General features: G+C 37.7%; 4 protein-coding genes across 5 annotated transcripts; all 4 read right to left on the bottom strand.

The window, feature by feature from the left end:
- Positions 1-25939: 25939 nt before the first annotated feature.
- LOC109001722 (cucumisin-like) lies at positions 25940-30831 on the bottom strand. 2 transcript variants are annotated; one of them, XM_035693221.1, is made up of 10 exons: positions 30578-30831; positions 30373-30464; positions 29651-29742; positions 29306-29549; positions 27926-28436; positions 27670-27773; positions 27279-27497; positions 27018-27129; positions 26704-26917; positions 25940-26592 (listed from the first exon to the last, which is right to left on the bottom strand). In XM_035693221.1, the coding sequence occupies exons 1-10, from the start codon at positions 30671-30673 to the stop codon at positions 26069-26071; spliced, it is 2208 nt and encodes a 735-aa protein (XP_035549114.1). In that variant the 5' UTR covers positions 30674-30831; the 3' UTR covers positions 25940-26068. The 2 variants fall into 2 exon arrangements, with proteins under 2 accessions (XP_035549114.1, XP_035549113.1); XM_035693220.1 differs by having other exon boundaries at positions 29651-29745; positions 30578-30830.
- Positions 30832-78166: 47335 nt separating this feature from the next.
- LOC118349207 (putative ripening-related protein 2) lies at positions 78167-84894 on the bottom strand. Its single transcript, XM_035692810.1, has 3 exons — positions 84753-84894; positions 84175-84358; positions 78167-78491 (listed from the first exon to the last, which is right to left on the bottom strand). Exons 1-3 carry the CDS (start codon positions 84892-84894, stop codon positions 78167-78169), a joined length of 651 nt encoding a protein of 216 aa, XP_035548703.1.
- Positions 84895-105426: 20532 nt separating this feature from the next.
- On the bottom strand, positions 105427-105953 carry LOC109021921 (kiwellin-1-like). The gene is made up of 2 exons (XM_035693218.1): positions 105837-105953; positions 105427-105795 (listed from the first exon to the last, which is right to left on the bottom strand). The coding sequence occupies exons 1-2, from the start codon at positions 105951-105953 to the stop codon at positions 105427-105429; spliced, it is 486 nt and encodes a 161-aa protein (XP_035549111.1).
- Positions 105954-118459: 12506 nt separating this feature from the next.
- LOC108980721 (kiwellin-1-like) lies at positions 118460-120307 on the bottom strand. Its single transcript, XM_035693219.1, has 2 exons — positions 120296-120307; positions 118460-118903 (listed from the first exon to the last, which is right to left on the bottom strand). Exons 1-2 carry the CDS (start codon positions 120305-120307, stop codon positions 118460-118462), a joined length of 456 nt encoding a protein of 151 aa, XP_035549112.1.
- Between the last annotated feature and the right edge of the window lie 23872 nt (positions 120308-144179).

The following is a 144179-nucleotide window of genomic DNA, read 5'->3' as shown; positions in this document are numbered from 1 at the left end:
TGCTTGAAAATACAAACTTAACAAAATAAACCCACATGTGCCTAAGTCTAAACATAAAAATCACATGCAGCCCACGTTCACACATAAAATACACAGTTAGTTAATGTATTCAGACAAAAAGAGGGCAAAAGGGTAATAACACCCTTCATCTACTTGGTTACCCGTGACACAGCATTTTCCCTTTTAAGTAATTACCAACAACACAAAAAAAATGAAAACTAGCAGAGGCCAAAACGTGAGCGACGACCGGGACTCACCCACAGAAAATCGAAGCAGGCATGGAAGGGTAAGGCGCGACAGGGCTAGCTGGAACCATGGTGGCGCAGCTGAAGAGCAGGGGTGCAGCGGAGATGCCATCGAGCTGGGCTGAGCACGAGAGAAAGAAAGGGAGAGGTGAGCGAGAGAGAGAGAGGGAGAGAGAGAGACACGGTGAGAGAATTAGGGAGAGACCGAGAGAAAAAAAAAACATCTGGAGGTGATGTGAGCTTACCAGGGGACTTAGGAGGCGTGTGGTGGACTAGGGTGATGGGAAGTCCTCACCGGTAGTTTCTGTGGGGGCACAACGCGGTGGAGCTCTCAATGGAGGGTGATTGTAGCGGCTTGGATGCTGCTCTGTTTTAGACAACTAAAACAGGGTATTTCGGGGCTTGCAACAAAGGCTACAGGGCGTTGGGTGGCAACTTTGTGTGGCTGGGCATGGTGGTGAGGTCTAGACAGAGGTTCACAGTGGAAAGTGGATGTCGGTTTGGCCTTCTGTGAAGAGGAGAACGAGTGACACTTAGTCTAGGGTTGAGAAAAGCTTAACATATATATAAGCTATAAGTGGAAAGCAGATAAAACTTAATGAGGAGGAAGGGATGGACGTGCATGAAAGAGGAAATATGGCGTGAACCCGAGCGACGTGAAATCTGGAAGTGTTTTCCACGGGCCTGGACCTAGTAGTGGGCTGGGTCTCAAAAATTCCGTCCTCGGAATTTGTTATAAATTGTCAAAATGCCCATCGAAAAGTCATGGATACTTATCTCGCATTTCTTCCTCCTACTCCCAAGAAGCGTCATTAATAACATGATTCTTCCACAACACTTTAACCAAAGGGATAGTTCGAGTCTGTAACACTTGTTCTTTCTATTCCAAAATTCGAACTGGTTCTTCCGCATAAGTCATATCCTCCGGAATCTGAAGTGGTTCATAGTTAATAATGTGCGACGGTCGGGGATATATTTCCTCAACATGGAAATATGAAATACATTATGCACTCCCGCAAGTGCGGGTGGAAGTGCTACTCTATAAGCCACTGGTCCAATCCGGTCAAGAATCTCAAATGACCTACTATATCTGGGGCTCAACTTGCCCTTCTTTCCAAATCTCATAACTCCTTTCATTGGCACTATTCACAAAAATACTTTATCTCCAACGTCAAACTCTAGTTGGCGGTGAAATTTATCTGCATAACTCTTTTGTCAGCTATGAGCAGCTTTCATTCTAGCCCGAATGATATATATCTTCTTTGTGGTCTGTTGAATAATCTCTGTTCCCAAAAGTTTCCTGTCACCTACTTCCATCCTAATACAATGGAGATCTACACCTTTTTCCATACAAAACCTCGGAGGGTGCCATTCCAATGCTAGCCTGGAAACTATTATTATAAGCAAACTCAACCAATGGTAAATGTTGCATCCAAGTTCCCTTAAAATTCATCACACATGCCCTCAACATGTCTTCCAGGATTTGAATAGTTCTTTCTGACTGTCCATCTGTCTGAGGGTGAAATGCAGTACTGAAATTTGTACCCATTGCTTCCTGTAAGTTTTGCCAGAACTTGGAAGTGAAACGAGGGTCTCAATCAGACACAATGGATATCAGTACCCCATGCAACCTCACTATCTCCCGCACATACAACTTAGCTAGTTTGTCCAGTTTATAAGGAACTTTAATGGGCACAAAACGAGCAGTTTTCATCAAGTGATCCACGATCACCCATATAGCATCTTGTCAACTCAATGTCCTTGGTAGGCCTGTCACAAAGTCCATGGAGATATGCTCCCACTTCCACTCTAGAATCTGGAGTGGTTGTAATAGTCATGCTGATCTCTGATGCTCCGCCTTCACCTGTTGAAAAGTTAGGCATTGTTCCACAAATTTAGCAATTTCTCTTTCCATACCCTCCCACCAAAAAGACTCTCTCAAGTCCCGATACATTTTGGTACTCCCCGGGTGAACTGTGTATAAGGAACGATGTGCTTCTTCAAGAATTACCCTTTACAGTTCTTCATTAGCTGGCACGCACAATCTACCTCTAAACCTTAAAACTCCATCCTCGAAAAGCTAAAGTCAGATTTGCCCCCATTCCCAACTTCTTCCACTAGCTTCACCAACCTTAAACCCATTTTCTGAGCAGCTTTGATTCTATCTATTAAGGCAGGTTGAACTATTAAACTGGCCAAGAAAGTACTTGTATCACTAGTGATAACCTTAATACTGGCTCTTTCTTGGTCCATTAACAACCTATGTTGAGTGGTAAGGGCTGCAATTGCTGGCCACATTAGCTTTTCCCGGGTGATAATTGATGGTGCAATCATAATCCTTGATTAACTCAAGCCATCTCCTCTACCTCATATTTAATTCCTTTTGGGTGAAGAAATATTTCAAACTCTTGTGATCCGTATAAATTTCGCACTTTTCCCCATACAGATAGTGTCTCCAAATCGTAAGTGCAAAAATGACTGCCGTAAGTTCTAGATCAAGCGTGGGATAAATCTACTCGTACGCTTTTAGTTGGCATGAGGCGTATGCTATAACCTTCCCATGTTACATCAGTACGCACCCCAATCCAATCCTTGATGCATCGTTGTAAACTACAAATCCACCACTAGTAGTGGGGACTGTTGACACCAGAGCTGTCACTAATCTCCATTTCAACTCCTGGAAGCTTTCTTCACACTTTGTTGTCCATTCAAATTTATTATTTTCTTGGTGAGTGTTGTGAGAGGAATTGCTATCCTAAAGAAACTATCAATGAATCGACGGTAATAACCCACCAATCCCAAGAAACTTCTAACCTCATGAATATTCTTCTGTGTCGGCCAATTAACCACTGCTTCCACTTTTCTAGGGTCCACTGAAATGCCATCTTTTGAAACTACATGCCCCAGAAATGCGATCGAATCAAGCCAAAATCCACACTTCTTCAATTTAGCAAACAACTTTTTATCTTTGAGTGTCCTAAGTACCAGCTTCAAATGTTCCTCATGCTCAGGCTGTGTTTGGGTAACAGAGATACCTCAACACTTTCCAAGTATTCTCGTACTTTTGAAAATACTTCACATGCCAAACAACTTAAAATACTCTCAATGGGACCCACAAACCCACTTCAATCTCTACTCATAACTATTCACAAACATTCTATAATATTTATCACTATTATATATACATAAAAAAATAAAATCACTATAATATTTATCACTATTAAATATAAAAAAAAAATCATTATAATATATAAATAAAAAAAATTACTATAATATATAAATAAAAAATAAAATCACTATAATATATAAATAAAAAATAAAATCACTATAATATTTATCACTATTAAATATAAAAAAAATCATTATAATATATAAATAAATAAAAATCACTATAATATATAAATAAAAAATATTTATCACTATTATATATAAATAAAAAATAAAATCGCTATAATATATAAATAAAAAATAAAATCTCTATAATATATAAATAAAAAATAAAATCACTATAATATATAAATAAAAAATAAAATCACTATTATATATAAATAAAAAATAAACTACTATAATATTTATCACTATTATATATAAATTAAAAATAAAATCACTATAATATATAAATAAAAAATAACATTACTATAATATTTATAACTATTATATATATATAAATAAAATCATTTTAATATTTATCACAATTATATATAAATTAAAAATAAAATCATTATACTATTTATTATTATTATATATAAAAGTAAAATAAAATTACTACAATATTTATTAATATTAAAAAATCACTATAATAAAATCATTATAATATTTATTACTAAAAATAAAATCACTATAATATTTATGGGACCCACACATATTTCAACTACCTACTCAAAAGTCAACAACTCAATATACTTCACACATTCAAACAACTCAAAATACTCTCAATGGGACCCACAAACTCACTCCAATCTCTACTCATAACTATTCACAAACATTCTCAACACTTTTCAACACCCAAACGTACCCTCAGTCTTGCTTTTGGAGTATACCAGTATATCATCAATAAAAACAACTACAAACTTATCCAAAAATTCATGGAACACCCTGTTCATCAAATCCATGAATACTGCTGGGGCGTTAGTCAGGCCAAAAGGCATGACCAAAAACTCATAATGGCCATAACGGGTCCTGAAAGCCATCTTAGCTACGTCTTCTACCCTAATCTTCAATTGATGGTAACCCGATCGAAGATCAATCTTAGAAAATACCTGAGCAACCTGGAGCTAATCAAACAATTCCTCTATACGGGATAGAGGGTACTTATTCTTTATGGTCACCCGATTAAGTTCCCTGTCGTCAATACACATTCTCATCAATCTATCCTTCTTTTTCACGAAGAGGACTGGAGCTCCCCAAGGTGATACACTGGGCCTGATGAAACCCTTATCCAACAGGTCTTGCAACTGCTCCTTGAGTTCCACTAATTCAGATGGTGCCATCTGGTAAGGTGCTTTTCAAAGGGGTACCATGCTTGGGACTAGTTCGATAGTAAACTCTCCCTCCCGCTCGGTCGGGAGTCCAGGTAAATCTTCTGGGAAAACCTCTGGATATTCCCTCACCACAGGTATCTGCTCTAATTTCAACTCCTTTTTTGGTGCTTCTACCACGCAGGTTAAGAACCCCTGACAACCATCACGTAACAATTTTCCAACTTGAATGGCATACATGATGGGTGGATGCAACCTCACTTTCAAACCCATGAACGGAAATTCACTTTCTTTTGGGGGCACTTCCTTTTCAAAACAATCTGTACTGGCGTGGTAGCAAGCCAGCCAATCCATACCCAAAATTACATCAAACCCAATCATGTGAAACACTATTAAATCTGTTGGCATTAATCTTCTCTCAATTGATAAAGGACACCCTGGTAGAACCTCGTCACAGACTACCGAATTTCCTGTTGGGGTCACGACCACTAACTTGGACTTTAAATTTTCGTTTCTAAGGTACAAAATCGAGCATAAGTCATGGAAACAAATGAATGTGTCACTCCTGAATCAAATAACACAGTGACATTATTAGAAAACAGAGAAAGAGTACCTGTGGTCACAATCAACATCATTCATGAACTAAAATTTCGAAGTCTTAACCTCAATCCACAAATTAATATCTTAAAACATAACAAAGAAGTCATACATGTGATCACATCATTCCTATCCTCAGCCTCTCCAGGTGTTAGAGCAAAAACCCTTGCAGGCGCAGTAGTAATTTTGGATGTTGCCTCACGCTATCCCTTTTGCCCTAGGTGGTGGTGGTGGCCTGTTGCTATCCAATTGCAAAGGGCAGTCCCTGAGGTAGTGACACAATTTGCCACAATGGTAGCATAGTCCCGCTTCCTTCCTACATACTCCAGCATGTACTCGGTTGCAAGTCCTACATTAATATGCTTGTTGGGTGCCCTGAACCAACCTTTTACCATAGCTACTACCTTCATTTCTCTTTTTCCACGATCCTTGGTCCATGCCAGAATGAGGCCCTGATGAGATAGTCCTCTTCCTCTGATCATGTAATGCAACGCTCCTTTGAAGGCTTTGTTCAAAAACTGTGGCCTCATCTACCAACTCTGAGAAGTTCCGAATCTGGAAGCCCACTACTCGTTCATAAAATTTTTCATTCAACCCTTGTTCGAATTTACGCGCCTTTTTTTCTTCATCAGGAATCAGATACGCAGCAAAACAGGATAATTCAATGAATCTAGCTGCATACTAGTGAACTGTCATGGTTCCCTGCACCAAAGTAGCAAATTCTATTGCCTTATCCTCTCGGGCCGAGCTTGGGAAAAAGAGCTCAAGAAAATCTGCTTAAAATGCAGCCAACTGGCTATTTCTGTCCCCCCTGCTTCTCGGATAGTTCTTTCTGAGATCCACCATCTTTCTGCCTAACCGGTCAGTTTGAATGTAGCATATGCCACCTTTTGTTCATCTATGCAGGTTAGCACCCATAATATCTCCTCAATATCTTGAACCTAATCTTCTGCTAGGGTTGGTTTGCCTTTCCCATCAAACGAAGGGGGGTGCATCTTGTTGAACTGTTCTATGGTACAACCTTCTTCATTAAAGTTGTGTTGGTAACCCAAGGGGTTCTGGGCGAGATCATCTATTAATTGATGAGCTACTGCTCGTAGTACTTCAGATTCGAAAGCACTCGAATTTGCTTCCCTTTCGTTCTCGTTTTCGTTCAGGTCCAACATCCTTCGTTCTGGTCAATGAGGTGGCATCCTGACAAAATAACTTGGATTTTTAATATTCATTTCAAAATTTATAGCATTCATATAAACATAAATAATTAGTGGTAACCGAAAAAACAAACCATATATATAATACCTCAAAGTTATAAAGGTCCTACAATAAAGAGGAAAGAAGTACGCATAACAATAGAAACGATTAATCTCCAAAGTCTAAAAACTAAACTCCATCAAATCTTTTTAAAAAGTCTCTGGGAGTAGACCAAACCACAAACAACAAGAATTCAGTTCATAGACCCGTAAAATCCTACACATCAAAATCGTTACTAAGGTCTGCAAATTTTAAGCCCTTGAATACCTATAATATTTTACCTTATAGTCCATTCCACTATCACATCAAATCAGAAAACGATTTCTTAAAGCCTATATGTACTCCAAAATCTCACACACTATAGTCTGCAGAACCTCAAACCTGGCTTTCAGTCAAACTTATGTAAACATCAAAATCTAGACCCTAAGTCATGGCCTACAACCTTCAAAGTAAGCCAATCAAATCTGAGACCCTAAATTCCTAAAACCTCAATCCATAAAGTCTGCAGAATCTCAAACCTGTATCTGATACCAACTGTAACGCCCCGTACCCTAAAGGGTTGGAGAATTACTACCTGTCACTTACAAACCTGTCACTCCAAGCATTTAAAATTCCAAGGACTCCATAAATAGTACACGATCTCATATTTTCCAAATAACCATAATACAAACTCTATACGTCATCATTACAAAATAACATAAAGTACTTCAAATACTCAGTAAGTAGAGAACATATACTAGTATGTAAACATGAGCCATTCTTAGAAAGTTTGGTATACAGAAATAAAACATTTCATTTTCATATGCACATCTTGAAACGTGTTATCAGAAAAATCAGAGTAACTTTTCAATCTTTTCATATTCATAAACTATTTTCATATTAAAAAACCGCTTTGGCATAACATAAATGCACATCTTCATCTTATTATGTCATAACGTATCGTATCATGTCATATACTATGTTTAACCTCTGTGGTAGGGTTGTGCTATCCCTGGTGGCCAAACCAGACAGTATCATGTTGTGAAACTTCCCATTTTTCAATCTCGGAGCCCCGAGTGTGCACATAGGAAATAACACATAAAAGACCACTTTGTTTCCTAAGTGGGTGCACTCATATCGTGTTGGTACCAACCGTATCACGTGAAACAATATCATCATATCATAACCATATTCAGAATCAGAATAAAAACAAATAACTATGTCAAAGGTTTTCATATCCATATCATATCAAACCATGTGCTGAAGACATTCATCTCATTTTCAGATGATCAATAACAGATCCAAAATATTTCATATCACATGTATAAAAGTCTCAATTTTCATATTTGCTCTTATGCACATTTCATAAACATGTCAAATATTGCTCATGTCTACACTAATCATGTCAAAAGCATTTCTTTTCTCTTTCATACATATCTCATGAGTGAATGCAAAACATATACTGAGGTTGTTTTTTTTTCACATTTTCTCTTAAAAACAACATGCACTTTTTTACAAACCAACCTCAATTCATTTCTTTTTATGCAAATCTAGCATAGGAACCCAGCTTACCTGGACTTCTTAGCTTTTCGAAAATTTTCCTCAACAATGCAGAACAAAATTAATCGTCACCTATAAGATAATCACGTAAATTTTAATAAATTTCCATTCAATCTTGTATTTTGATATTCAAGCCTAAACTTCTAAAATAACCTATTTTTAATTCCTCAAAACCCAAAATTTTCATCATTCTTAAGATACCAACATCACTGTCTAAACTCATCAATATTCAACTTAGTAACTCCGACTAAGACATCAAATTCTAACCTATTTACGATTAAGATCTTACTATAATTAATAGTACTAGATAACATAACTATATCGAAATCATTATAAGTAGAAAAATCATACTTTTGTTTAAAAAATAATAATAATAAATATTCTTTTAAAAGAATTTAAAAATAAGATTTTGCACTTACTGATCATTCCAAAAATTTATCAGTATTTATTTAATAACCATTCCGATAAAAAAAATATCAGTCTCTTGAAAATACCAACTTAACAAAATAAACCCACATGTGCCTAAGTCTAAACATAAAAATCATATACAGCCCACGTTCACACACAAAATACACAGTCAGTTGATGTATTCAGACAAAAAGAGGGCAAAAGGGTAATAATACCCTTCATCTACTAGGTTACCTGTGACACAACATTTTCCTTTTTAAGTAATTACCAACAATACAAAAAAAATTGAAAACTAGCAAAGTCCAAAACGTGAGCAATGGCAGGGACTCACCCACAGAAAATTGAAGTAGGCGTGGAGGGGTAAGGCGCGACGGGGCTGGATGGAGGGACCGTGGTGGTGCGGTTGAAGAGCAGGGGTGTGGCAGAGATGACGTCAAGCTGGGCTGAGCACGAGAGAAAGAAAGGGAGAGGTGAGCGAGAGAGAGACAGACGGTGAGAGAATGAGGGAGAGACCGAGAGGAAAAAAAAACATCTGGAGGTGGAGTGAGCTTACCAAGGGACTGAGGTGACGTGCGGCGGACTAGGGTGATGGGAAGTCCACACCGGCAGTTTCTATGGGGGCACAGCGCAGTGGAGCTCTCAATGAAGGGTGATTGCAGCGGCTTGGATGCTGCTTTGTTTTAGACAACTAAAATAGGGTATTTCTGGGCTTGCAACAGAGGCTACGGGGCTTTGGGTGGCAGCTCCGTGTGGCTGGGCACGGTGGTGAGGTCCAGATAGAGGTTCACAGTGGAGAGTGGATGTCGGTTTGGCCTTCTGTGAAGAGGAGAACGAGTGACATTTAGTCTAGGGTTGAGAAAAGCTTAACATATATATAAGCTATAAGTGGAAAGCAGATAAAACCTAATGAGGAGGAAGTGATGGATGTGCATGAAAGAGGAAATATGGCGTGAACCTGAGCGACGTGAAATTTGGAAGAGTTTTCCTCAGGCCTGGGCTTGGTAGTGAGCTAGGTCTCGCAAGAAGTGTTGCGGCACCTATTGTTTGAAAAAGTTTTTCTGATGTGCAAAAGTTAGTCTATCAATTAGGAGGAGTTGATTTGATCTATCACTTGTAGTACAATTAAATAAGTGCCTGGGAATTAAAGAAGTAAGATACTTTTTGTAGCCCACAGTATGACTTAGAAATAATTGTTTTATTATTATTTGTATTATTATTTATTAGGGTTGTTGGTATTATTTTATGTTTTATTTTATGATTATTTTATGTTAGTCACTTAGTTAGGTATTTACAATCATTTCATTTATGGTATTATTTTAGGAAGCCTAGCTCGGGTTTGGATATTTTATTATGTTTTAATTATTTTATTGAGATTAAATAGGAAGAGTTGAGATTTGGACCCTAAGGGATTTTAGGATTTTAAATTTTAGGGTTTATAATTGTATGGAGTTGGACTTATAGGTTCGTAATCCAAAGATCTAAGAGTCAAGCCCATTATGTGTATATGAGGAATCTAGACCGACTCATTAAGCCAAGGCCCAAAACCATGATTAGATAGGCAAGGAAAACCTAAGACCCATTACTTATGACCCGAGCCGGTTTATACACACACATAACATACCGTAAACCTCATGGATGTATGCACCATTCATTCACCCTATGGTTTTCAGAGTAGCTGTAGCCTCTAAGACTTCACCACCGTGCCATCCAGCTCCACCGCGCCTCCTTTGTGCATAGCCTAAAGCCTCTGATAGGCCCTCATGCAGTTACACCATGCACACACGTAACACGATTAAACAGGCACAACTGCCTTTGAGCCATCTTCTATTTCCACCACCACTAACCACCATTTGTAAATTGTTTAGCCCCCAAGTGAGCTTAACTCCCTCCCCACCTTCAGCCTAACCCGCATATGTCTTCAAGAGTAGGTTTAACATAGAGTATGCGCTCTGTTTTGATAGATTGAAAGAGAGGATCTCTTGCACTGTTGTCCTCCAACTATGAGGACCGTGCCGATTCGAAAGAAGGAACTCCGCATAAGAGGGCAACACAACTAAGAAAAGGCAGTCAGGTGGACAATGTGTAGCCAAAAGCATTATAGGGCAAGCAACATGTTGTGGCAAGTAAAGTCATGGGATGAGAAGTATAAAAGAGCAAGTGAAACGTCACCTTGGGCAAGCAACGAACAAGGCAACCAAAGAAATACACATTCTATATAGGGCGAACAAAAGGTGTGGTAACGATACATAAGGCCAGCAATGCGTAATGCAAAAGTAATTCAGGGCGAGCAACAGAAAACACAGTACAAAACTGGAAAAGCCCAACAATAGCATAATAGTGCTAAGAAATTAGTAGGCAGATTTTTAGGGTTTGTACCCTAATGATGATGTCTCTATATGATCACGCATGGAAGAAAAGGAAAACAGACCCGCAAACCATCCGTCTAAACACACAAGTAACGCTTAATGGCACATCGGTAATTTTCTTAAGAGGTAGACTGCGCGCCTATTTTTAGGCAAGCTGCAGGGATGTGCTAGATTTATTCCATCAATTTACTCGGTCTCTACTACTCTTCAATCCAGCATATGTGTGGATGACCAAGATTCACGATCTCTTAATAAAATCCACCACTTCTCATAAATCTTCTATGAGTAATCCACTATGCTTAAATAATCATCTCACTGATGCTCCATAATCCTGATCCTTAGCTGGTCTATTCAAAAATCATCTGAAAAATAATTGGAGATAAGGGGTGAGTTATCAACAACTCAATAAGCAGAGGACATATACTAGTATGTAAACATGAGCATTTTTACAGAGTTCAGAATGCAGAAAACAAACATTTCAGTATCAATATGCAAATCTCAATAATACATATTATCAGAAAATCAGAGCGACTTTTCAAACATTTCATATTCAAAAAATCAACTTTTCATATTCAAAGACTACTTTGGCACAACATGACTGGACATCTTTGTCTTATCATATCATATCAGAGCATCATATCAGAACAACGACCATGTTTAACCCCCGTGGTAGGATTGTGCATCCTGCGGAAAGCCAAGCAGAACATAAATCACCGTGTTACCAAAGCAATTGCACTCAGAACAGAAAACCACTATTATATCCTGTGGCAGGCCAAAGGTCACTATTATAGCCCGTGACAGGGCCAGAGGTCACTATTATATCCCGTGATAAGGCCAGAGGTCACTATTGTATCCCGTGATAGGGCCAGAGGTCACTATTATCTCCCATGACAAGGCCAGAGGTCACTATTATATCCCGTGACAGGGCCACATATCAGAGCAAAACAGAATCAGAATCACCATGTCAGAGTCAGAACAGAATCAGAAAGTCATGCTAAAGGTTGTTCAGATGCCACATCATATCAAAACAGAGTACTGATATTCAGATCATTTCACATTTTCCAAAACAGATTCAGAACATCTTCACGTCACATGCGAAATTTATCAAATTTCCATATTCACTCTTTTGTCTCAGTTCAATAACAGAATGCAAAAAATAAGCTCATGTCTACACTAGTCATGATAGAAAATACTTTCTTCTTAAACAGAATCTCATGAGTAATGCAGAACAAATAACTGAGGTAGTTCAAATTTCTTTTCAAAATCAAATATGTATATTTTCCATAAATAACCTCAACTCATTTTATTTTAATGCAAAGTCTAGCATATGAACCCCACTTACCTGAACTTCTTAGCTTTTTCAGAAATTTTCTCAAAATGTCGAACAATAATTAATCGTCACCATAAGGGAAAAAGTGGTTGTGACAGCACTAGGTGAGAGAGGGGCGTGCGATTCAGAGAGAGAGAGAGAAGAAATCTAAGAGAGCGATGAGAGGGAGAAAACACAGAGAGTGAGCGATAGAGAGAAAAGAGAACCCGGAGAGAAAGAGGGACTTACGTACCGTGGACGCGGGAGTAGCATGAGCAAGCTACGACCGTGTCTTGTGGCCGTTTCCAGCGAGAAATAGTGGCTGTCAATGGAGGTGCGTGGGGTCTTGTTTCTTTTGGTAGTGCTCTATTTTTTAGATGTAAAAACAGAGGTGCCTAAGGCCAAGCAGACAATTTTTGGCTGTCAACGGAGGTGCGTGGAGTTGGGCAGTGGGCCAGCGATGGTGACCAACATGGTGCAATGGTTGCCCACGGTTGCTAACCCCCACGTAAGAGCGGGACGTTCTCATGGTAATGACATGTTGCTGCAGCTGAGGTCGTGAAGGAGGTGATGGCGCACAGTGAGGCGTTGAGCCTTGGTGATGGTCGTTTACTGGGCGTCAGTTTTACGTGCGTGGAGATGGAGGTTGGCGTCAAACTAGGAGGGGCTGGGTGGTTCTTGCGGCTGGTGGCAACGATGGCACAGGGTAGTTTTCCAAGTCCAAGATGAAAACGTATATCTATATGGGTGATAAGAAAACCCTAAAGATTGAATAGAGAAAGACGTGCATGGAGTAGTGCCGTGCGTGGGAAACAAAATAAATAAATAAAATAATAATAATTAAAGTCTAACAATAAAATTATTCATTAAAGCAAAGTGTAATTTAAATGCAAACACTAATTAATATCAAGAAAGCACATCAAAGTAAATTTCACAACTAAAAAAAAATTATAAAATAAATCCAATGAGAAATCTGATAAATTTTAAAACAAGAAAAACAATATTTAAATTAATTAAAAATAAATACACAAAAAAATTACGGGATATCACAGTTTGAGGTGAGTTTCTCTTTCCACATGCATTTTATCCTTCTAACGGTTTTTCACTTTTAATTTATGCACTCTCAAAAATTTCTCCACGCAAATCTCCATTATCTCCACATCTAGGAGTTTGAACTTCCTTTCCGTTTTTGAGTTCTCTCCCAACAAACTCTTTCTATCCATATCATTCAAACTCTCAGTTTTCTCTTTCAGAGTCACTCTCATTCACTGCAAAACCCCATGCAGACACCGTAGCCCGGGGCCATCACCCACTGCTGCGGCATCGCCAGCCATCCCCCACGGCCTAGCTTCTCTGTGTCTTCAAACGAAAACCACCCCACGAACGTGCACCATCTAGCCACTTCCTTGTACACACCACCACCTTGCCAGCCTCCCACGTTCCCTCAGTTTCAGCCACCACTTCATGAAGGGAGCTCCACATTGTCGCCACCCTTCACCGTGAAACCAAGCCACCATCGCATGCTAAGAGGCCTCTGTTTTCACATGCCAAAAACAAAGCAACCCACCACCAGTTCCACCCTAAACCGTAACTCCTTGTGTCAAGTGAACCCACCGCAAGCTACCCAGCCACCACAAGCATCGCACGGTGTAGCCCTTGCCACTGTTGAGATCCACCCATTGCCACTCCAATCTGTTGTCGCGAGTTTACCTCATGGTGAGCTTGGTTCCTTCGCAAGGTAACATTATGTTTTATTCCTAGAAATCTGCCCATGCATTTTATGATGTTTCCTAAAATATCCCCATTATTGGGTGGGTTCTATTTTGGGTCTTTGTCTATATATTATACCTTTTTTTTTGTGAAGGTTGTGTTTTAATATAAGATCGTGTAAAGAAAATAAATGAGGATTTATGTTATATTGTGTTAATTTTAATCCTGTGTCATATGGCATTTGGAAAGCATGTTGAAGAATTGTTTTAAGTATAATTATATTACTTTCAATTGTAAATAAAAATATTTTTTTCTTAATTCTATTAAATAAGTTTTCCACTTGTTACATTATTTGAGTTTGATATAAGTATATTATTAAGTTGTAAATTAGAAGTATTTAATCTGGTTTTAGACACTAAGCCGTTTATATGATATAAGTCCTTGTTGGTTTTTAAATTAGATATGATTCAGAATATTATATGAATTACTATTGCTTAAGAAATTTATGAATTTCCTACTACATTATATGTTGGTAGTATTAAATTATCATTTCTAATAATAGTTTATAGATATATGAGTTTTAAATATGGTTAAGTTAATTTTCAAAATGAATCTAAGTTGTTTTGCCATATTTGATAAAATTATATTATGATAAGTTAAGATTATTTTTAATGATAAGGGTATTTATTAGATTTCTCATAACTAGATACTTATCAAAACTATTTTCCATAGTATGAATTTAATTAGTAGATGGAGAGTTTTAGCAATCATTTTAGAAGTTAGTAACCTTTAGTATTTCGTATAGGTGACGATTGGTATTCATTCGGCACGATTGTGAAAATATTCAGAAAAGCTAAAAAAGTACAAGTAAGCAGGGTTCCTATGCTAGGTTTTATATGAATTATTGAAACTAAGGTTGACTTTCTGAAAACTTTGCATATTTTGTGATGAAATGAGAACTTGGGAAAAATCAACATCCGTTGCTTATATGCATTACTCATGAAATCTGTATGAAAAAGGAAAAATAATTTCTGACATGCATTGTGTAAATATGAGCTAAATTTTATCATGTTGTTTTTGAAATCTGAGAAAGAGCGATATTGAGAATCTAAAAAATTGTGCATTGATTTAAAAAGATGCTCTGACTTTTGTTTTCAATATGTGAGAAGAATCTGATTATATTTTGGTACTCTATTTTATTTTGATATGGCATCTGAAAACCTTTGGCATGCTGTACTGATTTTGTATCTAACTCTGTCGTTACTCTACTCTATTATGATCTGCCCTATTTGGGTTGGTACCAACTTCTCTGTCTCTTAGCGCACCCATTTTAGAAACAAAGTGGTTTTATTGTGGTCTTTCCTGTGTGCACACTCGGAGCTCCGAGAAGAATAAGGGAAAGATTTCACCTCTGTCTCTATCCGGTTTGGCCACGGGGTTAGCACAATCCTACCACGGGGGTGAAACATGGTCTCTGCTCTATGAGATGCTATGTTTTGATGTGATGATGATGCTCAGATTATGTTATGCCAAAGTACTCTGGGTATTATATGTCTTAAAACCATCGCTCTGTTACTTTTAAAAACATGTTTTGTTCTGCATGATAAATCTGGAAAATATTTTGTTCTGCATACTGTACTCTATACATGCTCATGTTTTCGCGCTAGTATATGTCCTCTGCTTACTGAGTTATTGATAACTCATCTCTTATCTCCACAACATTTTTCAAATATTTTAGATACTTCAGCGGAGGTTCAAGAATAGGAAGCATGGGTAAGGCTTTGTGAGCATAGTATATTAAATACAAAGAGGGTGCTTGTTATTGGAGAATTTTTATTGAATAGTTTCGTTTTGCTCGGTTAACTTAGTGCTTTGGGAAGTTGGCTTGTATTTTGAGACTTCGTCGTATTCTTAGTTCTTTATTTTGGGAGTAAATGGTTTAAAGTAATGAGGTCCATGACTAATTGAAGAATTTGAGTTTATATTCGTATAATGAGATATGAATTTAAGTGTGAAGAGGTAACTATCTAATCCATCCGGGATCGGGGCGTTACAGAAGTACCAGAAAATGAAGGTCAAGTAGGAATGCCAAAGTACAATCTCATCCCTATTGACGAGTTAGATCCTTATAAAGACTCGATTGCATAAATATGGAATTTATTATTTTATTTTAAAAGTTTTTATTAGCAACAAACTAATAATTTAAATCTTATTAATCAGACCTCTTAGCAATTGCCATTCATATGAAGCCATCTAGAGAGATAACATTAACAAGTGGACCAACTGCAATTCAAGAAATCTATGTTATAGATCATAAGTAAAAAAAATTCCTTCCCTTTAGTGTTTTAAAATTACTTTTCAATCCTTTTTTTTTTTTTAATTTTCTATTGATTCTTTTGCTTTATATGTCATAGCTGAAATCTCATATGTTTAACTATGTGGGGTCACTTTGTTCAAGAAGAATGCCAAAACATTTCAGAGATAATTGAAGCAAAACCAATTAAACTTATAACAAAGCTAAGAGTTCGTTCTTATAATGGTACTTTTAATAATTAACATTCTTAAATCTTCTTTTAAATCATATATTTTCTAACTAATAGTTATTTGTATTTATAATACATGATTATCTATTTCATCTTGGCCAACAAGTATATTTACAATCAATCATTTTCTTCCTGAGGCAGAGCCATTGTAATGATAGTAATTCATATTTAAGCAATTCTTTATTTGTATATTTCTATTAAAAGCTACAAATCTATATTTCCTTTTTATTAATACGTTAAAAATAGCACAATCATATTAATATTGATTAATCTTAAATTTCTTATTTACATACATTGAAGATCTAAACTTGTTTTCCCATTCTTAAATTACATTTTATTTTTAAGTTTTAAGTGCAGCAATTAATGATTCAATGCTTGAAAGTATTATTGCAAAACCCTTAAAAAATCCATCTACATCTTTATCATGGGTTGGTGTTTGAGAAATAACACAAAATTGTGATATTGCTGCATTGCTGAAAAGTTTACAACCAATGGAGGTAAAATACTTTTCTTAATGCCATGTTTAGATTTCTGTCCATTCTCACTGTGTAAAACATTATTCCTAATATAATATAGAAAGCAAAATTTTGGATCAAGGCAAAGATAAACATCATCAACTTGCGCCAAATATTCTTTTACATATCATGCATCAATTGTAACAAGAGAACTGGACATGATCAAAATGAAAGTTTTCTTTATTTGTTATCACTGCAAACATCAAAGTGTTGCTCAACCGCGATATATATTCTTCAAATTTCACCACTTAATAATTTGTTCCCAAAATTTCTCATATGTAATTTTTACCAATCCTAACAAAAAACAATACTCTCATCATTTGTAGTTGCCGGGCATATGTTAAGCTTGACGATGGGACAGGAAAATTAGCTGTTGTTATGTTTGTTGAACTGAGGTATTGGGTTATTCAGCAATTGATTTCATGAATCATACTGGAGAGGTAATTTTCTTCATTTTTACTATTTTTTCCTTTTCAACAAAAAATACTTAATTATACTTTAACATATCTCTTATGTTATCTATAAAACAATTCAACTATATACTACAACAACAAAAAGATTCTTAAACAAAATTCTACAAAACATATTCTTTAATTCATCTTTATATTATAACATTAAAACATACCAACCATAAATAACAACTTCAATCCCTAGACTTAAAAATTCTAATAATATAATTAAATTGCTTATAAAAAACTGTGTTATTTTTCAGTTCTAAATTTTCTTCTATATATAAGTTATTTATAAATTTATTGATCATTTAATCTCACTAAATAATTAATATACAGGAGCATTTACCATTTATAGAAAACATGGCATTGGAAGCTTTAGAAAAATTGTGGATGATTCAACTTGTTGTAGACCCAGACATATTCAACTAGCAACAACACAAAAACTTCAATGTTGTCTCAATTGGTCCTGTCCAATATGGCCCAGAACTACAATGACTATGGGAAAAAAACAGATTTATAACTTATCTTGTTTTTTAACTTTATCTAACATTCCTCTAAACAAATTTCTGTAAAATAACCGAGGAACCCAACTAGGCAAATGTGCATTGCAAGTTGCCTCCCCAATTCTACTGCTCAAATGTACCGTTTGATAATTTTTTTTCTTTTTTTACTTAGTGATTTTAAGTGTATTGATGTATTTTTTTTTATTTTTTAAAAATATTTAAATATACTAAAAAAATGTGAATAGAAAAATGAAAAAAAAAAAGGTTCAAAAGCAACTAGCGGTAAGTCTGAGCGGTGCTACTCAGGCGGCAAAGTAACACCTCTCTCTCTCTCTCTCTCTCTCTCTCTCTATATATATATATATATATATATATATATAGTTAGTATACGAGACTAATTTGACGCATCTAATTAGTTTTTAAAGTTCATATATACACAAAGGGCCATCTCAATAGATTTCGAGACCTAAGGCGATAAGTTAAAATGGAATATTTTTCTTGTACCAAATTAATTAGGTTATATCGAAATATATTTTTATTTAAAAATTATTTTTCTTGTTTTTTGAGATGCAAAATTACTAATTAAATTTTTATATTCAAGTCCTAATATCTCATTCTCAATCGATAATATGACTAGTCCATTTAATCTTTCATGCGACATTGTTGATTTTAGATAAGATTTTATCAATTTTAATTTTGAAAAATTTCGTTCTACAGAAGCAACATTAATAGGTATTGTCAAAAAACTTTTGTAAGCGATACATGCATTTAGAAAAGAATCAAGTTTTGTTATATAATTTAATATATCAATAGGAGTGCTTTCTATTGGTAAAATTTCTTTTAAAATTTTTAGTTCAAAAAATAAACCTAAACCATCAATATCATATTTCAAAAAACTTTTAAGACTAAGACAATTTTTTTGTAAACTACCATTGTCAAGTGATTTCAATTTCTTGATATTAAATAGAAAACCAAAAATATTTTCATATATTTGAAATTGTTCAAACCTATTTTGAAGTGAAGAAATTGCTTGATCTACTATAAATAAGAAATAATTAATTCTAAAAGATTCTTCAGCAGATTGTGTTGCATGTCTCTTCATTGACATTTTCATCAAACTGTTTTTTTCTATGAATTATTTATTTTTCTCTAAATACAGGTTCTATTTCCATACTAATTGCAATCTCTTTCGATGAAATCATAGTAGATTTAAATCAATTTTCTTTATAACCTTGAAAAAAAGGAATAAGACCTTTTAACTGATCAATGGCAACATCTATATGCATATATTTGGATTGCAAACTTTTATTACATAATATATCATACCATATGGTTATGCCTAATATGAATTCAAAGTTCTCAATTTCATATGCTACTAAACAATTAGCTTCACTTTTTGTTTTAGGATCTTCAGTTATTTTTGTTAGTTGCAATAAAGCTTTTCTTATTTGTGGAGTTTGGAATTTTATTGTTTTGATACTTTCAATTCAACTTTCCCAACGTGCTTGCGAGAGTGGCTTAAGAGTTAGAATCGACATATTATCTTGCAAAATTTTCCATCACTTTGTTAATGAAGAAAACAAAGAATAAATACGTTCGGCTATTCCAAAAAATGATATAGATTTAGGACCAGAATTAGCCATTGATTAAGATTATGACAACCACATGGCATGTAAAATGATTTGGGGTTTATATCAAGCAATCTTTTTTGCACCCCTTACTCTTTTCCTTTCATATTAGACCCATTATCACAACCTTGTCCTCGAACATTATTAATATCAAGTTCAAGACTTTCTATTGCATCTAATAATTCACTGAGAATACCTTTTCCATTTTTCATAAATGGTATTACTAAAATGAGTCGAAGACTCGTAAGCATTACTTCATATAGTTAAAAATATAACAACATAGGTTTTCATTCATGTATTCATCATTCGTACATACTATTACGTGCATGCATACGTGCTTACGTGCGCTCTTTTGAAAACGTCACTGGACGGGGCTTTTCTTTTAAAAAGGCTTTCTTGTCTTAATACATTTCCCCCGTCAGTGCCTTCATTTCTTAAAGAGTCCGTGCTCTTGTGCGTACATGCATTCGTGCATTCATACATTCTTTCTTATCACTTTCATAGGCCAGTACACACTGTTACGCCCCGTGTGTTTGGGGTTAGCGGTCTTCCTTTAGACCCGAATTCCGCCCTTGGCCATGGGTTGGAAATCCCTTTCATAGGAGGCAGCACTGGGTGCACTTCTAGTACTACTTACCCGACATTGCAATCTGCCCATTCATTGGTACCCTTTTCATTCAGTCATGTGGCCGTTATATATATTCATACATTCATACTTTCAATTCTTTCTTTCTTACTTTTCATTCATTTGTTCATGTCAGCTCTACAGAGCTGGAGCTTTCATTCGGTTCGTTCTTTCATTTAACAGTCCTTTCATAAGAAAACATTTCTTTTCATGAGAAAGCATTACTTTTCATGGATAAACATCCTTTGGGGCGTAAGCCCGAAAATCATCTTTTCATTTTTCAGTTCATTACAGTTTTGTCCTTTCTTTGACAGTTTGTTCTCGATAACTTCATTTGAGGACATACATGGGCTTAAACGTTAGCTTTCATGGCTCCTATAAGTGTTACCTTTGAATGTCGTCTCTCATGGCATCCACGGGCATCACCTCGTGGCGCAAATGAGAGCGTCGGTTCGTAGGATCCATAAAAGCATCCGCTGTCATGCCTTTCATGCATCTTCATCAATTTATGGATTTTCTCTTAGAAAATACATACAATAGGTACAGCGTATAATCATCCATTCACATGTGTACAACTAAGACTTTGGGTGCGTAAACAGGGGCTGCCAAGGAGGGGCCGTACATACTTATACATTTGAACACTTAGTATTTTCTTTCTTAAAGCGTCTTTCGTTTCTCATCGTGAGCATCTTAAGGGAAAAACTTTTCTTATATATTTGAAAACTCTAGAAGAGTATGAACGTAACACTTACCTGGACTCCATGCTACTTGCATGTCAAGCAATCCATTCATGCTTGTCAGATGGCAACCTACATGCATACACATAACCTTAACGTCATTCTCTGTCTAATGCATAAGCAACTTAAACTATAAATAGAACTATGTTATACTTGGAACACTCTCCTTCTATCCCGTGCACTTACGTGCCATTCACTATGTTAAACCCTTCGGGGACCACTTACGGTCACCACATCTTCCAACTCAAAGTCTTGTCTCAAGTGCTCATCCACTAAAGTAAACCCATGATTCACCTTAGGATTAACACACTAAGACATTCGTCTTACTCTTCTTATAATCACATTCCGAAGCATGATTCCGACCGATGGAATCACGCATACCAATTCTAGATAATATGCCCGTCACTACCTTCATGCATCTTAGCCTACACTAAATCCTCATTCCCATCCATACAAATCACATGTCTCTAAGCCAACTCCGAGGTTTAGGCACCGTGCAAACCATACTTAGAACCGATTACCCATTACATATGGTGAATCCATCCAGCACATGTGTGTCACCATATTACACATGTACTCTACCCCTTATCACCTAAGATCAACATACATAATACGTTGATCACCAGTTTTGAGGGACAAGGGTCATACTCCGATACCAACCTTCTCTTAACCCAGTTAGCATGGCTCTTCATGCTATCCATCCCTTTTGAAAGTTCAGCCCAACACTTAACACGACAAGATTCCATTCATAACTACGTCGCATGTCACGTCATATAGCTCGAGGCTATTCCCAAGCTACACCGTGATCTTGTCACGTCATTGGACATCCTATTACTTCACTTCCATATGCCAACTCCTAACTCATCACGAGTACGGTTCCCCACGTACTCTTGTCACATCGTGACATTTTGTCACATTCCCCTTACACCATTCATACCCTATCGTTTCACCACATGGCAAGCACGACTGTCAGTAACCACGTCACGAGGTGACGTTGCCCAGTCATGCTTCCGCTGCGTACTTTTACACTTGTCCCGCTACTTCGTCCATCGCAAGCATGACTATCAATAGTCATGTCACATCGTGACATTCCTCAGTCATGCTTCCGCTGCGTACTCTTATACTTGTTCTGCTACTTCATGCCTATTCTCAGCCATAAGTCAAGTATGGTGACACCCGTCACCTTAGACTACAGGCCTCACCATAACTACTTCATGACACTGTTCCACAATTCCCGACACTGTTCACCACGCTCTACGCCTATCAACTGCATAACCATCCTTGTCACTGCAACACGCCATACGGTGTGTCGCTGCACTTCGTGGAGTACATTCCGCGCATACTCCCTTCATATACGCTACAACTCATCACCATTATGGCATACGCGCCACATGGTGCATTGCTCCTCTACATGGAGTACACTCCTCGTGTACTCCTTTCACATATGCTATGCCACATCACCATTATGGCGTACCCACCACATGGTGCATCGCCCCATCACATGGAGTACACTCTACATATACTCCATTCACAGACACTACGCCCCATCATCACTATGGCATACCTGCCATATAATGCATCACTCCACTACATGGAATACACTCCGCGTATACTCCATGCATGTTACGACACATCACCACTACGGCTTACCCACTGTATGGTGCGCCACTCAGTCACATGGAATACACTCCGCGTATACTCCATGCACGTTACGACACATCACCACTACGGCATATCTGCCACATGATGCATTACTATACCACATGGAGTACACTCCATGTGTACTCCATTCACCTGCATTACGCCACATCACCATTATGGCGTACCTGCCATATGGTGCATCACTATACCATATGGAGTACACCCCTCGTGTACTCCATTCACACACACTACGACATATTGCCATTATGGCATACCTGCCATATGGTGCATCAGTCTGTCACATGGAGTACACTCCACGTGTACTCCATTTACATACACCACGCCACTTAGTACACTCCACTCGTAATCAACCAGTTCCGCAATACGCTAGGAGGGTATATTTTACATACACTCTCCTTGTCTCACATTACGTCACACACAAAGTACACCCAACGTGTACTATTCCCATTCCATCTGCCACGTCACCAACACAACACAGTCCACAACACCACACAGCACAGCACACTTCCCAATTACACCCAACACTTCACTGCACACTACACTGCACAATACACCTCCATACAGCACAGATATGCCCAACACCTCATTATACAAAATGCCCAACACTTCATTACACAGCACCACATCACAATACCACAACTCCACAAATACCAACAGCACAGTCTACGACCTAGTCAACTAATCAATATCTAACATAAATAATGAGGGATAGAGGGTTATACCATTGACGGTATAACCCGTGCGTTGCTCATTGATCGTCACAGCCGATGATGTCAGAAGAGTCGTACGTGGCGGCTAACCTACGTACGGTAGCTATTTAGGCGTTTGGATAGCTAGGTGTGGTCTTGGAATGGCTCGTGGTGGTCTTGTGATGGCGGTGAAAGGCGGTACACAGCGTATCTAGCCATCTACAGTGGCGGTCAGTCACGCGCAGTGACTGTCCATCACGTGCAGTGGTTACCCACCACATAAAGTGGTGATTTGGACCTAGGGTTGGGCTGAGGGGTTGCTGGTGGAGCTCGTGGTGGCACTGAGGTGGCGCCACAGTGGCTCATGGTGGCGGTTCAAGGCCATGAAGTGGGTGAGAGACTGTGGGAGAGTGAGAGAGAGTGTGCATGCGTGGGTGGCAGATCGGGGCCGTTGGAGGTTGGGTTGGCTTGGTGGCGGCCTGAAGAGGATGGAGGTGGTGGTTACCAGCTGTGGGTGGCGGTGCACGGCGGTGCAAGTGCATGCAATCCGTGTGTGCATGAGGGAGAAACCAGTGTGCTGGAGAGAGGCTATGGGCCTCGGGTCACGTGGAGGAGGAAGGGGGAGGAAGAGGGAGGTCCATGGTGGTGCTGGGTGGCCATGGGTGGCCGTGTACGGAGGCACACGATTAGGAAATGGGTTAGAGACCCATTTCGGTTACTTGTCGTGGAAGGAGAGGGAGGGCTGTGTAATAGGGGCTAGCTTCGGTGGAGGATGATGGCCGGTGGGAGGGGAGGTCGCCGTGGGAGCGGTGGAGCCATTGGGCTACCGTGGATGGGCTTGCCAGAGGGAGAGGAGGCCAATGGTACCGGTGGTGAGAGCTGGCGGAGCACGGCGGCGCCGAGCTGGAGGAAGGATGCTTTGGCGTGAAGGGAGGCAGCGTACCACGTATGCACAGGCTGAGAGAGGAGAGAGAAAGGGGAGGGAAAAGTGAGGGAGAAAGAGAGAGGGACTAGGTTTATAATCCAGTCCCTTTGTCTTGGGGTCCGCGCAATGATCTAACGATGGGGGACTAAAATACTAATTTGAAAATGCATAAACATTAACTTAATTAAAAGCACTTAGAGGAATTAAGGTAAATATTATTTTAAACTAACTTTAGTTTATAAAATAATATTTTTTCATCATTAATAAAATGATGAAGTCTTATTTAATATATTTAAGAGAATAAAACCATTTAATTTAATTAAGCCTTCAACATAATTTAAATCCCTTAATATTTTAAATAACTGGAATCATTTTAATAATTAATATTAAAATGATCTCCGACAATTATAATATTTTGGAGCTCTTCAAAATATTTTAATTGTCTCATTTAAAAACAAGTTTAACTCAACGGTACTGGAAATATCTCATATAATTATTTTCAGTACATTTAAAACACTTGGCGTACTTTAGAAGTCATCTAATATCTTAAGAGACACGCCATCGTGGTTCAGCACACATGACGAGACTCACAGTCGCCAGAGAGAATGGCAGACTTTTGCATAATTCCGTCTTTGAAATTTGCTTACGTCAAAAAGGAAGAGTCTTACGTAAGAAAGAATGAAGCTTACGTAAAGAAGCGGGGTATTACACTGCCAATGCCAAATACGAGCAAGATGGATGCGAGAGACTCTCTTGAAGAGAGAGATTAGAGAATGGAGACTGGAGGACAAAAGTGAAGAAAGAAAATTTTTCGATATCAAGTTATATAAAAGGAGAGTTTTTTAGATGTTCTCTTGGATTTTTTTTTTTTTTTAGAAATAGATTGGAACCATTTAATTTACAGTTATTATTGCGACTTTTGACTTTCCAAATGAAAGTTGCAGAGTCTATATAATTAAATAAAAATTTATATATATATACTTTTATAATTACTAGTGTTTTTTTTTTTATCTTGGAGTTGAGAATTGATTTTTTTCAATTTTCGATTAATGTTAACGTCTCTATGTTTAGTTTAAATAATTTTTTTTTTAAAAGTCTTTTTATGTAATTATTTTTTAATATTTTATGAGGCTTTCTTCCACGTTGGAGTTTAGGCAACCGCCTAACTCCCCTTGTGGGAGAGCCAGCCCGATATAATATATATCAGTCTCAAACAACCAGAATCACACAGACCAAGAGAAAACGTACATCTAAAGTACACATTTTACCTCCAATATAAAATTAAAAAAATATGTGGCACTAATAACAAAACGACATCGAATATAAAATGAGATAAAAATTTTATAAATAGTAGTAAAATGATTTGTAAATAATAATAAGATAGTATGAGGGAAAAAAAGTTAAATAAAAAATATTATAAATTTAAAATATTGTTATAATATAATTTTTAATATTATTTTTATTTTTTATTTTATGTTTAAAAAAAATAATAATAATAAAAAAAAAGAAATCGGTGAGGTCGTCGAAGCCAAGCATTATTCGTGACATTGCCCACGGATATTTCATCATATTAGGATTTTGTTTTTTTTTTTTTTCGTTTTTGCGAAGACTACGAGTCCACTTTGGAAAAGTCGTTTGGGCCACAAAGTCTGGCAAACGTTCTCCACGACTTTTTCTCCATTTTGGAACCCAAAAAGATTATAAAATTTTTCAAGAATCAACCATACATAGGATGATTTACTTATTTGTTTTCCATGTCAAAATAACAAAGTGAGTAGAACATTAAAATTGCAAGATAGAATCTTTATTTCGTACACCTGATCAATTCCCTGCATAACTGGAGCAAAGTCTTAGATAGAAGCGATTTTTCCAGCGCTTCGTCTTCGTCAGGCCGGAGCAAACACAGCAATGGGGCTCCTCACTTGGAACGTACCGTCATCCCACGTTAAAGAAGCAGAGACTATAAACTTATCTATAGTTCCTTCGATCGTGAGCGTATACGGTAGCTTTTGTCCAAGAGATGTGAAAGATAGAATGCTTGGAGTTACTTTGATTGTAAACCCAAGTGGGGAGGTCAAAATAGCTTTATACGTAGACGTCGGGGATCCAACATTGGTGACAATCCGATTGAAAACACGATTGACGGATCTCAAGGGCGGCGTGGATAGAGCAAATGCTGGATAGTTTAGATCGCTCACGGTTCCATTAGTGGCATCAGAACAGCTACTATTGTCCCCAGTCAGAAGTTGTAATGATTTGGTATTATATCCTTGTCCGCACAGAAATTTTATGTAGTCAGCTGCATCAATATCATAGATTAAACCAGGATTTGGAGCCTTTGAAGGATTTATATTGCCTGCACCGTATGCAAGTTCAGCCTCGGGATTCTTTCCAGCACTCATGGGGTCAGCTGCCAGTAATACGTACGCCAAATGGGGAGGGAGTGAGAGGTGGTAATACAAGACAAATTAAAATTGATGGGTTGTGTGTGTGCGTGTGTGTGTGTCTATATATATATTACCGGTAGTCATGAGAGCCGACTTGATAGCGGCAGGTGACCATTTGGGGTGCAAGGATTTGACGTAGGCAGCAGCTCCAGTAGCATGTGGGCAAGCCATGGAGGTGCCCGACACAATATTGAATGACAGTTTTCTATTATCACCTTCAACCTGGGAAATTGGGGAAATTGGTGACCATGCTGCTAGAATGTTGAGTCCGGGAGCTGCTAAATCCGGCTACAACAGAATTAAAAAGGGTCTTAAATCTTAACGATATATAATGAAGAAATATTACAAGAGCGCAACGCAAATTAATTATGAGGAAATTAATTATAACCTTGAGAATGCTGGGCGTAACTACATTTGGACCCCTTGATGAGAAGGAGGGTATGAAAGGTGCAAATGCATCCTTACGCTCGTTAGTCTTGAGAATAGTCGCAGTCGGGCTCCTATACATGTTTATATATTATAGCATATACGCATTAGGATTATTAGTGGGGTTTGAGGTGATTTTCGACAGTCGATGCCTATTGGTTCGACCATATATATATAAGAAATGCATATATAGCCCCTGATTTGAGATATTTTGGGTCTATACCTTGTTGAATTTATGTAGAAGTAGACGTTGCTACCATCCTCGACGTCAAGGTAAGATGCGGGCAAGGGAAAAGAGAAGGCAATATCCCTGCGCCCGGGGCCTTTAATCACAGTTCCAACCGCGCTCGCTAGAAGTGCTCCTTCCCCATCACCCAGGAAATCACAAAGTACAATTTTCCCTTTCACTAAATTCTGATCCAATGTACCTGGATCGCAATACCTGCAGTACTGTAGCATTAGTTCCACTGACTGCTATATATTGTGAGGTCGACGGAAAGAACATTACATTCACCTTCTACTTTTCTAGAGTTATTGGAACACAAGCAAAAAGCTAATGGGATATGTATTCTTTTTTCGATTCTCATGTGCATGGTTACGGCTGGCCGACTTACCTGGACGAGGACCCCTCTAAACCCGCTGTGGTGTTTGGTGCATCTCCGCCATAAATTATCGGATACATTTCATTCTTGAGGTCAAATGTATTAATTGAAATTCCCTACACATGGAGCAATGCATATTAATAATTAATTCATTAACGGGCATTCAATGGGATTAAGAAAACAGCTGGATATATTCATTCATACTCGAAACTACAGCTATGGGTAGCAGAGGACTAAGATGGGGCTTGATCACTTTATAATTATATACCTCATAGATCTTGTCGTTACCCAATTGGACCTCAGTGAAGAACTTTCGATCTATGGCGCTTGCAGACACGGAAAGAGACCAGGGCGAAATGTTTGTGAGGGTCGCTAGACCTGGACCCCTGTTACCAGCTGAGTTTGATGTCAATATTCGATTTCTCATAGCATGAAAGGCACCGATGGCAATTGAATTTTCAAAATAGCTATCAGCAGTTCCACCGACTGAAATAGATATTAGGTCGACGCCATCAGCAATAGCATCATCAAAAGCTGCAAGAATGTCAGCATCACTACAGCCATCAAGCCAACATATTTTGTACACAGCAATGCGTGCTGATGGAACCCCTCCTCGTGCTGTTCCCGAGCCAAGCCCCTGTACGCTTGCCATGTTAACAACGTTCCCAGCTGCTATGGATGCGGTATGTGTCCCGTGGCCGTCTGAATCTCGAGGAGATCTATTGTCATTTTCGGAAACATCTCCATTGCTACGGTAATATTGTGCTCCTATGATTTTACTGCCCAAGCGACAACGCCATTAATTGTAAGCGGTGCTCTTTGACTGACTCTTCCTATATATATGCGTCATGTGTACGTGCATAGGGCTGTAAAGGAACTAGTGATAGTCTGCTCGGTACTTGTTTGGTTAAACTTGAATCGAACTCGACTAGTGAAAATAAAAAAAAAAAAAAAAAAAACTCGTTTGTGAAAACAGATACCCGCTTGAATTGTGAATGACACATACCTAACAAAACTCGACTCGACTCAGTTAAGATTCACTCATTTATGCTCAAGTCGACTCGTTAGCTTGACACAATTAAAACTCATTCATATATTGATAAATATATACATACACCTATGTATATATACACACACATATATATGTAGTAACTAATAATATAAGCATACCATTTTTATAATTAAATATATAATATGTAATCTAATTACTTATGTTTATATAGTGAATACACTTCATAAGTATATTTTATAATTTGTATAATAATTAATCAATAAAATTTAATAATTTGATATACTAGTATGTGGGAACCATATATGAAATAGATATATGCTATCATATTAAGTGTATATATTAATAATATATATAGGCATATAATATATTGTTATTTTGGATAAATATCAACTAGTTAGATATTACTTATTTATAATTTTTTAAAATTTTATAATTCAATAGAAGTTCTACTTATTAGTTGTATAAATTTAATATTAAATTATTTATTTATTTATTTATTTTATTAATTATTAAATCTTATTTAAATATTTTGAATTGAGCCGAGCTTGACAAGCAAAAGACCGGCTTGACTCTACTCGATTACAGCTTTTATACGTGCATATAGGCAAAAAAACAAGTGGTTGTAAAAAGATATACTTGTTGCAAGTAAAGTCGGTTGAGGCTCGGCAGGTGCCCCTCCATTTGCTAGGCGGCGGACCAAATCCTTTGTCGCTAAAGCTATCAGACTCGGGCCAGATTCCACTGTCAAGAACTCCAATAATGATGTCGCTTTCAACAGTTGTTCTTTGAACTTGCTGCGGGAAGCCAAGGAAGTCCCATGACCTTGTTGTATCGAGTTTTTTCTGTTTGTTGGGGAAGACGGACACTACGCCTTCCATTCCTACATGTTCATTGTCACAACGGGCGTTTTAATTTACTGTATTTATGCATGCATGAAATAAAACATGGAGAGAGAGAGAGAGAGAGAGAGATGAGGCAGACCAGCCATTTTTTGAGCTTCTTCCTCTGTAAGCTTCGCTGCAAATCCATTGAAACTCCTCTTGTAGCTATAAAGTAGAGATTCCGGTCCAGTATTGCTGAATCCAATTATATAAATTAAATTTGAAAGTTCCGATCGAATAGCTTTGATGGGATTAATTAATTCATCTCCCTTTGGTCATAAAATTGAAAAGAATAATACTAATATATATATGGATTGCGTACTTTTATTTAAAAAAGTAAAATCTATAATTAAAAAATAAATACACAATATGACTTCACATTCAATCACTTAGAAATATCTAAAATAGGGGCAAAATGGTAATCCAAATATATAGTGTTTAAAGAAGAGTTTCGATCGCTAGATGTTAAAATAAATGGATATGATTAATTGTAACAAATAATAAGTAGATTTCGTACTTCTTTACGTCTAATTTGATTTTTTTTTTTTTTTATCACTACTGGATATTATAAACCAAACTATTTCAAAGTATAGTTTTACCAATAAAATGAATTAAAGAATTTGAGATACATGAATTAATATTTTAAATATTAGTATAAATTAATATTTTAAATACTGGATAATTTCGTTTCTCTCCCATAAATAAAGGTTGTAATTCAAGTGTTGGCTTATAAAAAAAGAAACATGTATATATAATTCCATTATCGTAATGACAATAATTTCAAGCATTCCACATAATTGCAGTACTACAGCTTTTTATCACCTGTCAATGACTTCTTGTAGCATGCTCGCGTGAAGGCCGGATAATGTGGAAACCTCGTCCTGCCGACTTTCTCCCATATAGACAATATAAGCCTGCATGCAGCATCCATGCATGCACATGATGAGTATCTTCGATAGAAAACATATATATATATATATAAGCTGAGATCAAGCATATGTGTGTGTAGATAGATAATCAGGTTTACCTTTCGGTCATTCTGTGAAGCTGAGTGACCAATAACGAGAATGGTCGCGAGGCTGAGGAGGAGAAGCCATGAAAGTCTAGAAGTTTTGCGTGCCATTGGAGGTTCAAACTCAGCTATGAACTTGGCTAGATAGCATGTACGCTCTATCCTATATATAAACTCATCCAACCGTTGGAAAACAAAAAGCAAAACACGAAAGCTGGTACGTTGATCTAGATAAGTTTAATTTTTAGGGCAGTGATCAGAGTAGTGGCCAGAAAGGTTTACACGAACATGATCATCAGTACTACTAGTGAAGAACCAAAGTCGAGTGGGTGATTTTTCCGACTCCGAAAACTTAAGACAAAAGGCGATCATTATCCAAGACAGCCTGTCTCGTGGTCCAGACGCAAAATAAAACTGACAGCTTGTCGATCGCATGAGATAGATCGAATGAGATAAATCGTACCTGATTGGGTGCTCTACTAGCCAACTGCTGCCGCTAAGTATATTATTATTTTTTTTATATGTATTTTTTAACACTTAGAATATTTTTTTTTTAAAAAAAAAATTACAATATTATTAAAAAATATTTTTTTAATAATTAAATAAAAAATTAAAAAATAAAACAAAAAATACAACAGTAACTCCCAACAGTAAAAATATATAAATGGTAAAAATAGCATTTTTCATTTTTTAATTATATATAAGCAAGCGATTGAGTACATATAAATGCTGAGTACAAGAAAAACAGGGCTTAGTTCAACCAAGTTTGGGACGCATGGAAAAAAAGGAAAAGCAAAACATTATTCAATGGCATGGGACTCCAAAATAGTCAAAAACTAGTTTTGAAAGCGCGCGCAATGAAGCATTAAGAGATCCTTAAGTAGTTCAAAGTAGGAGTATCTGCCTGTGCAAGAAGTGTTCGATAAAATGTTTATACCCCTTAGTAATAAGTTTAATTTGCCGAGTGTCATGAGGAGTAATAAAAACCAATAATGTTTGCCATTAACGTTTAGACAGAACAAAACTCCAAACTACATCACACTTCATTAATTAATGTTCCCTTCTGATCTATGGCCTGATCCTTTTTTCTATTGTTTATCCCTTTGAATGAATTGGATTGGATACCTTTGAACGAGGATATGTGTCCCTTTGGTTTGGTTTGAAATAAGTGATACATGTTGAAGTTTGACCCACATATTACGTCACAATCACATCATTAATTTTTTCTCTTTTTCCTAGAAGATGTCATGTTTATACGAGCTAAATATATATGGTTGAATATGTCATATTTGGGCTAGCAGCAGAATTGCAAAATGACCCCCCAACTTTCATATATATATATATATATATATATATATAGTAGTCATCTTCATCTTGAATGTAGCATTTTCCTCTCTATTCCTCTCTGCGCAGTGAGGTCTGAGTAGAGGGTTCTTTCTGCCCCGTGCAGCCCTATTTGTTTGTTTTCTTGCAAGGGTTTTAGGTGTTGCCGATAGCATGGATACTGACCTAGATGGGTTATATCAACGATTATCCTTGACGGATCAAGATGAGGAAGAAGTGGTGGTCGACGCTAGTGAGTTGGAAGAACTTTCTCTGTGTAAAGAAAGGGGTTGATTCTGTCTCTTTTTTCTGATAAGCATTATAACCGTGATGCGTTTAAGTTGACAATGACACAAGCATGGCGGCCGGTGCGTGGACTGTGTTTTCGTGATCTCAATGCAAATCTGTTTTTGGCAGAGTTTGAGGATATGCGGGATAAGGAGAGGGTGTCGAGAGAGGGCCCATGGTCTTTTGATAAGCAGTTAGTGTTGGTGCAGGAAGTTGACGGGAGTAAACAGGTGCATCAGATCAAAATATAGGAAGCTACTTTTTGGGTTCGGATTCATGACCTCCCATTGCATGCTCGTAATGCATGTGTGGGGGGCCGTATTGGTAAGAAAATGGGGAGGGTTGAAGAAGTAGATTTGGCTAAGGGGGAAGTGGCTTAGGGGGAGTTTCTACGAGTACGGATAACTCTTGATGTGTTGAAACCGTTGTTAAGGGGAACGAAGTTCACAATGGGAAATGGCGAATCATGTTAGAGCGTGGCTTCGTGCATCCAGCTATGGTGATCATTTTCGTGAAGGTCGTTCATGGGAACGGAGAGACAGTCAAAGGCAAGAAGGTCATCCAAAAGGCCGCTCAGGGGGGTGGCGGTGACTGGAAATATTGTTGTAACGTCTCCTAGTAACTTGGCACTTAAGCAGGGGTTAGAGATTAATGAGTCTGATGGTTATGCAACATCCAAGGAAAGATCCTTGGCGGAAAATATGCATGGTGACGAGAATTCAGGGAAAGTAGCTGAAGGAAGCGAGATTCAAGGGTCAGTTGCCGAGGCTGAACTTATAAATGGAGGAGTCGATGGTCATTCCGTGGGAATTCAAATTTCGCCCATGGGGCTAAATTTAGATGGGCTGGTTAAGACGGGTAATAATGTGGATATGGGCCCTGATATTAAAAAGAGACCTGATGGGCTTACAAGCAAAAAATGGAGACGATTGTCGGTTCTTTCTACTCCAGTTTTGATTGAAGTCCCTCCACATTCTTTAAGTCCTAAAAAGCGGAAGGTCATAACCAGAGAGGGCGAAATTGTTGAACGGCTTGCGAAGCGTGCTTGTTCAGACGATGGCCATGATTCGGAGGCAATCCAGTATGAAAATGTTAGTTTGGCGGTGGCTGTTGAACAGCACCGCCACGATCAATGAAGCTTATAAGTTGGAATGTCTGTGGGCTTGGGAACCCACGGGGCATTCGAACCCTCTGCGAATTGGTGAAGAGGGAAGCTCCCGAAGTCCTGTTTTTACAGGAAACTCGTTTGAAAGCTCATGAATTTGAGGTTTGTAAATTTAAACTAGGATTTGCTAATTGTTTGGTAGTGGATTGTTGTGGCCGAAAGGGGGGTCTCGCTTTGTTGTGGGGTAGGGATGTCAATTTGTCAATCATTAATTATTCCCAATGTCATATTGATGCGTTGATTGAAGATGTTTCTGGGATTGGGTCCTGGTTTTTAACCAGAATCTATGGGTTTCCGGATGTTTCTCAGTAGTATAAAACTTGGGATTTGTTGAGAACATTTGGCAGGCAAAATGGCGAAGCATGGTTGGTCATTGGCGACTTCAACGAGATTTTGCATCATCATGAGAAATGGGGGGGAAGATCAAGGTTGAATAGGCAAATTTCTGATTTTCGGGATGTGGTGAATGAGTGTGCATTACGGGATATGGGGTTTAAGGGGACCAAATTTACTTGGAGTAATAGGAGGGTAAGGCCTTTCGGAGTTAGTGAGAGATTAGATAGGGCACTGGCGAATGTTCCATGGGGGAATAAATTTCCAAATGCTACTGTGTCACATGGCTTGGAGGCTTATTCCGATCATATTCCTATTTGGGTTAATACGGAAGGGGATGGGGGCTTTAAACGAGGAAAAAAACAGTTCAGGTTTGAAGAGATGTGGATAGGGGAGCCAACTTGTGAGGATATTATTAGGCAAGTATGGAGGAGGGGGAATGAGGGGAATCATATGCTGGATATTATGGATAAGGTGAAGGAGTGTGGATATCAGTTACAGAGCTGGAACCTAAACTGTTTTGGTAATGTCCAAAAGCAAATTCGATTGGCTAGAAAAAAAAATGAATTGTTGCATGCTTCTGACCCTGTAGGAGGACATATCGAAGAACATAAGAGGGCTAGAGAGGAGGTACAGAAGTGGATGGAAAGGGATGAGGTGATGTGGAGGCAACGTTCTAAGGCCCTGTGGCTAAAAGATGGTGATCGAAATTCTAGCTATTTTCACATGAAGGCATCTCAGAGGAGAAGGAAAAACCAGTTGGTTAAGATTCAGGATGGGGAAGGGGTTTGGTAGTATGGCGAGCAAAGGGATAGAGTTTTCTTACAATATTTTGAAGACCTTTTTAAAAGCTCAAATCCAAGTGGAAATTCTGATTTTCTTGAGTCTCTTGCTGGAAGAGTTACACCAACTATGAATGAGGGGTTGAGTGAGCAGTACACTAAAGCTTAAGTTTTGTTTGCTTTGTCGGAGATGAATCCATCCAAAGCACCTGGTCCTGATGGTATGTCTCCGGCTTTCTTTCAAAAATATTGGCACGTGGTGGGCAATTCTGTCATGGAGGCTGTTTTACAGGCTCTGAATTCAGGTGATTTTCCTCAATCATTAAATCATAATTTTATCACGCTCATTCCAAAGAAGCAAAATCCTGTTATGGTTTCTGATTATAGGCCCATTAGTCTTTGTAATGTGGCTTATAAATTGATCTCTAAAGTTATTTCCAATAGATTGAAATCTGTTTTGCCTAGTATTATTGGTGAAAATCAAAGTGCTTTTGTGCCAGGTTGGTTAATTACGGATAATGTGCTGATTGCTTACGAGTTGCTCCATTTTTTAAAGCACAAAAAAAAGGGGAAGAAAGGGTTCATGTCTTTGAAGCTGGATATGAGTAAAGCTTATGATAGAGTTGAGTGGAATTTTATTAAAAAAGTGATGGAAGTGATGGGGTTTCAGCCAGGTTTTATTTCTTTGGTGATGTTATGTGTTCAAACCATTTCTTTTTCTGTTTTGGTGAATGGGGAGCCGAAAGAACCAATTTTTCCTAGTAGGGGCTTAAGACAGGGGACCCTTTGTCCCCTTATCTTTTTCTTCTTTGTACTGAAGGGCTCACTTCTTTGTTGAATGCAGCAGGTATAAGGAGGGATATTTCTGAGATTAAAATATGTAGGGGTGCTCCCAATATTAATCATTTGCTATTCGCAGATGATAGTGTCATTTTTTGTAAGGCTGAAGTTGAGGAGAATAAGAGAGTTCAAGTTGTTCTAGCAGTTTATGAGAGTGTGTCGGGGCAGAAGATGAATAAGGAGAAAACAACTATGGTTTTTAGTAGTAATGTGGGTCGGGTCGAAAGGGAAGAGATTCGGTTGCTATGGGGTAATGGTGAGATTCAGCTGTATGAAAAATACCTTGGGTTGCCTCCTATTGTTGGTCGATCAAAAATAGGGGCTTTTCAGTCTATTAAGCAGTGTGTATGGTAGAAATTGCAAAGTTGGAAGGAGAAATTGCTATCTCAAGGTGGTAAGGAGATTTTAATTAAAGCTATGGCCCTATCCATTCCCATTTATTCTATGAGTTGTTTCCTTTTACCTACAAATTTCTGTTTGAAGCTGGAAGGTTTAATGTTTAATTTTTGGTGGGGCCAAAAGAAAGAAGAAAAAAGGATTCATTGGGTTAGTTGGAACAATATGTGTGAAGGGAAGTGTAGGGGAGGTATGGGGTTTAAGAAGCTTAGATTTTTTAACCTTGCTCTTCTAGCGAAGCAAGGATGGCGGTTATTGCAATCGGAGGACACTATGCTTCATAAGATTTTCAAAGCTAGATATTTTTCTAAGACAAACTTTATGGAGTCTAGCTTGGGCAACTGTCCATCTTATACATGGTGGGGTATTTGGGAGGCAAAGAAATGGCTGAAGGAGGGATGTAGATGGTGGATTGGAGATGGTAAGAGTGCACATTTATGGACAGATCATTGGCTTCCAGGGCATAAGAATTTGGGTCAAGAGTTGGGTCTACAAATGCAAGATAGAGAAGCTGTTGTGGCTTCTGTGATTGATGGGGATACAAGGGGGTGGGACATTCCAAAACCTAGAACTCTCTTCAATCCAATGGTTGTGGCAGATATCAACAAAATTATGATATTTCCTGAAGGTACCCCTGACAAATTGATCTGGAATCAAGAAAGAAATGGACAGTTTTCTGTGAAGAGCTGTTACAAGCTTATTTTGGCACAAATGGGATCAATTACAGCAGAGTCTTCCTTGATGGGGAGACAGCAGAAGTTATGGAAAGCCTTATGGAGGATGAAAGTTCCAAACAAAATTAAAATCTTTGCTTGGCGTGTATGCAAAGATAGTTTACCTTCTAAGGATAAATTGCTAAGGAAAAAAGTGATTACAGCTAATTGTAGTTTCTGTCAGCATCCTCTGGAGGATTTGGTACATGCTGTGTTTAGTTGTTCTCATATTCGGGCCTTATGGTTACAGTTGTTTCCTTCTTTAATAAATTTTATGTCTCTTCATGTTACTGAATTGGTGTTACAATTGGTGGAGGGGTCCGATTCTGGTAATTTGGAGCTATTTTTCTATCTTGTGTGGGGGTTCTGGTATCGCAGGAACAAGTTTGAATTTGAAAAAATCAGATTAAGTCCAAGGCATGTCATTAATCATTCTTTGGGTCTCTTGCATAGTTACAAAGCTGTAGCTGTTTGTTCTAAGGTGCAGCTCAAGGATCAATTCAGCTGGAGGCCTCCTACTCAGGGAGTACTCAAGCTAAATACAGATGGTGCAATGTTCCCTAATCTATTACAGGCTGGTATTGGTGTCATTTTAAGGGACGCAGCAAGGTTGGTGGTCATGGCAGCTTCTAAACATGAACAAGAGGTGGAAGAACCTAAGGCCATTGAACTGCTAGCCGTTTTCAGAGGCTTGCAGTTTTGCTCTTCTATGGGCATTGCGCATATTGAAATAGAATTGGATTGTTTGTTGATGATTCAGTCATTGCAGAAGGAGGCTAGGATATGCTGAATTCCTTGCTTGGCAACTTGTTTTCTGAAATTAAAAGACATTGTAGTTGTTTTGAGAGTATTTCCTTTAAACATGTTTATATGGAGGGCAATAGGGCTGCTCATGAGCTCGCTCGTTACGCTTGGAGAGTTGATGATCTTGAAATGTGGTGGGATAGTATTCCAGATTTCCTTTCTCAAACCTTATGGTTTGATAAATGTCTGTAATATTTTTTTATCTCAATGATGAAGTTGGTATTTATAAAAAAAAAAATATATATATATATATATATATATATATATATATATAGAGCATGCCCTACCCAAAAAGAAGAGAGGAGATGGGATTTACACCATTGGATTCAGATTGCATTTGATCTTTTTTTCTATTGTATATCCTCCCATTAGATCTGAAAAAACATAGAATTGGTTTCACTACAACATAATTGCTTTTTAGTGACGGTTGGAAAATTGTGAGTCCCTAAACCGTCACTAAAAGGTATTTTTTGTGATAGTTTTTGGAAACCGTCACTAAAGACAGATGAGATTTTTTTTACGTTCCAACGTATGGGAAATTTATGTTCGAACGTCACATATACGTTCGAACCTTGTGGCTGTTTACGTGCGAACGTGAAATGTTTTGGCGCAAACGTTCGAACGTTATTAATTAACATTTGAAAGTGAAATGTTTGCGCCAACGTTCGAACGTTCATTGTAAATTTAAATTAAATATGACTCTAATTTAAAAATTATGTAGTTTTTATTGTGCATAATTTGTGAACAAGTCTAAAAAATTGACTTGTATATATATTTATATATACACAATTTGTAATATATAAATATATATTTATGTTTATATATATTTGAAATGCAGTGATTTAGTATTAAAGTTGGAAAATATCAAATTTAAAAAGATTATGAATTGAAATTAAAAAACGATAGAAATATTCAATAATATTTTTCTTTACAAATATTAAAAATAAAATACAAAATTTGATAGAATGTAGTAAACAACAGTCAGATGATAACGTTGTCCGCAAAAGTCGAACTTCGTACCTCCTTAGTCAAGGTATCAACCTTGTCATTTAGGATAGTTACACGATGGGTGAGCTCGGCAACAGACGCCGATATAGCCTCGAGCGATCGATCGATCTTATGATCGATATGCGCAGTCAGCTGTGAGATGATCGCATCATCCCAAGCAGGCCGCACATCTCCTTCAGATGTACTCAGCGTATGCTGACTACTACTCCCCACATGACCTGGCTCAGGCTGCGTCGGAGGAACTAGATCCTCTACAGGGGGTGGCTGATGTCCCCTCCCCTGTCCAATGCTACGTCGATGCGTGGTTATGTCGAGGGGGCTCATCTAATCTTTGACCCGCTCATCTGGCTGGGTTGGCACTCCCCGTGCAAGTAATAGTCGGCTGATTAGGACATCGTATGAGAAATTATCCATGGAGACGATGCTCTCCTCCTAACGGATCCTCTCAAAGATGTGTAGTGGCAAATCTATGGGATCTCCACGTGCCACTCGTATAAAAAACTGTGCCCAAAGCCGACTAAATGTTGTTTTATGTGCCACATGATCCACGTTTGTTGCAACAATAAGGTGCAACATGTAGAAGAAATGTAGTAGATGGTTCTAATTGTAGGCGTTCTTCCGCTCGATCTGCATGCAGTCCCTCCTGGTGAGGATGTAGAAATCCTCGTCTCGGTCATCATCCTGAGCCTCAACGCCAGTATCCTCGGCCTCTGACTGGTCTACATCTCTGGCTGATGCTGGCTCAAATGGGCGGCCAGTAGATGATGTAGAAATGCCTCATGGGGTGTAGCATATGCAAATGGCTCAACTCCTCGACGAATCCCGATGACATCTGGTGATATCTCAATGAAACACCGCGTACAGTCACGATGTGAGAGGATGCATCCTGAGGCATGTCACACATCCTCATATAGAACTACTGAACCATTGAGGGGTATACCTTCCCCCTTAATGTGCAGATATTTCCTCAGCCTCTACTGAGGAAAGCATCTCTCAGGTTCGTCTACTCCCATATAAGTTCGTCGAACTAATTAATCAGGTCCTCTCACTCTACCATAACAATACGAGCCCCGATATGAATAGTGTCCTGAGTGGCTCCTTCCCTTCCTCGTTTTCTAGTATGCAAAGGATGAGCCATATCCTGAAAATAGAAAAGGAAAAAAAATTTACATTAATGCATTTTTTTGTGTTAATTTTAACCTGCTTTGCATTAACGTTCGAACATAGCAAAATAAACGTTCGAACGTTAAGATAAAACGTTCAGACGTGTATTTCATACGTTTGCACGTAAAATAATGTAAATAAATTTACATTCGAACGTGTATCCTTTACGTTCATAAGTAAAACAACTACGTTCGAACGTAAAACATAAATGTTCGAACATAAGCAGTAAATAAAAATTGGCTGACATACGTTTGGAAGTTTATGTTATACATTCGAACGTATGTGTTTTACGTGCGAAAGTAAATATGAATGTCCGAACGTCGAAGCATGAATAAAGTAGAAAATCAGTATGTTTGGACGTTATAATTAAACGTCCGACCGTATGTGATTTACTTGCGAACGTAAAATATTCACGTTCGAACGTATGTCATTTAATAATGTTTAAAAAGTAGTACGTCCGGACGTATCCATTAAACTTTTGGACGTAAAATTTATGAAAATGACGTCCGAATGTAAGACAATGAATGTTCAAACGTAGAAGCCATAACGGCTATGTAATTGAAATGTCGTATGTTCGAACGTCTTGGTGAAACGTTCAAACATTACGATACAGAATGGTTGAGTCGACTCAGCCATTATTGAAATCTCAAAAATTACTCTACAAGGTTCTAAATGCCAAAATGTCACCATAGAAATGAAGTATACACTTCAAAAAACATTTCTACGGTGACTATTTGGCCAATGGCAAGCCGTAGTGGCCGAAAAATGGAGTTGAAAATCTGGCCACCACTTATCCCATTTTAAACAAAACTCAATCCAAATATTAAATAAAATACATGTTATTTGAATAAAAGATGAATGCCTACCTTTTAATGACGGTTGTGGTGCGGTGGCGGCGGAGGAGTGGCGGCATGCAACAGAATGACGATGATAACGTTGGAAATGATGTTTCGCCATTTGATTTTGGCCGTATATACACGAAACGTTCAAACGTAATTATTATTACGTTTGAACGTTTGTCAATTTACTTTCCAAAATATTGACTATACTATATTATATTATAAATACTTATGTTATATATTATAATGTTATATATAGCATAATATATATAATATTATACTATAATATATATAGTATATTATAGTATATATATTATGTATTATATATATAATGTATTATATAATATATTATATATATGTTGTATTATATATATAGTACACTATATATCTAATATTATCTAATATTATATATTATATCTTATATGATCTATTATAAATTAATGAAATCAACATTAGAACCACATGCTTTTATTTTTAGTCCAAAACGATATACTTTATTATTACAATCTAGTACCCAAAACTCTAGTGTACAAATTCCTAAATAGATTGATAGGAATCAAATTACTCTTCCTATATTATTGACAATTAGATTAATTGGTTTGTTTGAATTTGTGAGTGCTAGTTATATTTCTAAAGTTTAGCAATATGTTTATACATGTTGTTGTGATTTTATGCTTACTCTTGAAATAATTGTGATTATTATTTGTGAATTTTGTGAATAGTTTGTGAATTTATGGTGTTCATTGATGAATTAATATGTGTATAAATATTGTTGTGAGAATATTATGAATAGGAAAGGATATGGATTTAAAATATTATGATTATTGTTTTTGAATTTTTATTGAATATGTTTAACAAGAAAATTATAAGTTTATGATCTTAATTTTATGAAGTTTAATATATAACATGGAATAAGTATATATAATATATTCATACTAATTTAGTTAGAATATCATTATTATTCAAATTATAAGTATAGTATAAATTATGTCTTAAAAAAAATAAAAAATAGAAAGTATATAACTTAACTATATATAAAGTATAATACTTTTTTCATATAGAAGGAGATCAAAGACGGGGCTAGCCGTTGGATCAGTAAATAGCTAGGTACATTTTTTTTGGGAGGATCGATCCTTTTTGTTTTCAAAGTAACGTTCAAACATCCTCCATGATTGTGCACGTTACAATTAATAAATATATAGAGGACCGACTAGCTAGCTAGCTTGGTGATCACGTTGTAGTTGCGTACCTTCATTTGTTGCGTTTGTGACATCAAGATAGGTGTCTAAATTATATACTTATTGTCTATATATATATAAGTAAAATGTAGTATATATATAGATATATAAAATGTAGTATATATACTATACTATAATATAATATATAATATAGAATTTAATAAGTAACAAAGAATTATATATTATTGATTTATATATATGGTATAGTTTATATACTATATTATCACGTTCTCATCTAAAGTATTATGCTATCATACTATATATTTATATATATATATAATGTAGAATATATACTATGTTATAATATAGTATATTAGGAATGGTACGTTCGAACGTTAATGGAGGTTAATGAGAGTTCATTTCCATGTTCGAACGTACACTTTTTTTACGTTCGAACAGTAGAAGGAAAATGCGGGAAAGGTCTCGCTCAATTTACGCACCAATTCCACGTGCAAGAGTAAATTTTATCACATTCGAACTTTAAACTAAGAGGGCGGGAAATTTCTCGCTCGATTAAGGTTTCTGTGTGATGATCTGAACGTTCAGATGTTTATACTGTACATTCGAATGTTAGTTGATAAAAACCACTAGAAAATTATGAATGTCCGAATGCCAAATTTCTTAACGTCCGAACGTTAAGAAATTAGTGCAGGAAATTTTCCGCCCAAATATGGTGACTCTTTGATGATATGAACGTTTGGACGTTTAAGTTAGATGTTCAAACATTAATCTGTAAATCTACAAACGTTCGAACGGAAAATTGTGATACGTTCGAATATAAAAATAAAAGTGCGGGCAATTTCCCGCTAGATTTCATGCTCTATCATAAGAAGGGTACGTTTTAACTTTTATTGAAAACGTTTGAACGTTCTGGGAGGGAAAAATTTTTGTTTCTCATTACGTTCGAACGTCATCTAAAATGATAACGTTTCAACGTACAACTTAAACGTTCGAACGTTTGAACTAATAATTTTAGAACTTAATGAATACGCGCACGGGAGGAAGCGGCTCATTTCTGCTTCTCCTGTGCGCGCAACAGAGAGAGAGAGTTGAGAGAGAAGCGTTGAGAGATCAGAGTCTTCTGCAAGAGAGAGAGAGTGAGGGTTAGAGTGAGAGAGAGTTGAGTTTTGGTAAGAAAAAATTATTTTTCTCGTCTTTTTTTGAATTTTATAATATTTGTATTGTGTTTTTGTTATATAATATTTCTAATAAATTAGTGTTGTATTTTTTTGAAGGATTGGTTGTTTTGGCAAGTTGGAAGATTTTGATTTGTAAGAGGATATTGTGAGTGCTAGGTATATTTCTAAACTTTATCAATATGTTGTTGTGATTTGATGCTTACTCTTGAAATATTGTGATTATTGTTTGTATAGTTTGTAAATAGTTTGTGAGTTATTGTGAATATGTTGTGATATGGAATTGAAATATTATGATTATTATTTGGCAATGACGTTTGAATATATTTACATGGTTAGAAATATATTGTTTTTAGGCTTTGTTAATACATGTTTATTGCTTACTCAAGTTTAGGATTATGTTAATACATGTGGCATGTGATTTTATACTTACTCTTGAAATAATTGTGATTATTGCAACAAAATTTTGTGTTTAGTTTTTCGTATTTATGGTATTTATGTGAATATATGTTTATATGGTTAGAAATATAATGTGTTTAGTTTTTGGTATTTATGTGAAATTTTTATATAATAATTTTTTTGTGTTTTTTGGATTTGTTCTTTAACAAGAAAATTATAAATTTAGGATTTTAATTTAAGTAAAGATTAAAAATATTTAATTTTAATTTAATATGAGACTTAATATCTAACATTTAACAAGTATAAATAATATATTCATACTAATTTAGTTATTATTATTCTAATTATAACTATAATATAAAACTTGAGTTTAAAAAAAAGATAAAAAAAAAAGTATATAACTTAACTATATATAAAATATAATATATACATCCAATAAATATAATTAATAATTACTTATTAAATATAAATAACTCACTCATTTAAAATTATATAATAACATTTGAAATTATGTATAACAATTAAAATGATACTTTAAGAATGATAATAATTAAAATTATATTATAACTTTTGAAATTAAGTATAACAATTAAAATTATACTTTAAGAATGATAATAAATGCTTATATAAAAATTATATACTTATTGTCTATATAAATAAATAACGCACTCAATTGAGTATAATAATTAAGATTATAATTGTGGAATGATAATAATTAAAATTATTTAATAACCTTTAAAATTATATATAACAATTATAATCTCTAAATTTTAGTCTAATGCTTGTCTGTCATAGTCTCTCCAGCCTTGACTAATCTCCTCCGGTCTTGACATATATTAATTGAGAGTTATCAGGACTGGAGAGTCTATGACAGTTAAGCAATTAGACTAACATTTAGATATTTCTTCAAGATCATTATCTCTCGTGGAAAGTAGTAATAGGAAACTTGTGAAGATATTCTTCTATCTCTCAATAGTTTAATAATATAACATGCAATACTATTTGTTTGACAATCTAGACACAAAACATGAGGATATTATTTGTAGTGTTTTCTGATAGATATGGTGTGTTATTGCATAAATAACCTTAGACCTGTTTGGGAATTAGTGTACATTTATGTGTCCACTAATTCCTGAATTGTCCAGTGTGGACAGTTTCAGATTATATTATCTTTATTGCACATTTTTGTTACTCACTACTTTCCACGTTTAATATGAAGTTTTGGTGTCTTCCTCTACTTTTCTTCGGGTATACTGGTCGTAGGGTCACAATCCTGATATTTGAACATGTATACTTGGAGAACTATGGTGAGGTGCTACCGAAATTTCTACTAACGTGGAAAGTAGTAGAGTGACGAGATTTGTGCAATATGTCTAATATAATCTCGAATGGGATAGTACCAACTACCTTATCAAAAAAGCAATGAGAATTGGAGCATGACATGCATGTGAATTTTCAATGTACGTGTTATTAATATATAGATGTTTTTAGAAATGGACAAAAATTAGATGCGTCTGGGCGATAGACTTAGAAAGGATTACGTACCCTATACACGTGGAGTAAGAACCTTTATTGATTTTGCACGGGCCTCTGCTGATAGTTGTGGTTACATTAAGTATCCATGTCGAGGGTGTAAAAATTTGTGTGCGATAGGATTGGATGAAGTAGAAAATTTATGAACGATATGGATCTAGGGTATACCCGATGGGTATTGCATGGTGAGCTGTATGAACAATCAACAGATGTATTGGTCGATCATCACAATTATTTGTGGCACATGGATGATGATTATGAGCAGGATGAGACGGATGAGATGTTGGGTGACATTGGAGCTGGGATGTTTATGAATGAGGTTAACAACAATGCCTCAAGTAGTGGAGGGATTGATTGTGAAAATTTTGCTTCACTGTGGGAAGATGCAAAGCGCAAGCTTTATCCAGGTTGTACAAAACATTCCAAAATGTCGTTTATTGTGCGGTTGCTTCACATTAAGTCATTGTGTGGGATGTCGACGAAAGTAATAAACATGGTATTGGACTTATTTAACGAGGTGCTTCCCGAAGGGTCTGCATTGCCCAAGAACTTTTATGAAGTGAAACAGTTGAGAAATGGATTAAGATTTGAGTACAAGTACATACATGCATGCAAGAACGATTGTGTATTGTTTTGGAAGGAGAATGAGTAGAAACAAGCATGTCCTATATGCGGAGAGTCCAGGTGGAAGGGTAAGAAAAATGTGCCAGTTAAGGTGTTGCTGTATTTTCCCTTGAAACCTAGGTTGCAAAGACTATATATGTGTAAGAAAACAACTCATAATATGAGGTGGCACGAGGAGAAAAGAGTTAAGAATGACGCATATACGAGGCATCCAGCTGATTCACTTGCGTGGCAGTCTTTCAATAATCAATATCCAGAGTTCGGGATAGAAGCTCAGAACGTGGGCCTGGGACTCACAACCTATAGATTCAACCCTTTTGGGAATATGAGTACAAGTTATAGCACTTGGCCCGTAGTATTGGTTTCGTACAATCTTCCACCATGGAGGCACTTGAAGGCGCCAAACTTTTTGTTAACTTTACTCATCCCTCGCCCCAGATCACCTGGGAATGATATTGACGTATTCATGCAGCCGTTGATTGAAGAGCTGAAAGAGTTATGGGAACAGGCGTTAGAACTTATGATGCATCCACGTCGACATCTTTTCAGATGCATGTTGCGGTAATGTGGACCATAAATGATTTCCCGGCATATGGGAATCTTTCTGCTGGAGTACGAAATGGAAGTTAGCTTGTCTGACGTGTAATAAAGAAACTGCTAGTGAGTGGCTAAAATATTCCCATAAGTTGTGTTTCATGGGTCATTGACATTATTTGCCAGCAAATCATGCATGGAGAAGAGAATGTGCCAAGTTTGATGGGAGAGTAGAGGATAAAATTGCACCAAAAGAGTTGTCTGGAGAAGACATAGTGGAACAACTGCAACATGTTAGAGCGAACAATTTTGGCAAAGGTCGGGGAAAGAACAAGAGAAAACGAGGCGCAGCATAATTGAATTGGACAAAGTGTAGTATTTTTTTTGACTTGCCGTATTGGTCGTCATGCATGTTGCAACATAGTTTGGATGTAATGCACGTAGAGAAGAATATTCATGATAATATACTGGATACATTGATGAGTATTAAGAAAAAGACGAAAGACACGATCAAGACAAGAAAAGATCTTGAGAGAATGGGAGTTAAACATAATCTGCATTTGCGGGTGGAAGGCAATAGGGTGGTCATGCCGCATGCATATTTTACAATGACGAGGGATGAGAGGATGGATTTCTGCAAATGGTTGCAAAGTGTGAAGTTACCAGATAGTTATGCTTCAAATATAGGTAGATGCGTGACTCCTGATGACTAGAAAATTAGTGGATTGAAAAGTCATGACTCTCAAGTATTTTTGCAGAAGTTATTACCTGTGGGAATTCGTGGGAAACTGACATCTAATGTACGTGTCACCATATCTGAACTCTGTATGTTTTTTAAGGATTTGTGCTCTTGGGTAATAAATCGAGATGTGTTGTTGAAATTGGAAGAAGACATTGCTACTATACTATGTAAATTCGAGCAGATCTTTCCATCATCATTTTTTGATGTCATGGTCCATTTAGCAATACATTTACCGCGAGAGGTACTTTTGGGTGAACCGGTGCAGTTCCATTGGATGTATCCAGTTGAAAGATATTTGGGTCAACTAAAGCGCATTGTTGGGAATAAAACTAGAGCTGATGGTTCAATAGCAGAGGCCTATATACACAATGAATGGTTAACATTTTGCTCCCTATATTTTCGTGGTGTTGAGACATGATTTAATCATCAAGAGCGAAATGCTGATCTTGCTGCTCCGCCTCCTCATGAGCTATCAGTGTTTTTCCAGAATGTACGACCCTTGGGTGCACAAACAGGTTACGATTTAATTGATGGAGAGTTGGGTAAAGTTTGGTGGTATGTGCTAAATAATTGCCAGGAGATTGATGATTATCTCAAATATGTCGTTCCATGCTTTGAATAATTATAGTTTTCTTAAAATTAACTATAATTGTTGTGCTCAAAATATACTTCTTTTGCAACATGTTATAACAATTAGCACATGGACAAACTTAGGACGGAAGGTGTAAAAAATATAGAGGCAAGACAGGAGGAAGAATTTCCCGGATGGTTTGAAGAATGTGTATGAACTAAAATTATATATATGTTATATTTGAAATTTTTAACTCTAGATAATGAAATAATAAATATATACTATTTCAATTGTTAGATTTTGGAACAACGTGCTCGTGATCCCAGATCAATTTCTTCTAAATTGTATGTATTGGCCCGTGGTCCCTCAAATAGAGCACTTCGATAGATTGCATGCACGGTTCGAGGTTATAGATTCCATACTTTGGACCGTAAACGTAATAGAAAGACTCAAAACTATGGTGTGTTGGTCGATGGGAGTCATGAAACAGATGATATTGACTATTATGGTGTCATACGTGATATTATTGGATTGAAATATCTGGGTGGGTCTGTAACATATGTCTTTAAATGTGATTGGTGGGATCTAGGCGGTGGTTAGGTTTTGATACATAGGGATAATCACTTTACGAGTGTCAATACTACATCTAAATGATACGAAGATGATCCATTCGTATTGGCTTGTCAAGCTACCCAAGTCTATTACTTGATTGATCCAATGAAAAGTGCTGATGAAGATAGTGGAGAGATAAATTGGGGAGTCATACAAAAATTTATCTCTCGAAATATATATGAAGCAGGAACGAGTGCAGATTATGAGAATAGTGGAGATGAAGATGACACTCCGATTGTAGAGGCATACCAAGAAGATGGAGAGGGTATTAACTTGTTTGTAGACCTCAGTGCCCTAAAGTTGCTCCCCTTGTGTAGAGATAATGTCCCACCCGTCCATCTCGACCTGTCTGTATTAAATGATCATTCAATTCAAGTAAGTGAGGAGGAAGAAGAAGAAGAAGAGTCAGAAGATGAAGACGAATCAGAATCCAGGCAGAAGGTGGATAAGGACGATGAAGAAGAGGTGTATGATGATGATGAAGATGTTCTTGATGGAGATTCTGAAACAAGCATGGAAAAATTCATCCGAAGATGAAGAATAAAAGTACTAAATATTTTATTCATATAGGTGACTATAAAATATCTTGAATTTTCATAATTTCTTCTAATTAATTTTCTTTGATATAATTAATTCTTTTCAAGGATGCTGCCAAAATGACAACGAAGAAATGTGCCTCCGCCAAGTCCAAGTCCTGAATCCATTGAGGAGTCCCCACTTGAGAAATATGTTCTTGAAGATCAAGCTAACACAGAAGAGAACAACAACTAGTCGACACCTACCAGTAATGAAATATTGTCGTTGATAATTAATCATATAGTTAATACTTTTGTCTCAATAACTATATAATTATAATTATACTATCTATTATCATGTAGTTGATGCATCTGCATATCGCAGTCGTGGCTATACACGTGGAATCTCTCTTGAAAAAAATAGAAGGCACGGAAAACTGAAGATCACAATTTCTGATAATTCCACTGGATGATAGTGCAACAACGCTTTCCTCCTATATTGGCACAATAGTTTGAGCTTATTCTCCATTTTATGTGCGCTCATGGCGAGATGTTCCGAATGAGATTAAGGAGCACATTCGAAGTTGTGTGCTGGTGAGTTTACTTTTCAGTACATTTTTTTCACTTAGATTAGTATATCATATTTTTGACATGATTCCCTTGTTAGGATGAATTCAACCTCGACTTTGGCCGTAGCGAGGATTTGAGAACCGTGAATGGGTTGATGGCTATACTATTCCGACATCACAAAGGACGATGTCATGACCACTTCAAAAAGTTTGAGACGTTGGAAGAGGCCGCGCAGTCTCCTTTTCAGTAGATGAAGTTAGATGATTGGAGAAAATGTTGTGATCTTTTCGCATCTCCAGATTATCAGGTATTTTACATTTATATATTTTAATTATTTACATTCATATTCGTTCTATATATTATATGTATAGATAGTACAATTAACATTCTTAATATATTTTGTAGCACTTGAGTTCTACAAATGCACAAAATAGATCCGCTCTAATAGTCCACCATCGTGCCGGTTCAAGGTCATTCCACCGTCTTGCTGAAAAAATGGTAATTAAAAAATTATAGAATTAATTTATTTTCCTGATATTATTTTATTTAAGTACTAACATTATCTTTTTAAAATTGCTAATGTCGCTTTGTTAGAAATGCGATGATCCTAAAAACGTTTCCCTCATTAATGTCTATGCTGCTGCTCACACTAATGAGCATAGTGAGTGGATGGATCCTGTAGCTGTAGATAATTATGTAAGCAGTGTTAATTTTGTTAAATAAATTATTTATACAACATTTAAATAATTTATTTTTTATTTCTATTTCTTTTAATACGTTACTAATTATTTACGATCATTACCTTTCAAATTGCAGGAAAAAAATGATGGACATGTAGTCAGCTTCTGGGGAATCCTCTCCTAGTGACATAGACATATTTACGCAAGTGCTCGGGCCGCAGTCTAGTATGGCAAGAGGTTTGGGACGATCTATCAAGCATAGATGTTCATCCTCTTCAACCTCATCGGCCTCACAAATTAATAATCTTACAGCAGATTTAGAAGCTGCATAGCGTGTGAAAGAGTATATGTGGTCGAGATAGCAAGAGTTAGAGTCTCTCTTAGAACGACAATCTCATTTAAAGACGCGTTTGCAGGACCAATAGAGAGACCAGGAGGAAAGAATACGCAATGAAGTGCAAGAGCAAGTGCAACGAGAAATGATGGTGCAAATGGAGCGTGTTATGTCGTTGCAACAGAATCGCGGTGGGCCAGGGAAAAATAAGAAATAAATTTTATTAGTATTTGCGGCTAGTTTTAATATCTAATTTTGTGCTTTTATAAGACATTGTTACTTGTTAATTGATGGTATGTAATATGATATAATTGGTTTTATGTTTTTAAATTTTATGAAATTAGTATTTCCGACCTGTACGTTCGAATGTAAATTAAAATCGTTCGAACGTTGGTTCACATTCGAACCAACGTTCGAACGTAAATACATAAATTGGATAGTAACGTTCGAACGTAAACCTCTACGTTCGAACGTCCTCATACTCAAACGAACAAATCGTTCGAACGATAAAGCGATTAACGTTCGAGCAAAGCACTTGCATTCGAATGCTCCTTCGTTTACATTTGAAATAACGTCCAAACGTTAAACGCGTTACGTTTGAACATGTAAGTTTATGTTCGAACAGAAATTTGAATGTTTATTCTAATTAACGTTCGAACGCTGAACGTTTATTCTAATTAACGTTCGAACGCATTAGCGTTCAAACGTAAATATGATTCGTTCGAACGATAATCAACGAACGTCAAATTCTCTCATTCGAATGCCAATCAGTCGGGTTAACGTCCAAACGTTTAATTTTACGTCTGAAAGTGACTTTCTGTGACAATTCTCAACTGTCACAAAAAAAGAAACGTTCAAACGTTGTACGGAACGAAACGGAACACCTCCAACCATCACTAAAAATATTTTTTGTGACGGTTGAACAGTAAACCGTCACCAAATATTTTCTGTGACGCATTTTAGGTGACAATCGTGGTGACGGTTTCAAACCGTCACCAAATATATTTAGTGACAGTTTGCCATTTTTTTGTGACAGTTTCTTATGTCACAAAAGACACATTCTGTTGTAGTGATTGGGTACCTTTGAATGAGGATACGTGTCCCGTTTGAAATGAGTGATACATGTTGAAGTTGGACCCAAATATTACAATCACACAATTCATTACGTCCCAATCACATCCTTAATTTTCTCTCTTTTTCCATAGAAAATGTCATGTATATACATGCTAATTTGTTCATTGTTTATGTTGTAAAAAGGCTCCACTACATATGGAATCCACACACACACACACACACATATATATATATATATATGTGGCAACAACGACGTTTGCCACTAATATCTTATATTTGAATGATCATTTCCATAAGAGACAATCATTAACAAGCGATTGGCTATTCTTCAAGGGAACAATAATGGGTATGATGAAGTATGAAAAGCCACGATTTCGGCCCCATCACTATGACTGACATACATATGTACACACACACACATATATATATATATAAATATAAGTATATATATATAAGTTCATTATATATGGCCGTGCATAGACGAGTTTTTTAGATTGTAAATCTAAATGTATCAAGCATATTGTATTATATTTTCACACATGTCAGTTGTACATAGTCTCATGTATTTTATGTGTACTTGTATTTTTATGTTTAATTATATTGCTTCTTGTATAAATACTATGTACCTCATTAATAGAGGGACTTTTTGGCAAATTGCAATATATCATCTTTTCACAGGAAACTTCAGGTTTCTCTACTTGTTTCGGTATCATTTGTTCTTTATTTTGCATGGTGCTGCCTCAACAGAATCTTCCTATTGATGCTACCAACCCTTTCTTCCATCATCCAAGTGATAATCCTGGTGTTGTTCTTGTTACACAAATTCTCGTCGGCGATAACTACCACACATGGCCCCGATCTATGACCATGGCACTTTCAGCCAAAAACAAGTTAGGGTTTATGTTAATGACATTCTCATTGCTAGTAATGATTTGCAATCTATGGACTCTTTGAAATCCTTGCTTGATGCTAAATTCAAGCTTAAAGATCTTGCTTAGCTTAAGTACTTCCTTGGCTTGGAAGCAGCTAGATCCTCACAAGGCATTTCATTATGTCAAAGGAAGTATGAACTTGAGATTTTGCAAGATGCTCGTTTTCTAGCTTCCAAACTAGTTTCTTTTCCCATGGAGCAAAATTTGAAACTCAGCAAAGATGATGGAGACTTGTTACCATATCCAACAATATTTCACAAGCTTATTGGTAGGCTTTTATACCTTATTATTACAAGGCCATATATGTCCTACTCAGTTCAAAGACTTAGTCAATATATGTGCTAGCCTAGGCATCCTCATTTAGCAGCAACCTATCGGATTTTACAATATATTAAGATTACTCCTGGTCATGGTCTTTTATTTGCAGTTGGCAATTTGCTAACTATTAAAGCTTTTGCATATTCAAATTGGGCATATTGTCTTGATAGTTGTAGATCTATAAGTGGATTTTGTGTTGTCCTTGGTGATTCTTTGGTTTCATGGAAAACAAAAATGCAGCCAATTGTTTCTCATTTTTCAGCTGAAACATAATATCGATCAATGACTTCTGCTAGTTGTGAAGTTTTTTGGCTTCTTACCCTTTTGTCTAATTTTCACATTTCTCATACTCATAGTGCTAAGTTGTTTTGTGATAGTGAGGTTGCTTTACATATGATTGCTGCCAACCCAGGTTTTCACGAACGGACTAAACATATTGAGCAAGATTGCCATTTCATACGTGACAAGATTCAAGCTGGAGTAATCAAGACTTTTCACCTTTCTTCCCAACATTAACTTGTTGATGTTCTTACCAAAGCTTTTGGATGTTAGCAATTTCAACAATACTAGTCACCAAGATGGGAGTTCATTCCATTTATTCTCCATCTTAAAGGGGGTATAATCAAGCATATTGTATTGTATTTTCACACGTGTCAGTTGTACATAGTCTCATGTATTTAATGTTTACTTGTATTTTTACATTTAATTATTTTGCTTCAAGTATAAATACTCTGTACCTCATTAACGGAGGGACTTTTTGGAAAATTGCAATAAATTATCTTTTCACAAGAAACTTCTATGATTTCTCTACTTGTTAGAATGCATGGAATCAGACTAAATAATATTTGCTTCTAGAAAGGAAGCTTTTGCTTAACATTTGCTTGTCCTTTTTCGTATATTTCATTTACTTTTTATTCTCAATTAATAATATATGGTCCCGTTGATTATTATATGGTATAAATTACTATTAAGAAGTGCAAATATATAATGCCATGCCACTTGAGATTTCAATGGTGTAAAGGTTGGACGATCTCCTTTCAACTTTAGCAACCCAAATTTCTCCCTTGAGTCCTGACCAGATCATACATCTCTTTGACAAGAAAATGTTTGGGAATCAAATGGATGATCCATGAAGATATTTGTTTTTTCTTTTTTTGGAAAAAAGATGCTTTGTTAATACTTAATCCAATAATAGAACGATTGGGTCAGAAAGATCAAGGAATAAATTAAAGAGATCAAAGGAAAAAAGAAGGTAAAGCATCCCAAATACCAGCTGACAGACAGCTAAAGATGTCGTTTAAGAAGAATAAAGTGTCGAGTGTTATATGGCCAAATTAGGAGTGAAGGCAGAGAATATGGAAAATTCTATATACCATACTATCATATCACTTTCATCCTACTAAGTATGATGTGACACATTTATCACCATTAAATGATAATTTATTGTATATTTTTTTATCATCTAATGGTGATGAATGTGCTACATACTATTTAATATGGTCAAAATAGGATGAAACTGTAGTGTATAGAATTACTCGGAGAATATTAACTACCTCCCACATATCCATTTATTCCTAAATGAAGAGAATAATTTCTTTTAATTTTTAATTCTTAACTTTTTCTCCTTCTCAGTATGAACAACCATACACGTGGTTGGGCCTTTCACTGAAGGACTGTGTAAGGGTAACGAGGGACAAGAACAAAGAGAGCGGCCAACTGGAGTGGCGAACCATGTAGTGATCTGTATTTTCTAATTTGTTTCTTGCTGGGCTTGTTTTTGTATGGTTTTTAAGTTTTATATTATAGTAAATTTTATAAGGCTCTACTTTTTTTAATCTGGTCTTAATTCACGATAAAGTGATTAATAAATCTGGAGTCTTGTCCTCTTATTAATTTGAAATAATAAGCTTGAAAAATCTGTTTCCCCTTTTCACCAAAAAAATAAATATTATTTCCTAATTAGCATATATATGTACTGCCAAAATAATAAATAAATAAAAACCACCACCGCTTTTCTCGTTTCTTGCTCGATCATCTTCCACCAACTATTTTTCTATTTTGTTGGTAAGAAAGAAGATAGACACCAATTATCTTTTGCACCTTTATTCGTTTCCTATTCTTTCCAAAATCTAATAAAAAGTCCTGCTTGTGTACAATAATATTAATATTTGGATAATGCTACTAGGACCTATTGAAGATACTCAGGAAATCACCCCAACGGCTACGTACTAAGCCTTACATGGAAACCCAGCCATACACAGACCCAAGTCACCCAACAGCTACAAAGCCATACATGGAAACAAAGATACCCAACAGCTAAAATACAAATATGGAAACAGAGGGCCAAATCTCATCTACTTTCCAATTCTTCCTCAATTGTAATGTTAGACTATAATTTCTATTTTCCATTCACACGTATGTACGGTAAATATATATAGTGAAAGGCTCTCCAATATGCTCTCACACTTTTTGAGACATTGGCTCAAACAACTTGTGTTTAATTGTCTTTATGGTATCTAGAGCCTTGTGAGAGCAAGAGAGTCTTACTCCCACGGCAGCCCTTTCCCTCTCAGTGAACAATTTTGTCACTCCACATTTGAACTAGGGAAATTATCCCCTATGGAGAGAACAAGTCGTGGCCTTGGGCTGAGAGCCAAGACCTCATGCATCACATCACGGCCTCTGTTCCTCCACCCCAATATGAGCCCAACGATGATCCAACAAATGCCACACAAGCTCAAATTGGCTCTACTTACCTTAAATGGCGGAAGGAAGACATGTTGCTTCGTGGATGGATCATCGATACTTTATCCAAGGAGTCCCTCAGTCTAGTTGTTGGCCTCAACAGCTCCTATCAAGTGTGGCATGCTCTTCAAGAAGCCTACGCCCAGAATTCCCAAGAAAGGGAGTTTCAACTTACTCAGCAATTAACCTACATGTGGAAGGAGGACTCGGTTTCTCTACAGGTACATCTCAAAAATTTTAAATCCATTTGTGATAATCTTACAGTGATCGGGTGACCCGTAAGTGATAAACTCAAGGTGTTTGCTCTCCTCAATAGACTCGGCCCCAAATATGAGCCCTTCACCACCACCATGCTCAAGCCACCGATGCCTTCCTATTCTGAGGTGGTGCCACTACTGCAGAGCTTTGAAACAAGAAGCCAATTGCACAACTTGTACCATGCACAAGACTCTGCCTTTTATGGTCAAGCTACAGGTCATGGCAAAAGCAAAGGGAGACCTTGGTCCTCCCGTGGACGTGGTTTTTCCCAAGCCACACAAGTGGCACGTCTAGGCCATCAAAACAGTCAACATAGTGGGCCCAAAAATCACAGACCACATTCTGGAACAGTCCATGAAAATGTTAAAGAAAATATATAATCGTATTCCGACCTGTCAAATATGTGGGAAGCAAGGGCATACCGCAATTAAATGTTAGCACCGATTCGATCATGCTATTCAACCTAATGATACCGAGTGGACAGCTGATATAGGTACTTCTGCCCATATGACAGGTAATTCAGGTATGCTTTCGAATCTTCGTCAATATCTTGGTAATGATGATGTACTCGTTGGTGATGGTAGTCTTCACACAATTACACACATTGGTGATACTTTTATTAAATTTGGTAACTCGTTTAATAAATTAAAAGACATTTTACTAGTTCCTGACTTGGCAAAAAAATTATTATCAATTAGTCAATTAACTTTTGATTATCCCTATAACTGTGAATTTTATGGTGTTGGTTTTTCTATTAAGGAAAGGGCGACCAACCACACATTACTGAACGGCCAACGGAAGGGTAATTTATATGTGTTGTCCCCACCCTTTGAAGCACACTTCTCAAATCGCTTTCGCACAGTTTCTGAAGAAGTGTGGCATCAACAGTTGGGACATCCTCAAACTTCCACTCTTCAAGTTTTACGATCTAAAGGTCTTATTTCGGTTATTGAAAAAACTAAATCCAACTCTATTTGTGAGAGTTGTCAACTAGGAAAAATTAGCAAACTTCTTTTTTTTCAATCTTCGCATGATGACTTCAATGTATTTGATAAAATTTATTGTGATTTATGGGGACCCGCTCCAGTTTCATCTGTTGGTAAATTTCAATATTATGCTTGTTTTGTTGACGCCTCCACCAAATATATGTGGTTTATTCCTTTACGAAAGAAATCTGATTTTCTCAATGCATTTCTCTTACTTGAAAAATTAGTTGAAAGACAATTCAACAAAAAATTAAAGTTTTTCAAACCGATGGCGATGGCGAATTCACTAACCATCAACTAAATTTTCATTTTCAAAACCAAGGAATTTTTCATCAATATTCATGTCCTCACACTCATGAACAAAATGGCATGATAGAACGACAACATCGTACAATCCGTGAACTTGGTATGACCTTACTTTTTCAAACTGGAGTTCCTAAACATTTTTGGGTTGAAGCTTTTTCAACTGTTGTTTTCTTAATAAATCGTCTCCCTATTTCTACTTTAGAACTTCAATCTCCTTTTTTTCTTCTCTATGGTCACTATCTGGACTATACCTCCCTTAGGATTTTTGGCTCAAAATGCTATCCCTATACCTGGAATACTAAACAAAACAAGTTTGAACCCAAAACCCTTCCTTGTATTTTTATGGGTTATAGTGTCCAACATCAAGGTTATAAATGCTATCATCATACATCTCATCGAACCTTCATTTCTTGACATGTTTTTTAGGAGTCCTCATTTCCTTATAAACAACCTGAAAATCCTCGCCTTCCCTCCCCTGGTGATCAAATTGTATCTACCTTTATTGACTGGCATTCCACTAACAATTTGCCTTCTAATCCTTTGGATGGTTCTAGTGTTTCCTCTAAACAGGCACCTCCTTCACTGCCTATCCCCACACTACATGAGATTGACCACATTCCTTTGCCACCTTTGCCGCTTATGCAAGAATCATCCCTCATTCAAACAACCAACCCTACTCCACCAAATAGTGATCCACCCACCTCACCAACTCATCATCACACCATGGTAACTCGATCTCAACTTGGGATCTACAAACCTAATCCTAAGTATGCTCACTATCATTCTCTAATCGAGCTCCCCATGGAACCCAAGACAATCCACTCTGCTCTTAACCATGCAGGTTGGACCAAAGCAATGCAAGAGGAAATTCAAGCTCTTCAAGAGAACAAAACATGGACACTTGTACCTTATCAACCTCAAATGGATGTTATTGGATGCAAGTGGATATTCAAAACAAAAATCAAGGCAGATGGTTCCCTAGATCGACTTAAGGCTCGTCTTGTTGACAAGGGATTCCACCAAATTGATGGTGTCAACTACATAGAGACTTTCTCTCTAGTCATAAAATGATGCACCATATGGATCATCCTTAGTCTTGTTCTTATCCATAATTGGGACATTCACCAACTCGATATCAAGAATGCTTTTCTCCATGGTGACGTATTTATGGAACAACCTCCAGGTTTTATCCATCCAACTCTTTTCTCTCATGTGTGCAAATTAAATAAAGCATTATATTGGTTAAAACAAGCATCTCGTGCTTGGTTTGATAAATTTAGTAATTTTTTAACTACTTATAGTTTTACTTGTAGTTTTGATGACCCTTCACTATTTATTTATAATTCCTCCATAAGCATAATTTATTTATTACTTTATGTTGATGATATAATTCTCACGGGTTCTGACTCCACACACCTCACTACTTTCATTCACGCTCTTGGGGAACAATTTACAATGAAAGATCTTGGTCCTTTGAACTATTTTTGGGGAATTCAGGTAACCCGCAACTCATATGGCCTTACACTATCTTAGGCTAAGTATGCGCTTGAGATTTTAGATCATGCTCAGAGGAAAGATTGTAAACCTATGGGCACACCTATGGTGCCAAAAACTAAAGGACTCACAAGTGATGTCCCTTTTCCGGATTTGGGTCACTATCGGAGTATTGTTGGAGCACTTCAATATCTCACCCTTACTTTCCCTGACTTAGCCTTTAGTGTTAATTTTGTATCCCAATTTTTGCACTCTCCCACTATGGCTCATTACAAAATGGTAAAACGTATCCTTCGCTATTTACAAGGTACTCTTGATATCGGTATTCATTTTAGTTCACATTCTACACTTAATCTCTATGCATTTTCTAACGCAGATTGGGCAAGTTGCCCTCATACTTGTCGCTCTACCACAAGCTACTGCATTTACCTAGGCAGTAACTGTATCTATTGGTCTACCAAGAAACAAAATACCGTATCCTGATCTAGCTCTGAAGTAGAATATAGAGCCATGGCGAGCACCACTGCAGAAATTACTTGGATTTTATTTCTACTATGTGGTCTTGGTGTTACTCTTCCATCGACACCAATTTTGTTCTGTGATAATCTCAGTGCCCTACATATGACTGCCAATTCCATTTTTCATGCCCGAAGCAAGCATATCAAGATTGATTATCACTATGTGAGAGAATGTGTTGCTCTTGGTCTTTTCCATACCCGGCACATCCCGACCTCTTCTCAACTTGCCCATATTTTCACCAAGCCTCTTGGACGTCCTGCTCTTTATACTTTATGAACCAAACTTGGCCTTCTATCTTGGCACAGTTTGCGGGGGACTATTGAAGATATTCAGGAAATCACCCCAATGGCTACTAAGCCGCACATGGAAACCCAACCATACACAGACCCAAGTCACCCAACGGCTACAAAGCCATATATAGAAACAAAGATACCCAATGGCTAAAATGCAAATATGGAAACAGAGGGCTGAATCTCATCTAGTTTCCAATTCTTCCTCAATTGTAACGTTAGACTATAATTTCTATTTTCCATTCACACATCTATACGGTAAATATATATAGTGAAAGGCTATCCAATATGCTCTCACGCTTTGTAAGACATTGTGTGCAAACAGCTTGTGTTTAATTGTTGGTAAGAAAGAATATAGAAGATAGACACCCTTAATTATCTTTTGCACATTTATTCGTTTCCTATTCTTTCCAAAATCTAATAAAAAGTCCTGCTTGTGTAGAATAATATTAATATTTGGATAATGCTACTGGGACCGACATTTCTAATCAAGAAAGCTAACAGACAAGTGTAAATGTATTTTTTATTTATTTATTTCAAGTACCATTTTTTTATATATTTTAAAACATTTTTTTAAAAATATCGATTCACTAATAATCACTTCCCCTTAACCATTAAGTTAAAAAAAATATAAATCAAAATCGGTCAATTTTATTAGTCTAAGTAGCATTTTCCTTAATATATATGTTTCATCTACAGGCATTTTCTCCATTTTTCTCCTTAACCTTTAATTACAACCCACACACACACACTCTCTCTCTCTCGTATCAGTTATCCAAATCAAATCCACACCCACAAATTGCAATGAGAATAGCTATAATGCTGAAATCTATTTCACAAAACTGATCAATTATTTAGACCACTCACTCTCTCGTCACTCTCCAAGACGTGCATGACAAAATCATTATGGAAGGGAAAAATAATAATGTCTTGGAAAGAAAAAGTACTAGTACCTTTTTTTTTTTATTGCTCTTGATGTTGAAATGATTATGAATTGTAATAAGATAGTTTGTGAATAGTAGTAAGATACTTAATGTTTTATGGGATTTTGGAAAAAGAGAGAGAACAAGTTGAATAAAAAAAATATTACAAAGTTAAAATATTGTTAAAATATAGTTTTTTAATATTATTTTGGTTTGGAGATTTGAAAAAATTGTATTATTTTTTATTTAAAATTTAAAATTTTGGAAAAGTTGTAATGATTAGTTTGAAAGTATTTATGTTTGAGTGATATTTGAAAAGAATATAAGATGACATGAAATGAGATGAGATGAGAATTTTGGTATTGAAATTTTTTCCAAACAAGCTCTAAGAATATATAGATCAGGAGTCACTCCTCATACAATTTTGAAGACTTCAAAATTCTATTCAGTTATTAAAATCTGACTTCATTGGATACCAAGCTAGCACTTAAATTCATAAAATAATTAGGACTTCTATTTCAAAATTCAAATAAATTCAAAAAATATTTTTAGATTTAGCTATAAATTTAAAATCTTTAATATTATATATATAGTAACCTCCATCAACACAATGCAATCCCACTATGAATGCACAAACACCCAACTTTCTATAAAGCGAGAGCCCCCCAAACCTCCTGATCTGGAACCAAAGATCAAGAATTGAAAGTTGAAAGTTGAAATGAAAGTTAAACTCCTAATGAAAGCTATAGCACAAACAGCTTTCTATAGTATCATTTGGATAGTGAATTGAGATGAGATGAATTGAAATAAAAATTGACAGTTGGAAGTTGAATAAAATATTGTTAGAATATTATTTGTTAATATTATTATTATTTTGAGATTTGAAAAAGTTGAATTGTTTATTATATTTTGTATGAAAATTTAAAAAAACTGTAATAATGAGATGAAACACTTTCACTATCCAAACATGCCCTATAAAAAATTTGAGATACTCCGTAATTAGCTCCCACCACCAATATCAATGGAGGATATATTGTTGATATATAGTGGAGTTGGTAGCTAGAGCCTAGATGCCAGGAATGGGTGCCGATCGATAAGAAAGGAAAAAATAAATTCCACTATCCTTTATTGTCCAACGTTAGACGCATGTAGAGAGAACGATAAGAGAAATGATAGTTGCAGTTGTGAATGTGTAAAAAAGTGAATAAATATGAGATTCATATGAAAAATAAAAATTAATTTTTTAATAATAAATCTTATTCTTTTTCAAAATAACTGTATGATTTTTGCATATTCTATAATTGCATGTACCATTACTTGAATAATAATATTTAGACCATTAATGTGTAGACTCATGGAGTCAATATTGAAGCAAGAAAAAAAAATCCGAACACTTTGGACAAACGTGCGTACTTCACAATATGGTACTTCACAAACGTGCGTACCATGGCATCGAGGTGTAACTGTTGTTAGTATGGTAAGCTTGAATCGTGGGATCATGTTCTATGCACGGGTTCTTTTGCTCAGGAGGTATGGAGGAAAGCAGCAATAACTTTGGGTGTTAATTCTATGGCCACTAACTCTTGGAAGGCTAGAATTACAGTGTGGTTTAATTGTGCACGACGTGCTTCACAATATGGTACTCATGGAAGCTATGGCAGCGTCGATGCAGGGGATGGAATCCGTTTACGAAACGACAAACGATATTTGGATGGGTATCAAATATAGGTTATGTATGTTGGATAATATGACTAAATGTGCTCCTCCCTCGCGAACAGAGATGAGTTTTCTTCGTGCTATGGAGATCACGCTGAAGCTTGTTATTAAGTGTCCTCCTTGCATAGTATGAGGGAATAAACCTGGGTGTGGATGGATTAAACTTAATGTTGATGGAAGTTGTTGGGGGAATCCTGGAAATTGTGGGGGTGGGGGTGTTATAAGGGATGAAAGAGGTGTTTTCAAGGTATCTTTTTCGTCTATCTTTGGACAAGGTACCAATAATGCGGCTGAGATGAGAGCACTCATTTTAGGGGTGAAGCTTTGTAAGGAAATGGGTTTCCTTCAAGTCGAAATTGAATGTGACTCTTCTTTGGTAGTGCTCTGGCTTTCAAATAGAACCTGTTCGGTTTGGTACCTTTGGGACTACTGGAAAGAGCTTTTAGAAGTTCTCAATGGAATGCATTATAGCATTTCCCAGGTTTATAGAGAGGCAAATCAAATTGTAGATTTTTTTGCTAGACAAGGAGAAGCTGGTTGGGCTAGGAGGTACGGAAATCAAGATGATTTACCACAAGTAGTCAGGGGATTGCTTAGACTGGAGACATTGGGTTTACCTTATTTACGACTTTGAAGTGTTTGATTTGTTTCGGGAGACTGGGTTTTATTTTACTGGGTAATGGCTTTTAGTTTTTGTTTCGGTTAGATAAGTTGGGGTGTTCCATAATCCCCAAATGTTTCTTTTGTTCCTAAGGTTTTCCTCCACCATAAGGGAGAGTTTTTCTAATAAATTTGGGAGGGGGTCACTCATGGACAGGTGACCTTCGTTCTTTTTTTCTTTTTTTTTTTTTAAAAAAAGGACATATCCCTTTTATTTAATTACAAATAACATGAATTCACGGCCCCTTCATTAACTACCCATAAAAAAATAATTTTTTAATTATCATTTTAGTTTTCTTCACGTCTTAATTTATTGAATATATAATTCAACATTTGAATAATGCTAATACATATTTAAAGTGAGCAAGACCTTTAAAAAAAATAATACCCACTATAAAATAGTAAATGTTTTCAGTGAGTCCCATTTTTTTCCAAATAGCCTACACAGAGATATTTGCACATCTTGAGTTTGTACATGTTATTTTCCTTAACATTTTATTATTATTATTATTATTATATTCTTAAAATCATATTTCACTGATTAAATTAGTTTTAATAAATCTTTATTAATAGTGTAATGACACAATGATGTTATTTTATAATATACTTTTATTAAAATGTCCATCATTTAAAACTTGATTATACACTACAAGAGATTAGGTTTTTCGGGATGAATCATTTTGTCTCAAAAAATTCAAATTTCGTCCCAAAAATATTTTGAAGATGAAAATATTTTGTCTCTATTTCGTCTTGAAAAACTTGTCTCAAAAGGTTTTTGGAAACAAAAATTGATTTTCATAACAAAAAATTACTTTTAGGGACAAAATTGGGCGGAACCATTCCAAAGCATCCAAATGGATTTTTTTTAGACAAACCATTTTTGTCTCAAAAACCCGTTCAATTTGACAAGTGTTGTTTGAACGGTAAGATAATTTGATTCGAACGATCGAATAATTTGATCATGTTCGAACCGATAGCCCATTCGAACATATTATATTTGTTCGAACACCTAAGTTTTCATATTACTTTTGTTCGAACAGAAATTTTATTGTTCAAATAGACATCATATTGTTCGAAAATTTTGTCCGTTCGAACGGGATTTGTCGTATAATCAAGGGCGGCTCAATACAAATTGAGGCCTAAGGCTATTCGTAATTATAATATAATAAAATATAAATTATTATATGGAATATTCTCAAAATTTTCAATAAAATGAGATTTGCTTTTTTAAATCTTTAAAATGTAGTTTAGTGAATTTATATTTATATCAACTTAAAATGAGGTCTCAATGCAGATTTTGTGTTTCAATTTAGCAAGATTTTAAAAAATTATTTAAAATGTAAATAATTCACTCATGTATTACTTATAAAATAAAAATTATTGTATTAAATATTAAATTTAGTATTATAGGGCCTTAAACACATTGAAAACTATAAAAATTATTTAAAATTTTATTTAATGAAATGGTTTTTATTTTTTATTTAAAAAAATACCTCATTTTTATTTTTTGGGCCTTACATAGGATGGGGGCCTTAGGCAATAACCAAAATGGCCTTACCATTGAGCCGACCCAAGTCGTATTATTGTTGTTTGAACAAATATTTTGTTGTTTGAATAGTCATTATATGTACGAAAATTATGTCCGTTCGAATGGACTGTATTTCTCAGTTATCGTTCGAATTGGTTATTTTATGGTCGAATGGATTTATAAATTGAAATTTACCTTTCGAACTGGGTATTTCCCCCATTCGAACAATGCTCATCATACATAAATGAATTAATAAAAACTGCATAATAATATTACAAGTACGGAACAAATAGAATTTAAACATCAGAATTGTTCAAATGTCAGTGTTTTGGAACAGAATAATAAAAAGACAATTAAAAAAAATAAGTTTTAAGATTGTAGTGGTGGCATAGAGTTTTGGAACGTCATTGATTGTCATTGTTCAAACAATTTTTGGTTATTCATCTCCAACCTCTTTTATATGTTCTCTTCTAATCTCGCCTTTAAATCCGTTGCTTGATCTAATCGGGTCAGTAACTCTTTTTCATTGGACCTCAATTGTTCTATCTCAAATGTTGATTCCTCTAATTCCTTAGTTTTGTCATTCAATCTGGCATGAAAAGATGATGGTGATGTTAAGGATGGCTTCACGCAACGTCTTGAGCCCCTCGAATATCCAAAACATGATCAAAGAACTTGAGAAACGATCTTAACATCATTGATAGATGATTCATCATATGGATCCGCAATAGTTTCCTTAAGAGATATAATTTTGTTCTAAAAAAAAAAACATTAAAGTTAGTATAAGTAGCAAAAGTATTATTAGACAATGGAATTAAGAATGCTTAAACGTACATAATTTGTCTCTGATTCGGGACTGGTCCAAACACCATCACGATTTTTATATGATTTAGCATACAATTGGGTCAGATCATAGTCAACAGAAATTTCTTCTTGAAAGGAAAATCTATATTAGAACTTAAATAAAAAAAAATGTATAACTTACCATTTTTTTATACAAATGATGAAAAGATCGAGAACCTGAATGATGGTGTATCATTAAATTTGATCTATTTGCTTTGTTCACTGTACATCGTTGTTAAAAAAAATATTATGTTTATATGTTTAATACATCTATCATATACTATTAAAAAAAATGGTAGCGAAACTACCTAATAAGCAGGATCTTCAAACATATCATAAACATTCTCTCATTCATTTGATGACATTGCTTAGAATGGATTTTGGCATGCCTCTGTTGTAGTATTGAACTTCTGATAATGTGCATGGCATCGACCTTTGTACCTCTGGAAGTATTCAACATCAGTTCTTCAACCGTTAGTCGATCCTCTCATTTGCCAAAATTAAGTTCAAACTCGTCCTTTCAATAAAGAGCTCCAGCATTCAACATTAGATGGATCCACAACAGTTTCCTATATTGACATTGTTGTTGAGCTCTATAAAGAGGTCGGTGATGCCAGCCCAGACGATGGAGGGGCATATAGGAACTATGTTCAAGGAGCGCCAGTTATATTTTCAGCGGACGAACACGCTGAATATCTTGGTATTCCTAGACTCCGCGATGCCTATCCGAACGTGCTGCCTAGAGAGTCAGATCCTTCGAGTGATGCAGAGACGGCTTAGGATGAGGGAGCAATTTACATAAATGAGCTTGATACCCTCACTAATCATGAGGTGAGAGACTTGATTGTTGGTCTAGATGCTCCTGTGTACGATGGGACGAAGAGTATCAGGTAGGCAGATTTATCTTCTTTCTTCAAGATCATGAATCTGATAATCGCCAACAATATTGACCCTCGGTAGCACAAAACTGGGATTGGCATGGATCGAGCAAAATTTATGATACAGGTCACTCGTGGCATTCTTATTGATCTCATGGGGTATATATTCGAGAGGATTCAATTAGAGACTTAGTACATTATGATAGATATACTGCCATTCAGGATTCTGATCACTAGATTTTTGTTATATTTTGGGGTCGGATGGGACCGATCAACAGCTCCACCCTGTCATGGAGTATGGGACACTCGAGACTTCGTTTTCGTGGACCTATTCCTAATTAGGTTGATAGTCAGATATGCCTAGAGAGTCAAATCCTTCGAGTGATGCGGAGACGGCTAAAGACGAGGGAGCAATTTACACAAATGAGCTCGATACCCTTGTTGATCATGAGGTGAGAGACTTGATTGTTAGTCCAGATGCTCTTGTGTACGATGGGACGAAGAGCATCAGGCAGGCAGATTTATCTTCTTTCTTCAAGATCATGAATCTGATAATCGCCAACAATATTGACCCTTGGTAGCACAAGACTGAGATTGGCATGGATCGAGCAAAATTTATGATACAGGCCACTTGTGGCATTCCTATCGATCTCATGGGGTATATATTCGAGAGGATTCGATTAGAGACTCGATACATTATGATAGATATACTACCATTCAGGATCCTGATCACCAGATTTTTGCTATATTCGAGACTTCATTTTCGTGGACCTATTCCTAACTGGGTTGATATCCAAAGATATGCACAGCCGAGAGATCCTGGAGTATCGACTGGTGAGGCATCTACACAGGCCGAGGCATCATCCACATCTACTCGCGAGGAGATGGCTGACATACCGCGTGTAGAGATCGGCGGACACACATCATTGGTGATAGATGCATTGTGTACAGAGGTTCATCCTGCCATGTCTGAGTTGTGTGCTAAGATTAATGCTAGCATATCTTAGTTACGTATAGAGATGTGCAGAGAGCTCGGATCATAGTAGTTTCTATCTTTTATTTATATTTTTTTTTGTTTTTGGTATGGACAGTATCTGGTGTTTTGTAAATTTGATTTAATTATGAATTAAATCTTTTTTAACATTTCTGAATTAATTATTGATTTATATTATATGGTGTATGAATGATAATATTTATTTTACTAAAAATCTTATTTATCATAAAAGAAATCATTAAAATATTTTAAAATTAATTACATAAAATTAATTTATGAATTCGTAAAATTTTTTTAATTTACAATAAATCAAAATATATAATATGTACACATTTTTTATATTTTGAAAATGATAACAAATTAATGGAGAAAATATTTATTAATTTAATATTTTGGACCTTTTTAACAATATATTATAATAATTAAACAAGCTCGTTCGAGCACTTGTTTATGCATTCGAACAATGTACTGACCGTTTGCACATTCATGTTCCATTCGAACAGGTTTTAAAAAATCTCTGTCAATTTTAATTTAATTTCCCACGAAAGTATCTGTTCGAATGCATAAATGTGGTGTTCGAACGAAATATGTGTCGTTCGAACGGTCTTGCAACCTTCATGCCAGATTTTCCTAGCAAATCTCTCCCGTTCGAACAAACAAATTCCAGTTCGAACGGTTTTGAACTTTTTCCTACAAAATAAAGTACTTCCCCGCCAAGTTTATTATTTGAACAGATTATACGAAATTTGAACATACATTAATTCCTTGTTCAAATAGATTTTTTGCCATTTGAACGGTTTTGACTTTTTGAGACAGTCTAACTTGTCACAGAAGATTCAGTTCGAACGAATATTTAGATGTTCGAACGGTTTATAAAGTCATCCATGTTTTGAATTTCGTCTCCAATAATTACTTTTAGGGATAAAATTTAGTTCGTCCCGAAAACTAAAAGAGAAAATATATTTGCAATCGTGAATTGTGCAACCATCGCTCTCTTTGAAAAAAGTGAATAAAACATGAGGCATACATGAGAAAAAATTAATTTTTTAATAGTAGATCTCACTCTTTCTCTAAGCGATTATGCGACATTTATGTATTTCATGGTTGTATGTAGAATTACTCAAACTAAGATTTGTTGTAGTGACTATACAAGGAACTATGAGATACACTCGTATTTTTGAAGTGTGGGGGCTAGTTTTTAAAGCATGATGTTCTTATAAAAACATGTGGCTGGAAATTGAGGTGAGTTGGATATTAATTATCTACTAATTTGGACACTGCGTAAGAAGCAGATCAATGAAAGGGACAAAAGACATAAAATAGGGCATCATATAGAGACAATCGGCTAGCACGCTTGGAAATGTTCTACTATTCACAAAGTCTCATTTAAACATAAAATTATGAGTGATGCTAGGGAGCAACACTTCGGTATTTTATTTTATTTTTTAGTTTCTTTCTTGACTTAGAGATTAAGAAAATATTGTTTAATAATATTGTGAATTTTTTTCTTTTTTAAAAAAATATTTAAAAGTGTTAAAAAAAATTATGTGAATTTTTTTTTTTAAAGAATTTTTTATTTTTTTCACATCATTTTTTAACACTTTTAAATATTTAAAAAAAAGATTCACAATATTATTAAACAATATTTTCTTAATCACTAAGTAAAAAAAACTAAAAAAAAAAAATTAAAAAACCCAATCGGGCAAAAAAATGGGGAGCCCAAAACGGGCTCCCTGGCATTTTCCTAAAATTATATTTGGAGCTTTAAAAATAATTTCCAAGATGACATAAAAGTTTTTAAATAAAATTAATCACTAAAAACTATTTTATAATTTCAGAACTCCAAAATTAAAGAGGCTAAATTCTAAAAATTAGCCAAACAGATATTTATTTATTGATCTACGTTCACAAAACCCAATACAGATTACATCTCAATTCCTTTTTTTAAGAATTTCTATGAATTTAATTAGAGATATAGTTAGTTATGAATTTGCCTTAAGAACAAAGACAATTGAAACTGCAAGTCTTGCCCTACGAAACTTTGAAGAAGCTGTGATATATAGAGATTGATTATGATGCTTAATTCTAATTAATGTTCGAATTTATCGATGTTATACTTAAATTAAGTCAAGAAGAAGGTAACTAATTAGCCTATTACAGCTATTCCGGTGAAGAATTGGATGAATCTTGTAGAAGATGGCCGTCTATGATTAGTGCCGGCAAGGATTAACAGTACTTTATGCCACTGTGCGTACTTAAAATAATTGAAGTCCTAATTGTTGCCGGAGAAGTCTTTTGTTATTTTCTGAATATGATCAACTACTTTTGATATCTATATATATAATAATAGAGGCTAGCACAAACTCAGCTTTTTGAAAGTTTATTTAAAAGCCTCTTCATTCACCTGTCCTAAAGAATGAATTGGGAGTCGAATAAGATATATAATTACTAATGTTGTCATGCATGATTGGAAGATATTCCCTACTAACTACAAGAAAAACTAGCATTTCATGTGACGGATAAATAATAAAATGGCAGGTTGGAAGATGAATGAGACTTATAAGGGCTTCTTCCAGCCGGTCCAAGGTTTAAGGCAAGAGGATCCCCTCTCGCTGTATTTATTTATTACAATGGAAGAGGTCTTATCTCAACTTTTAAAAAAGGATTTTGTGGATGGAAGGATACATTGTTTCTCTCATCCTGTGGGTGCACCGTTGGTGTCGCACCTTCTTTATGCAGATGAGTTATTGATTTTTGCTAATGGTAGAGGCGATCAATGCGGCGTTTGGTTCCAACATTGGAAAAATATGCGAAGTGGTCGGGTCAGCTTATTAATAAAGAAAGTCGGGGTTTTTTCTTTTCGAAGCATATTATAACGTCAAGACGGAGGAGTTTGATGAGGCTTACTAGTTTTGTTGAGGGGAATTTCCCCGTAACATATTTAGGCGTTCCCCTTGTGTCTGGCAGTTTAACCTCAAGAGATCTAGAGCCTCTTGTTCGGAAGATAAACAATAAAATGGTAGGTTGGAAGATGAAATGGCAGGCTTGTATTACTCAGGCATGTCCTCTCTTGCATGGCAACACATCCCTTGGCAGTTCTTCAGGTGCCGATGGTGATTCTAAAAAAAATTAAATTCGCACTTATCTACATTTCTTTGGAGAGAATTTAATGGTAAACCAAAAAAGAAATGGTGTGCTTGGGACCAGTTATGCAAGAATGTCAAGGAAGGCGGCTTGGGACTTAGAGATTTTTCGCAGGTACAAAGAACACTACATATGAAATTTGTCTGGCGCCTTTTAACTGTAGATTCCATTTGGACCAAATTCTTTGATGCAAAATACTTACGAACTGGACATGTGATGCTAGCTGAAGTGCGCCCCACAGCCTCCCGTTTTTGGAGGTCTATTGTCAGTGTAATTCCTGAAGTGGTTGAGAATGTAAAAGTGAAAATGAGGAATGGAGTTTCTTCCTTCTGGTTTGATAAATGGTTGGTTGATGGTCCTCTGTGTAGCAGGTATGAGGTTATCAATGAGGGGATTAAAATCCAGGATGTATGGATGAATGGCTCGTGGGATGAAGATAAGCTAGTGGAATGCATTGGTCTAGAACAATCTGGCAAGATCACACGAAAAATCATAGCTAGGCGAGAAGGGTCGGATGTCATGATTTGGAAACCTACAGCAGACAAGTGCTTCTCGACTAGTAGTGCATGGAATTTACTTCGGGTAAGGGGTGTCGAACGACCATAGTTGGACTGGGTTTGGCATCAATTGCTACCAAAAACAATATCGATGTGTATGTGGAAAGCACGGTTTGGAGCATTGCCGGTAGATGTTCGAATTCAAGCTCTAGCTATTCCCATGGTGTCACGTTGCGACTATTGTGTGTTGGGTGAGGTTGAAACAGTTGACCATGTGTTGAGATCGGGTAGTATCGCCAATTAGGTTTGGAACATGGCATCCATTACTCTGGGCATCAACTGCATGGAGGGTCGCTCTTGGTGGGAAACGGTTCAAGGGTGGTTTGGATATGCCAGAAAGTCCAGCCATAGAGGAACTCTACTTGGCCTGCTACCGTCCATCATCACTTGGAGACTATGGTTTAGGAGGTGTAAAGCAAGGATAGAGGGAGTGCAGGAGTCGGCAAGGGAGGTTTGGACTGCTATAAAGGTATGGCTTAGGAATGTATCTTCACTTTTGGCTCAGCGTTGGGAGATTTCAATTACTGACCAGAACATTCTAAGGGCAAGCAACACAGCAACAGCTGTGCTTCAATCAGCTGTGCTTCAATCTCAATCGAGCAACACAGCACAAAATCAGCCGTGCTTCAATCAAGCACCACAGCTCAACACAGCACGTGATCCCAGCAAGTCAACTAATGGCTATACTTAGGAAATAGATCAAATCTGTCAGCTGTATATAGCTGTGTATTTAATTTATATTTTCTGTATAGCATTCTTTCTATATTTTGTACACTTTCCATAGATGGATCAGCTTGTATATGCTACTATAAATATGGAATGAAAGCACACTCTCTATCTCAACTCGTGAGATAGTAGTTTCTCAAAACTTCTTTATGGTATCAAGAGCCTATACGGGTTGATAGAGAATTGTGTGTTTTTTTTTTCCTTTTCAATGGATTCCTCTGCATTCTCTGGTTCTTCTACCAACTCAGACCCCTATCCTTATCCAGCATCACAAAATGTCGCCAATTATGTATCTCTCAAATTGAATTCAACCAATTTTCTGCTTTGGAAAACACAAATGCTAAACATACTCGAAAGTTATGATCTTCAAGGATTCATAACAGGTGATGTTTCAGCACCATCTCAATTTCTTCAAAATGACTCATCTCAGCCTAACCCACTGTATCAAAAGTGGCGCAGGTCTGATAGATTGGTTAAAGGCTGGCTTACAGCTACACTTTCTGAAGAAGTGTTAGGCATTGTTGTTGGTCTAAACACAGCTTCAGAAGTGTGGAATGCTCTTGTTCATGCATTTGCAAGAGTATCCTCTGATCGAAGTCTTGCTCTTAAGCACAGACTCACCTCCATCACAAAAGGATCTGATTCCTTAAGTGATTACCTAAGGAGGTTTAAGACCATCTGTGATGAACTTGCTGCTATTGGCAAACCAGTGGCAGATCACAAGAAGTCTTGGTGGCTTCTCAATGGCCTTGGCAAGAAGTTTGAAGTTTTCACAGCAACCATGCTCAGGCCACCAGTTCCAGCATACTCAGAAGTTGTCACCCTCTTGGAGAGCTACACAGACAGGTATAAAATTGATGCTAACCCTTCACCTGTGGCCTTTTATGGACAGAAGTCCTATAAGCAAAAGAAATCCAATGCAAATCCTGGCTCCTTTACATCAAAGGGTCGTGGTTTTGTACAAGGACAGTCCACTGGCTCCAAAACAAAGGCTGAACAAAGCTTTAACAATCACTCTCGTGGCTCCCCTTCCAACTTCAAATCTGCAAACAAAGAAGAAGTTTTCTGCCAGATTTGTAACAAAAGAAATCACACTGCTTTAAGGTGTTTTAATAGGTTTAATCATTCTTTCACAAATGATAGCCTCCCTCAAGGTTTTGCAGCATTCAAAATGGAAGAGAACTCTGAAAATTCTACATGGAATCCTGACACTGGTGCTACTGACCATATGACTGCAAATGAAGGTATTCTTCACTCACTGACTCCTTACACAGGTCATGATGGTATAATGGTAGGTAATGGGAAAGTATTACCTATCACACATGTTGGTCAGGCCATGGTTGGCCCCCCTACATCTCAGATAATCTTAAATGATGTTCTTGTAGTACCTGCTATAAAAAAGGACCTATTGTCTGTTAGCAAGTTAACTACTGATTACCCTCTGAAATTTGAGTTTGATGGACATGGTTTTGTGATAAAGGACAGGGTAACACAGAAGATAGTGGCAACAGGAAGGAACCAGAAGGGCCTATACACTTTTGATGCTGCCTCAAGTTTTCCAAATAAGGAGAGTTTCTATTCCTCCAGATTTCGATCCACAAATAAAGTTCAATGGCATCAAAGGCTTGGACATCCCAACTCGAGAATTTTAGACTTTCTCTGTAACAAAAAGTTTATTACTCTTGAGTCAAAACAAACTTCTACACAAATTTGTACTAGTTGTCAAATGGGGAAAGCCTCCAAGTTGCCTTTTCTTTCTAGAGACAGCACTGTTAATGTTCCTTTTGCAAAAATCCATTGTGATTTATGGGGACCAGCTCCTACTCCTTCTAGGGAAAAATATAAATTCTATGCTGTTTTTGTTGATGAAGCAACCAAATTTTCATGGCTGATTCCTCTCAAACATAAATCTGATCTCCATTCTGCTTTTGTTCAGTTTCACATGCTTGTACAATGTCAATTTAATGCCAAAATTCGTGTCTTCCAAACTGATGAGGGTGGTGAGTTCAATAACACTACACTCCTTGCATACCTTCAAAGTCATGGCATTCTTCATCAAGCTGCCTGTCCCAAAACACCTGAACAAAATGGAACAGCAGAAAGAAAGCATAGAAGTATCACAAACTTAGGTTTGACTATGATGTTTTAGCAAGCTGATCCATCTATGGAAAGTGTACAAAATATAGAAAGAATGCTATACAGAAAATATAAATTAAATACACAGCTATATACAGCTGACAGATTTGATCTATTTCCTAAGTATAGCCATTAGTTGACTTGCTGGGATCACGTGCTGTGTTGAGCTGTGGTGCTTGATTGAAGCACGACTGATTTTGTGCTGTGTTGCTCGATTGAGATTGAAGCACAGCTGATTGAAGCACAGCTGTTGCTGTGTTGCTTGATTGAAGCACAGCTGGTTGAATTCTATTATCATTCCTTATATTCCCCCTCAAACTTGGCTGTGGAAGAAAACAAAGACCAAGTTTGTCACGCAACAACTTGAATTGATTTTTGAGCAGAGGTTTTGTGAAGATATCTGCAAGTTGAGCAAGAGAGGTAACAAATTTTGTTTCCAAGGAGCCGAGTGCCACCTTTTCTCTGACATAATGGTAATCAAGTTCTATGTGCTTTGTTCTAGCATGTAGAACTGGATTGACTGTCATATACAGGGCACTCATGTTGTCACAGTGAAGAGATGGTGTTTTCAGTAAGGGCACTCCAAGGTCTCTGAGTAGAGTTGAAATCCAAGTTAATTCAGCTGCAGTGGCTGCCATAGCCCTGTACTCTGCCTCTGCACTTGATCTTGCAACTGTTGGTTGCTTCTTTGCACTCCAAGAGATGCAATTGCTTCCAAGAAAGGTACAATAGCCTGAGGTGGATCTCCTTGTGGTTGGGCAACCTGCCCAATCTGCATCAGAGAACCCATATAAGTCGAGTGAGCTGCTGGACATGATGTGAATGCCTAGGTGTGCAGTGCCTTTCAAGTATCTGAGGATCCTTTTGACAAGCTGGAAATGATGCACTGTTGGTGCTTGCAAGAATTGACAGACATAGTTCACACTAAAAGACAAGTCTGGTCTGGTGAATGTGAGGTACTGCAGACCACCCACAAGACTTCTATAAGTTGTTGGATCATGAAACAGCTCCTCAGAGGCAGTGGATTGTTGAGCTTTGGAAGGCATAGGTGTTGCCAAGGGTTTGCATTCATGCATATTGGCTCGAGTCAACAAGTCCATGATGTACCTGTGCTGAGATAGAAAAAGATCAGTACCCACTTTAAGAACTTGGATTCCCAAAAAATGATGTAGAAAACCCAGATCTTTGATTGAGAATTGTTGGCTGAGCTGAGATATCAACCATTGAATTTTCTTTGGATTATCACCAGTTACTACCATGTCATCTACATAAAGGAGAAGAATAAGGAGTCCCTGATCTGAGTGGCATATAAAAAGACTGGGATCTGCCGAGCTTGAGTAGAAACCAAGCTGCAAAAGAAAGTCACTTAGCCTATCAAACCAGGCTCTTGGAGCTTGTTTGAGACCATACAATGCTCGGTTTAACTTGCACACATGCTGAGATCTATTTTGATCTACATAACCAGGTGGTTGATCCATGTAAACAGGAGTGTTAAGAAAACCATGTAAGAAGGCATTCTTAACATCTAATTGGTGCAGTTTCCAGTGTTTAACAGTGGCAAGTGTAAGGACAATGCGAATGCTAGCAGGTTTGACCACTGGTGAAAAAGTTTCTGTAAAATCCACCCCATCAACTTGACTAAAACCTTTTGCAACCAGTCTTGCTTTAAGTCTCTCAAGAGTGCTGTCTGCCTTTAGTTTGGTTTTATAGACCCACTTGCAACCAACTATATTCATCCCCTCAGTTTTTGGAACCAATTCCCAAGTATTATTTTTGGCAAGAGCATCAAGTTCTTCCTCCATTGCAGCAGACCAACCAGGATGTTTGAGGGCAGATTTTATGGATTTTGGTTCAGAAGGAATAGGAGTTAAAGCATGCAAATCTGCATATCGAGGATTGGGTTTGTGAATACCACACCTAGACCTTGTTTGCATAGGATGAGGTGGAGGAGTTGGCTGCTCAGTAGCTGGAACAGAAATGAGTGATGATGGTAGAGGCAGATTTTCTGTGTGTGGAATAGAGTTTGAAACCATAGGAGATGAAGGGGAAATGGTCTCAATTTGAATGGCTGTAGGGAAAGCATAAGCAGAAGGCAATGGCTGCTTTGCAGGTTCTGTAGAAATATTCTGTTGCCATTCAGTGAAGGTTGAAAGTTCCCCCTCAATTGTAGGGGAGTCATAGAGGAGTGTTGGTTCAGAATAAGGTAGGACAGATTCATCAAACACAACATGTCTTGAGGTGAAAATACGACCAGTTGGTGGATAAAGGCATTTGTAGCCTTTGTGTTTGTTGCTGTAGCCAATAAAGACACACGGCAAAGATTTTGGTTCAAGCTTATTAGACCTGTATTCTCCAAGATATGGAAAACATCTAGATCCAAGAGTTCGAAGTATGCTATAATCAGGGTGTTTAGCATAAAGTCTGAAAAATGGAGAGTCCATGTTAAGCACAGGAGTTGGCAATCTGTTTAACAAGAAAACAGCAGTAGAAAAACAGTCTAGCCAGAACCTAGGTGGGAGTTTAGCATGAAACATCATAGTCAAACCTAAGTTTGTGATACTTCTATGCTTTCTTTCTGCTGTTCCATTTTGTTCAGGTGTTTTGGGACAGGCAGCTTGATGAAGAATGCCATGACTTTGAAGGTATGCAAGGAGTGTAGTGTTATTGAACTCACCACCCTCATCAGTTTGGAAGACACGAATTTTGGCATTAAATTGACATTGTACAAGCATGTGAAACTGAACAAAAGCAGAATGGAGATCAGATTTATGTTTGAGAGGAATCAGCCATGAAAATTTGGTTGCTTCATCAACAAAAACAGCATAGAATTTATATTTTTCCCTAGAAGGAGTAGGAGCTGGTCCCCATAAATCACAATGGATTTTTGCAAAAGGAACATTAACAGTGCTGTCTCTAGAAAGAAAAGGCAACTTGGAGGCTTTCCCCATTTGACAACTAGTACAAATTTGTGTAGAAGTTTGTTTTGACTCAAGAGTAATAAACTTTTTGTTACAGAGAAAGTCTAAAATTCTCGAGTTGGGATGTCCAAGCCTTTGATGCCATTGAACTTTATTTGTGGATCGAAATCTGGAGGAATAGAAACTCTCCTTATTTGGAAAACTTGAGGCAGCATCAAAAGTGTATAGGCCCTTCTGGTTCCTTCCTGTTGCCACTATCTTCTGTGTTACCCTGTCCTTTATCACAAAACCATGTCCATCAAACTCAAATTTCAGAGGGTAATCAGTAGTTAACTTGCTAACAGACAATAGGTCCTTTTTTATAGCAGGTACTACAAGAACATCATTTAAGATTATCTGAGATGTAGGGGGGCCAACCATGGCCTGACCAACATGTGTGATAGGTAATACTTTCCCATTACCTACCATTATACCATCATGACCTGTGTAAGGAGTCAGTGAGTGAAGAATACCTTCATTTGCAGTCATATGGTCAATAGCACCAGTGTCAGGATTCCATGTAGAATTTTCAGAGTTGTCTTCCATTTTGAATGCTGCAAAACCTTGAGGGAGGCTATCATTTGTGAAAGAATGATTAAACCTATTAAAACACCTTAAAGCAGTGTGATTTCTTTTGTTACAAATCTGGCAGAAAACTTCTTCTTTGTTTGCAGATTTGAAGTTGGAAGGGGAGCCACGAGAGTGATTGTTAAAGCTTTGTTCAGCCTTTGTTTTGGAGCCAGTGGACTGTCCTTGTACAAAACCACGACCCTTTGATGTAAAGGAGCCAGGATTTGCATTGGATTTCTTTTGCTTATAGGACTTCTGTCCATAAAAGGCCACAGGTGAAGGGTTAGCATCAATTTTATACCTGTCTGTGTAGCTCTCCAAGAGGGTGACAACTTCTGAGTATGCTGGAACTGGTGGCCTGAGCATGGTTGCTGTGAAAACTTCAAACTCCTTGCCAAGGCCATTGAGAAGCCACCAAGACTTCTTGTGATCTGCCACTGGTTTGCCAATAGCAGCAAGTTCATCACAGATGGTCTTAAACCTCCTTAGGTAATCACTTAAGGAATCAGATCCTTTTGTGATGGAGGTGAGTCTGTGCTTAAGAGCAAGACTTCGATCAGAGGATACTCTTGCAAATGCATGAACAAGAGCATTCCACACTTCTGAAGCTGTGTTTAGACCAACAACAATGCCTAACACTTCTTCAGAAAGTGTAGCTGTAAGCCAGCCTTTAACCAATCTATCAGACCTGCGCCACTTTTGATACAGTGGGTTAGGCTGAGATGAGTCATTTTGAAGAAATTGAGATGGTGCTGAAACATCACCTGTTATGAATCCTTGAAGATCATAACTTTCGAGTATGTTTAGCATTTGTGTTTTCCAAAGCAGAAAATTGGTTGAATTCAATTTGAGAGATACATAATTGGCGACATTTTGTGATGCTGGATAAGGATAGGGGTCTGAGTTGGTAGAAGAACCAGAGAATGCAGAGGAATCCATTGAAAAGGAAAAAAAAAAACACACAATTCTCTATCAACCCGTATAGGCTCTTGATACCATGATGAAATTAATGGGCCTAACTCATCTTATAAAACCGGTTGTATAAGAGAGGATTGCTCATTGCTTATAAACATGCCCAAGACCTTGTCCACAGTCAATGTGGGATTATTCCTCAACACTCTCGAGGTGCCTTTTATTAATACTTTGAGAAGGACGCCGCGTTTAATTAGCTGGAAGAAACCAACAAATGGTTGGGTAAAACTCAACATCGATGGTAGTTGTCGTGGAAATTCGGGTAATTGTGGTAGAGGGGTCTCATATGAGATTCATATGAGAATTTTATGGTGGCCTTCTCTTCTCATTTTGGTCATGGGAGCAATAATGAAGCTGAAATTCATGCCTTAATTGTGGGAGTGGGTGTTTGTAAGGAGATGGGCTTTACAAATGTAGTGTTAGAATACGATTCCAGTTTGGTGGTTAATTGGTTAAAATGTCAAAGGTGTTCGGTGTGGTATTTATGGGATTATTGGGAAGAGTTGTTAGATAATTTACGAGGATTACTATCGAGCATCAATTCAGAGAAGGTAATTCTTTGGCAGATGCCTTGGCCCATTTAGGCGAGCAGGGCATTAGCATGAGATTTAATTCTTTTGTTTTTCTACCTCGACACTTAAAAGGCATGATTCGGTTAGACAAGGTAGGGCTTCCAAACATCCATCTCTAGTTCTTATTGGTTTTTCTTAGGCCTGTTTAGTTTCATTATGTTTACGTCACTAGGCATGTTTAGATTTTTTTTTTTTTTGGTGGTTGGTCGCTTAAGTAGGTTCTTTGTAATGTCCTGTTGTTCTGATTGTTACCACGTTATTCCTCCACCATAAGTGAGGGCTTATAAATAAACTTGGGACGGGGCTGCTATGTGAGTGGCTACTGGCTCTTCGATAAAAAAAAAATGTTAAACATGATAGATATTAAGCATCAGACCAGTAAATATCTAATTCACCCCAATCATTTTGTGGTACTCCTAACGCCTTCCAAACAGTCTTAGAGGCATCAACAATATTGTTACGACAAGCAGGCTGGTAATCATGGTCAGCATCGCACCCCATAGTAGAATCACATTCATCAACCACCTTAGCCTTGACCCTCCTTCCATTTTCATGGATGGTGATATAATTCAAGCATCTATACTTATTGTTGAACCATCTAGTTGACAGTGCCACCACAGGGGTGTTATTAGGCCGAAACTTATTGTCACATTCAGATGGTGCACCATCATCGCCACCTTTCTCAAAGCTGTTGATTGTTAGCTAGCTAGTTTTATAAAATTCTTAACCCACATTGCTAAATTCGTCGAAACTAAGATTCTGAAATAGCAAGTCATGTCTACTCTCTATTTAATTTAGTCGTGTAGTTTTGTAATCTTTAGAAGTCTAACTTCTGAAGGTAAGTGTCGTCCATACAATACCTTTATATTTATACCATAACATGCAAACAATTTAGTCGTGTGGTTTTCTAATCTGAAACAAACTATAGCAAGGCAATTGCTATAGATACCTAGTTAAAGTTCATCTATGCATCATACATTCAACACAAGTGCATTAGAGAATTAAAATTTAAGAAACATGAAAATATATTGTTAAGAATTTTTCTAAACTACATTTTGAGTTCATTGCAAAATCTGTATTTGGATTTCACGGTTTTGTAATTGGGAAATGATGCATCCACCGACAATGCATCCCAACAAAAACTATAGATTCCCATTTATTTAATTTTTAATTCTTTTAATTAATTTTTAAGAAATTTTTTTTGAATGAGTTAATGAATTTTTTCTTTTTTTAAAAAGAAAATGTTTGGAGGGATTCAAAAAATGGTTTGAAAAAAACACTAAATAAAAAGTGAATTTTGCTCCTCTCAGTTGAAATCCTTGGGGCCACTCTCGGTGGCCCTAGCAGAACTCTTTGTAATTCGAGAATTCAGTTTCCACTTTTTCAAAATAGATAACTGAATTCTAAAAAGCTTGCAATTAGGTACCTTCATCAATTTCAATTTAGAAAATAAACTTGAGGATCGCCTAGCAATATCATTATGCCATGTTACAACTTTTGATTGGCTGTCATGATGCCACATGTTAGCCAATAAAACACTAACATGTGACCGCCCATAAGTTTTTAATGGAATATTGATGGAGGTACCTAAATATTGCGTGTTTCTTGAAATTCATGTATCAATTTTTCAAAAATTGAAAACTAAGGTCTCGAATTGCAAAACATGAAAACTCAAGTACTAATTCTGCAATAATTTTTTTTTTTCAATTTTAAAAGCTATATTTTCTATTCTCTTAAAAATCATTTTTTTTATTAAGCAGTACTATTGATTTTATAGAATAAGTTAGTTTACCTTTTTAAATTTAATAGAGTTATTTTGTCCTTTAAGAGAAAAGATGGTAAGTTACAGTTTTTGGTAGTTTAAAGAATAATTTTTAAAATTAATAGTTGGGCGTTATTGCGAATTGAATGGTAGTTTATGGAATTTTGATTTATTTTTAGGTTAAAATATACAAATCCTCTCAAACTATAATCCAATATACAATAACCCCTATTTTTCCTTTCTCTAGTCATATTGCCTATTTTTTGCCTTGTCATCCTTCTCCCTTGCCTTGCTACCTTTGTTCGCTCCTTTGCCCTCTTGTTTGCCTTTTCTACTTTGGCCCTTCGGAGATTAGTCAATGCTCTAAGCACGTCTTACACATTGGCGAAGTCGTTGGCATCTTCCTCATCAATTCTGCCGCAAAGGGACTTCTGGGTCAAACCCTCCTAGGTGCACCTTCAATGTTATTTTCTCGTCCTGATCATTTGTCATCAAGCGCTCCTTATTAAACTAGGTAACATACACTTTTAGGCTTTCGTCCTCTCGTTGCTTCACTGTGAGGAAGTATACAACAGGTCGCCTCTTTTGCCTACTTGTCATAAACTGCATTAGAAATTGTCTACTAAGCCTTGAAGTTGGTAATAGAGCCCAATTGTAAATTCTTGAACCCTTCTCTTGCTATGCCCTTGAGGGTTAGCGTGAAAACCCAACATGCAAACTCTAATGGGAATTCATGTTAGGTCATGTGGGACTTAAATGTTTCCAAATGTCGTATTGTGTCTTTAGACCAATCATAGAGCTCGATTTGCGTGACTTTAAACTTTAGAGGAAGGGGTATTGCCATTATCTCTAAATTGTGTGACAGATTGGTGCTATTAAGCAAATTATCAACCGATGATGATGCTTCCACTCGCTTTGACATCTTCTAATACTTGTCCATAAGATCACGTAGGTTGTTGTCCATCATCATCTTTTCTTCATGGTCGCTCGGGGTCGGCCCCCCTTCTCTTTGAGACTCCTCATTGAATTAAATACATCTCCATAAGACCAAGACCCAGCTACATGTACATTTAGGTATATGGGTAGGTTTCTAGCCATTCATTTCCTTATACACAACGCACAAAACCCCTACCAGAAAAACCATGTTCGCAAGTTTGTAACTTGGATAAGTGCTTAAGGACTATACAAGACTTGTTAACAGAGTAAAAGGACCAACCAAAGAGGAGGTCTACAAGTAGAGAACAAATTAATGCTATAATTAAAAAATCATAGCACACGCTTCCAAATGGGAGATCTATTGTTAAAAACAACTAAAGGGTAAGCAAATAACTGAAAGCGTGCAAGCATGGGTCGAATTCGGAATGACTTCATGTGTTGATAAAAATTTAGAGTCTGGACACTCATCACCTTCAAACATTAGGTGGAAAATGATTCTCACATCCTTGACATGTTTAGTATTCGAAAAAACATTACTGCATGTAGAAATGTAACGAAGTTTGAATGTATGAATCCACGATGATATCCAACAAGTTGTCATCTTCATTAATGTTGTTTTATTTTTTTCCAAAAAAATATGTGAATGGAAAGGATAAGACAGGCCAGGAACAATGTTAGAAGATAAAATTGATCAAAAACTCTAAAAGGCGACCTTGGACAACGCCTTACCATAGATAAGACTGATCGGTCATGCCATAATAGGTGACCTTGGTCGGCACCTTACGAGAACAACGTTAACTATGAAAAAATTAAATAAAGAATAGACCAGGACCACCAAAATTATGAAAAGAGATTAGATGAGATAAAGAGATACACGATCCCAAAAACAAAAAAAAAACAAAAAAGGAAGGAGTGGGAAGACTATTCTTCAATATTTTTTACTTGCATGGCAATGTTTTCAATGATTTCCTCCTGGCCAATACTAGTTAGGAAGACATTACTGAAGGTATAGACCATTCATTTACATTTACGTTGCACATTATGCTTGGTATTTCTATCGTTCATATATCTCTAATCTTTACCACTAATGTTCAATAAAAGATAATGTAGAAGGGATGTTGTAGAAAGAAAGACATATATGATACATAGAGGTCAATTGTAGATCAAATGGGATGCACCAAGGCAAAGTTTCTTTAAATTCAATTGAGATGCTGGGATAAACAAAGACATAAAGAAGTTTTGAATTAGCGTAACATTTCGGGACCATGAGGATCGGTGTGTGATTGTAATGAGAGAGAGAGAGATGGGCTGATGGAGATAGCTGTGTGAGAGAGGAGAGAGAGACGACATGAGACTTGAGAGCAAATGAAATGAAGAAGAGAGGAGGGGAAGACCCGGATTAAACCCTAAGCCAAAATGACACCGTTTTATAGTCTTTTGAAAGATTAGTTATAAAACGACTTCTTTTGATTTATTAAAGCAAATGATGTCATTTCTTTTTGTTTTTTCTTTCTAAAACTCAGTTACAAAGCAACACCATTTAACTCACTTAAGTTAAACGACGTCATTTTATTAAGATAAAATATATATTTTTTATATCGGTCAGTTCACTAGTTTAAACACGGTTCAAACTAGAACCGAACCGAGCAACATCCGTTCTTAAGGTTTTGGACTACCAGTCGACCGGGTCTACAACTGTTTTATCTGGTTTTGATTGGTGCAGACTGTCTCATTTTCTATCCTGGTAAATGGGGAACCAATGGGACCTATCTTGCCATCAAGAGGAGTCAGGCAGAGAGATCCCTTATCTCCCTTCCTCTTTCTTCTTTGCACTGAAGGGCTTGTATCCTTGCTACATCAAGCTGTGCAGTCTAAGGCTCTAACAGGATTCAGGATATGTCGAGGAGCACCTGTACTAAGTCATCTGCTATTTTCAGATGACAGTCTCCTATTTTGCAGGGCAACTCTCAAAGACAGTGAAGCAGTACACAAAATTTTTGGGACTTATGAGAAGGCATCAGGGCAGAAAATTAATAGAGACAAGACCTCAATGGTATTTAGCAAGAATGTCCATCTATCTATTTAGGCAGAGATACTGTCCCACTGGAATATTCAAGAATATCATCAATATGATAAGTATTTGGGGCTCCCACCTATGATTGGCAGATCAAAAAGTCAAGCATTCTCAGATATAAAACATCGAGTGTGGCAGAAATTGCAATGTTAGAAGGAGAAGTTCCTATCACAAGGTGGGAAATAAGTGCCCATCAAGGCAGGGGACCTATCCATCCCTACTTATTCTATGAACTATTTTAAACTCCCAATTTCCTTTTGTAATGAGCTGGAACAAACGGGGGCAAAGTTTTGGTGGGGACAGCAATGGGAGGAGAAGAAATTACATTGGGTTAGCTGGAAAAACATGTGCAAGCCTAAAGGTGCAGTGGTATGGGGTTTAAGAAACTAAATTATTTTAATGATGCACTTCTTGCTAAGCAAGGATGGAGACTCATGCAAATGGAAGATAGTCTTCTGTACAAGGTATTTAAGACTCAGTATTTTCCAAATACTAGTTTCTTGGAAGCCAAAATGGGCTATAACAGCTCTTATGCATGGAAAGGGATATGGGCTATGAGGTCAAGAATGGCTCAAGGCTGCATATGAAGAGTTGGGAATGGGGAAGAAATTAATATTTGGAATGATTATTTGATTCCAAGCTTCAAAGATTTAAGGGCACATAGAAGAGAAGGATGCGAAAGAGTTCAGGAGCTAATTGATCCCCATAGCAGATGGTGGGATGTCCAGAAAGTAAGAAGAGTGCTACCTCCTATAGCAACAAATGCAGTCTTCAAAATGATTATAAGCCCTTCAAGTCACCGAGATAAAATGATTTGGGATAGGGAGTGTAACGCCCGTCCTTATGATGGGACTTTTTCCAAAATATTTTTATAAAAAGGACGATGGGAATTACCGTCCTATTTAAAACTTTTCACTTGCATCCCCAGGGTGCGAGATTCCACGTTTATTAATAAAATGTGCTTTAATAAAAAAAAAGAGTTACAGCGGAACACATAAATCTTATAATAAAAAGACCTCTCATACGTTTAAAACTCGTGCCTAGACTTCTGTGCTCTTCCCCATGGGCCGTGTCCATCCCGATCATGCAGTTCCTGGGGGGGAGGGACATGCATAAAAACTAAAATGAGTCGAAGACTCGTAAGCACTACTTCATATAGTTAAAATATAACAACATAGGTTTTTATTCATGCATTCATCATTCGTACATACTATTACTGTAACATCCCGATCCTATATCATTAGAGACAATTTCACGGATATTTTATTAGGTTTGATAATTAGGTTAATATTATTATTATTATTATTATCAGATTTTACGTTTGTTATTTTTAATAGGATTATTATTTATATTATTGGATTAAGTGAAATATTTTTATGGCATCCAAGCCCATGAAGTCAGGAATCAGTTTCCACGTTAGACTCGTTCCATTTTCGTGCTCATGCACGTACGTCTTTTCTTCTTATTCATTAGGGTTTCATGGGTCTATATATAGAACTCGTTCATTATAGACGTAAATGTCTTCAACCTAGAGCTAGGGTTGCCGCAGCCACTGCATGCAAACCATCTGCACGACAGCAATGGCCTCCTTCCCCAAACCTGGCCACCCACACGGCAACCACCGTGCCTCCCTGTCCAGAAACCAGCCGCGACAACTCCACGCCACCACCAGCCACCACAGAAGACAGCAGACCATCCTCAGCGGCCAAGGCACGCCGCAACAGCAACGAACGTGGAGAAGCCTCTGCTTCTCTTCCACGGTAACGACCACACGGACGCACCTCTGTCTAACACTCCCAAAAACAGAGCATCCCGATAGTCCGAAACCACCATCACCCACGTTCCTCCACGGCGTCTCCACCACCGCCCAGAACATGTCGACGCCGCCACCACTTTCAGATCACGCCGGTGCCAGCTCATGGACCGCCACTTCCGAGAAACCAACTCAACCACGTTGCGGCCTCTTGCACCCGTAGCCGAGCACCTCGACGCTACCAGTTCAGATTGTTCTGCCGATCACCCCAGGACGTCGGTGCACCACCCACGGTGCCAGAAACCGCCGACCAGCTCTTCTCCGTGGCACCTACTCCATCTCGGTTGGCCTACGACCCTCAGCCACCCAGCTCTGTACGTGCGCCTCCCTCCCTCTCGGTTGCACTGCCGCATGGTTCACTTACTTCGGCGTCGCACCACCACAGACGAGCCCCCAGTCGCGCTGCCGTGACCCCCGCCAGCAACCCAGAACCGCCGCACGTCAGCCTCTCTCTCGGTGAGTCCTCTGCCTCGCACGCGTCTTCCGTTGCCTCTGTTTCTCTTCATAATGTATCAGTTGCTTTTTAGGTTTAATTCACCCAGTGCAAGTGTTTAAATGAGATTACTTTTATACCCTTTGTAATCCTTTCCCATAATATCTTCAGTGTTTTTAAGTATGATTACATTTATAACCTTATGTTTAAGTGTATGTTAATTATGAATATTAATATGTCATTGTATTGAAGTTGAATTTATTTTATTAAATAATTTATTAGTCATGAGCTCATTTTTATATGAATAGTTAAAGAATTTGAAAGGGGATTTTAAATTAGATTTAATCTTATTTTAACAACGGTTTTAGTAATTTTATTGGGCTTACTATTTTAAAGGTTAGTTTTTAATTAAATAAATATATTAGTTAAAGGTTCTTTTTAATAAATGTTTAAAGAATTGGAAATATGTTTTAAAGTATAATTTTAAGTCTAATATTTGAGTTAATATTTCCTTTGTCAATTTAGTAAGATTTAATAAAACTATTATGTTAAGAATTTAATAAAATTGTTATGTTAAGAATATTTAATGGAATTTATTAAGTTTCTTATAAGATTTAATAATTACGTTAAGAAATGAAACTTAGTTTAAGAATTTAAGTTTTTGTGACGTATTTAAAATAGCTCAAGTATTCTATTAAGTTTTAATATGTTATTTGTATTTAAGTAATTTAAAATACTAGGAGTTATTGGATTATAGTGTTAAACAAAATATTTGGCTGACTATATTTTGGATTGTGAATTTGATTTAGTAGGATATTAGTACATATTGTTTCCAAACAGATTTAGTGATAGTTATTATTGCGTATAGGTGTCGAGTTACAAAGTGATATTCAGGAAGAAGCACAGCGATGTAAGTAAATTTGATAATAAATTAGGATCATCACAGTTAGCTTATATGTATGTATTATTCAAGCCAGTTCTTTGACAGCCATTATTTATGAACCGCTCATGTCATATGCAAACATGTCATCCAACATAGCATACGATCATATCATTCCGCATCATGTTTCAGTTTCAGAAATTATAATTATGTATGTATTACGTCATGCATCTCATGTGTATAAGACACATAAGCCATCTTAAATTCAAGTGTAAGATAATATCAGATCAGTTAATAAGATGGCCATTCAGATGCATGGTACCAATGCAGTTCAGTTCAGATCAGGGTGGTGTGCAAGCCACGAACTCAGTCGTGGTCCACCATAGTATGCTAGAATACTATCAGCAGTTCCCCTTGCTACAGCGGGATGTGGGGCTGGTGCACAACCTTGCACACAGGGTTAAGTGTGTCGGCCAGTCAGATAAGTCAGATAAATCAGTCAGTTAGTTCAGATAATTCAGTCATACATAGCATAAGTATTAGCATGAACAGTCATGAATTTTAAGTTCAACATGAAAGTTCTTATGAAAATTTTATGTTTATTACGTTTTCGTTATGATAGATTTCTTACTGAGTCATCGACTCATTTTAGTTTATTTTCATGTTTTTAATTACCCAGGTGAAGATGATGATTACGAGCAGGCAGGCCAGGAGTAGAAGGAGCATTTTTTTTTTGTTCAGACTTTCTAAAATAAAATGTGTCTTTTATGACGAATTTATTCAGTTTATTTCTTTAATGTTTTTGGGAAGACATTTTTATTAGACCTTTTATTTCATAATAAATTACTTCAGTTTATTTTTCAATTATGAAATTAGAGAATCGCTTGCCGGGTTTATTTTCATGAAAAACACGTGACACACCTAGCCTACGGGAAGGGGGTGTTACAATTACGAGCGTGCCTACGTGTCTTGTGTGCGTTCATTTGAAAATGTCACTGGACGGAGCTTTTCTTTCAAAAGGCTTTCCTTTATTTAAAACGTGTCCCCCGTCAGTGCCTTCATTTCTTCAAGAGCCGCTATACGGGGTTTTACTTTTAAAAGGCTTTCTTGTCGTAAAACGTTTCCCCCTTCAGTGCCTTCATTTCTTAAAAAGTCCGTGCTCTTGTGCATACATGTGCATTCGTGCATGCGTGCATACATCCATTCTTTCTTATCGCTTTCATAGGCCAGCACACACAATTACGCCCTGTGTGTTTGGGGTTAGTGGTCTTCCTTTGGACCCGGATTCCGCCCGTGGCCATGGGTTGGGAACCCCTTTTCATAGGGGGCAGCACTGGGTGCACTTCCAGCCCTACTTACCCAGCATTGCAATCTGCCCATTCATCGGTACCCTTTCATTCATGTCATGTGGCCGTTACGTGTCTTCATACATTCATGCTTTCATTTCTTTCTTTCTTGCTTTTCATTCATTCTTTCATGTCAGCTCGAAAGAGCTGAAGCTTTCATTCAGTTCGTTCTTTCATTTAACAGTCCTTTCTTTTTATGAGAAAACATTTCTTTTCGTGAGAAAATATCATTTGGGGCGTAAGCCAGAAAATGGTCTTTTCGTCTTTCAGTTCATTTCAGTTCTATCCTCTCTTTAACAGTTCGTTTGTGGAAAGCTTCGTTTAAGAACATACATGGGCTTAAGCGTCAGCTTTCGTGGCATCCCATAAGCATCACCTTGAACGTCGTCAATCATGGCATCCACGAGTGTTACCCCGTGGCGCACGTGAGGGCGTCGGTTCGTAGGATTCACAAAAGCATCCGCTTTCATGCCTATCATGCATCTTCATCAGTTTATGGATTTTTCTTAGAAAATACATACAATAGATACAGCGTATATTCATCCATTCACATGCATACAATTAATACTTTGGGTGTGTAAAAAAGGGCTGCCAAGGAGGGGCCGTACATAGTTATACTTGCATTTTCTTTCTTAAAGCGTCTTTCGTTTCTTTTTGTGAGCATCTTAAGGGAAAAGCGTTTCTTGTATCTTTGAAGACTCTAGAAGAGTATGAACGTAACACTTACCTGGACTCCATGCTACTTGCATGTCATTCAGTCCATTCATATGCTTGTCAGATGGCAACCTACATGCATACACATAACCTTAGCATCATTCTCTATCTAATACATAAGTAACTTAAGCTATAAATAGAACTACGCTATACTTAGAACACTCTCCTTCTATCCTGTGCACTTACGTGCCCTTCACTATGTTAAACCCTTCGGGGACCAGTTATGGTCACCACAACTTCCAACTGAAAGTCTTGTCTCGAGTGCTGATCCACTAAAGTGAACCCATTATTCACCTTAGGATTAAGACACTAAGACATTCGTCTTACTCTTCTTACAACCACATTCGACGCACGATTCCGACCGATGGAATCATACATCTCAATCCTAACGATGCATCCGTCACTACCTTCATGCATCTTGGCCCACACTAAATCCTCATTCCCATCTATACAAGACACATGGCTTTAAGCCAACTTTGAGGCTTAAGCACCGTGCAACTATGCTCATGACAAATTACCCATTACATATGGTGAATCCGTCCGGCACATGCCTCTCACCATATTACATAGGTACCTTACCCCTTTATCACCTAAGATCAACATATACAACACGTTGATCACCTGCTCGTAGGGACAAGGGCCATACTCCGATACCAATCTTCTCTTAACCCGGCTAGCATGACTCTTCACGCTACCCATCCCTTTTGACAGTTCATCCCAACACTTAACACGACAAGACTCCATTCATAACTACATTTCATGTCATGTTATATAGCCCGAGATTGCTCCAGAGCTACACTGTGACCTTGTCGTGTTACCCAACATTCTACTGCATCAACTCCTGACTCATCACGAGTACGGTTCCTCACATACTCCCGTCACATCGTGACATCTCGTCACGTTCCCGTTACACCATTTCTATACTTTAACACTTCACCCATCATAAGCATGACTTCCAATAACCACGTCACTTCGTGACGTTGCCCAGTCATGCTTCCGCTGCGTACTCTTACACTTGTTCTACTACTTTGCCCATCACAAGCACGACTGTCAGTAGTCATGTCACTTTGTGACATTCTCCAGTCATGCTTCCACTACACACTCTTGTACTTGTTCTGATACTTCACGCATACTCCTGGCCATAAGTCCATCGCAGTGACACTTGGCACCTCAGACTACAGGCTACGCCATAACTACTTTGGGACACTATTCCACAGTTCTCGACACTATCCATCACGTTCCACGCCCATCAAACACATAACCATCCTTATCTCTACGACACGCCATACGGAGTGTCGCTGCCATGTGGAGTACATTCCACGTATACTCCCCTCATATATACCACATCACCACTATGACATACCTGCCATATGGTGCATTACCATATCACATGAAGTACACTCCTCGTATACTCCCTTCATACACTACGACACATCACCACTATGGCATACATGCCATATGGTGCTTCTCACCATCTCATGGAGTACATTCCATTTGTACTCCCCACATATACCATACCCCACATAGAGTACACTCACCGTATACTCCCTTCATACACACTACGGCACATCACCATCATGGCATATCCGCCAATGGTGCATCACTATATCACATGGAGTACACTCCTCGTATACTCCCTTCATACACACTACGACATATCACCACTATGGCATACACGCCATATGGTGCATCTCACCATCTCATGGAGTACATCCCATTTGTACTCCCCGCATATACAGCATGCCACATCTCCACTATGGCATATTCGCCATACGGTGCATCACTATATCACATGGAGTACACTCCTTGCATACTCCATCCACATGCATTACGCCACATCACCATTATGGCATATCCGCCATATGGTGCGTCACTCCACCACATAGAGTACATTCTATATGTACTCCTTTTTACACACACTACGCCACTGAGTACACTCCACTTATACTCATCCTATTCCACAATATGCCAGGAGGGTATATTTTACATATACTCTCCTTATCTCACATCATGCCACATATAAAGTACACACAGCGTGTACTATTCCCATTCCACATGCCACATCACTATTATGGCACATCCGCCACATGGTGCATTACTCCACCACATAGAGTACACTCCACGTGTACTCCTCACATATACTATACCCCACACAGAGTACACCCATCGTGTACTCCCTTCATACACACCACGGCACATCACCATTATGGCGTACCCGCCATATGGTGCATCTCACCATCACATGGAGTACATTCCATTTGTACTCCCTACATATACAACATGCCACATACACACAGAGTACACTCAGTGTGTACTGTACGGCACACTACACAGCACACTTTCCAATTATGCCCAACACATCACAGCACACTACACGGCACAATGTACCTCCATACAACACAGATAAGTCCAACACTTCACTACACAGAATGTCCAACACTTCATCACACAATGCCACAACTCCACAAATACTAACAGCACAGTCCACAACCTAGTCAACTAATCAATATCTAACATAATTATGAGGGATAACTCGTGTGTTGCTCGTTGACCGTCATAGCTGATCTGCCCATACCGTGGTGGCGTCGAGGTGGCGCCACGGTGGCTCACGGTGGCGGATCTGGCCATACCGTGGAGGGGAAGCCGTGAGGTAGAGGAGGGCGTAACTGGCCATGCGTCATGTGGAGGAGCTCGGTGAGGAGCCATGGTGTTGCTAGGTGGCCGTGGGTGCTGCGCACGACGGCGCTAGGGGCCGCGCACGGTGAAGCCGTGCGTGGGTCTCCTTGTGCATGCGTGTGTGCGACGGAGGGGAGGTGGCTGCATAACAGAGGCGAAGCTCACTGGGGTGTGGTGGCCGGTGGTAGAGGAAGCTACCGATGGAGTGGTGGCGTTGGAGGGCAGCGCACGGCGGCGCTACGGGCACTAAGCCCATTCGGGCTGTGCAATTCTGAAATGGAGAAAGGGAGAGTGTGAGGGGGAGAGGTCGGCATGGATGGACTCGCTGGAGGGAGAGCAAGCCATTGGTACCGGCGGTGAGGAAGGGCGACGCACGGCGGCGCCGGGCTGAGGCCTTAAGCCGTTCGGCTTGGGTGGATCGCGTACTGCGTACGCCGAAGGAGAGAGGGAGGAGAGAGAGGGTTACGGGGAAATGAGAGGGAAAAGAGAGGGGTCTGGGTATTTAACCCAGTCCTTTCGTCTGGGGATCTACACAACGATCTAACGATGAGGAATTAAAACACTGATTTGAAGATGCGTAAAACATTAACTTAATTAAAAGCACTTAGAGTAATTAAGGTAAATATTATTTTAAACTAACTTTAGTTTATAGAATAATATTCTTCATCGCTAATAAAATGATGAAGTCTCACTTAACATATTTGAAAGGGTTAAACCATTTAATTAATAAAAGTTCTCAACATAATTTAAATATCATAATATCTTAAATAATTGAAATCATTTTAATAATAATATTAAAATCATTTCTGGAAATTATAATATTTTTAGAGCTCTTCAATAATATTATGATTGTCGTATTTAAGATAAAATCTTAATTCAATAATGATGGAAATATTCCTTATAAATATTTCCAGCATATTTAAAACACTGGGCGTGCCCTAGAAGTCACACGATATCTTTCGAGGCACGCCATCATGGTTTGGCATGCATAACGTGGCTCGCAGTCGCTAGTGAGAAAGGTAGATGATCACATAATCTCTGCCTTCGGGATTTGCTTACGTCATCAAGACGAAACATACGTCAGAAAGAGAGAAGCGTACATAAGAAGAAGGAGCTAGGGTAGTGCAGGAGAGGTTATCATGATAGCAATAAAAAGAGAGGCAGCAGTTCAAGAATCTTATGATATAGAATTGCTTGCTACTTCTTCAATTATGTCTACCACTTGGAATACACAACTTGATCATTGAAAGCGATGCTCTCTTGGTGGTGATAGAAATTCAAGCCTTACAACCATCAGACTCTTTGTTGGGGAACCCGGTCCTAGATGTCCAATAGATGATGAAAAGATTTCGGCACTACACAATTGAACATACTTGCATATTCTCAAATGCTACAGCGCACACTTTTGCTAGATATGCTAGAAATGTTGATGATTTAGTTGTTTGGTGGGATTTTATTCCTCCATGTATTCAGAACCTCATTTGGACTAAAACGTATATGTATTTTTCTAGTTCATGATGATATAAAATTCTGAATTCCTTATAAAAAAAAAGGAGTACCTTTAAAGATGAAAGTGCAGTCGAAAATAGTGCAATAGTGACTAGTAGCTAGATTATTAAATCTAAAGATGTGGCTGACAAAGGGATTGCTAATATGGCAAAACAATAAGCCATTGAGCCAACAATTGGATGAATATGGGCTTGATCAACTAGCATTACCAAAATCAAATTGCCAACAAAAATAGGTCTGGGGCTTCAAACAATGTTCAAAACAAATAAAAAAGAACAATTTGGTGAAAGAAAAACCTAATGAACACGGCGTACGATCTGGTGTGGGCACCAGAGGATCAAGAGAAGACAACCTTCACTTGTCCCTTTGGTACTTTTGCCTTTAGAAGATTGCCATTTGGTTTATGTAATGCACTACTTTTCAATGTTGTATGATGAGCATTTTTTCTGACATGCTTGATGACATGTGTAAAGCTTTTAAGGATGATTTTTCTTTATTTGGAAAATCTTTTGATGTTTGTTTGAAAAATCTTGCTGCTGTTTTAAAAGTATGTGAGGAGAAAAACCTGTTGTTAAATTGTGAGAAATGTCAGTTTATGGTAACTAGTGGTTTGGTACTTGGACATTTGGTTTCTGAACGCGGCATATAAGCTGACAAGGCCAAGATAGAATTGATATCTCAACTGCGTATTCCTAAGATAGTGAAGGATATTCGTTCTTTTCTTAGCCACACTGGCTTCTATCGGCGTTTCATTCAAGGCTTTAGTACTATTATGAAACTACTATGTACCTTTTTGCACAATGATACTACTTTTGTTTGGACTAATGAGTGCCAACAAGCTTTTGAGACCTCAAAGGAACACTTAACAGTTGCTCCAATTATGCAACTACTTGGTGAATCATTGATGAGACATTGGTGAGACATTGATGAATCATTTGCAGGTACGATTAATTCTTCAAATTTTATACCACTTATTTAAAAACAAAAATTACATCCTTTAATAGGCTGTTCTGTTTTTCTTGAATAGCATGTGTCAGAGATTTTTTTTCATGAGATATTGCCTGCTTCCTCCTGCTTTTGGTTCCAGGAAACTGCCCTTAATCATGTTAAGAGTGCTGGAGTTCTTGGTGATGGCGTTGGTTTAATGCCAGAGATGTGCAAAAAGAACTTGATATGGGTGGTTACACGAATGCAAGTGGTGATAGATCGCTATCCTACTTGGTAAGCCCACCACTTTATGCATATGGTTTGCCTTTTTTGTTTGCAGTTGATTTTTGTCATTAATGTTTATATTTCATTTTTTGTTTATCCATTTTCCATATATGGATTTGATGATTTTATCCTACATTGCTACCATTCCCTGTAGTTTGCAGGGCTGACTGAAACAAAGAATTGGCTCCATGCTTAGCTCTATTTATTTGTTTTTGTACTTAATTGTTCTAAACATTTAATAATTTTTGGGGATGACACCTATACAAGGTCACAATTTTATATCTAAAAACTAATACAATATTTGTTTCTTTGTGGGATGATTGATTTCTCGAGCCCATTAGTGTATATGAAAAGCATAGCCTATCTTAATCAAAAGATTTGTTATATGATAATCATGATTATGGTGTAAGCTCTTCCTAAAGGTTGATCTACTATATAAGAATTTGGCATATCTCCTGGCTTTTATGGATGTATATGATGGCCACTATTTTATAGATGTATTTGATGGCCACTATATTTTTGTGGATTCTTGTTTGTCTTTCACTAAGATTTATTTCCTTTTTGAGTGTTGATCTTGCAGGACCCTTTTTCTCTGAAAACGTTTTCTTGTTAGTTCATATGTTGTTTTACAGTGGAGCTTCCAAGTTCCATCCATTCTCTTAGAGAGCAAACTGATCTACAGAGTTGAACCATCAAAAGTGGAGCTCCTGAAGTTTAAACCTTCTGTGAATGTTGAATCTGATAATTTGGAGTCACTCATAGCTTTATGTTAAAAAAAAAGATAAAGAAAAAATTGTGCAAGAAAACCTCAGCATCATATATGCTGCTGTTAGGAAAAAACTGTAATTTCAATTCCCCAAAACTTGTATCAACCTGTGGCCTATTTTAAATTATTTGTCTTTGAACTAATGTTTTTATCTTCTAATTTATGCTACCAGATTTTTCTTGGTATTTTTAAATTAATCTCTTTGAATTATAATGATTATCTAATATTTATTCATCTGTTGCTATTTTGAATTATAGGAGACTGATATAGGAAGGCTTGTGAATCGATTGTGAAAGCATTTATCAAGCGATGTCCGGAGATTGGTGAAGCTATTAGTCAGGTTTTGAACGACCAAAATTTAAGAGAAATATGTACAAATGTTCTTATTTTTTTCGTTTCTAATCTTGCACATGATAGTGCAAGTGTTGGAGAAAGTTGTTCAAGATTTTATTGCGATGGTTTTGTTTTGGTCAGGAAGTGGAAGGATATTGTGGATGAGAAACAATGAGGGACAAGGCAGTGAGTTTACTAGTGTACCACAAATCTGAAAAAATGCCCAACAATCGCAGCACCCAACTACAAACTAAAATCGCAGGAGAGATCCACAAAACCCACAAACCACGGACTACACTTTCAAAACTATATACTCGGAAGAAATTTCGTGTGAGAGGGAGAGAGATGTGAATCTTAGAGAGATAGAAAATAGAAAGCTTACTGACATGAGGCAATGCAAGATGAGGAAAATGCTGGATCATCATCCTAGAATTAAAATTATCTCAAACAACTTTCATAAAACTATGGGCAATATTGTTTATTTATAAGGCCATATTATAGCTTCTATTAATACTCTTCTTTTATAATATATTGTAGCGAGCAATTATTTATAAATTACATAAATATTACATCGTTATTTAATTAACCAAAAACATTATGTCCTTATTAAGAAAAAATTAGTTCTTAACAAAAAATAAATTAAATATAAACTAAGCAAACGTGCATTGCATGTTGCTTTTACCTAGTATATATATATATATATATAGACATATATATATATATATTGGAATGGATTCGCACAGTGGGGAATCAAACCCAGGATCGTGCGCCTAACCCACACATTCCCAAGTTCGCCCTTATCACTGAGGCAGATCCGTGATGGGCTTTGCTTTTTTTTTTTTTTTTTTGTGGCACAGATCAGTAGTCCTCTAGTGTACTTTTCTCTATTCTAATCTATACAATGTACGATAAAAGAATAGCTATCTCCTATAATACTTTGCCCTTCACCCAATGAGAATTAATTCTGGAGTCATTCTCAACATACTTCCAAAACTAGAAATTAGAGAAGTTCCATCACCATTCATGATTCATCAGTGTCAAAACTAAATGCTTATGAAAGAAAGGTTGTCTCTCAGCATGACAGCACATGATTGCAAAATGCAATTCCCTCCCCCCAACTGAACAATGCAGTGTCCTCAATGTTAAACAAAGAAGAAAAACAATGTAAAGAGAAACAAACAATGCAAAAGAAAAAATAAATAAATAAACAACCAAACAACATGAGAAATAAATACAAATAAATAAATAAACTAAGAAACAACACTAAAAAATCACAAGGTGTCTGGACAAAAAGAGTTTCACCTGGATCATACATTGGAATAAAAGGTTTAAAGCGCTAACCATTCGCAGTGAAATGGATACCACTATTAGGATTCTGAATTTCCACACCCCATGAGAATGAATTTTAGCTATAAATTAGGGACCATTCAAACGAGATTTCAATTTACTTGAAAAAATATGTAAGCGAGAGTTGTTAGAAAGAACTTCCTGGCCAAGTGTGAATGCTTGGGATGAATTTTTTTATCATGCAAAATTTTCATGCGTTCCTTTGCAAGTTGAGAGTTGTCATAAGCATCTCGACGAGCTTCATCCAATTCATTGATTTGCAATTTTCTCAACCCTAAAGATTCATCAAGTGGGCATGTTAACATATTTTATAGTCCAAAGAGCTCGATGCTGAATATCAACAAGTAATTGACAAGCTTTACCATAAATTAATCGATAAGGAGACATCTCTAGATTAGTTTTAAAAGCGCTTTCCTATAAGCCCACAAAGCATCAAGAAGCTTAATTGACCAGTCTTTCCTCTTAGGATTGACAGTTTTCTCCAAAATGATTTTGATTTCTCTGTTTGCCACTTCAGCTTGCCCATTTGTTTAGGGATGATAAGGGGTGGAAACCCAATTAGTGATACCATATTTCTTCATGAGTGTAGAAAATGGTTTGTTGCAAAAGTGAGAACCCCCCATCACTAATGATGACTTTGGGCATGCCAAAACGAGCAAACAGAGATTGTAAAAATTTTAGTACAACACGATGGTCATTTGTTTTGCAAGCGATGACCTCAACCATTTTGAAACATAGTCCACAGCCAACAAAATATGTGTTTCCAAAGGAAACCAGAAAAATGTCCCATGAAGTCTATTCCCCAACAGTTAAAGATTTCTAATGTAAGAATAGGAGGGGAAAGAGGCATCGTGTTTCTTTTGCTAATGGATCCCAATTTTCGACAAGACTCACAAGTCTTACAAAAATTGTAAGCATCTTTAAACTTGGAAGGCTAGTAGAAACCGCTTTGCAAAATTTTAGCAGCTATTTTCTTTACTGGAAAATGACCACCACATGCACCTATATGACAAAATCTCAACACAGAAGAAAACTCATCATCAGGAATGCATCTTCAAATCAATTGGTCTGAACAATATTTAAAAAGGTATGGATCATCAAAGTAAAAATGTATTACCTCAGAGAGGAATTGGCGCTTATCTTGGATGGACCATTTAGAGGGCATTTGTTCAGTCACCAAATAGTTGACTATGTCAGCAAATCAGGGATCTTTTTAAATTGCAAATAACTGCTCGTCCGGGAAACTATTATCAAGAGGAAGGATGACTTTTGAGGTGGAGGATGGTGGTAATCTGGAGAGATGGTTAGCCACCACATTTTCGACTCATTTCTTGTCATTTATGGTGATGTTGAACTCTTGGAGCAAAAGAATCCAATGAATTAACCTAGGCTTGGCATCCTTCTTTGCCAACAAATACTTGAGTCCAAAATGATCAGTAAAAACGATAACAGGAGACCCAATAATGTAAGAACGAAATTTATCTAAGGCAAACACAACAACTAGCAACTCCTTCTCAGTGGTGGTATAATTTTTTGTGCATCATTTAAAGTCCGACTTGCATAATATATGACGGAAGGCTTGTTGTCTACTCTTTGGCCAAGAACGGCATCAAGAGCGAAGTCACTAGCGTCAGTCATAATTTCAAATGGCAAGTCCCACCGAGGAGATTGCATAATTGGAGCAACTGTTAAGTGTTCCTTCAAGGTCTCAAATCTTGTGGGCACTCATTAGACCAAAGAAAAGCGGTATTGTTTTGCAATAAGGTACATAGTGGTTTTGCAATAGTACTAAAGCCTTGAATGAAACGCCGATAGAAGCCAGCGTGGCCAAGAAAAGAAAGAATATCCTTCATTGTCTTAGGAATAGGCAGTTGAGATATATCAGTTCTATCTTGGTCTTGTCAACTTCTATGCCGCATTCAGAAATCAAATGTCTGAGTACCAAACCACTAATTACCATAAACTGACATTTCTCCCAATTCAACTATAGGTTTTTCTCCTCGCATCTTTTAAAATAGCAGCAAGACTTTTCAAACCGATATCAAATATTTTCCAGACACAAAAAAACCATCCATAAAAACTTCAGACATGTCATCAAGCATGTCAAAAAAAATGCTCATCATACAGTGTTGAAAAGTAGCAGGTGCATTTAATAAACCAAATGGCATTCTTCTAAAGGCAAAAGTACCAAAGGGGCAAGTGAAGGTTGTCTTCTCTTGATCCTCTGATGCTATGGAAATTTGATAATAGCCAGAAAAACCATCCAGAAAGTAGTAAAAAGAATTACCAGCTACTTTCTCTAACATATGATCTGGAAGGGTAATGGGAAATGATATTTTTTGGTAGTCGATACACATTCTCCAACCCGTTACCTTCCTAGTCGAAACCAATTCACCATTAGCATTTTCAATAACAGTTGAACCAGGTTTTTTTTGGACTACCTGTGTCAGACTTACACACTTGCTGTTGAAGATAGATAGATGCTGCCCATTTGCTTGGTGGACTACACTTGTTTTCCTCTGGCCTTTATTATCCTTAAAATCTCTTATGATCCAGAAACCAATCTTACTAGAATGATCTTGGCTCAAGGCTGATAAAACTGCAAGAGTTCTAGTTCACAGCGGCCACCATGTTGTTAATTATTTTTCCATGGGTGACTGTGAGACGAGTAGCCGTTAGTGTCTCTGTGCCATCAGGCCACACCCCAATCATCAAGTTTGATGGTGTTCTAGAATACATTTGTGCATGCTGTATGTACATTGTGATTTCCCTGTTGTTGATTGCCTTCGATTGGTGCAGTGTAGTGCATGCCCTCCTTGTGTTTGTGAAAATGCTCCAAAGGTTCACTTATTCTAATAGAGTGAAAGCTGGTATATTGGGTTGGATTAGTCAGTCCCCTTTATCTGAATGGCACGCTTTCGGCATCATTTCTGATGAAAAGGAGCACATGATACCAGCAAGTGTTGTTGGGGATTTCACCATGTCCTTGGTGCTGAACCCTCCAAGCCATTTGTGGGTTCGACAAGTGCACTTTGCGAGCCTGCCTTACGTCGTTAACATGTGTGAGAGGGTTATGAGAGGGTTGTGTTGGTGGCACTACAAGAAATTTGGCTTTCTCCAGTGATTTTAAAATCGTCGGAAAATAAGTCACTGCAAATAAATCTTATTTCCGGTGATTTTTAAGTCGCCAGTTAATTTCTAGTGCAAAGTTGGGAAATGGAGGAAGAGAATTTAGACTTCACTTTTTGCGGCGACTTTTCTACCTTTAGCGGCGAGTTTGGTCGCCAAAACAAAGAAATTTTAACTATAGCGGTGTTACAGTTTCGTCGATTAGAAAAATCGTTGCAATTGATGCTATTTGCGGCGAACATTGTCTCCATAAAAACATATGCGGCAATTAAAGCTTATTAGCGGAGAATGAAAATTGCCAAAAAAGCTAAAAAGATTTAAAACCCGCGCGTTACGTTTTCCCCTCATTTCTTTCCCTCCAGCCCTCTCCCCCGCCCCCCCGCCCCCCCGCCCCCCTCTCTCCCTAATCCCTCTTCTCCTTCAAGCCTTCGCAACGCACAGCCCTTTACCAACGGCTCCACCACGGCACTGCCACCTCACCTCGACGGCCACCCCCTTCTTTTCCCCAGCCCCCACATCGATCTCTTGCCTTTTCCCTGAATTTGGCCTCACCTCTCTCTCTCTCTCTCGGATTCCTCTATATCACCGCCGTTAGGGGCACCGTTCGCCACCACCCATACCTCGACGCCGTCGACAGTCCTTCGTCGAAGCCCCCTTCTCCTCTACGCCTAGCCGAGCAGCCCAAGGCCCTCCCTCTCTCCCTTGCTCTGTTCGAAACCCACGACCACAAGCTCTCCTCAGCATCGCCTTGCTCCTCCCAAGCCACCACTCCACGCCAAGCAACCACCACGACCACCCCTGATATTGCCTTCGGTTTTCACATATGGGTTCTTTTCATTCCTTTTATCTTTGCTTGATTTCTTGGTTTAGTTCCGTTTGGAGATTTTGTTTTGTGTTTTGTACCCGTACTGTAGAAATATCTGTGTGGTCGCTAGTTTGTATATGGATTGTTGGTATCATACATAATAGCGAAGATAATTTTAATTGCTGGAAAAATAACAAGTCTTTTTACGGCGATTTTACAACATAATTGATTTTTCTCAACGATTTAATGGTAAACGGAATGGCCATTTTCATCTATTTTTGGGACAATTGCGACGCACAAAAATGGCCGAAAATTGTTGTTTTTTCCGATGATTTTTACCTATCGCTAAAATTGATCAAAACAGACACTTTAATTTCTTCAAAGATGTAGTGAATTAAAAATTGCCGAAAATGCTTAAATGCATCGATTAATAGGGGTATTTGTGACGATTTTGAGCACTGGAAAAAGCTTGATTTCTTGTAGCATGGTAATTAGTGACTCATTACAGTGATGGCGGGGAAGGCCGTGGGTTGTGGAACAAAACAAATAAATAAATAAAAGTATTGTTGATGTTATTTAAATTAATGTAAGAAAAGTAAATAACTCTTAATCATTTCTTTTCAATCTAAAACCAATAATAAAATGATGAAATAATTAAAAATATATTTGTTATAGATATATAAAATATGCAATAATTCAGCTCCATTAGAGAACACACTAAATATTGTTGATGTGACAAGATTTAGTTTGTAAAAAATATTTTCTGATTTGAGTACTACAAATCACCCACTTCATTGAAAAATGCGATACATGTAGGAGGGTAAAAGAGGAGTATCAACGATAGGTTGGAAATTTGCAACCTTTACCATTCCTGAATGTAAATAGGAAGAAATCCCTATGGATTTTGTAGTTTGATTACCTCGAACTCCTACAAGTAAAGATGTGATATGGGTAGTAGAGGGTTGATTCACCAAGAGCGCTCACTTCTTACCGATCACTATCGTGGAGATAATGAGAAAGGTCACTCAGCTGTACATAAGGGATGTGGTGAGGTTACATGGAGTCTGAAAAACTATAGTATCAAATTGGGAAGCTAAGTTTATGTCGCACTTTTTGAGGAGTTTACAAAAGGCGATGGGCACAAAACTAAAGTTCAGCAGTGCCTACCACACTCAGATGGATGGACAATCAGATAAGACTATCCAAACCCAAAAGGACATGCTAAAGTCATGCATACTATCTTTTAGAGGACCTTGGGAGCAGCATGTACCACATAGAATTTGTGTATAATAATAGCTATTAAGCAACTATTTAGATGGCCCCTTACGAGGCACTATATGGTCGAAAGTGTAGGTCGCCTAAATGTTGGGATGAAGTAGGAGAGCCCCAGTTACTCAAACAAAAGATTATTCAGGAGATGACAAAATACGTCAAACTCATATGGGCAAGGATGGCCAGGCACAAAGTAGGCAGAAGTGTTACACTGACAATAGGAGAAGAGAGTTAACTTTCGAAGTGGGTGATTGGTGTACGTTAAAGTGTTCCCAATGAAGAGTGTTAAAAAATTTGCTCAAAAGGAAAAGTTGAGCTCAAGATATATTGGACTTACTAAGTAATGGAAAACGTTTGCCCAATGGCGTATCGAATTTTTTTGCCTGCGGAATACGAAGGTATTTATAATTTGTTACACATTTCTTCTCATAGGAAAAGTTTCGGAAACCAATAGCCTCGGGTAATTGAATAAGATTGATTTCAATTACAATTGAATCTTACTTACGAAAAAAGGTCAGCACGTACCGTAGATAGAAAGGAGTAGAGACTAAGATCTAAGGTCGCACCCTTGGCAAAAGTGGAGTGGGGAGATGTGGGAAACAAGGAGTTTACATGGGAAAGCAAGCGGATCACATGGGAGTTGTTCCAAAATTTATTTGAGCCGCAATCATGAGCTGTAAAGCATGAAGTAGGGGTAAGATGGACAATATATGAGGTAGGATGCGACCATAAATAGTCCATCATTTCCCCTACTCTTCAACTCAATATTAGCAAGCCTTGGAAGGTGAAATGGTGCGAGAGAAGAGAACTACAAGGAGGCAACCATGCCACCTAAAATCATCCACAGATTCTTAGAAGAATGACGTGAGAAGGATAAAAGAGAGGCTGAACAATGACGGTTGAAAGAGGAACGTCACCAAGACGAGGAGAGTGCTTGAAGAGCAAGGGATCTAATATCCGAAATGTTGGATTACGCTGGCACAAGTGTGTCACGGTGAGAAGGAAAGAAGACAATCCAGGAATGTGATGAGTAAGATTTTGGCAAGGGTGAAGATTCGACAATATCCTATGACGATGAACCAAGACTGGATGTTAGGATACAAAAGACCACAAATCGTGGACAACGTCGAATAAGAAGGTGGAGGAGACATGAGGAGCCATCTCGTGGCTCAACATTCATTAAGGTAGGTCAGCCTGTTGGCACAATTGAGGGAAAGCACCATTTGCAGTTGAAGGTGACCAGAGGCATCGACGAGTCCCTCGTCTGAACTTGCCCCCCTTTAAAGGACCAGGCAAGTAAGAGCCCTTCCTAATTTCAAGAACGAAATTCCTTATAAGGTGGAGAGGATGTTCCTCACATCCTGGAGTGAGAGGAGATAGACCATTCATGAAGTTGAGTGGAAGGAAAAGATGAGAAATACTTCAGTGGTCTAAGGAATTAGCAGCAAGTGCTGTAAAGTACAGCCACTCTAGCACATTGACAATAAAACACATTGGAAACACTCGGTTGACACCAAAGCGAAGTGGAGATAAGTGCGTTGTTCCATTAAAGGTGAGCACACAAAAGTCCACTTATCAAGAAGCCAGGAATAAGAAGCCGCAGAAGCCAGTGACTCTGACAAGACAAAGAGTTAGGCCTTATTTGAATATTCGGATGTGATAAGATGAGATGAGAAATCTTTTAATAGTAGTGAGATAGTTTGTAAATAGTAGTGAAATAGTTTAAGTCGAGATTTTTATTGGGTTTTGAGAAACAAGAGAGAAAATGTTGAATTAAAATTTTGTAAAGATTGCTTATGTAAAAGGAGCTTTACTCTCTAAGGCGAGAAGCAGTCTAAGGGATACTTGGTAGGTGAGGGAGCTTTCCAGAACAACACGGAAGTTCTTAGGAAAGTGGTAGAACAGCTCGCAGAAGCCCATACTCCACCCGAAGGGTCACATCCAGAGTTGTTTTGCAATGGAAGTTGAAGGCTTGACTGATCATGTTGTCTAAACGTGCCAGTATGACTAAAGCCACAAATGAGACCCTCCTTCAAGGGAAGCCAGAAGACCAAGTGTTAGGGGTGGAAGTATGTGACCCGACTTATGTGACCCGACTTGTTAACCCAACATGTTTGGGTTTGATATTAATGGGTTCGAATCAAAATAGGTTAACCCATTAAAACACGATCATTAATGGATCACTAACGGGTCAACCCGCTTAACTTGCTAGTGACCTGATAATTTTTTTACTTAAAATTACAATTGTATCATTTTTAACCTAAAAACTAAAATACCCTAACCCTATTTCGTATTTCCTAGCTCTCTCTCATACCTCCACTCTCTCACAATTCTCAATTCTCACGAGTCACAACCGCCTCCCACACTTCTTCTGCCTCACACTGCGGCCATGCCTAACATCGTCCTCTCTCATGCTCACGCCAAGCTTTCAACCACACAAAACCTACTCTGGTAGTTTTCAAAATGAGAATACTAAAGCAAAACGAAGGAAACAGTCAAATGTGTGGAGTTATGCTCATATTATTATAATAATATTATTACAATATGTTTATGCTTTTATCTTTTGGATTTTAATTTTGGACTTATGAACTAATACTAATATTTGGTATTCTTTGAATTTTATTATTTGAATTTTGATATTTTATTGTTTGGATAGTAATTTTGGACTTACGTAGTTAGTTTTATATTTTTGACAGATATTGTGATTTTAACCTATATTTCAATCATTATTTTGGATTTATGGAGTTAATTTTATATTTTTGACTGATGTTGTGATTTATGCACTTATTCCCAATATTTTGAATGATTTAAAGGTGTTTGGTTGTTGAGCTCATTTCAACTTATCTCAACCGAATAACTAATGGGACCCACTACCTTTTCAACTTCCCATAAAAAAATTAAACTCATCTTAACCTATTTCATACATTTAAACACATATTTTGACCTATTTATATTCAAACACATCTCAATGGAACCCACAAAATATTACTATTCATAGATCAACTCAGATCATCTGAGCATCCAAACACAATATGAATCCCTATGTGGGAACCCAATATGTCTGTGTGAGATTGTCTGTCTTTGTGTGAGAAGTCAATAGCATGAATCTAAAATCATGGGACGAGACAAAGAATTCTCCAAACGATTCCTGCGAAACATTGCCACGTGCTTTTCATGAGAAGGAGAATGCATCGTGGGGATTGGGGAAGAACGATGTCGTATTTGGTCTCACCTGATAGTCGGGATGTTGAATCCCCCTGGCGTATCAACTGTTGGTGTCCTCAAGTTGGTTGGCCAACTAGAAGCATCCCCTATGCAACAAGTATCTCTATTTGAGAAGTCTGTGTGACAAAAATCTATCTGTGTGACGAACATCTATCTATGTGATGACCATTTGTATGTGCGACAAATATCTATATGGTATGAACATCTGGGGCTGAATTGGGATGAATACTGTTTTTACGGGTTTTGTACTTATGTTGGAGACGAGTTATTTCTCACCAGATTAATACTAATGTGTTTTTGTATTTTGCATAAGAGTAAAGGGCAACGCCCTCGCCATGCCTATGTATGTACATGTGTTAATTGAGTTGGTGATTCCTCACCATGTTTGAGGATGCATGTAGGTGCAAGAGTGAGGGTGATTCCTTTGCATGCATATAAGTGCCCATCCAGTATTTTCATGAATGTGTTCATAACATCTTTAGTAGCATTGTCTCTCATTAGCAGTCTTGTCATAGCTACCTAAACTACATATGATTTTATTCTTGGGACCATAGATTTTGACATAGGTCCAAATCCTAGTTTGATGCCCGAGGAAGAGGAGTCACACCCACCCTAGTCCTGAGTACGGAGATCAGTAGTTGTCGTAGTTACCTTGTACTTTCTATTAGAATGTACAATATTAAATTTGGCAACTACTTGTAATTTGTTTGACACTTTTGGAAGACTAACTTTGTGTACATTTGGATCATGTAATATTTTGAGATTTAATGAAGGGCGAGAACCCTCTTTCGTTGTGAAGTTTAGTATTCTGCTACTTGATAGTTAATGTTGTTACCACAATGTAATCTACTTAACATTTCACAGCGATTTCATAGATAAACATCTTTCACGAGTACTTCCCTCTAGAAAATTACACGCCTATATGAATTCCTTGGGTGCTGATCATTGGCTAGTATCCTTGGCACCACAGATCCTCGCCTAGACCTTTATAAGGAACGGGGTGTCACAATTTTTGTGTTTTGTTTGGGGAGTTTGAGAAAGTTGTATTGATTAGGTAATGATTAAATGCAAAAGTTGAAAAGTGTTTTGAGTGATTTTTGGGAAGAAAATATCTTAGAATATTCTGGAATACTTGAGAATGGTTGTGTTGCCAAATGTACCTTAGTCATTTAGCTCATGAACTTGCAACCTTGGTGCAAACAAACTTTGAACGTGGTAAAGATTATAACAAATACTTTGGGTAACAATGTAAACAAACCAATACTAATGGACTAAGCACACCCTTGTATTCTCAGAAATATAAATCTTGAGATATAAATCATAACAAACCTCCACTCTTTGGTAGTATACGTTAAACATGATAGATATTAAGCATCAGACCAGTAAATATCTTATTCACCCCAATCATTTTGTGCTACTCCTAATGCCTTCCAAATAGCCTTAGAGGCATCAACTATATTGTTACGACATGGAGGCTGGTAATCATGATCGCCATTACGCCCCAGAGTAGAATCACATTCATCAACCACCTTAGCCTTGACGCTCCTTCCGTTTCCATGGATGGTGATATAATTCAAACATCTATACTTATTGTTGAACCATCCAGTTGATAGTGCCACCACTGGGGTGTTATCAGGGTGAAACTGATTGTCACATTGAGATGGTGCACCACCATCCCCACCTTTCTCAAAGATGTTGATTGTTAGCTTGGCCTTTGTATTGCTAGACACTAGTGGTGAACACTTGTAAATGGTGTATGGCTTGCCTTGAATACAACAATCAGAGTTGTTCTCTTTGTTACATTGTCCCCGAGGAGCATTTTTGCCCCTTTTTGTGTTTGAGCTTCAACACTTGGCCACTTTATAAGAAGAAGAAACAAGAAGAGAGCAAAGCACGTAGAACAAATTTGGTTCTTCATATTCTTTTCCCTCTCGTGTTTTGGTTATGTTTAGTATGAAGAAGTTGATGCGCATGAAGGCTATTTATAAAGATACATTGATAAAGAAGTCATAAATGATACATTGATTAGTAGACATAGCTGATTCGAGAACGTTTTGTGCATGCATCTACCAGTATGTAATATTTGCAGCACATATTATTTTTCTCGAGCATTACTATGAACCAAACAAAAGGTATCACAAATACTTAAAACATTAAAGTGTAGACCTTCTTGATTACATCATGAGTCAAAAAGATCTGTAACCATAAGAGTACTAGAGACCGAGCTCCTTAAGTACAAGTATGAACTAAAGCAACTACTAGACCAATCCATTGAGTCGCTCGCACAACTTAGCCAAGGAAGCCATAATACTAACGATAAATCAGAGCATTAAGGCCATGATCTCCTTGTTGTGCCTTTGGCTTCTAGTTGACTGTCTCCTGTCGGTCGACCTTTGGTGTGCCTCCTCATCCTTACACATGGTTTACCATTCCAGGGGGACTGGTAGTTGGGACTACCATGGTGAGATTTGATTACAAATTTTAGTAAGTTAACAAATAACTTAACATTCATGTCAAAGCTACATGCATGATAATAAAAGAATGAATGCATACATGATCATAAGTAAGCTTGACGTGACTTGACATTTAACATGGCATGAACTCACATGACTTGAACTTGAGCATAAACTGAACTAAAACTAAACTTGACATGGCATGAACTTAACTGAGACTTGACTTGACATGACATAAACTTGAACATGAACTGACTTGGACATGAACTTAAATATGAATGTGAACATAAACTAGACTTGACTTGAAATTGAATATGAACTTAACGTGAATTGAAACATGAACTTGAAATATGACTGAATGTGGACATGAAACATGAACTAAATGTGAACCTGAAACATGAACTGAACGTGAAATGAATTCTGACAATCAAAATCATTTTTCCAAAAGTTTTGTTAGGAATAGCGAACAATCAGAATTATTTCGCCCAACATATTCCGTCAGAAATACTCAAACAATCAGAATGATTACATCATGAGTATTTTAAATGAGATACCCTAATAATCAGAATGATTATGCCAAGAGTACCTAATAATACTTTGACAATCAGAATAAGTATATTAGGAACATTTGAGTAGAGGTATTCTAACAATTAAAATGATTATGCCGGAAGTACCTCACGTGAATTATAAATGGAGATGATCGGATAATCATAGTGATTACATCACGAGTATCCCAAGCATGCCTGGCAGAAAAAATATTGTTTCAGAAACACACTATGTACTCAAGACATGATGTGACATGGAATGAAATGACAGACGACATGACATATGTAACGTGACATATATGTGAGATGCAAGACTTGACATAACATGACACAGATAAATAATATGTAACGTGGAATAATATATAACATATCACAGACAAACATTAAGTGACATGGCATAACGTATAATACATAACATTATGTGACATAGAATAACATGTAACATATATCATTACGTGACATGGAATAACGTGTAACAGATAGCATTGTGTGACATGACATAATATGTAACAAATAACTATTTCATGACAAAATCTAATATGAGTAACAAATGAATATTTCGCGATAGAATATAATATGTTTAATAGATAAACTAGTGGCATGACATGGCATGAGATATATGATAACATAAGTACATAACAATAGTTCCCTTACAAACACATACACAATAATCTGATAGTAAGTTAGAAGCTAACTTATAGTGATTGTTGCGCTACTGGGATTAGGCACGAAACATGAGAAACTATAAGTGAGCATTCTAAAATTAGAAACTATATCACTAACAATTAGACACATGAAAAATGCTAACTATGAGTTAAAATTACCATTTTATCCTCGACATGTCGGAAAATGACATTAAGGATTTCACATCCTAACTCTAAAAATTATCAAAACTTACATTCCTCAAGTTAATTTGAGGAATGCAAATTTTTTCCTAAAATCAAATATCAACTTAGAAAAAATTAAAACCAAACACAACTATGAAAAACACCATAGAGCCGAAACTATCAAAGGCCATTTCTCTTTGATTTTTGTTGCAATTTTATTTAACTTTGAAACTCAAGATCAAACCGAATTATTGCAACAAAGATCCTCATATCCTAAGTTTAAAAACATATTTAAAAAATCCAACAAAATTATACTTCACATAATCACAAAACTCTTTAGTAAAAAGATCCAAACTTTTTGACTAAAATACAACTCTTGAATCCCAAGGTGTGATCTATTTCAAAACATTCAAAGAACAGCAAAAAATCCAAAACCTTATTCTAACATGTTCATAACACAATCTTAAGAACTAACATGTTTTTAATCAACACATAAAAGTCACAAAAAATCACAAAATAGTACATGAAGCACTCGGCTCCTACCCATAGCCAAAAACAGATTTTCTTTCCCAACTAGCTTCGATCAAACCCTTCATCCAAGACATTCTATAGTGAGATCTTCAAATCAAAACATCACATGATTTAACAATGTGTCCTAAAGTAGATCCAAGTATTAAACTTCAAATCACATGGCTAAAAATAACTCAAAACATGGATCTAACTAAGAACATCAAACGTTTGACCCAACCATATAATCTCTTGCATAAAAATTCATATTTTTTAAACCAACGCCAAACATCTTCAACCTAACATCCTAAAATGTAGATAAAAGGTTTAGCGTCATCAAATAAAAATATCAAAGTCACTGGAGTAAGATTAAACCACAAAAAACTCAAACTTTCTTAAAACATAAATTGTTTTTCCTCTTCTAGTTTCTGAATTTCTAGATCTGAGAAAATATTTCATCAAAAGTTTTAATCATGCAACTAATCTCTAACAAAACTTTATATATACATATTAAAAACACTCTATAAAATTCTCAGACCAAGATTTATCCATTAGCTTGGTCAAAAAACACCAAATTACAACACACTATCTAGATTATCGCCTAGACTGGTCTTTACAAGGTTAAAACAACTTTTGATCAACCAAACGTCCACTAAATAAAACAAATGAGATAGCCACATAAACTAGACTCAAAGAAAAAATACTTTTATGAAGGAATCATTATGAGAAGATACTTATAAAGGTTCCAAAAATGGCATGCAAAAAGCATCTGGAATCTACTCGAGAGAGTATCTAAGGGTTTCTTTCCAAGAATAGGGGTGAAAAGTGGTTAAGTGAGGGAAGTGGTGATGTAATACCCTGCTCCTTCCTTCTTACATATGCTTCTTCTTTCTGGAGTATGTTTCGTCTTTAGGATGTAAGCAAATCCCAAGGGCAGAGATTTTGTGATTGTCTGCCCCATCTTTCTAGCAACTGAGAGACTCGTCATGATGACGTGTTTCGAAAGATATCGTGTGACTTCTAGGGTACTTCCAGTGTTTTAAATATGCTGAAAATATTTATAAGGAGTATTTCCAGTATTATTGAATTAAGATTGATCTTAAATATGATAATCATAATATTCTTGAAGAGCTCCAAAAATATTATAATTGTCGGAAATCATTTTAATATTATTATTAAAATGATTTCAATTATTTAAGATATTATGAGATTTAAATTATATTGAAAGCTTTTATTATTCAAATGGTTTTATTCTCTTTAATATGTTAAGTGAGACTTCATCATTTTATTAATGATGAAGGAACATTATTGTATAAACTAAAGTTAGTTTAAAATAATATTCTACCTTAATTCCCCTAAGCACTTTTAATTAAGTTAATATTTATGCATTTTCAAATCAATGTTTGAGATCCACCGTTAGATCGTTACGTGGATCCCCAGACGAAGGGACTGGGTTAAATACCCAGACCCCTCTCTTTCTCCCTCATTTCCTGTAGTTCTCTCTCTCTCCTCCCTCTCCCCAGCATACGTTGTACGAAGCCCATCCCCCTCGTCGTTTCCTGCACGCCTCAACCCGGCGCCGCCGTGCGTCGGCAACTCTCACTGCCGACACCACCAGCTGCACCTCACTCCGGCGAGCCCCCCTAGCCCAGTCTCTCTCTCTCATGCTCACCTCTCTCTCTTCGTTGGCCATGCACTGCCCGAACGAGCTTAGTGCTCACTGCACCGCCGTACCCCGTCCAACGGCGCCACCACCTCCACGGTAGCTTCCCCTCCCACCGGCCATCACCCTCCAGCGAGCTTGGCCTCCACCTTGCAGCCACCTTCCTCCCATGCACGTCCCTAGCGCCGTCGTGCGTGACCACCTCTGCCACCAAGCGCCACCATAGACTCCCCCTTCCCTCCCCCTTCCTCCTCCACATGACCCGAGGCCTATAGCCTCCCCTTGATCCACCACACGAGGCTCCTCCCACGCACAGGTTTTACACCCTCCGCCGCTGTGCACCACCACCCACGGCGTGTAACCGCTACCTTCAGCCTCCTCAAGCCACCACCAAGCCATCCCGACCATCCACGGCCCCGATCTGCCACCCATGCACGCACACTCTCCCTCACTCTCTCACGGGTTTCTCCTCCTCTTACACAGCCATTACCTCCTTCCTCTGCCGTGAGCCACCGTGGTGCCACCCAATACAATTAGGAGCTCCACCAGCAACCCTTCAGCCCAACCCTAGGTCCAAACCACCACTTTGAGTGGTGGTTAGTCACTGCACATGATGCACAGCCATTGCGCGTGGTTGACCGCCACTGTACACAGCTAGATCTGCCGTGTAACGCTCCTTGCCACCATCACAAGGCCACCACGAGCCCTTCCAAGACCACACCTAGCTATCCAAATGCCTAAACAGTTAACGTACGTGGGTTAGCCGCAACGTATGACACTTCCGACATCATCGGTTGTGACAATCAACGAGCAATGCACGGGTTATCCCGTCGATGGTATAACCATCTACCCCTCGTTAATTATGTTAGATATTGATTAGTTGACTAGGTTGTGGACTGTGTTGTTGGTATTGTGGAGTGTGGTACTGTGATGTGATGATGTGTGATGAAGTGTTGGGCATATCTATGTAGTGTGGTGATGTGATGTGATATGATGCATATGTGAGGTGTTGGGCATATATGTGTTAGGTGGAGATGTATTGTGCCGTGTAGTGTGCGGTGAAGTGTTGGGAGTAATTGGGAAGTGCGCGGTGTAGTGTTGTGGACTGTGTTGTATTAGTGACGTAGCAGGTGGAATGGGAATAGTACACGCTGAGTGTACTCTGTATGTGGCGTAGTGTGTATGAAGGGAGTACACGAGGAGTGTACTCCATGTGGTAAACCGATGCATCATATGGTGAGTAAGCCATAATGGTGATGTGGCTTGTTGTGTATGAGGGGAGTACATGCGGAGTGTACTCCATGTGATGGATTGATACACCATATGGCGAGTACGCCATAATTGTAATGTGGCATAGAGTGTATGGAGTACACGTGGAATGTACTCTGTATGATGGAGTAATATACCATGTGGTGATATGTCATAGTGGTGATGTGGCATAATGCATATGAATGTAGTACACATGGAGTGTACTCCATGTGGTGGAGTGATGCACCATATGGTAGGTACGCCATAATGGTGATGTAGCGTGGCGTATGTGAAGGGAGTACACGAGGAGTGTACTCCATGTAGTATAGTGATGCACCATATGGCGGGTATGCCATAGTGGTGATGTGGTGTATGTGAAGGGAGTATACATGAAGTGTACTCCACGTGGCAGCGACACTCCGTGTGGCGTGTCATAGAGATAAGGATGGTTATGTGATTGATGGGCGTGGAGCGTGATGGGTAGTGTCTGGAATTGTGGAACAGTGTCCCGAAGTAATTATGGCATAGCCTGTAGTCTGAGGTGGCAAGTGTCACTGTGATGGACTTATGGCTAAGAGTGAGGTAGTAGAACAAGTGTAAAAGTGCGCAGCGGAAGCATGACTGAGGAATGTCACGAAGTGACATGACTATTGACAGTCGTGCTTGTGATGGGCGAAGTAGCAGAACAAATGTAAGAGTGCACAGCGGAAGCATGACTGAGGAATGTCACGAAGTGACATGACTATTGACAGACGTGCTTGTGATGGGCAAAGTAGTGGAACAAGTGTAAGAGTACGTAGTGGAAGCATGACTGGGCAAGGTCACAAAGTGACGTGGTTATTGGTAGTCATGCTTATGATGGGTGAAGTGTTAGAGTGTAGGAATGGCATAACGGGAACTTGACGGGAGTACGTGAGGAACCGTACTCGTGATAAGTTAGGAGTTGACGTAGCAGAATGTTGGGTAACGTGACAAGGTCATGGTGTAGCTTGGGTGTCGTCTTGAGCTATATGACGTGACCTAAGGCATAGTTGTGAATGGGTCTTGTCGTGTTAAGTGTTAGGATGAACTGTCAAAAGGGACGGGTAGCGTGAAGAGTCATGCTAGCCGGGTTAAAAGAAGGTTGATATCTGAGTATGTTGCTTGTTTACGCAAGCAGGTGATCAACGTGTCATATGTTGATCTTAGGTGATAAAGGGGTAAGGTACATGTGTAATCTGGTTAGACACATGTGCCGGACGGATTCACCATGTGTAATGGGTAATATGTCACTAGTACAATTACACGGTGCTTAAGCCTCAGAATTGGCTTAGAGTCGTGTGGCCTGTATGGATGGGAATGAGGATTAGTATGGGCTAAGGTGCATGAAGATAGTGACAGGCGTATTATCTAGGATTGGGATGCATGATTCCATCAGTCGGAATCATGCATCAGAATGTGGTTGTAAGAAGAGTAAGACGAATGTCTTAGTGTCTTAATCCTAAGGTGAATCATGGGTTCACTTTAGGGGATGAGCACTCGAGACAAGACTTTGAGTTGAAAGATGTGGTGACCGTAAGTGGTCCCCGAAGGTTTTAGCATAGTAAAGGGCACGTACATGCATGGGAGAGAAGGAGAGTGTTCTAAGTGATGTGTAGTTCTATTTCTAGTTTAAGTTACTTATGCATTAGATAGAGAATGACGCTAAGGTCATGTGCATGCATGTAGGTTGCCATCTGACAAGCACATGAATGGACTGTATGATATGCAAGTAGCATGGAGTCCAGGTAAGTGTTACGTTCATACTCTTCTAGAGTTTTTCAAGATACAAGAAATGCTTTTCTTTTAAGATGCTTACGAAAAGAAATGAAAGACACTTTACGAAAGAAAATGCTAAGTGTTTAAATGTATAAATATGTACGGCCCCTCCTTGGCAACCCCTTTTTTATGCAACGAAAGTATTAATTGTACGCATGTGAATGGATGACCATACGCAGTATCTATTGTATCTATTTTCTAAGAAAATCCATAAACTTATGAAAATGCATGAAAACGGATGCTTTTATGGATCCTACGAACCGACGCTTTCATGTGCGCCACGAGGTGATGCTTGTGGACACCATGAGAGACGACGTTCAAGGTGATGCTTATAGATACCACGAAAGTTGATGTTTAAGCCCATGTATGTTCTTAAATGACGTTTTTCACGAACGAACTGTTAAACGAAGGATAGGATTGAAATGAACTGAAAAATGAAAGACTATTTTCGGGCTTACGCCCCAAACAATGCTTTCTCATGAAAATGAATGTTTTCTCATGAAAGGGCTGTTAAATGAAAGAATGAATTGAATGAAAGCTCCAGCTCTTTCGAGCTAACATGAAAGAATGAATGAAAAGCAAGAAAGACATGAAAGCATGAAATGTATGAAGATACGTAACGGCCACATGAATGAATGAAAAAGGGTACCAATGAATGGGCAGATTGCAATGCCAGGTAAGTAGTACTGGTAGTGCACCCAGTGCTGCCCCCTGACTGAAAAGGGATTCTCAACCCGTGGCCACGGGTAGAAATCCGGGTCCAAAGGAAGACCGCTAACCCCAACACACGGGGCATAACAATGTGTACTGGCCTATGAAAGTGATAAGAATGAATGGATGTATGCATGCATGCATGTACAAACGCACGAATGCACGAACCTTTAAGAAATGAAGGCACTGACAGGGCACATGTTTTAAAGAAATGAAAGCATTTTAAAAGAAAAACCCCGTCCAATGACGTTTTCAAAAGAACGCACGTATTACACGTAAGCATGCACGAATTCTTGAAGAAATGAAGGCACTGACGGAAGAAACGTTTTACGAAAAGAAAGCCCATGTTTAAAAGAGAAAAATTCCGTCCAGTGATGTTTTCAAAAGAACGCACGTATGCATGCACGTAATAGTACGTATGAATGACGAATGCATGATTGAAAACCTATGTTGTTATATTTGAACTGTATGAAGTAATGCTTATGAGTGTTCGACTCATTTTAATTTTTATACATGTCCCTCCCCCACAGGAACTGCATGATCAGGACGCGTACCATGGGGAAGAGCACGAAAGTCTAGGCATGAGTTTTAAATGTACGAGAGACCTTTTATTGTAAAAATTAATGTTTTCCGCTGTAAACCTCTTTTATCCCAAAGCACATTTCATTTTATAAACGTTGAGTCTCGCACCCTGGGTATGCAAGTGAAAAGTTTTAAATCGGACGGTAATTCCCGTTATCTTTTCTAAAAATATTTTGTAAAAAGTCCCACCACAAGGACGGGCGTTACAAGTAACTTGTACGCCTCAAGTACTTCTGAAAAGGGAGGTATGACCTTGTATGAAATCTTGAGGTATGGTGATTAGGTCACAAAAGGTGCAAATAGTGAGTGGTTTTTAGCAAAGGAAACTTCCAAGAGAAGGGTGGTGGTGAGGTGGCCTTTGGTCTTCACATCATCCACGACTTTGGGGCTGTTAGGAGCAATGGATGACCTGCCATGGGTGGGTGGAAACCTCCTCAAGAAGTTTTGCCAAGGTGGCCAAAATTCGTGGGCCTTAATGGGTCTTAAACAAGTGGGCTTCATTTGGGATTTAGAGATGGTTTGGTTTGGGTTTGAGATACTATCAAACCCAAATTCAATTTTTCTCAGACTAGTCAAGTTTTCAAGGTTGGGTTGGATAATGATGTTATAACATGAATTTAAGGACTTAATAGCATGTGGAAGTGATTTAATTGAGCGATTATACACAATGACGTGTCCGAAATGACATGAGAAGCATGACATGAGAAGGATAGAAGAGAGGCCAAACAACGATGGTCGAAAGAGGAATGTCACCTAGACGAGGATAGTGCTTGAAGGGCAAGGGATCTAATGTCCAAAATGTTGGATTACGCCGGCACAAGTGTGGCAAAGTGAGAAGGAAAGATGAAATTGCAAGAATGTGAGTGACAAGATTTTGGCAAGGGTGAATATTCACCAATATCCTGTGGACAACGTTGACCATGATCGGTGGACAACGTTGAAGAAGAAGGTGGTGGAGACATGAAAAGCCATCTCGTGTCTCAACATTCGTTGAAGAAGGTTAGCCTGTTGGGGAAATTGAGGGAAAGCACCATTTGCAGTCAAAGGTGACTAGAGGCATCGACGAGTCCCTCGTCTGAATTGGCCTCCCTTGAGAGGGCCAGGCAAGTGATAGCCCTTCCAAATTTCAAGAAAGCAATTCCTTATAAGGTGGAGAGGATGTGAGAAACATCCCGACGCGAAATGAGAAAGACCATTCATGAAGTTGGGCAGAATCAAAAGATGAGAAATACTTTAGTGGTCTAAGGAATTACCAGCAAGTGCTACAAAGTACAACCACTCTAGCACTTGGACAAGAAAGCAACTTGTAGACGCTCGGTTGACACTGAAGTGAAGTGGAGAAAGGTGCATTGTTCCATCAAAGGTTAGCACACAAAAGTCCACTTATCGAGAAGCCAAGATTAATGAACCGCAAAAGCTAGTGACTCTGACAAGACAAAGAGTTAGGCCTCATTTGAATAGTCAGATGGGTTAAGATGAAATGAAAATTTTTTGAATAGTAGTGAGATGGTTTGTAAATAGTATTGAGATAGTTTGACTTAAGATTTGTATTGTGTTTTGGGAAATGAGAGAGAAAAAGTTAAATTAAAATATTATAAATTTTGCTTATCTAAACGAGGCCTTACTCTCTAAGGCGAGAAACAATCTAAAGGATCTTGGTAGGTGAGGGAGCTTTCGAGAAAGTGGCAGAACAACACGCAGAAGCCCAAACTCCACCCGAAGGGTCACACCCAGAGTTATTCTGCAATGAAAGTTAGATAGTCTGGATTTGATATTAATGGGTTTAGATCCAAACAGATTGACCCGTTAAGAAACAATTCATTAACAGGTCACTAATGGGTCAACCCACTTAACCTGCTAGTGACCCAATAATTTTTATACTCAAAATTACAATTATATTGTTTTTAATCAAAAAAAAAATACCCTAACCCTATTTCATATTTCCTAGCTCTCTCATACACTCACTCTCTCCTAGTTCTCAGTTCTCATAAGTCACGACCGCCTCCCACACTTCTTCTACCTCACATCGCAGCCATGCCTCACATCGTCCTCTCTCATGTTGTCTTCTCTCATGTTGAGCTTTCAACCACACAAAACCTACTCTGGTAGTTTTCAAAATGAGAATACTAAAGCTGAATGAAGGAAACGATCATGTAGTTATTATTACAATATGTTTATGCTATTATTGTTTGGATTTTAATTTTAGACATATGAAGTTATACTAATATTTTATTGTTTGGATCGTAACTTTGGATGATTTGTTGTGTTTGGTTATCGAGCTCATTTCAACTTATCTCAACCGAATCACTAATGGGACCTGTTACTTTTTCAACTTCCCATAAAAAATTAAACTCATATTAACCTACTTCATACATTTAAACACATTTTTCAACCTATTTACATTCAAACACATCTTAATGGAACCCACAAAATATTACTATTCATAGATCAACTCATATCACTTGAGCATCCAAACACAATATGAATCCTTGTGTGGGAACCCAATATGCCTATGTGAGAGTGTCTATCTCTGTGTGAGAAGTCTATTGCATGATTCTAAAATATTGGGACGGGACAAATAATTCCCCAAACCATTTCTGCAAAACATTGCCACGTGCTTCTCATGAGAAGGAGAATGCGTCATGGGGATTGGGGAAGACCAATTTTGTATTTGGCCTCATCTGATAGTCAGGATGTAGGATCACCTGGCGTATCACCTGTTGGTGTCCTCGAGTTGGTTGGCTGGGTAGAAGTATCCTCGGTGCAACAAGTATCTTTGTTTGAGAAGTCTGTGTGACGAAAATTTATCTGTGAGACAAACATTTATCTATGTGACAGACATCTGTATCTATGAGAAATATCTATATGTGATGAACATCTGGGGCTGAATTGGGCCGAATACTAGTTTTTACAGGTTTTGTACTTATGTTGGAGACGAGTTATTCCTCACTAGACTAATACTAATGTGTTTTATATTTTGCATAAGAGTAAAGGGCAACGACTCTAAAGGGTGATTCCTCGCCATGTTTGAGGATGCATATGGGTGTAAGAGCGAGGGTGATTCCTTGCCATGTATATACGTGTCCATCCAGTATTTTCATGAAAGTGTTCATAGCATCTTTAATAGCATTGTCTCTCATTAGTAGTCTTGTCATAGCCGCCTAAGCTACCTATAATTTTATTCTTTGGACCACAAGTTTTGATGTAGGTCCAAATCCCAGTGTGACGCCCGAGGAAGAGGAGTCACACCCACCCGAGTCCTGAGTACGAACATCAGTAGCTGTCGTAGTTGCCTTGTACCTTCTATTAGAATGTACATTATTAAATTTGGTGACTACTTGTAATCGGTCCCCCACTTTTTGAAGACTAACTTCGTGTACATTTGGATGATGTAATATTTTGATATTTAACGAAGGGCGATAAGCCCTCTTTTGTCTTGAAGTTTAGTATTATGGTACTTGATAGTTAACTTCGTTAACACAATGTAATCTACTTCACATTTCACTGTGATTTCCTAGATAAACATCTTTCACGTATACTTCCCTTTGGAAAATTACACGCCTATATGAATTCCTTGGGTACTGATCATTGACTAGCATCCTTGGTACAACAGATCCTCGCCCTAGACCTTCACAAGGAATGGGGTGCCACATTTTTTGTGCTTTGTTTGGGGAGTTTGAAAAAGTTGTATTGATTAAATAAATATTAGATGCAAAAGTTGAAGAGTTGAAATTGAAAAGTGTTTTGTCTTGAGTGATATTTGGGAAGAAAATATCTAAGAATATCTGGGAATACTTGAGAACGGTTGTGTTGGCAAACGTACCTGTCATTTAGTTCATGAACCTGCAACTAGGGTGCAAGCAAACTCTGAACCTGGCAAAGAGTATAACGAATACTTTGGATAACAATGTAAACAAACCAAAACTAACGAACTAAACACACCCTTGTATTCTTAGAAATATAAATCTTGAGATATAAATCACAAAAAACCTCCACTCTTTGGTAGTATATGTTAAACACGATAGATATTAAGCATCAGACCAGTAAATATCTAATCCACCCCAATCATTTTGTGGTACTCTTAACGCCTTCTAAACAGCCTTAGAGGCATCAACAATATTGTTACAACATGGAGGCTGGTAATCATGGTTGGCATCGCACCCCATAGTAGAATCACATTCATCAACCACCTTGGCCTTGACACTCCTACCGTTTCCATCGATGGTGATATAATTCAAACATTTATGCTTATTGTTGAACCATCCTGTTGATTGTGCCACCACTGGGGTGTTATCAGGGTGAAACTTATTGTCACATTCAGATGGTGCACCACCATCGCCACCTTTCTCAAAGCTGTTGATTGTTAGCTTGGCCTTTCTATGGCTAGACACTGGTGGTGAACACTTGTAAATGGTGCAAGCCTTGCCTTGAATGCAACAATAAGAGTTGTTCTCTTTGTTACATTGTCCTTGAGGAGCCTTATTGCCCCTTATCATGTCACTAGGCTTGCAAGTTTGAGCTTGAAGACTCGACCACTTTGTAAGGAGAAGAAACAAGAAGAGAGCAAAGCTAAATGGACACTTGGCCACTTTTGGATCTATCTTAAAATGTGGCAAGATGTAGATGGTGTGTTCTCCACACCGACTTGAGAATATAATTGCTCTATATATTACTATATTAGTTTCTTTGTAGTATATAGGACATAACTCTTTTCTTTCCAAGCATCTCAGTAAATGTAAAACATATACAATTGCGATAGCAATAATCATTGCATAAACTAAATTCGTCCCAATAAACAAATTGAGTGGCAATGTTTTAGACATATGATTATTATTATGATCATCACCTATCTGCTTATCTAGTACAAAAAATGGGATGCATGGTCCTAAAGATAGATCTCTATGTACATATATATATTTATTTGTCGGCAAGAAGTTTCAATAAAGTTTCTTATAAATGATCTTATTAGAATACATGATACAAATTTTAACTACCGATTTACACTAATAAAGATTAGCAACAATTTCATTTTTATTTCTTTTTTTTTTTATTCATTAATAACCATTTCAAAGTAGGGCTCCTTGTTAGTTTTTATTTTATTTTAATAGAAATTTGATGTAACCCACATTCTTATTGAGACTTTAAAAAATAGTTTTAAAAGATAAGATTGGAATTATTGAACTTTTTAAAACTCTTCCATTCCTCCCCAGGATATAAAATACTCCATAATTAAAATTGAAATATGTTTTGTAAAATTAAAAGAGAGTTTGCAATGGAACATGAGTTCATAAAACTCTTCCATTCCTCCCTAGGAAATTTCGTTTGAAAACTTAAAGTAAATTACAAAGTCCTTTTACAAAACATGAGTTCATATATTACATAAACCGTGCCTAGGCTTCTATCACATTTTCCTTAACCCATGTTCATCGTGATGCTTCATCCTCATTTCATTTCTGGGCGGAGTATACACAAAAATAAAATGAGTCGAATACTCAGTAAGTATTACTTCATCCTCTAAACATATACTAACATTGGTTTTCATTAATAGATTATTCATTCCTCTACATACTTTACATAAAACAATTTCTTACATTGAAAACATTACAAGGTGAGTTTTTTTTTAAATGTTTTATTTCCTCATCAAAACATATCTTGCATCTTGTACATTCATTTGAAAGGAGCTAAACAATTACATAATAATCAATTAACTGTACGTTATCATTTTGCATTAGTTAGTACACACTATTATGCCTTGTATGTTAGGGTTAGCTGTAACGCCCGTCCTTGTGGTGGGACTTTTTCTAAAATATTTTTATAAAAAGGACGACGGGAATTACCGTCCTGTTTAAAACTTTTCACTTGCATCCCCAGGGTGCGAGACTCTACACTTATAAATAAAATGTGCTTTGATCATAAAAGAGGATTACGGCGGAAAACATAAATCTTATAATAAAAAGGCCTCGTACGTTTAAAACTCGTGCCTAGACTTCCGTGCTCTTCCCCATGGGCCGTGTCCGTCCTGATCGTGCAGTTCCTGTGAGGGGGAGGGACATGCATAAAAACTAAAATGAGTCGAAGACTCATAAGCATTACTTCATACGGTTAAAATATAACAACATAGGTTTTCATTCATGCATTCATCATTCGTACATACTATTAAGTGCGTGCCTACGTGTCTTGTGTGCGTTCGTTTGAAAACGTCACTGGACGGGGCTTTTCTTTTAAAAGGGCTTTCCTCTATTTAAAACATTTCCCCCGTCAGTGCCTTCATTTCTTAAAGAGCCCGTGCTCTTGTGCTCTTGTGCATACATGTGCCTTCGTGCGTTCGTGCGTGCGTGCGTACATCTATTCTTTCTTATCGCTTTCATAGGCCAGTACACACAATTACACCCCGTGTGTTTGGGGTTAGCGGTCTTTCTTTGGACCCGGATTCCACCCGTGGCCACGGGTTGGGAACCCCTTTTCATAGGGGGCAGCACTGGGTGCACTTCCAGCTCTACTTACCCGGCATTGCAATCTGCCCATTCATCGGTACCCTTTCATTTATGTCATGTGGCCGTTACGTGTCTTCATACATTCATGCTTTCGTTTCTTTCTTTTCATTCATTCGTTCATGTCAGCTCGAAGGAGCTAACAGCTTTCATTCGGTTCGTTCTTTCATTTAACAGTCCTTTCTTTTCATGAGAAAACATTTCTTTTCGTGAGAAAATATCATTTGGGGCGTAAGCCCGAAAATGGTCTTTCCGTTCTCTTTTTCAATTTCATTTCAGTTCTATCCTCTTTTTAACAAAGAACATACATGGGCTTAAGCGTCAGCTTCCGTGGCATCCTATAAGTGTCACCTTGAACGTCGTCAATCATGGCATCCGCGAGTATCACCTCGTGGTGCACATGAGAGCGTCGGTTCGTAGGATTCACGAAAGCATCTGCTTTCATGCCTTTCATGCATCTTCATCAGTTTATGGATTTTTCTTAGAAAATACATACAATAGATACAACGTATAGTCATCCATTCACATGCGTACAATTAATACTTTGGGGTGCGTAAAAAGGGGCTGCCAATGAAGGGCCGTACATACTTATACTTTTGAACATTGAGCATTTTCTTTCTTAAAACGTTTTTAGTCTTTTCGTGAGCATTTTAAGGGAAAAGCGTTTCTTGTATCTTTGATAACTCTAGAAGAGTATGAACGTAACACTTACCTGGACTCCATGCTACTTGCATGTCATTCAGTCCATTCACGTGCTTGTCAGATGGCAACCTACATGCATACACATAACCTTAGCATCATTCTCTATCTAATGCATAAGTAACTTAAACTATAAATAAAACTATGCTATACTTAGAACACTCTCCTTCTATCCTGTGCACTTAAGTGCCCTTCACTATGTTAAACCCTTCGAGGACCACTTACGGTCACCACAACTTCCAACTCAAAGTCTTGTCTTGAGTGCTCATCCACTAAAGTGAACCCCTTATTCACCTTAGGATTAAGACACTAGGACATTCGTCTTACTCTTCTTACAACCACATTCGACGCATGATTCCGACCGATGGAATCACACATCTCAATCCTAATGATGTATCCGTCACTATCTTCATGCATCTTGGCCCACACTAAATCCTCATTCCCATCCATAAAGACACATGGCTCTAAGCCAACTCTGAGGCTTAAGCACCGTGCAACTATGCTCATGACAGATTATCCATTACATATGGTGAATCCGTCCAGCACGTGTCTCTCACCATGTTACACAGGTACCTTACCCCTTTATCACCTAAGATCACGTATATAATACGTTGATCACCTGCTCGTAGGGACAAGGGCCATACTCCGATACCAATCTTCTCTTAACCCAGCTAGCATGACTCTTCACCCTACCCGTCCCTTTTGACAGTTCATCCCAACACTTAACACGACAAGACTCCATTCATAACTACGTTTCATGTCACGTTATATAGCCCGAGATTGCTCCAGTGCTACACCGTGACCTTGTCGTGTTACCTAACATTCTACCACATCACTCCTGACTCAGCACGAGTACGGATCCTCACGTACTCCCGTCACATCGTGACATCTCGTCACGCTCCCATTACGCCATTTCTACACTTTAACACTTCACCCATCACAAGCATGACTTCCAATAACCACGTCACTTCGTGACGTTGCCCAGTCATGCTTCCGCTGCGTACTCTTACACTTATTCCACTACTTCACCCATCACAAGCACGACTGTCAATAGTCATGTCACTTCGTGACATTCCCCAGTCATGTTTCCACTGCGCACTCTTATACTTGTTCTGCTACTTTGCGCATACTCCTAGCCATAAGTCCATCACAGTGACACCTGTCACTTCAGACTACAGGCTATGCCATAACTACTTTGGGACACTGTTCCACAGTTCCCGACACTATCCATCATGTTCCACGCCCATAAATCACATAACCATCCTTATCTCTACGACACGCCACAAGGAGTGTCGCTGCTACGTGGAGTACACTCCACGTATACTCCCTTCATACACACTACGACACATCACCATTATGGCGTCCTTGCCATATGGTGAATCACCCATCATATGGAGTACATTTCACATGTACTCCATCCATACACACCATATCACCACTATGGCATACCTGCCATATGGTACATCGCACCATCTCATGGAGTACATTCCACATGTACTCTCCACATACATACCACATCACCAATATGGCATACACGCCATATGGTGCATCGTCCACCACATAGAGTACATTCTACATGTACTCCTCTTACACGCATTACGCCACTGAGTACACTCCACTTGTACTCATCTCGTTCCACCATACGCCAGGAGGGTATATTTTACATATACTCTCCTTGTCTCACTTTACGCCACACATAAAGTACACACAGCGTGTACTATTCCCATCCCATATGCCACATTACCATTATGGCATATCCGCCACATGGTGCATTACTCCACCACATAGAGTATACCCATCGTACACTCCCTTCATACACTTCACGGCATGTCACCATTATGGCGTACCCGCCATATGGTGCATCTCACCATCACACGGAGTACATTCCATTTGTACTCCCTACATATATAACACGCCACATGCACACAGAGTACACTCAGTGTGCACCGTATCCATTCAAGGTGTATGACAGTTGTTGTGGAAGTTGTACCCCAAATAGAGTGGTTGTCGTATAGGCGATTCAAGGTGTATGACAGTTGTTGTGGAGGTTCATTGTGGAGGATCATTGGCTGTGTTGGCACTGTTATCTGGCTACATCTTATTATGATGTTGGAATAGAAAATAAGGAGGAAGAGGAAAGGCAATTTCTAGTTTTTAGCTTGAGGTATATGGGCTCGTTGGATTGTTGCTACCATAACACTCTCCTTGTTTGAGTAGTCTTTAGTTTGGTTTGCTAGAAAGAGCTTATACTATTATTGCTATGGGCCTCTTTATGGTGTTGGTGATATTTAAGGAGTTAGGTCACTAAAAATATAAACTGAAAGGTGAAAGAAGGAACCCTCAAAAGACAATAGGCTGAAAAGTAGGATTGTTCATCCGGGTTCCAGCCCGAGAACCTGGGCCGGAACTAGGATTGAAACCGATTTGTAAAAACCCATAACCCGGGTTCTGGGTAGCACCCGGTTTATTTATTTATTATTTTCAAATCAAAGCCTACATATTATGAATACTTTTTCATAAAAAACATGTTGAGGCAGCATTCAAACTCTATTTATTTAATTGTTTTTAAAAAAATTGTTTATAAAATAATACTATATTGTTTATAAAACCATATTTTACATTGTTTATGTACATTTTGAATCTTCAATCAAATGATCATCAACTATTAGCATTAGGACTGATCTTTAATTTCCAAGAATTCCAATCAGTAAATAATCCTAACCCAACTTAATTCTGTTACTTCCATAGCCCATCATCCCCAAGATCAATTATAGGCCAAAAGTACTATATATGTATAGTAATTCACACGATCGCATGCATGCGGTTGAAAAGTAACAGAGAAGTAGTGACATATTGCCAATACATAAGGTTAAACATGATTTTAACTCAGTTTTCAATTGATGGACATAATCATCTCACTTACTCTATTTTTTGCTTCTAAAATTATTAAAAAAAAAATGAGGTTTTTATGGGGAATATACTTGAATTACAGTCTTTAATTAACACACCGTGAAAAGTAAAACCTCATCCTTTAAATGCATCAAAACAGTATTTGAAAAATCCCTTTGCAAGTTGTACCCACGTCTCTTCGTTCCATTACAATGCATGTAATGCTTAAAAGAAAATTAGTAAAAAAACAAGCAATTTGCCAAAGTACATGATCATGTTCCTTGACCACCAATAAAAAGCCATGTGGAGAAGGGAGTAAAAAAAAATCATAAAATTGATGATTCATTAGATACAATATGCATTTCCCTTTTGAGTTCCTGTCCATTTAGTTGCTAGAAATGAACAAAAAAACATTAAAAAAAAAAAGAAGAAAAAAAAAATCGGGTATCGGGTTTAAAATCCAGTACATGAACCGGACATACCCAGGTTTTTCTAAGCGGGTTCCATTATGGATTTGTTCTGGGCCTAAACTCATAACCGAAATCCAATTATCCGGGTTCCAGCCCGAGCCCGAAAAAACCCGACTCGAATGAACAGGTCTGCTGAAAAGCTATCGTCTAGGTTGATATTGCTTGCTGTAAATACTATTTTAGCTTGTTTTGCTTCGAAATTGCTACTTTATGGTGATTTCATGAGCTCCATGTCGATGGAGGATGTTGATGTAGCATGAAGAAAGATTAATCGAGCGGTGGAGTAGTAGCTATGTATAAGAAGTTGAAGACTTGGTGGTTTATGTTGTTCGTTGTTCTTGCTATCCTATCTGGTTTGGGTTGTTGTTTTTGGTTTCTAACACAACTATATGTCTTTATAGGGTGTTCTTAGGGTTTAGGAATCTAATAATTTTATAATAGAAGCCGAAAATTGGGAAGAGGAAACAGGGATTAAAGTACACATCGAGAAGTTGGGGGCTGAATTTGTTTCTCTATTGTGACTGATGATTGTTGTCATTCGGTTTGCATGGGTTGCTACTTCCTGTGCTTCATTTCTACTGCTACTTTATACTTAAGGGAGCCAATTTCCTCCATTCTTCACAGTTAAAAAGATGAACAGAGGATGAGGACTAAGCGCTTGTTCTATATATCCCGGCCAAGCAACCAAAGCTAGGGACCTAGGTGGGAATAGTGAAAGAAAGAGAAGGGGAAGAAGCAGGGTAGAGGAATTGGTTGACTCATCAGGCCCATGACCTAAAGACTGTAGGTTCGAATCTTGTCCCCGCCTAATCACTTGAGATGGTTGGCAAAAAAGTGCATGACCAGATTGGAAGCACTGAGGTTAATTTGCAATGGGCAAACTCACCCTGTAATAACCGGGCTTTAGGCCCAACCCCTTTGATATTGGTCGGATGCACGAAACCCAGCCCACGAGCACGTTGAGAGACGAACGGCATCGTTTTGGGAGGGATTAATTTCCCTTTTTGCTTCTGCACTGTTTCTCTTCTTCCGCTGGTTCCTCTGCAGTTTTCCACGATTATTTCCCTTCCCGTGCAACTGCTTCCCACGTCTCCACGGTTTTATTTTTCGGTTCTACACAGACTTGTGGTTCATCCTTGGCTGGCATTTCTGGCTCCGTGGGTCTCGACATTTTGGTTCTTCGAAGGTGAGCCATCGTCCCCTCTCTCGTTCTCTGTTTATCTTTTTCCTGTCTTCACCAGCAATTTGTGAGTTATTTCTTTGGGCTTTGTCACTTTGCAGCATTTTTGTGGGTACCGAAAGTCTGTGTGCCGTGGTTGGATTTCCTTCTTTGAGTTCTTGAATTTATTTTCGGTAACTTCCGCTCCACCCACTGAATCTTAATTCTATACTTGTTGTTACACATTCCACTTATCCTCTTATTTTCTTCCTTCAATCCGGCTTTTCTCTCTTCCTTTCTATGTTTATTCTTCTTTCATTTTCCTGTTTTTCTGGTTTTACTCGTGCGGGTCTCTCTTCTATTTTCGGTTTTTGCCCTGTTTTGATCACACGCACACACACTCTGCTTTGCTTGCCGTTACGCACACACTCAACTTCATAAATCCTTCCTTGCGCAGACCACTAACATTTTTCATTAGAGTTTTCTGTGACAATATTGGGTGTATACTTCGGAGGGTGCTTGATGTTGAGGAGTATGATTTTGGATGGATTTGTGAGACTGTTTTGGATTATTAATTGAGATTATTTGGTGTAAATTGATGGGTGTTTTGAGCTAGTTGTTTTGGATATTTTTATGCAAGTCTTGAATTATTGAATGACTAAAATAGTGATGCTTACACTGGAAATTTTTAGTTGAAGGGATGAAGTTTGGTTTGGATTATGTTTGAATCATTGGAGTTGTTGTTGTTGGTTTTGGAAGTGATTATGGTTGGTTCGGCGTTAATAAAAGGTGGCTGTTTTGGGTTTTAAATGCGAATGGTTTGAAGAGAGAGTTGTTCGGGTTTAATTGTTATAATAGTTATTGAGTTGTGAAGGAACCATTTTGATTTATTACTCAATAAATAGTAGCTCACTAGATTGGTTATTAAATGTTGGATATATGTTTTTGTTTAGGTAGTGTTACTACTAGAGTTCCGACTCAAGGTGTTGATAATACGAAGAAGTCAAGTAAGCGGGGTTCATATACTAGTTTTGCATAAAAGAAATAAAATGAGGTTGACCTTGAAAAATAAGCATGTTTGTTTTTTAAAAAAAATGATCTGAAAACAACCTCAGATGTTTATTCTGCATATGCATAAATTCAATATAGGAGAAAGTGTTTTCTGTCATGACTGGTGTAGACATGAGCTAGTTTTGTGCACTTTGTTTCTTAACTATGTAAAAGAGCGAATATGAAAATCTAGAAGTTTTGTTATGGACAAATGAGAATATTTTGTTTATGTTTATCTCGAACACGTGAAATGATCTGAAACTTTTCAGTATTTTGTTTTGATATGATGTGTCATCTGAAAACCTTGGCATGAAGTTCTGATTTTGTATATGATTGTGATTCAATTCCGATGATATATGTTCTGTTTCTGTTATGGCCCAGCCACGGGTATAATGGTGGTTTATAACCCTATCACGGGGGTAAAACATGGAATATGGCCCAGCCATGGATATAATGGTGGTTTATAACCCTACCACGGGGGTGAAACATGGAATATGGCCCAACCACGGGTATAATAGTGGTTTATAACCCTACCACGGGGGTAAAACATGGAATATGGCCCAGCCACGGGTATAATGGTGGTTTATAACCCTACCACGGGGGTGAAACATGGAATATGGCCAAGCCACAGGTATAATGGTGGTTTATAACCCTACCACGGGGGTTAAATATGGTATTGTCCCGATGTGATGTTAAGAGATGATTTAATTATAATGTTTCAGTTTGGAAATGCCAACGGATGTTCTTTTTGGAATTAGTTTATTTTTCTGGAAATTTTGCTCTAATGCTTTTGTACAAAGTTTTGTTTCTGCATTCTAAAAATAAATGTTTTGTTCTGCTTATCAAATGTTATAAATGCTCATGTTTACATGCTAGTATATACTTTCTGCTTGCTGAGTTGTTGATAACTCACCCCGTTAATCTTCATAATATTTCAGATGACATCGATAGTTCAGCTGAGGATCAGTATTAGAGTTTATGGAGAAGATTAGCAGTGAATTGTTGTTGGGTATCTCGTGTTATTAGTGTTGGTGTTGGAGGTTATTTATTTTTCTTAAGTTTGCTTCAATGGATTTAGACGGTTTATGGAGACTTATGTTAATGTTATATTATTTCTAGTTGTTATTTGAGACATGAAGAAGAGTTGATTTTATTTGGGTTGTTGGATTGAAAATTGGATAAATGAGTCTATGTGGTTTATTTAATTTGAAGTATTTACGTTGATTGGAAATTTGGAATATATATATATATATATATATATCCTTGATTTTGGAAGTACTCTAGCGTTGTTGATTATCAGGTTTTTTGAGCTAACTCTCCGGACTCTCGGGGACGGGGCGTTACACACCCAGCCATGATGCATGACAGAAGAGGAACCAAGAGGGGCTAAACACTACAATTGTGAATTGCTGCATAACTTGATGTAGCTAGAGGCTTCAGTTGTTTCTGATTTTCTTACTAATGGAACTGATTTTTGAGGTAATTGTTGGCATGAACTGAGGGGGCTAGAAAAGGAGTTCGATGAAGACTTAGAAGGCTTGAGGTAAGAGGAACTGAGATACAAAAGCTTTGCTAAATTGCTACAGTTGTTTTCATAGCTATTGGTTTTCAGTTGCCAACTTGCCACTACCATTCGACCCTATTACCATGCAAAAGGGATAAACTAAATGAATGGAGAGGGAGGAAAATAGATAAATTAGGAAATAAACATGAGGAAACCAAAAGACAAAAGAGAGCATAGATGAAAATGAGGGAGCCCGAGAGGTGAAGAATCTAATGTTTTGTTGTCACCTGTTATCCACCTTAGTTGTAGTTGCTTAGAGTTGGTTTTGGTTGCTTAGAGCTGGTTTTGGTTGAAATTTGAGTTCACTTGGTACTTCTTATTTCACCTCTTGAGGTTGAGCTGAAGAGATGAAATAAAGGAAGAGAAAAGGAAAAATAAGAGGTTGAAATGTTAAGAGAATCGAGAATTAAATGTACTGATTTATTGCTGAATTATTTCCTCTGCTGCAGAATGAATTTATTTTCTGCTTTGCTTCTGTATGGGCTCAATTATCTAGCTACTGAACAGCTTTAAGCCTTTAATCATGAGCATATGAGGGGATTCAATGGTGGAGTCTTACGTACATAAGAAGAATGAAGAAATTCTGAGGAGACCTTGAGCAAACAGTAAGAGAATTCACAATAGATTCTAACACTGAGTTGTGTAGATCTTTCTGTTGTGCTTCTGATTTGTGCCTTATGTTGGTACTTCGATTAGGGCTCAACAAGGGTTTTTAGATGAGGCTACAATGACAGAGGCTTAATGATAGGTCCCAACACAAAAATAAGTAGTAATATAATTTATTCTCTTCGGGTGAGAATGTACCTCAATTAGAATGCAAAATAATTCCTGCCTTTCATTAATAATCTGGGCTACTTAAATAAGTAAGCCACTTACAATAATTTCGGAATTGAGGGCTAACTGCTAGCTAATTACTTGGAACCCAACTTGCATGTAAAACTGAATAACATAAAAACAGAACAACGTAAACAGAGCAACGTAAACAGAGCACGCCCACGTAAAACAGAGCTTTACAACGGAAATAAAAACAACAGAACTAACTACGTAAAATTCGCCGTTTGCAACTGCATGTGACCCAGCGCCATGCGACCCAGTCAAGCGTTCTTCTTCACGTCCCTTTCTTCCTGCATCCATTACGTCCCCTACGTCCACGTTGCGCCCAGATATTTCGGATTTGGCCTACGGGCCCTTGCTGACTTTCGTGGTTTATCAATATCCCCCCCATTACGTGGAACCTTGTCCTCAAGGTCCATGTCTGGAAACATCTCCGACAGCTGTTTTGTAGGTTCCCATGTTGCCTCTTCTGCTGGTAGATTTTTCCAATGAACCAAACTTTCTTCTACAAATTGAGCCCCTTGTTTTATCCAGCGGTGATCTAAAATAGACTGAGGTTCCAACACAACGACTCCATCATCAGTGAATGGTGGCAATTCCGTGTTGTACTGTGTGTTGTCGTCTTGAGTGTTGTATCGTTTGAGTAGCGAGACATGAAAGATGGGATGGACGCGTGACCCTTCCGGTAATTGAAGCTTATAGGCGACTGATCCGATTTTTTGCAAAATCTTATAAGGGCCATAGAAACGGCTAGCCAATTTCTGATGGACTCTTTTAAAAATCGTTTGCTGGCGATAGGGATGTAGTTTCAGAAGTACTAAGTCATCAACCTCGAACGACACTTCTCTTCTCTTTTGATCTGCAAATTGCTTCATTCGGTTAACCGATCGTGCAAGATTGGACTTGAGTTGTTGCAGTAATTGATCTCGGTTCAGTAACTGTTGATCCACTTCGTGCACTGGTGAGAAGCCTTCGTTGTATGATGGAATGGTGGGTGGCAAACGACCATATAGCGCTTGGAAAGGAGTCATTCCCGTCGATATATGATACGTGGTGTTATACCAGTACTCAGCCCAAGGTAAGTAGAAGCTCCATTTTCGTGGCCATTGGTGTACAAAGCATCTGAGGTATTGTTCAACGCAGCGATTGACGACTTCCGTTTGGCCATCGGTCTGCGGATGATATGCGGAGCTGAGCTTTAGTTTGGTGCCTGACATTCTGAAGAATTCTTGCCAGAAGTTGCTCACAAAAATGGGATCGCGGTCGCTGACAATTGATCTGGGCATTCCGTGTAGCTTCAGAACGCCTTCCACAAATTTTTCTGCAACACCTTTAGCTGTAAATGGATGTGTTAAGGTGAGGAAGTGGGCTGACTTACTGAGCCTGTCAACGACTACCATGATGGTATCCTTGCCTTGCGATGTTGGTAGTCCTTCAATAAAATCAAGTGTGATGTCGTCCCATACTTGGCATGGAATAGGTAGAGGTTGTAGGAGTCCTGCCGGCGCCAAAGTTTCTGTTTTAATTTTCTGGCATACCTCGCAACATTTAATATACTCTTGGACTGATTTGAGCATCCCTGGCCAATAAAATTGTTGCCCCAATTTTTTGTAAGTGCGCAGAATGCCAGAATGGCCGCCTACCTTGGTGTCATGCATTTCGTGAAGCAGTTTGTTCCGTAAGGTAGGATCAGCAGGTACGATCACCTTGTTCTTGTAGCGCAGTAGGCCATTGCGCCACACGTAGTTTTCGTTGGATTGGTTGGTTGCGATTCGGCCCTTGGACTGGATATAAGGGTCCTCCCGTGCTGCTTGTTTAATCTCTTCCCATAAATCTACTTGAGAAAAAAATATATTATGGAGGATGGGGCTTCCTTGCTTTCGTGAGAGGGCATCGGCTGCAGAATTTTCACGTCCTGGGCGATATGTTATCTCGTAGTCATAGCCCAGAAGTTTGGCTACCCATTTTTGTTGCTCTGGTGTGGTGATGCGTTGCTCTAGCAAATACTTTAGGCTTCTTTGGTCTGTTTGGATATAAAACTTCCTGCCCAGTAGATAGGGACGCCACAGTCGGATTGCCTCCACAATTGCTAGCATTTCTTTGGCGTATGTGGACCAAGACTTCTTTGCCACTCCAAGTGCCCGGCTCATGAAGGCCACTGGTCTGCCTTGCTGAGTTAATACCGCTCCAATTCCTTCGCCCGATGCATCCGTTTCAATCGTGAATTTATCGTTGAAGTTGGGCATGGCAAGTATGGGCGTGGTTGTCATGGCCTGTTTTAGAGCAACAAATGCAGCTTCTGCTTCCTCATGCCACCCGAATTGGCCCTTCTTAAGGAGATTGGTGAGGGTCCGTGCAATCATGCCATAATTTTTGACAAATTTTCTGTAGTATCCTGTCAAACCCAAAAAACCACGTAACTCGGAAATGTTAGAGGGTCGTGGCCATGCCACCATAGCGGCAATTTTGCTATCGTCGACTTTAACTCCCTGATTGGTGACAATATGCCCCAAGTATTCCAGTTCTTGTTGTCCGAAGGCACATTTGCTAGCTTTGACAAAGAATTGTTGCTGCTTTAGTATCATCAACGCCTGTTTAATATGCAACAAGTGCTGGTCCCAAGTAGGACTATAGACTAATATATCATCGAAGAAAACTAGTATGAATTTTCTAAGGTGAGGACGAAATATTGAGTTCATGATAGCCTGAAAAGTTGAAGGTGCATTGCACAGGCCGAAAGGCATAACCAAATATTCGTAATGTCCATTATGAGTGCGGAAAGCGGTTTTTTGAATATCCGGAGGATTCACTCGTACCTGATGGTATCCGGCCCTTAAATCCAGCTTCGTAAAGTACGACGCACCATAGAGTTCGTCCAACATGTCATCTACTGTGGGAATGGGGAAGCGATCCTTTATAGTGGCGGCGTTAAGTGCACGATAGTCTGTGCAAAAACGCCAATTTCCATCCTTCTTTTTCACTAGAAGAACTGGTGATGAGAAGGGACTTGTACTGGGTCGGATGAGGCCTGAGTTTAACATATTTTGAACTTGCTTCTCTATTTCCTCCTTTTGATAGTATGCATACCGATATGGTCTGACATTGATCGGCTCCGTTCCTTCTTTGAGTGTGATGAAATGGTCTATGTCTCTTGCTGGCGGTAAAGTTGAGGGCTCTTGGAATACTTCCGAGAATTCTTGCAATATTTCCTGCACCTCAGGATGTATTTCTTCGGTTGATCCCTTAGTATTGACTTGTAAGCAGATGGCAAAAATCGTGTGGCTCTGGTGAGCCTCTTTGGATAGCTCTTTCATTGATGCATCTGTTATGTGTCCTCCATCTGCCCCTTGCAACCGTCTGGTCTGGTTCTCCCAAAGGAACTCCATGGTCAACTGTTTCCAATTGCACACCACGGATCCTAGCATTTCCAGCCATTGGATTCCCAATACTAAATCCAGCCCAATTAAAGGAAGGGAATAGAGAGTTAAGGAAAAAACAGTGCCTTGTAAGTCCACCCGTACCTGGTCGAAACGCCCTTGGCACTTTAGTTTGTCGCCATTAGCTATTCGCACGTTGAAAGTTTCGGTTGGCGCTACTGGTAGACGCAACCCGTTAGCCAATCTTTCACTGATGAAGTTGTGGGTTGACCCATTGTCGATTAATACGATGATGTTATGAGAGCCAATTTTAGCAGCTACCCGCATGGTTTTGGGTGCAGTCCACCCTGCTAGCGCATGCAGTGTGATTTCGGGTTCAGGAAGTTCCTCGTGTGTCTCTTTCGTTGGCTGTTCCACGTTCCCATCATCACCCAGTAGATTGCTATCATCCTCGCAATTCTCCAGCATGAGTATTCGTGGGCCCTGGCATTTGTGTCCTGCAGTGAAACGTTCATTACAATTAAAGCATAAGTTTTGAGCTCGTCTCTTCTGCATTTCGTCCCATGTAAGCCGTCGCACTGGAGCGGTAGGGCCTGGTGGTGCTGCCCGATTAGTAGGTGGAAGAGCTAAGGGAGCTCGTGTTGTTGGTGCAGGTCTTATAAATCTCCTTTGCCTCGCCAATTGATCATCCTTCATTCTTGCTAAACTAATGGCTTCCTTGAGTGTTTGGGGCTTAAACATCCGTATACCATCCGAGATGTCCATTTTTAAGCCTCCCATAAACGTACCTACGAGAGCTTTTTGTGTCCATCCGTGAACTCGATTGCCCAAGCGTTCAAATTCCCGCTGGTAGTCCCGCAAGGAACCAACCTGCCTTATTCTTGAAAGGGCTTCATCAAAATCTTCACACTCTGATGGCCCAAAGCGAGTCCAGAGTTCGTTTTCAAAGTTTGCCCATGAGAGAGCGCGACCTTCTTCTTGGAGTGTCCTGCGGATCCATTGCCACCATTGGTTAGCCTCTCCTTCCAAGTGATAAGAGGCCAAAGAAACTCTTTGGGCTTCCGGAGTATTCTGGAACTCAAAGAATTGATTCACACGATTGAACCACTCCGTCGGATCATCCCCTGAAAATCGAGGAAATTCAAGTTTTGCCGTTTTGGAGGATACCACCATTCGTCCCCCCTCGTGACCTTCACGGTTTGGATTACCATGGTTTGGAGGTTCTTGGTTGGCAAGGAGCACATCAGAGAGACGGTTAAGAGTCTCTTCAACGTGTCGCAATCGATCCGCCATGCCTAGCTCCATCCGGTGTAGCCCCTCTTGAACTTCACCGAGTCTAGCCTCCAGATGTTCAATTCTCTCTTTATTGGTTCCCATAGTAAAATGAACCTGGCTCTGAGGCCAATGATAGGTCCCAACACAAAAATAAGTAGTAATATAATTTATTCTCTTCGGGTGAGAATGTACCTCAATTAGAATGCAAAATAATTCCTGCCTTTCATTAATAATCTGGGCTACTTAAATAAGTAAGCCACTTACAATAATTTCGGAATTGAGGGCTAACTGCTAGCTAATTACTTGGAACCCAACTTGCATGTAAAACCGAATAACATAAAAACAGAACAACGTAAACAGAGCACGCCCACGTAAAACAGAGCTTTACAACGGAAATAAAAACAACGGAACTAACTACATAAAATTCGCCGTTTGCAACTGCATGTGACCCAGCGCCATGCGACCCAGTCCCCCGCGCCATGCGACCCAGTCAAGCGTTCTTCTTCACGTCCCTTTCTTCCTGCATCCATTACGTCCCCTACGTCCACGTTGCGCCCAGATATTTCGGATTTGGCCTACGGGCCCTTGCTAACTTTCGTGGTTTATCACTTAAAGTTAGGATTGGCAGCAAGAGAAAATAAAATGAAGAGTCGAAGGAGGGAGTCAAACTTTCTGCTGTTGTAGTTGTTGTCCAGCTATGCTTCACTTCAACTTTTGTACCATTTGATACAATTATAAGTACACACTTTCCATGGTCGAAATAAGGAGGAAAAGGGTTCTAACTAATAGAGAATGCTCCTGAAGCGTTCTAATATTAATTAACACAACTAGAAGAAGACATGAACAAAAAATAATAAGGAACACGTCCAAGGTTCTCGGGTTGGGGTGTTCTATGTGCCTAACATAGTCTCAATGGTGGAAAATGAATGAAATGCAGCAACCATTATCTAATTTATGCTACTACCAAGATCAATAAGTAAGTAAAAGAAAAGTAAAACATAGTTCGAAGTCGTACAAAGATGATTAAAATGAATGAGATGGACTAGTAGCAAAACTAAAAAATGATGTAAGAGAGACTTACTGGTTTGGGAGAAATCCTGGCTGTTCACTTTGTTTCTTTGTTTGGAGACATAGCTCACATGAATTATAAGCTTATTTTTAGGAGTTTGACACCCAAAATTGAGGCTGAAATGGATTAAAAAGAGAGGACTAAAATCACAGCAAAAACTTAAATGTTTGGGGCAAAATGGAGCAGAAAAGTTATCTTACCTCTCCAAGCAATTGGTTGCACAAATTTCCCTTGTTTATACATTTCTTCCACTCGGTTATACACTCAACTAAACAAGTAATATAAGCAAAAAAAATAAGAAAAATTGAAGTGGAAGATCATCATAAGAAAATTCGGACTACAGCAAAAATTCTCAGAATATATACAGATTTTTTGGTTGCTATTTTTGTGCTAAGCATATACCTAAGAAAGGAAAGAAACGAGAATAGAGTTTACCAAAACTTAGTTTTCTTCCCTCTCAAGGGTGTGAACTAGAGCATCAAAGGAAGAGGATAAAGGTGTGAACTAAAAGAGATGAAAAGAAGAGATCTAAAGGATAAAGGTTGGGACTTGCAGAGAAAACAACATTTTCGTTGCTGTCTTTTGTTTGTAGACGAAAATCTCTAGGAGAAAAATTAATGGAACCACGAAGTTACTTGATTTGAGTCATCTTGACAAGAGATCTAAACTAAATAACCACTTCATGAGATTGAAAACACACGCTGAAGAGGAGGAAGAAGTGTTGCATTGAGTATTGTTTGAAAAAGTTTTTCTGAAGTGCAAAAGTTAGTCTATCAATTAGGAGGAGCTGAATTGATCTGTCACTTGTAGTACTACAATTTAGCCCACGGTATGACTTACAAATAATTGTTTTATTATTATATGTATTATTATTTATTAGGGTTGTTGGTATTATTTTATGTTTTATTTTATGATTATTTTATGTTAGTCACTTAGTTAGGTATTTACAATCGTTTCATTTATGGTATTATTTTAGGAAGCCTAGCTCGAGTTTGGATCTTTTATTATGTTTTAATTATTTTATTGAGATTAAATAGAAAGAGTTGAGATTTGGACCCTAATAGCATCCTCATTGGATTATGCAAATGTTAAGTCATAATATGCATAATATCATATGATTTTATATTTGACTATTCTATTCAAAATCTAATCTCACATTGAATTATCCATATATTAGTTAAAATAATAATAAAATATTAGTAATTTAATAATAATATTTATTTCTAATTTATTTTTTTCATATTTTACAATTCTACCACTTATATGTTAATTAATAATCAACATATGATTGGTAGAAACAAACTATAATTAAGTACCAAAACCATATGAGCTCAGAATTTCTTTTTAAGTATGGGTGAACAAAATTAATTAATAGTAGAACAATAATTTAATGTAAAACAAATTCAATGCAAGACCTTTAACGAGGGACAGCAACACTTCAAGTGCAAAGTGACAAAAAGAGACAGGAGCAGCATAAAAACCTCACTTTTTATAGTTTTGGTCTAGCTACAGTAAACATCAAATATGATCTCATTGGCTTGGCTAGATGAGAAGGTTTGCTAAAATTTATATAATTGATGTCAAAAACATCCCACATTGAATTGGATAAATCTAAAATAATTTAAATTTTTGCTACAATGATTGGTCAAAGATGGAGAACTACAATTGATTCATCAAATTTTAAAATACTAATTTCTCACTCCAAACAAACATTAAAATATTAATTTCTCACTCCAAGCAAAAATAATATTTGGTTTGTAATTTAGAAATTTAGATAGAATTTTAGATGAGTTTAATCAAATATTTTTTTGTTATTAGCATTAAAGGACTTTTGAAAATATAATTTTTTAATATTAATTTAATTAGAATATAATTATTATTAACATTTAATTGGTAGAGCTGCAAAACGTGATAAAAATAAATTAAATAAAAAAATTATTAAATTAATAATATTTTATTATTATATAAAAAGCGAATGAATAATCCAATGTAGTGATTGAATTTAAATAGAATGGGCAAATGCAAAAAAAGTGTGATATTAGCTAAATTTTGAAGATGGATTTGGCCAAACCAATTGTGAGCACTAGCATTGGTTTCTCTATATGCATCTTCAAAATCACATATTTTGACGACTGATTTTGCATATCAAGAAAAACTCTCACACTAGATTATGCATTTTTGAACCAAATAATAATAATATATTATTATTTTTAATTTTTTTTCTTAAAATTATTATTTTTTATATATTTTACAATTAGCACCATGTGCTCAAAAAATAAAAGTTTCATATATCTAAATATTACCAATTTCATATATCAAAATGACCAATTTTATCAATAAATATTAATATGTACTAAAAAACATTTTGTATCATCAACTTAATACAAATTTTATATATCAAAATCATCTTAATACAAATTCTACAAAGTTAATTTTAATGGGTAGGAGAGAGAAAAAACATTAAAAATAATGTTTGGAGAGTGAATAATGCAAAGCAATATTCATAGCTATGTAAACATTTTGAGATGCATAAGCCAATGTAGATGAACCTCATGCATGTACGCACCATTCATTCACCCTATGGTTTTCAGAGCAACTATAGCCCCTAAGACTTCACCACCATGCCTTCCAGCTCCACCACGCCTCCTTTGTGCACCGCCTAAAGCCTCTGATAGGCCCTCGTGCCGTTACACCATGCACTCACATAACACGAGTAAATAGGCACAACTGCCTTTGAGCCATCATCTATTTCCACCACCACTAAATGCCATTTGTAAATTGTTCAGCCCCCAAGTGAGCTTAACTCCCTCCCCGCCTTCAACCAAACTGCATCTGCATTCAAGAGTAGGTTTAACATAGAGTATGTGCTCTGTTTTGATAGATTGAAAGAGAGGATCCCTTGCATTGTTGTCCACCACCTATGAGGACGGTGCCGATTCGAAAGAAGGAACTCCGCATAAGCGGGCAAACACAACTAGGAAAAAGGCAGTCAGGTGGATAAAGTGCAGCCAAAAGCATTATAGGGTGAGCAACATGTTGTGGCGAGTAAAGGCTTGGGATGAGAAGCATAAGTGAGCAAGTTGAACGTCACCTTGGGCGAGCAATGAACAAGGCAACCAAGGAAATACGCATTCTATATAGGGCGAGCAAAAGGTGTGGTGACGATACATAAGGCTAGCAATGCGTAACGCAAAAGTAGTTCAGGGCGAGTAACAGAAAACACAGTACGAAACTGGAAAAGCCTAATGATAGCACAATAGTGCTAAGAAATTAGCAGGCAGATTTTCAGGGTTTGTACCCTAATGATGATGTCTCAATATGATCACGCACGGAAAAAAAGGAATACGAACCTGCAAACCATTCGTCCAAACACACAAGTAACGCTTAACGGCACATTAGCAATTTTCATAAGAGGTAGACTCCTTGCCTATTTTTAGGCAAGCTGCAGGGACGTGCTAGACTTCTTCCATCAATTTACTTGGTCTCTACGATTCTTCGATCCAGCATATGTGTGGACAACCAAGATTCACGATTTTCCCTTTGACCAATCAGAGACAAGAATTGTTGAAACCCTGACTGACACCATGGTACATATAAGAGATATTTTGTTGTCAGTCTTCATCACACTTCCGAGATTTCTAAGTATTTTGATACACTCTCTTTCTCTATTCATTCTGCTTGGGAACTCAAGGAGGAAGCTAAGCTCAAGGTCTTCATCAACAAAGAGGCCAACAACTTTAGCGCAAAGCTTAGTATTAATTCACTATTCATGTAGGTTCACTCCTACGACGACACCATTAATATGGGGTAAATGTCTATGGGTATGTTCAAGTTATTCATCTTCTACTTCTCAATCTCTTTCTCTAATAAAGTGCATGCTTTCTCATTATGATTAAGGATTACTTTGATGATATGATTTCAAAGTACATAAAGTATCAGTTTGAAAAGGAGTTTTGGGTGCATATATGTGTCACGAACCCCAAGTCGGGATGAGGCATTATCTCAATAGAGCTTCTCTAATTGCTTAGAGTGCTTAAGAATTAAGTAATATCCCCTGGGTTGTCACCAAGCGACAAAGGGATTAGGCGAGATGGTAATGCTCTTGAATCAACGTTGTTGCCTCTCTGCTGATGAAGGCTAGAGAATGCTTGGCCACGAACGCGCCGAATGTGGAACTGTGCATTGCTTGTTAAGAAGTCATTCACGTAGTCATTACCCACAATGTGGTGAAGAGAACCATTCACCACACCGTAGGTATGTGTGCGGCCAGATAAAGGGGTGTCGTAGTAACATGCGTTAATAAACCAAAATGGGTGTGAGTGGTAGAGTGATTCCACGTGTTGACTCGGGTGGAGAGATTTCCTGTGTTGATTTGGTGGAGCGATTCAACAGGTTGATTTGGTGGAAAGATTACATGTGTTAACTCTGGTTGTGAAAAGTTTTAGTGTTGATGTGGTGGAGAGATTCCACATGTTAATTTGGACATGGGGTTTGGGTAATGATATGATATGCTATGAGATGTTTACTGTGTATTTGGGCACTAAGTGCTTGGTAAGGTTTTGATGGTTCATGGCTGTGACGTTTTACTTGGAGGATTGATTTCATAATATACTTATGATATATGTAGTTTCAGCTTTTATTTACATAAAACTTATGCATTCATATTCATCGCCATTGTCTTACATTGTTAGTGATGTTATGGGTTTTAACTTTTGAGATTTCATTGAAATCTCACTATGGTATTCGCACTACAATTTTGCCCCTCGAAACCGTAGACTTGGATGTAGATATAGCTCAGGAGGGTTACTTGGTGGAGGAAGGACTAGTGCAACTCGAGGAGAAGCCACGAGGGCCCGTCTCCATTAATTTTGTAATCTTTTATAAATTTAGGATGTATATTATAATTGAGCGATGAACAAATATTGGCCTGTAATTACCTTATTGATGAAGTGATAATGACTTATGGATATTGTTACTATTGATGGGAGTTATGGCCAAACCTCTGGTACTAATATTATTAGTTTCTGACTTATACTTTATTTATTTCAGGTGCGACTTTGTACACATGCGTGCTTAGCATATGAGCATACACGTTTCGGCATTATGTTAAGGGATTTAGCCCATTCAACATACATCCCATGCACTACGGTTCCTCACCAAACCATTATAGCCAGGGGTGGGGACACCACACCATCTTAATAACCTCCTCTCATGACAGTTTCGACCTCTGTCTCAAGGTATAAACACTTTCCATTCTCTCCTATATGTTTTAGCATAGCGTAGCATCCCTAGGAAGGGTAAATCAAGTCACCTTGTTTGTGGGTGTATGTGAATGTCGTGCTACCATAGAAACTGAGTGTGAATTTTGTGCAAGGTTGGGCACTATAATCTTAAGGGTGTATGATTTTTGTGTAACTATCAATGTGTAAGAAGACCAAGGGAACTCTAAAATAATGATAGTGTGCTTTGTTGTTAGTTGTGAGTGTAACAAAGATGATGTTTGTGTGTGTTTCGGACAAGGGTATTTCTGAGATGTGTGTGTGTATTCTAGGTGTCCTAAGAACAAGGTGAGGTCCTGTACTTGATCATAATGTAAGATGTCCTTGGTTGGAAGTAATCAAATGTGTGTTCATCTCCCATGTTGGGTGCAATTTGGGTTAAACATGATTTTATGTCCTAAGAACATGGAGTAGTTACATGTTTTATGGAGTGGGGTGTAATTTAAACTAGATGAATGATCAAGGACTTAACCTACTCGAGGTATTTCGGCTATTAGAATTTGAAAAATTAATGATGGATCTACTAGAGTTCATTTTTATGTGGATAATCTTAGGTTAAACCTAAAACTAGGGTTATATGATGCTTGTTTCATCCGTTATTTAATGTAATGAGATGCTTGTTGTTCAATATTAATTATTATAGGTTCCATTTGATGACTTTGTGACTCGTGCCTTAGCTTACCTTGCACAAGGATTGAGGTAAGTGACTATAATTATGTTTTCCTATGCCATTTTATGTGAAGACGGTACCATAAGCTTAAGGGCGAACTACAACGCAAGAATGTTTGCATTATTGGCAATGTACCTAGTGTCGTCGACCCATTATTGAGGAAGCTAGGTTCTTATGCACTAGCCAGAAGAAGAGCCACAACTACAACAGTCGCTAACCCGAACACATGGGGGTAAAGTGTGTAACGACCATTAAGGATCTGAGGTAAAGTAATGAATGTTTGTCTTTTATGATTTGAGGTTAATGTTACATATGCTATAAGGTTGATGCTACTCTAGAATATTAATGTTTGACTAAAAACCTAGATTGTTATTATGTTTACTGCATGATGTATTTTTTACTGAGTATTCAACTCCTTTTTGTATTCTTGTGTTTTTCCTAACCTAGGTGAGAATGATTATGAGGATGTTGCGGGACAAGATACTATTTAGAAGGATTACATTGAGGCTTTAGGCATCGAGGAGGATATTTATTTATTTATATTTTTTGAGTGATTTTGTAGTACATAACTACCGTATTTGTTTAGGAATGTGGTGAACGACTGTGCCTGAAGGGATTTGAGCTTCAGGGGCAACAAATTTACATGGAGCAATAGGAGGGGAGGGAATCATGGTACTGTTGAGAGGTTGGACAGTGCACTAGCGAATAGCCATTGGTGGTGTCTGTTCCCCAACGCCTCTGTTACACATGGTCTGGAGGCTTATTCAGACCATGTTCCAATTTGGATCAACACTTGGGGACCCCTCTTACCTGAACTTCTTAGCATATCAGGTAAGAGGGGTTGATCCAAATTGGAACATGGTCTGAATAAGCCTCCAGACCATGTTAGACTTTGCATAAAAATAAAACAAGCTGAAGTTGATTTTTTGAAAAATATGCACGTTTGGTTATGAAAAGAAATTTGAACTACTTCAGTTATTCATTCTGCATTACTCATGAGATTATGTTGAAGAATAAAATATTTTCTAGCATGACAGGTGTAGACATGAGCTATTTTGGCATTTTGTTTTTGAACTATGCAAAAGAGAGCGAATATGAAATTTGGTGCATATATAAAGTTTTTGTGATATGATTTTGTTCTCTTCTGAAGATGTTTTGTACTTGATACGATATGATGTGATTTTTGAAAACCTCTGGCATAACATTCTATTTCTGTTCCGTTATGACCTTACCACGGGTGTAAAAATGTGGCCTCTGTTTGGGTTGGTACCAACTTTTATGTTTTCGGTGCACCTACTTTCGAAGCAAAGTGGTTTTCTGCATGGTCTTTCCTGTGTGCACACTCGAGGCTCCAAGAATAATAAGGGGAAGATTCACATTCTGTTTCTACTCAGTTGGCCACTGGGGTTTGCACACCCCTACCACGAGGGTTAAACATGATATTTGTTCTGATATGATAAGATAAGATGTGATGTTTCAGTTTATACTATGCCAAAGGGATTTTAATTATGAATATTTTCAAACTTTCACTCTGATATTTTTTATAACATGTTCTGACTCTGCATTTTGAAAAAAAATATTCTGATTCTGCATTCTGAAAGAAAGTATTTTGTTCTGCATTCTAAACTCTGTAAATGCTTATGTTTACACGCTAGTATATGTTTTTTGCTTACTGAGTTGTTGATAACTCACTCATTTTCTCCATAACATTTTTAAGATATTTTTATGATTCAACTAAAGAATAAGAATATGAAGTATTGGAAAAGTCTGATGATCATAGATGAATGAGTGCTAAGGGTACAAGTATTTTGGAGGATCATATTTAGTAGTTTTATCTCTAGCGGTTATTTTCGTACATCAAGTTATGAATAATTTGAGTTTTTGTGGAGATGTTATTTATTTTATTAAGGTTTTTGTTTAGTATTTTTGTGGAGGGACACAGATTTTTGGATCAGACAAATAAGTTAAGTGTTTTGTAGAGTTTCAGTTTATTTATTATTGAATATTGGAGTTGTTCTTGAGTAATTGGAGCTAACTCTCCGGACCTCTGGGAACCTGGCGTTACGATAAGAGTTCAAACATACTTCACTAAATATTAATACCTATCAATGACATCCCCGGTCGTACCATCTTCCTGCTATAGCGTAACCCTTAACCCTACTCTTACTCAAAACAAATTAAAATACAACAAAATAACATGAAATAAAAAAGAATAAAACCAACAAAATATAATAACATACAAAAAATTAAAACAAATAAATTAAAATAAACACAATAAAATAAATAAAACAAATAAAGTAGCGTACAATAAAATAAATAAAACAATTAAAATCATACTTCAAACAAAATAAATTTCAAATCACAACTTTAGAACTTTCTGGTACTACACCTACGGGATATGTGGTTTTACCCAGAGCCGAATTGCTCTGATACCACCTGTGATGCCCCGACTCCCACGTATGGAAACACGGGAATCGTGACGTCGGGATGATGACAACACAAGCCGCGCATCCCAACGATAAGTGCTCAAGTATGTGCAACATGTAAAAAGTGCACACACTACAAGAAATCAGACATTTTCTAGCGATTTTTAGATCGCTGCAAAAAAAATCACCGCAAATAGTCATTTTTTGCAGCGATTATTAATTTGCCGCTGAGTTCCAACTTAATTCATAAGACATTTTGAAGTGGAATTCACGGTTCATTTATTGCGGCGATTTTTTGAACTATTGCGGCGATTTTTTTCATTACAAAATGTTTTTACTGTAGCAGCAAATTAAAAATCGCCGTAAAATTCGTAAGTTTTGTACCGAATTTAATAGGATATTTGCGGCGAAGTTTAGTCGCCGCAAATTAGAATTTTGCATCCGTTTTTCTTAATCGCCGCATGAGCTTCGCATCTTGGCGGCGAAAGTTTATTTTCTGCGGCGATAATAACTCGCCGCAATACAAACCCTAAAATTTAATTCGCCCGCCTTTTGCCAT

This window comes from Juglans regia, chromosome 8 (genome assembly GCF_001411555.2).
Source record: "Juglans regia cultivar Chandler chromosome 8, Walnut 2.0, whole genome shotgun sequence".
In the NCBI taxonomy this organism is placed as follows: Eukaryota; Viridiplantae; Streptophyta; class Magnoliopsida; order Fagales; family Juglandaceae; genus Juglans; species Juglans regia.
The sequence above is the reverse complement of the archived record's forward strand: the minus strand, read 5'-3'. Positions and strand labels throughout refer to the sequence as shown.

Excerpts from the sequence above, each read along its gene's own strand:
- LOC109001722 (XM_035693220.1), bottom strand. The coding sequence starts at position 30,673 with ATGGCACGCAAAACTTCTAGACTTTCATGGCTTCTCCTCCTCAGCCTC. Across the intron at positions 29,550-29,650 it reads AGAAGCTCAAAAAATGGCTG|GAATGGAAGGCGTAGTGTCC; the intron begins GTCTGCCTCATC and ends ATGAACATGTAG. Across the intron at positions 27,498-27,669 it reads TTAGAGGGGTCCTCGTCCAG|GTATTGCGATCCAGGTACAT; the intron begins GTAAGTCGGCCA and ends ACAGTACTGCAG.
- LOC118349207 (XM_035692810.1), bottom strand. The coding sequence starts at position 84,894 with ATGAAGAGAAACAGAGGCAACGGAAGACGCGTGCGAGGCAGAGGACTC. Across the intron at positions 84,359-84,752 it reads TGTGGTGGTGCGACGCCGAA|AGGTGCGTCCGTGTGGTCGT; the intron begins GTAAGTGAACCA and ends AGTGTTAGACAG. Across the intron at positions 78,492-84,174 it reads GTTGCCGTGTGGGTGGCCAG|CTTTGAGAAAGGTGGCGATG; the intron begins GTTTGGGGAAGG and ends AACAATCAACAG.
- LOC109021921 (XM_035693218.1), bottom strand. The coding sequence starts at position 105,953 with ATGAAGAACCAAATTTGTTCTACGTGCTTTGCTCTCTTCTTGTTTCTT. Across the intron at positions 105,796-105,836 it reads AAATGCTCCTCGGGGACAAT|CCATACACCATTTACAAGTG; the intron begins GTAACAAAGAGA and ends ATTCAAGGCAAG.